The sequence below is a fragment of the Camelus dromedarius genome, chromosome 28 (assembly GCF_036321535.1).
Source record: "Camelus dromedarius isolate mCamDro1 chromosome 28, mCamDro1.pat, whole genome shotgun sequence".
NCBI classification, from domain to species: domain Eukaryota; kingdom Metazoa; phylum Chordata; class Mammalia; order Artiodactyla; family Camelidae; genus Camelus; species Camelus dromedarius.
This window is the reverse complement of record NC_087463.1, coordinates 15,499,141-15,606,492: the sequence shown is the minus strand read 5'-3', so window position 1 is coordinate 15,606,492 and position 107,352 is coordinate 15,499,141. Positions and strand designations below refer to the sequence as shown.

Genomic DNA, 107,352 nt, shown 5'->3' with positions numbered 1-107,352 from the left:
TTAATGACATTTTGTGCATTTACAATGTTGTACAGCCATCACCACAGTCCAGTTCCTGAACATCTTCACCACCCCTCAAAGAAAACCCTGTACTCATTAAGCAGTCACTCCGCATCGCCCTCTCCTCTCTGTCTGTATGGATTTGCCTACTTTGGATATTTCATACAAATGGAATCATACAGCATGTGGCCTATTGGGTCTGACTTCTTTCACTGAGCGTCTTTTCCGGTTTCATTCATGTTTTCATTCATGCTGTAGCACATATCAGTACTTCCTTCCTTTTGTGGCTGAATAATGTTCCATTGTAGAGACAGTCCACGTTTCTTTATCCATCATCAGTTAGTGTACACTTGGGTTGTTTCCACTTTTTGGCTGTTGTGACTAGTGCGGCTGTGAAGGTTCATGTACAAGTTTTTTTGGGGTATTTACCCAGTGGAATTTCTGGGTCACATGGTAACTTATGCTTAAGTTATTGAAGAAGAGCCAAACTATTTTTCAATACAGCTGCACCATTTTACATTCCCACTAGCAATGTACAAGGGTTCCAATTTCTCCACATTCTCACCAACACTTTTCTTTTTTAGGAAAACTATAACTGTCTTAGTAGGTCTTCCTTAGAGTCTTTTGAAAACACAAGTATGATTATAGCAGTACTTCTCAAATTTTTACATACACACGCATCACTTCGGGGTCTTGTTAAAATTTGGATTCTGATCCAGTCGGTTCAGGGTGAGATCTGAGGTCCTGCATTTCTAATAAACTCCCAGATAACTCGGGTACTGCTGGCCCATGAGATTCATTTATTGGCAGAGATCACAGAGAAAGATTACAATAGTCACTTGCTGGAGACTCTCCAGTCGCTGTCATCCGCAATTAGAATAAAAATTCAAACTCCTCTTCATATTCAGAAGGCCCCTGCAATCCTTCCAGCCTCTCCTCTGCCATTCTCCAACTTCTGACCAGAGGCCAATCATTCTGGGCTTCTCTTCTGCTTCTTTTCTGCCCCAGAGACTTTGCACATTCTGTCCCCGATGCCCTGTGCCCTAATCCTCACTTGGCTACCTCTTTACCCCTTAGGCCTCCAATCAAATGTCTCCCCCATAGAGAGGCCCTCCCAGAGCCCTCTACCTAAAATTCCAGGTCCCCCTGCCCATCCAACCCCACCAGTCACACTCTCAACCCCATTTCTGTTTGTTTGATGTTGTCATTTGTTTTTGCAGCTTTTATCAATATAACAATTTGAAATTTTCTTTTTAAAAATATGTTGATAGTTTTATTTTGTCTATCTCCCCCTACCTACTAGCATGTAAACTCTGAGACCAAGTTCTCCTCTGTCTGGTTCATTGCTCTACCCCTACTGCTTAGACCAGTGTTCAGCACATAAGGGCAGAATAAATGTTTATTGCATGAATGAATGGGTTGATTATAGTTTCAGGTCTTTCTTTTACATCTCCCTGGTTTTCAGATGTGGCCATTGCATATCTGAAATTTAATCCAGAGCAGGTTATAAATTATTGCCGTAATTATAGGCAGGAAGGAGCATCTTCCTGTGTACTTCCAGGTCATTTAAATGGACAAATAGCTTCAGTTTATCTCTACAGTCATCCTGGGGATCAAAGGGGGACTGGTTCCTGGACCCCCATAGACACCAAATTCCAAGGATGCTCAAGTCCCTTATATAAAATGGCATAGTATTTGCATCTAACCTGCATACATCCTCCAGTACACTCTGAATCACCTCTAGATTAGTTATAATACCTAATATAAGGTAAATACTACGTAAATAGCTGTAAATACAATGTAAATGATATGTAAATAGTTGCCAGCAAGCAGCAAATCCAAATCTTGCTTTTTGGAACGATCTGGGATTTTTTTGGTCCAAATTTTTTTTTTGGTCCAAATGTTGTTTATTTATTTATTTATTTATTGGGGGGGGGGGTACTTAGGTTTACTTATTTATTTACTTTCAGAGAAGGTCCTGGAGACTGAACCCAGGACCTTATATATGCTCAGCATGTGCTCTACCACTTGAGCTATACCCTCCCCGCTTGTCTGAAGATTTTTGATCTGTAGTTGGTTGAATTGGAGGATGAGTAACCCACAGAGGCAGAGGGCCAACTGTACCTCCCAAGTGGCTTGTTCACTGTCTCTGCTCTCAAATCTACTTCCCTTCCCACCCCAGTGCTTTTCTAACTATTTATAAGCACCCAGAGAAAGGAAAATAAGATGCCCCCTTACCTCTGCCTGCTCCATTTCCTTTTGTGAACGCACACGGCTGCGTGAGCATCTCAGCTGAGTCCTCTATTTCCACTATGAGCTTCCTGTGGCCCGTCTGATAAAGCGGCATGTTTCCCCCATTTGAGGGCCTTCACCCCACGAGGAAGAGTTTTCAGTTTCCCTCGGCGCAGCTGGCAGCTCATTATCTCTTTGGGCCTTTGGTGCCTGGCTTCTCCCTCAGTGATCTTGCTTGGGTCTCATCTACCCAGAGCATTCTGAGCTTTATTCTGTCAGCCAGGTTTCCATTTGTCTTCCTCATTTTTTGTCCAAATTAGTCCTTTGCTCCCTTATCATTAAAACGGTTTCCTAAATAAACATCCAGCCTTTATAAATCCCATCAGCCTTTACATCTGTTTCATGGAACCTAAGACTAGTTCCTTATGATGGTGAAATCTGTCCTTTTCCAATTTAGTGTCACATTTAAAGTGACTTCTCTCTCTCCATTTCTTATCATCTAAACCTGAGCGGTTTGGGGATCACTTTCCTCTGTCACACACTCAACTCTGTCCCGATGGAAGAATTAGCTCAAAAGGATGTACACCCCATCAGATCCTGAAACCACATCATGCTCATCTTCTTTTCCTGGGAAGGAGATTGGAGTAAATCTTTGCCGAAATATCTTCCTTGCTCCTTATCTTTTTCTCCCTTGACTCAGAAGTTCACTGCTTTCTGCTTTTCATTTATTTCTTTTTTTTTCCTTCAAGTAACCATCTTTTCCTCCTTTTATTTTATTTTATTTTTTTATTGAAGTGTAATTGATTTACAATGTTAGTTTCAGTTATACACATACATACATAAATACATATATTTTCAGATTCATTTCCAACATAGCCCATCACAAGAAAGTGACTGTAGTTCCCTGTGCTTTACAGTAAGTCCTTGTTTATTTCATCTGTTTCTTGACTTGGTGATTATGAACTAAAACTTGTCACCACCAGTATCTCCTAAAAACCTTTCTTCAGGGTGTCGCCATCAACCACGCCAATGGCCTTGATGAGAAATCACCTTTCCTGTCCCTAGCTCTCTTTTCTTGTTACTGAATATCCAAGAATATACAGCATCAGATGTAAGTCCAGCTGCATTTATATCTCTGAGCTGACGACACATTTCTGCTCGCTTACCTGCCTCCCTCACTCCTCCGTGGGCTCCTGCTGTCAGACACCATATTTTACTTATCTCTGTATCTCCAGCATCCAGCCCAGTGCCCGCCTTACACTTGAATCTCGGTAAATGTTCATATAGAATCCTGAATACACAGACCATGACTTACAAGCCAAGAGGCATCAAACCAGGGCAGGTGAGACTGTTAATTAGCGCTGAAAGAATATACAGTTGAATGGGAGGTGTGGTTCAGTAAGCATTCAGAGAAAGGAAATAAATAAGGATTCATAGAGTTGTAGAAAGCTTCCTAGAGAACTCAAGACCCAAACTTGCCCATTGGAGGGAAAAAAAGAGAAGCCTTAAGGAATCAGTGAGGGCGCCTGAATTTTCCAGCTGCCCCTCGGAGTTTCCCGAGTGGGGTTGTCTTTGTTTCCCTTCCTGTCACCCCAGCCCTCTCTCATTAGGTCGGCTGCATGTCTCCCTTCCACCTTGACCAACCTGGCCTGAAATCCTCTTACGGTGCTTATCCGTGCAACCTTATCGTATTTTTCAGCCCAGCGGGAGCTATCAAAGGCTCTGATGAACAATGCCACTTTTGTCTCTTCTTGCAAAGGTCCCCTGGGCCACTCTCCCATCCTGGTGTGGCTACTGAGGCTGGCTCTCTGGAGAAATGAGGCTGTGGGGTAATTAGGTCATAGAAAGCACTGAAACCAGAGGATTCAGCTGAAGACTAGGCTAAAATTCATAAATAAAGACCAGCATAGCCCAAATTCAAGATAAACTAATCTGAGATCCATAGGCTTGGTCTGGCAGAACAGCGACAATTATATCCTTTCTCTAAATGTTTTGCCTCCGCTCGCTTTGGAAGCACTTATTTTCTATCACTGACTCATTCAATAGCAATATAATTGTTATTTCCATTTCCCTGGTTCGACCGCGTCTGAGAGCCAGTTACCATTCCCAGTTCATTAACCGACTGGCCTTCGAATTAACAGCCCCTCCATTGGGGGTTGCCTTGGAGACAAAGCTTCCTGTGGGTAATCCAAGATTATCTAGCTCTTTATCCTGCATGTGACCCTTAATTACTTGCTAAATTAGAATGGTTTTCTGAAAATCACAAGCGGAGGTTAATATGTTCTTCCAGAGCTGGTCAAGCTAAGATGACACTGAATTCACAGGGAATTCAAGTTACATGATCCCTGAAGGCGTCTCTTTGAGTAAGAAGATGAACTCTCCCCCTGGGAGGCACTGCCCCCCCCATAAAGCCCCTGTCACTCACTGTTCCTCTGCCTGCTTTTCTAGTTGCGGTTTAATCTCCTCAGGACAATTCACTATGTCAATATTGAGCAGATTCATTCTGGGACAGGATCCTACACCCATTTCTCTTTGATAGCTAACCGCTTTCAATTTAACTACATTTTTTTAAATCATAATTGCAGATTTTTGGTTTTTGTATTACACAATTATGAGGTTTCATGTACCAATTATGGACAAGCAAGGGAACTGAAGAAACTATGGGGGGGGAAGTAAACACTTTGGGGAAAAAAGTTGGGGCACTAGACTGTCCTCCCTAACATTATATGGGCCTCAAAGGGAGATTAGTGGAGACAAGGGGCTCTTAGAATGGACTTAATGAGATGCCTCTTCAAATGGCTTTTGGAAGTAAGTAAAATACGAGTAAATGCAGGTATTGAATGAGATTTGTCATGAAAATATACATTTAACAGTTCTAGGTTTTTATTCACTTAGATCATAAAGAAATTAAGTGTGTTCCAGAAGATTAAAAAAAATCTGTCTTAAAATCTAAAATATTATGAATAGTTCTCAACATTAAAGTATCCAACTTGAAATAGTACAGAGCCTGGAATCTCACAGGCATCCATCCAAAAAGTGTTTAGGAAACAGAACTGAATTGAATTAGAAATAAACTTCATTGGTGATTCAGCATCTCATATAATTCATTCAGATTTCCGAAGAAGTTGTCTGCAAATTGCTAAAATCTTGTTCAATCCGAATGCTTGACTGATTACACATAAAGCTGTGTGTGTTCATGATTGCAGTCCTCAACTGTGTACCACCTTTAAACATATGTAAGCATCGACTGTGTATAAGGCATCGTGCAGCCTTCATTTTGTTCAACTGTGGTAGTCAGAATGCATACCAGTAGAGAAGTCATATGTGAATCATTTTCTTACATTTGCTCACAGCTTACTCATGGTATGTGTGCATGGAAATTGTCCAGGAAATTGACTTTAACTATGGTACCCTTCGATTAGCCATCAGAGTGATTTGCTTTTAGGTTAAATCTTGATGTGGTTACCAATGAAAACTGAGATTTTCTTTGACAATATTTTAAAGTAGTTTTGTTCAACATTTCTTGAAGTGTGTTCCACATGACAGAAGGCCTGTAGTTTATTACTAAGTGTTGTGCAAAAAGGACTCTATAATCAAATAACCTTGGGAAATGTTGAGTTAAGACAAAATTAATTGGGCTTCACCAGTAGAGAATCTTTATGAGCTTTTTACACTTTAATGTGCACATGAAAACTCAACTCTTCTAAATTTACTTGCTTGTAGAATTCTTATTCTCCTAGTACCTCATAATGTCTCTTGGTACCAGTGAGTTTTAAGGAACACACTTTGGAAAACACTTTTTTAATTTTTTTACACTGCTGTGGTTAATAGGTGGAGATACAAAAAAAAAGTACTGATCAAAAAAAATTACTGATCAAAAAAATTGAGGAATTAAACATTCCATTATCACATCCTCACCTTTAAAAATGTACCCTCATTAAAAACCATCATGAGAAGAATTTAAGAGAGTTGCTTTGTCGTCCTGGCCTAGCAGTGACACACTAGCCTTGCAGAGATGAGAATGACTCCATAAACTAGGAGGAAAGGAGACCCAGAAAGAACAACTGTTCTACATAAAGACTCGATCCAGCTCCACGGTCACCCTCCTTAGAAGTCTTACATCTTGTATCCTTGTTGATTAAAAACTGATTATTTAAATTATAGTGTTTAAATAACCCCAAACTGAACTGAAAGTTGAACCAAAAACGCTTTGTTCTTATAATCATGTTATCATGTCCTCCTAACTTCCATCACTCTTGCACTTTGCATTCTTAACAGATCATCTATAACATCTGCAAGACATTATCATATTCTTGCTTAATCATGTGTAGGACACACTGTTGGTTGCCTTTCCATCTTTCATTTCAACTTTCTTCCTTCTGAACTGAGCCCCGCCTTTGGTTAGATAGTCACCTCTCACACACATATCCCATGTGACTCAGGGTGCCAACCCCCTCTTCAGCTCCTGGGATAGACCATGATTTGTCTGAGCCAGTGATTCTCAAAGTGTAGTCCCCAAACAACAATAGCATCGCCTGGAACTTGTTAGCAATGCAAATCCTTGGGCCTTATCCTCAAACTACTATAAAGAAATGTTGCGGGTGGGGCACCCCATGTGACTCTGAATCACGCTAAAGTTTGAGAACCACTGTTCGCAACCAAACCTGGTAATCCCACGCCCTTTACTAGTAACTGATTCAGTGCATGGTCCTTTCCTGGCTGCCATTAATGTTCCAAAGATGGACATGTAAACTAACTTGACCTCATCAAATGAAGGGCAGAAATTTTATCCCCAGGTTGGAAGAGAGATTTTCTATCTCTCATGGAACATGAGGAAGGAACTGCCATCATAGCACTTGGAGAGAAGCCTGAGGACAAAGTCAATGCAAGGTAGAGCCACGGACATTTCCAAGATGCTGAGCAGAGCCCATTGTCCTACCTACCTCTAACTTACCATTCTGTCCAATAACAGGTATCCCTATTGTTTTAGCCACTTGAATTAAGTGTTTTGGTTCTTGTGGTCTAAAGCATCTCATTGATTAAAATAATATATATAATAATTTTTTAACTGTGTAAGATTAAATCTGAAATCTCCAAGGAGGTTGTATTCCTACTACCTTGCCTCCAGAATAATGGAGTACTCAATTATGTTTGATGAGTGAATACCAGTGAACACATGCATGCATGAGTGATAGCCAAACATTCAAGGAGCAAGCAGACAATATCATTTCCATTACTCTTATAAATACAATTGATTCAAAGTCACTATGAGGTTCCAAAAATAGTCAATCCACTAATGCAAGCAAAGAACTGACACATAGCCTTAGTTTTAACACCATTTTTGCTGCAACGATGTGAAATCCTTTCTAGTTAGCGTAAGCAAGAATGAGGATTATTTTATGTAATTCTAAGGCTACTGAAGTGTCCCATGGACCATAGATTTTACCCCGACTCTTAATTAATAAGAATATGTGCGTTTGGTGAGAGGAGTGTTTGAAAGTTCCCATTTCTTTATATAATAGCCAATATTTGATATTATCATACTTTTAAATTTTTACTTGTCTGATGACTAGGAAATGATATCTCGTTATTTAAATTTCAGTTTCTTTGATTTAATTCATATTACTAGGGTTAAACATCTTAACAATTATTTCTTGACAATTCAGATTTCCTCTTGGGAAAATGGCCTATTTTAATCTTTTTTCTTTTTTTAAGTTGGGTTGTATGTCTTTTTCTTAATTGATTTCAAGGAGTTCTGTTTGTGCTCTGGAACTGATCCCTTGCCAGAATTTATGCACAGGAATTATATTCTTCCCTTATGTGATATTTCCTTCCACTTTGTTTGGTGCGTCTTTTTTTTTAAAACGAGTTTTTTGTGACTTTACAGTGGGTGAGTTTATCAGTCTTTCTTTTTTATGAGTTGAGCTTTTGTGTTTGTTTGAAAAAAATATTTTCCTACACCAAAGTCATAAATATATTTACTTATATTTTCTTCTAAAAGATTTATAATTTTGCTTTTTTACATACAGGTTTTTGCATTCATCTGGAATTTAATTTTATATAAGATAGAACGTTAACAATCCACTTTATTTTGTTGTTTCAAATGAATTCCTCATTTTCCCAGCATCGTTTACTGAATAGCCCAGTGCGTTTCCAAAGCTTTGTGATACAAAATATCAATGTTTCCAAATACGTGTTTGTGTGGGCTTTATTTCTGATCCATTAGACTTATTTTGCCCTGTGCCAATACCACCCTGTGTTCATTATAAAATTAGAATAACTAGATAGTTGAGTTGATAGAACAACCTTTCTAGAAGTTAAAAATCCTCCTTCCTTGGTCTTGTTTTTCACAGTGCTCTTGGCTGGGTTTGGCCTGGTGGTCTTTCATGTGAATTATAGGATCAGCTAGTCAAGTTTTATTTTCCTCATTCACTGGGCTTGCTTTTAATTTATGAATGAATGGAGACAGAATTGAGATTGTTACCATTTAAATCTTCTCAAACAGGAACATAGTATTTCTATACATTTAGGTCTTCCATTACGTCTTTAAATAATGTCTTTCTTAAAGCCTTCGCACATTTAAAAATTAGACTTATTATATGACAACTTACACTTTTTGTTCTTATTACAAGTGGCAGTTTTTCTTATTTTCTGATTATTACTGGGTGAACAGGGAGGCAACTCTCATATTTCTTCTAATGGGTTGTTTCTGAATGCTCTCGAATTTTCTGTGAAGAAAGTGATATAAAAATATAATGTACAAATAGGAACAATTTTGACCCTTTCATTCCAGTTCTTTTTTTTCCCCCCTATTTTCTTGGGCTATTGCATTAGTAAGACCATAAATACAATAATATATAATATTAAATAACAAAGGTGATAATAAGAATCTTTTTCTTATTTCTAGCTTTGATAAAAATGGCTTCTAAAATTTTACCATTAAGAATAGTGTTTGCTGTAGGTTTGGTTTGTTTTTTTTTTAATTGAAGTATAGTTGAGTTACAATGTTGTCTTAGTTTCTGGTGTACAGATTAGTGATTCAGTTATACATACTCTTTTTCATATTTTTATTATAGGTTATTACACGCTATTGAGTATAGTTCCCTGTGCTTGCTGTAGGTTTTTGACAGATCAGTTTTTATCAGGTTACATAATTATTTTTTATTCTTAAATTGCTAAAACCTCTTGCCATTAATGCAGATTATTTTATGGAATTCTTTTCTGCATCTACTGAATTATGTCATTGCTTAATGTGGTGTATTACAATAGTAAATTTCCTAATATTGAAGCATTCCTAAATTCTGGTGTGATAAAGATGAATTAATAAATGTTTTATGCCAGTGCTTTAAAGCTCATAGAAAACTTCATTCAGCATAACAACTTTGGCAAAAACCACTTTGATTTAGTGGACAGGTTAAAGTAACATTGCTTTTCATGAAATATTAATATATATATTGGTCAGCACTGTCAGAAATTTTTAATGGAGTTTTATTTATTTTGATGACATACCATAACTATAACAAGTGGAAGTTCAATATTTCAACAACTAAGCCAACTAATCTATAATTATCAGCCTATTTTTCTCCTGATTAATTAATAAGCTAAAATCTCTAAAAATGTTTCCTTTCTGAAGTAGATTTAATGTGCTGCTGTGATTTTGCTTAGCAAACCTTTCTGTCTTAAATTATATAGTGGTAAGTTTCAGCCCAACTCCAATTTGAGTCAAATATCCCATGATCCAAGTTATTAGAGTTTGACAGAATACAGCTTTATTGTCTGCTTGCTGTTTAGAGGAGAGGAGTGGAAGAAACCCCTAATTCTGAACTAAATTGCTTAGAGCATTTATTTGGTGGGAGATTTGTATTGTTGGAGGTTTATTCTTGACAAATCGTTCTCTTTCCAGTGTCATCTTGCCATGGGTGCCACAGCTTTGAGATAATTAGATAGAAAAATCCTTTATTTATTGAGCTAGCCAGTAGCTGACAAATTTTTATTGTCTCGTATGTCACTGAGATTTCTTTAAGATGCCATATTGAATATGCTCCAGCATTCCAATGTGTACGAAAGATTTCCTCTCTAGAGCATGGACAAAAATCTTCTAAGAGCTCTGGGTCAATTCTTCTTTAATATGTAGTGGAGTGTGGATTGTTCCCTGACTCTGGGCATGTCCCTGGGCATGTCCCTTTCTTTAGGTCTAGCTTAGATTGCCAGTTTAAATGTTTTGCTTAACCTCCCTGTGATGGTCCTTTGTCATTTTGCATTGGGAAATCAACATCTACAAATATTTATTCTGTGGTTAAAAATGGTGCAAGACATCAGGGTTCAGATAAGAACATTTTTCTCCCCTCTCCAAACATTTCTTTCCCTCTTCTTTTGCTTTCTGTTCTCCTGCCTATTTTTAATTCCTTTCCCCCTCACCCTTAACTGTACCTTGAATTTGTCGAAGGAATGAAAGATAATGTTTTGTCCTAATGAACGTTTAAAGGCATATTATGACTAACCTTTCCATATATGAAGAAAAGTTAAGCAGTTCTGTTTTATAGTGAGTGACACATCCTCTTTCAAGTGTCAGGCCTAATTTTACATTGACCAACATGTAATTTATGTTTTACATTTTCCCAAATCTTACATTTTGGTAAAATTCCAAATTAAAATATATATTATTAAAGGTTGGAATGGGGTCAGTCTTCCTAAACATTGCAGGACTAAAAAGAGTATCTTCATATACACTGACTGCATAAGAGAAATATTATCTGACAACTTATGGATACCTCACCCACACATGACATATTAACACATAGACTACTGATGTCAGTCCATACTGTGCCAAATATAGCATCATTCCCCCTTCTCCCTCCTAAATTGCATCCAAAGCAATTCTTACCTATATTTTATTCCTTGACTAAAAGGTAAACATGCAGAAATTAAACTAAAAATTTAATTATTATCAGCAAATTCTTTAGCACTGACTACTATAGCATATGTAGTACAATTAAAATAGACCCAATTAATCATATTAGCTCTGCTATTTCCAAATCTGTGGCATGACCCTGAGGCTATTTGTAAACTATCTGCTAACTTAACCTAAAAGACATCAGGCAGTTTGTATTAACATGAAATCACCCAGGACTTCAGTATTGACTGTCCAAACCTGACTGCACCTGGGTGTGTTTTCTTACCTTAAGGAGAAAATAGGAGATGGGAAAAGCAGATGGACTGTGTGTTCTGATGAATGCAACTGTAATGTGACTGATTTAATGGAGCTGGTTAGGCTTCTCTTTGCTGTCAGTGTAGAAGAGTGAAAAGATGTTAACAGAAAAGCACACATATATTGGGAGCTTACTGGTAGGCCTGAATTCCTTCTAAAATGGGAAATCTAACATGGCATAGATGCTGTTATTAATCTCCCTTATCTAGATGAGGAAACCAGGCTTTAAAGAAGTGAAACACCTGGCTTCAGACCACATGCTGGGAAAACCAGGAGTAACCTCCCAGCCAGTTGACTCCAAAGCCTTTGTGCTTCATCACTGATTTATAATTGGTGAAAACTTGGAGAAGAGCTTTTAATACATCAATGTGTTATTTTAGGGAAGGTAGTTGTGTAGTTTGAGAATGAGGACTGTTTCTTATACATGAAACAGCTGGAGCAAAGTAAATGAAAACATTGGGTTAATTTCCTCTTAAATGAGTGAATGCATGTTTACTACCCAGAATAGTGCCTGATACATAGTAGCACTCAATGCATGTGAGCTGTGGTACAGGACTGCAGGTAACAAAACCTGGAAACAATGAGTTAAAAGAGAATCTTATCTCAGAAGATAGAAGTCGGGAGATAGGCAGACCTGGCCTGCCAGAGGGGCTCAAGTTAAAGATGGGGCTCCTCTGGCTTCCTGGGTCATCATTCTTAGTAGTCACTGCTGCTCTCCACTCACTGCATGCACCTTGCTGGCAGGAAAAGGACAAAAAGGGAAAAGGAAAACCTTCATCTAGCGAGGTTTTTACCTTTTTATTTGGTGACTCCCTCTAGTGTTTCCACCTACCTCTCATTGATGCCCAGCAGGCTGGAGAAAAATACAATGCCTCAAGTGCTTTTACTGTGTCAACTTCTCTGCCCCCTTTCTCTTCTGTCTGTTGCCCCAGCTCCCATCTCACTCCAGGCACTAATCATTCTCACCTGGACGTCCTCCCCAGCAAGAACCTGCTCCTTGTTTTCCCTCCTTTAAGACTATTAAATTCAATTCCTATTTACTTAAGGCAATATCCAAACTCCTTATGTTAATATTCATGGCCCTCTGGAGTTCTACTCCTTCCCGGCCATCCACATTTTCCTCCCACTGCTCCCCTGCACAAATCATGGGCTCCAGTCAAATTCAGCTTCTCATTGTTCCATAGAAGAAATTGTGCTCCCCTGTCACCATGTTCAGTTCAACTGAACTTTCTTGATATCCCAAACTTCTGTTCATTAAAAGAGAACATTAGGAAAGTTAAGCATCTCACAGAATGGTACCAAATATTATTTGCAAGACAAAAAAAAAACTTCCAATCAAGGGCTGGTATCCAAAATAAAGAACTATCAATTACTAAGAAAAAGTAAGACAGCTATGGATTGCTGGTTCCCAGTTTGAAATTCCCTAACAGGTTGGTGGAGCTCAGTGGACTGGGACTATTAGTATTCATGATTACGTCTTGTTTCTGGAAAGATTTGTTTCTGCAAAGTCTACCTAATGAAAAGTAGCTACTGAACAATTGGTTTTACGTCAAAAAGAATGCCTTTCTTCTAATACAGGAAAAGTTTATTACATGCAGGGAGGATTGATGCGGTAAGTCCACAGGTATCAGAGCTCGAGAATTCTACGGTATGTTAAGAGGCAGAAGGAAACTTCTTGCAGGTAGACTTCTGGTCTGCTCCTCCAACACTCCACGTCACGTGGAAAGAGAAGCGTGAAGTTCCATTCCCGCGGTGGGAGTGCAGAGAAGGAGCGTGCAGACCGCGGAGCCTCCAGGCCCCGCCCCCCCCACGTGCCCCCGCCCACAGATAGTCCGGGTCCCGCGGCCGCCTGGATAGCGGAGGCCGGGGGCGGGGCTCACCCTTGCCCCCGGGGTCTCTCGGGCTCCGCCAATCAGCAAGCGCCCTGTTGGCCGTCCGCAACGCCCGCCCCCCTCCCCTTCCCGCTGGCCTCCGCTTTCCAGAATCCAAGATGGCGGGATACAGGCGAAGGGGTCCTCGGGCCGGACTTCGGTCGTTTTTCTGCGCCTTGCTGCTGTCGCTCTGTCGTTTCGTCGGGGGCGACGGCGTGGGAGGCGACCCCGCGGCTGCTGGCGCCGCGGGCACTCCAGCCGCGCAGCCGCATCGCCGTTTCGAGTACAAATACAGCTTCAAGGGACCGCACCTGGTGCAGAGCGACGGGGCCGTGCCTTTCTGGGCCCACGCGGGGAGTAAGCCGGGGCAGGGGGTGGGGGGCCCGGGTCGTCTCCCCCGCCTTGTGCCCCCTCCGCACCTTCTCCCCGCTGCACACCGTAAGCGCGGTGGAGGGGACCCTTCTCAGCAGCCCCTCCTGCAGGCCGGCTCGAGTCTGCAAGGTTCCCTCCGCCTGCCTCCCCCGTCTTTCCCACATTCTCTCCATCCCACCTTCCTCCTGGCCTCCCTTCTTTGATGTCGTCTGTTCTTTCCATTTGGTAGAGGTTTTTTGTTACTTCCTGCACTTAGAAGTACTCTCTTAAACTCGTTTCGAGGCATCAAGTTTCAGCCTAACGCCACGTCTCAAGGGAAAACGTCCCGCGCCACAACCCCTCCCCATCCCAACCTGAGAGCTGGTCTTGCATTCCCCTGCCTTCTTTCCCCCTTCTCTCGGCCCTCCCTTGCTTTTTTCCCTCCGGTATTAGCCATGCTTAATGCTCCAGGTTGTACCCGATGCCCCCTGACGGCTCCAGAGACGGCATATGCTGGCTTTAGAGTAATCTTGAAGTCTGTGTCAGAGGACATTCTTCTCACCCTATTGGAATTGTCCTTAAGTTTGCCTTTCTTAGTGACTTTTGTCTTCTACTGACACATTATTTAACTTAATAGTCACACTCGTCGCTTTATTTAGTAGAGGAAGTCGTTTTTGTTTTTTGTTTTTTCCGGTATTGAGAACTTGAGGCTGAGAATAGCATTATGTGTACAACTGGGTTTGGTTTTTGTGTTTGGGCTTTTTTTTTCTTTTCAGTCTTTTGGGGAAAATTGAAATAAGCCGTGCACCATATTTTATTCACTCTTAAGTGTGTGACACTGTTAGGAGGTGAGAGAGCCTTGCTAGACATTTACATACGTGAAAGAAAACGTCTGTACTTTAGTGCTGAGGTGTCACTGCTGACTAAGGAATCAGCCGTAGCACTCGGCATGCTGTAAGCTCTGTTCAGTGACCATCAGATACAACCTTTGAAACACGTGACAAATGCCTTTATATGGGGTAAGAAGCGCTGGCAATTTGAATTCCATCTTTATGTGTTATTAAGCAGTCACTTATATATAGTTTGTATACATCGTTTTAGATTGTCCAGTGCTTGAAACAAAATGTTCCACTTACAGAAAGTAATTGCTGAATAGGAAGCACACTTTTAGGAAGAGCTGTTTCACTGAAATTAATGTGTAATTCAAAGGCATAGATTTCAATTTGACTTAACGACCAAGTCATTAAGTATTTGAAGTGGAGTGCAATTATTCTGTTACTCAGCAACCATTAATTGTATGCCCACTCATCTACGGTGTAGAGCTGGTCATTTGTAATCAAGGTAGCATTTTTCTTAATACACAAAGATGATGCAGGTGTACCAAACACAGGTTTGGGGGATTTTTGTTTTTCTTCTTGGAATGATAATGAATTTTTCAAGTAGTGGTGATAAATTTGTTCACATTTTTTTCACTTCGGCATTTCTCTGTTGTCCTCTTGCTCTTCTCTCTTCTTCTCACATTACGTAAAATAGCCAATTAGGAGTATTAATCAACTGCTTACATTAGTTAAATTGACTTTCTTTACAGAACCTGTAACCAACTAAGCTTTTCTGCTGCAGAAATGTCAGATAATGTATGTGGTGAATTAAAGCTGTATGGCTAGATTGAATTTGAAATAAAGAGATTAGAATTTTAGCCATGATTTTTCTATCTGTTGACTCTGGGAATCACTGCTGTGGATATCCCTTGCATTCGTTATCCCTGTAATTTTTACAGTCTCACAGTTTTTTTACTCCATTGATTATATTTTTGTTGTTTTCATTTCACCCTGAGATCCATTATTTAAAACAATTTTTTAAATAACGAAATTTAAGATTTAATTTAAACACGTCCCTTTACATCATCCCCAAATTAAAACCAAATCTATGGTGTTCCTTTTTCTTAATTCTGATGTCCTTTTGTACTGTCAGTACACATCCTTGGGTCCATTAGGGCAAAAACCCCCAGCAATTTGTAACCCTTTATAGCTCTCAGAGCTCTTTCACCTTCATTCTCTGATTTGATCTTACTAGGCAAGGCAGGTGTTATCTGTTTTATAGGTGAAAAAAACGTGTTCAGAAAGGTGAGTTCCTGGAAATGGTTGCATAGCTCATGTGGCTAGAATAGAACTCAAATCCAGGTCTTCTGATTCTGTACCCACTGCTCTTTCCATGATGCCTGCCCCCAAACGATTAAGTGTTTGAAAGTGATGGTGACAAAGTGGCTGAATTTACTAAAGTATCTGAACTTGTATTTTTTTGTCAAGTTTTCCTACCTGTAAAGAGACAATACAGTTATTTCCTAGCAAGGATGTCAGAATGTCAGAACTCGTTCATATCTGAGAAGGTGTGCTAGAATTGTTCGTAGCTACCTCATAGGTGCTTTAATAATTATCTAGTCCAATAATAGGAATAGCTAACATTTACTGAAATATTTGTATGCACTTATATAGGTACTTATATCCCTGTGAGGTTATTAGAGAATTGGATAACTTGCCTATGATCAAACAACTCGTAAGTGGATGGAGATGAAACCACCATCTTGGGGATCACTGTTCTCTATGAGAATTTGCTCATGCTGGAGAACTGTTTGATGAAAGTCACCTGACCCTCTCCCTAGAGGAATGTATATATGCTCCAAATTTTGCATATAAGTTTTGGGGTATATATGGAAGTAATTGAGCCCAGCCCCTTCATTTTACAGGTGAACATATGGTGAGCCCAAGAAAGTAAGAATTACTTGCTCAAAGTCACACAGCTGAACTGAGGCTAGGAATAAGTCTCTTGATTCCTAGTGGTATGTTCTTCTCATGTGTTTGAGCTTTATGACATTTACAAGCTGGTAAAAAATACATTTAAGTTTTTAAAATAATACACAAATTTTTGAGATATTTGAAGAAGATTATGAGAATCTAATAGTTGATTTGCCTTTTAAGCCATAGTTTCCTCTCTTCTGCCCCCTGAATGTTTCATGTATAGTTGTAGCTTTAATCTTTTTTTTTTTGGCAGAGATATTTCACTATTCAAAAGATAAGGGGGGTGGTAGAAACCCCTAAAATTTAAAACTTGGAACTATCAACATGAAAATTTTTCCTAACAAAATGACTGTGCAGGTAACTGAGTTAAAATTAGATCTCTATAGGTGTATAGCAGTTTGGTGATGATTCATGGAGTCTTACCTAATTATAACTTAAAGCTTTTCTTCCCTGATTTCTATTCTAGATGCTATTCCAAGTTCAGATCAGATTCGAATAGCACCATCTTTAAAAAGCCAAAGAGGATCAGTGTGGACAAAGACAACAGCAGCCTTTGAGAACTGGGAAGTTGAGGTGACATTTCGAGTGACTGGGAGAGGTAGAATTGGAGCTGATGGCCTGGTATGGTAATTTCTTTAACTTAGGAAATGTATATGAGTGCATATACCACTAGCCTCTAAATGTTCTCTGTTACATATTTACAGGCAATTTGGTATACAGAAAATCAAGGCTTGGAGGGTCCTGTGTTTGGATCAGCTGATATGTGGAATGGTGTTGGAATATTTTTTGATTCTTTCGACAATGATGGAAAGGTATATTTGTTTTCAGGACTGTTACCCACTTCAATATTAACAAAGTTAGGCTGTGAACAATATAGCTTTTTTAAGTTTTCTCAGTTTAATAGTAGAGGACTCTCCAAACTATATTTTAAGTGTGATGACTAGTCTATATTATAGCTGGGAATTTATAAATTTAAAGCTATAAGTTCATGATTTGTCATATACCAACTTGAGGTCACAATGGAACCTTCAGTCTGAGAACTTTACCCACCTTCCCCACACCCTGTTTATGTTTAGTAATTTTGATGGATCAGCGTGAGTCCTTTAGATGTAGGTAGTAAAACAATCATTGTTTAGAAGGTTATTACGGTTTGTTTTCATGAAAATATGTGCATTATGCATTATTACTACTAGCTCATGTGTTGATATCTTTTCATATGTTAATCACTTCTGATCAGCCAATTTCCCTGAAATAGTTAAGAACAAAATGTACTTATGAATTGGAAACATTAACTTGTGCTCTAACAGCCCTAAGACTGGTGCTCTTTGCTTCAGCTGATAGTTTGCTGATTGTCAGAGGTCATTATTAACCATTTAAAGGAGAACTTTAGTATTAAACTCCTTGAATGCTGAGGCCATGTGAGTCCTATTACTAAGCTCCCCTAAGTCCCACACTAGTCCCATGCTCAGTGTCCTAGGATTTTAAAGGTGTAAGAGAACTTACAGCACATCTAGAATGATCTATAATTCTTTATATAAAGTCCTTAAATTCTATAAATCTAAGGACTTTAAAACAAATGCATTCTCTTTATTTTTAGAAAAATAATCCTGCAATAATAATTATAGGCAACAATGGACGACTCCATTATGACCATCAAAAGTAAGTACATTTTTACATTATTCCCGATTTCAGCTTCTTTTTGGAAACCTTATAAAATATATTGTTTCAGTTCTGAACATTCTTCCAGATGAAATAAGATTATTCTTTTTCTTGAGATGTATCTTGTAACTTAGTGGAAAGGTCTTATTTTAATTTGGTTGTGTTTTAAAGTTCTTTCTGTGGACCACCTAGATTTCAAACATAAAATGTGTTGTTTTATTTAACCTAAAATTATATAATACGTTTAAAGGTTTATAAAACATTCCTGGCTCTCAGTGATGCCAGTAGTAATGATTTTCATCTTTATTAAAAAGGATTTTTCAGAAATAAAATTTAGAGGCTTGTGGGGGAAAGGTATAGCTCAGTGGTAGAGCGCATGCTTAGCATGCATGAGGTGATGGGGTCGATCCCCAGTACCTCTGTTAAATAAAAAAATAATAAATAAGTAAGCCTAATTACCTCCCCACTAGAAAAAAGAATTTTAAAAAAATGTTTAGAGCCTTAACCAACCTAATGACTAAGAAATTTATGCCACCTCATTCAGCCTTGGTGTTGCTGTATTTGAAAGATTCTCAGTGAGCTACAAAACTTCTGAATATTTAGTATATTTATAATGTGTGTGAATTAGGGATGTACATTTTTAATTTTTACATGTTTGTTTGGCTAAAAGGTTAATTTCCCCATCAGTGAACTGTAAGAAAAAATACTTTATCTGTACTCCTGTTTACTGTTCCCTACCATAATGACTTTAACTGGTCGTTTTATCACAACCACCTGTTGAGCTATTTGAACTATCATGGCCTCCCCGTTGTGATTCTGCTTATGCTGATTTAGGGTAGGATCTAGGAAATCTGCATTTTTAAAGCACAATCTGTGATTGTGATTCTGCCGTAGTCTCATGTAGAAGAGCATGACTGCCCTGGCCTGCAGCCGTGGTAACATTGGCTCGTTACCCAGAGACCTGACCCGAGTCACAGGAAAAACTCATGTGGCAGCTTTGTGTCTTCTGCATAAATAACTTCACATATCCCAAGGCTTTGTCATCACTTGATATTATTGATATCTTTATGGACATTAATAGTTTTAAATAGTGAGTTTTTAAATATTGAGAAGCTTTCTTAAGTTCTTGCTTGTCTTCTTTTCCTCATACTATAGTGATGGTGCTAACCAGGCTTTAGCAAGTTGCCAGAGGGACTTTCGTAACAAACCCTATCCTGTCCGGGCGAAGATTATATATTACCAGAAAACACTGACCGTAAGTAGCATACATTTAGAGAGAATCAAATCAGTGGTATTCTAGTATGGTTTCTCATTCTGAATCTTTGATAGAAACTAAATGCATTTTAATTCGGACACTGTCCATGTCCTCATCAGTGTTACTATGAGGGAGCAAATGATTCAAAGCTCAGTGTGAAAAGTGGTCATGTGTTGTCAAGTCTTGCCGATAGGTTTGCATTTAGTCAGTAAATGTATAAACATCCTACTGTGTGCTACCCAAGTATGAGTAAGACAAGTCATTTTCTCCAAAGAGCTTGTTGTCTGTTGGAGGAGATGCTTACTTAACATTAGTACGCTCTGTGATAAATGCAACAACACAGATACCCTAAAGGGGTCACGAGGGCAGACTCCTGCAGCTGTCAGGCGGGCGTGGGCAAGAGCAGGAATGGTCTCAGCTGAGCTGCACCTTCAACGGAAGGAGGAGTTCCCTAGATGGTGCGTATTCCAGGCAAAGGAAACAGGCGGAGGGACTGTTCAAAGATTTGGGAAAGGTGAGTAGTTGGTTTGGCTGGAGGATACAGATTTGGGAAGTGAGGTTGAAAGGCTGGGAGTAACAAGTCTCACAGGCCTCATGTAGTTCATCCGATAAGGGACCGTTTAAGGAGTTTTAAGCAGAAAAGTGAAATGATCAGATTTGCAATTTGGGAAGGATGACTTAGGCAGCAGTGTTCTTATAACGGTATTTATGAAAGGAGCCAAAAACAGGGTGTTTGAGACTCCTTGACTCTTAATGGGCCATGCCCTGTGCTTGGTACTTTACATGCAATTTCTCATTTATGTTTCTCCTTCCAGTTTTATTGAGATGTAATTGACATGCAGCACTGTATAAGTTTAAGGTGTACAGCACAATGATTCATGTACATCGTGAAATGACGACCACAGAGAGTTTAGTGAACATCCATCATCTCGTGTAGATACAAAATTAAAGAAATAGAAAAAAAATTTTTTCCTTGAGATAAGAGCTCTTAGGATTTACTCTTTTAACCACTTTCATTTTTAACATACAGCAGTGGAAATTATATTTATCATGTTGCACATTGTATCCCTAGTACTTATTTATCTTTATAACTGGAAGTTTGTACTTTATGACTGCTTTCATCCAGTCCCGCCTACCCCCACCCCCACCTCTCTCTGGTAACCACAAATCTGATCTTCTTCTATGAATTTGTTTTTCAAGTAAAATTGACCTACAACACTATTGTTATTCCTGATATACAAGGTAGTGATTCAGTATTTCTGTACCTTTCAGAGTGATCACCATGGTAAATCTAGTTATCTGTCACCATACAAAGATATCACATAATTACTGACTATATTCCCCACGCTGTACAGTTCAGACCCATGACTCATTTATTTTGCAGCTGGAAGTTTGTACCTCTTTATCTATTTCACCTATTTCTCTCCTTCCAACCCCCTCCCCTCTGGTAACCACCTGTTCTCTGTGTCTTTGATTCTGTTTCTATTTTGTTTTTTAGATTACACATACAAGTGAAATTATATAGTATTTGTCTTTCTCTGTTTTCTTTCACTTAGCATAATACCCTGTAGGTCCATCCATGTTGTTACAAATGGCAAGATTTCATTCTTTTTTTATGGCTGAGTATTGTATGCACGTACCACATCTTCTTTATCCAGTCATCTATCGATGGGCACTTAGGCTGCTTCTGTATCTTGGCTGTTGTAAAGAAAGCTGCAGTGGACCTGGGGGTGCATGGATCTTTTCTAGCTAGTGTTTTCGTTTTCTTTGGATAAGTACCCTGGAGTGGAGTTGCTGGATCCTGTGGTAGTTATGTTTTACATTTTTTGAAGAATAATCTCCATGCTGTTTTCATAGTAGCTGCACCAGTTTACATTCCCACCAAAAGTGCATTCTGGTCAGATGTACAACTAAATGGTACCATTAACTCACCAAGAAGCATCGCATTTGTTTGTGTTTGAGGGAGGAGTGGGAAGGCAGAGCATTGGTAATGAGGTTAGTTGTAGACAGACTGAATTTGGGGTAGTATTCAGGTGGATCTGTCCACCTGGCAGTTAAAATACCACATGAACTTTACTTTTTTAAAGATGCCTTCAATACCTGGTTATATAATACTTGTAAGTAAAGAATATCCTGTATACATTTTTCTTTTCCCAAATCTCATGATCTAGGCTAGCCTCGCATTCCTTTATATAAACTCTGAAAAAGACAGTTCTTTGGAAAACTTTGATAGGCTCAGTTTTAAATTCCCAGCTAATTTAGAGACCTCAGAAGAGAGGCAGTGTCCAGTCTGTTAGGAGTAACTTGGATTTCAGTTCAACTGTAATTATTATACATCCTGTACAGTTTCATCAGGTCACGCTTACCTTCATGTAGCAGAACCCAGACACCAACCATGGCAAGTACGGACACACGAATTCATAGATCACAGGGAGGCTGTCTACGTGAACCTACACAGGCCGTCAGCCCTACCAGCAATTTCCAAAATAATAATCCTGCAAAATGTACCCCAAAAAGAGGTCCCTAGTTAGATGAGGTTGGGAGGACTGTGCATACTAGCACATTAAAGGTTCTGGGAAGTCCTGAAATAAAGAAACCTTTATTGAAGCCCTCATTCTTTTGGGTTATTGGACCATGGAGTTCTCTTTTCAGTTGGGATCTGTGAGTGTCTGTAGAGCCAGTGTTCTGAAGAATACATTTTAGAGAGACTTGGCTGGACACCTGACTGTGACTTAATGGTCCTGGCCTTTGTGTGTTTGCTCAGTCTGCTGTCCCTTCCTGTAATTCTCCCCCCTTCCTTCCTCTACCTGCCAAGTCCTGCTTGTTCCTGAACATGCTTGTTCACCATCCCTTTTCCATCAGATTTTCCAAACATCAACTCATAATGATCTCTCAAACTCTTAAGTGTTTTTTTTTTTTCCTTCTAATGCTTTTTGCCCTTTAAAATATGTTGTCTTGAACTGCTGGTTAACTATGGTTTGTATGTCTTCTCATCAGTATGATTGTACACTTCTCAGTGCAGGCATATTCTGTGTTCCTCCTAGTCCCGAATACAGTGCCTGTTTTAGGTACTCAAGAAATGTTTACCGAATGTCCTTATACCTTTAGCTCCCAGTTGTTTTGAGCTTCAGAGGGAAAAACAAAGTAAGGTGAGCAAGAAAAGCTGTTAGTGAAGGAAATACAGTCAAAACAAGATTTTAAATACTGCAAGAGTCAGGTTTAACAGCGAGTTTAAGCTGCAAGATGAGTAAGGAATGTTATCAGTGATCTCAGAGAAGTGTTGCTGGTATCAATCACTGTACCTGTACAGTCGAGCCCTCACACCCCTCCAAATTCCTAGTGCAGTGACTACAGTGTAGTTTTTTTTTAGAGAATTAGAACTAGACAGTTAACAACATTCCTGATGGATTTTGAGTTTGTTGGAGTTGAAGGAAAAAGTACTGAATCACTAGAAGTTTTCAGTATTAAAATAGAATGTGATTAACTTAACACTTCTCTTGTTTCTCTCAGAGCCAGATGTGTTACTGATAGTTGATTTGAAAGACTGTAGAGGAGAACCAGTTGTAAATGATGTAAACTCAAATAGGAACTCAATGATAAATATTTTACAGAAATACTAGCATTAGTCCACTAAATGACGGGTGACTTTTTAAATATTAGTAGCTCACGTCTCTGTCCTTTGCTACATAGATTAAAGCTTCATATTGACAGGCTTTTACTCTCTTGCTGATAATTTGGACTGAGTACTGTCACATTTTACGAATGTGACTTTAATTATCATTGACAAAACTGCATTGGAGGTGATGTCCGAAGTGTCCTTACTCTGGTGCCGTGTACCTGCACCTCTAGTCTGGTGACTCTTACTTAGGGTGGGGCTAGTGATGGGGTTGCCGGAAGTGAAAGGTATTGAAGAGGCCCCACCACTGCCTGAGTGGGCTCGTGAGACAGATCTTCATGTCCAGGTGGCTTCCTCTGCTTCCTTAGAATTCTGAGATTCCTTTAAGACATTTAGAGTCATTACTTCAGAAATACATTCTGCAGAGTAGAAACTTGTGTCTTTTTAGTTTTTTCATTTTCTGCCTTTTCTGTCAGTATGATTTGTCACTTTTGCTGCCGTTCTGCTAACTTAGGACAGTCCAGTTACCCTCCCCTGATTTAGTGAAGAGAGGCTCACTATTTGCTAAGGCAATCTGATTCTCAGCTAGCTGTAGTAAAACTTGTCAGTTCAGCCGGTTCACTGTCACTGCGGTTTCAGAGCAAGCCTGACCCCTCTTCTGTGTGAACCATTCAGAGGACGTGGCCGTGGTTCCCTAAGCCTTCTGTAGAGAAGGTGAACCACATTCTATTATAGAGAGATTTTCATGGAAAGTTACCAGGTTTTTCTTTTTAAGCCTTCGACACAGCCTAGGGCAAAAACCATTTTCTTAAGCGAAACATCTTATTGTATAATGATACCAATATGATTATTTAGTGGATAAGGGATTACCCTTTAAGATAATGAGAGAAAGCTGATAGCTTTTAATTTTTTTTCCAATTTTATCTAGATGTAATTGACATACATTGTGTAAGTTCAAGATACAGCATAATGATTTGAAGCTGATAGCTTTTTGACAGTTGGTTATTAGGCCAAATAGTCATAAGCTGACTGAAATTCACTTTACAAAAGTGTTTATAAAAGCTGTAGCTACCGTATATCTTTCTAGGTAATGATCAATAATGGCTTCACACCAGATAAAAATGATTATGAATTTTGCGCCAAAGTGGAAAATATGATCATCCCTGCCCAGGGGCATTTTGGAATATCTGCTGCAACTGGAGCTCTTGCAGGTAAGTCTTGCTGTCTTTTAATATATTAGAAGGTTGTGAATTAAATTTCATTGGGAATACTGTATTTTGGAGATGTGCAGCCTTGTTTACTTTCAACCTTTAAAGACTCATCGTAACCTTCACTTGATCTGTGGTGCCGGCCTTGGGGTCTCGGCACTGCTGCTTCTCTCCTGTAGGTATCCCGTTGGCTGGGGCTCCATACAGGTACGTAAGTGAGAATATCAGTTTTGGGTTTGGTATGTTCCGGTGAAGGAGACATACTTAAAAGTTCAATTGCCAAGTGGAGTTGTCACGGCACATTTAAATGAATTTGGTGGTCTGAGGAAATATTATTGGTGACTAAACTTCCATGTGTGGTGATAAATGAACTTACTGGACATTAATAACATCTTGTGTTCATATTGCATAATGTTTTTTTTAATCATTTTCAAATACATGATTTGTTCCTTACAACAACACAGGGAGGGAGGGAAGGTAGATCATATTTACCCTATTTTTAGGTGTTTGCCAAACCTTGGATTAAAGGACTTTCTAAAGATCACATGGCTGATAAGTCAGACCCAGGCAGGACTTGGTGTAGATTTCTGGCTCCTGGGTCCAGTGCTGTATTAACACTTGCCCTAAAGTTACCCAACCTGCACTGTAGTATTGCAGCTTCCTCTACTCTGGCTGTACATCTAGATCTCCATAAAATGGCAGAAACCAAAGAAATTGCTGTAGTTGAAATTCATTATTCTTGTTTTATGGATGTGACACTAGCCAGGATGAGTATTTTAGTTCAGTGTTACAAACTTTGACCTGTTAGCTGTTTTTAGCTTAAACATTTTAATTTGATTTCTTAATATGATTTTAGGTAAAATGAAATTGTTAATATCTGCTATATGAGGGAGACAAATATAAATGATGTATATAGAAGAGCAATCATATCCTCTAATCGGGGTGCTGTGAGAGTAAAAGGAGATGCAGTTAGTGGTGGCAGGATGACAGGGAGAGACCAGGACTGTCCCAGTGAGCCAGGACCGAGCAGGGTCATGCGCAGAACAGGGAAGTAAGGCTAGAAGAGGTGAGTGCTGTAAGGTTTCAGAGACAGGAACAGGAAACACATGAAGGATGGGATTTTGTCTCCCTTGACTGGAACACAGGCCATGAAGGAGATTTGTGGAAAAATAAAGGATCTTGGTGCCAGGATTCGGAGTTCGGGCTCGTTTTGACCCTTCATTTGTTTGTTCTTTCCTTTATCAGATATTTATTAAACATCTGTAATATGTTAAACACTGCCAAATGTACTGGTTTAGGATTTAAGAAAGTGGATTTTAGCTTAGTTGTAATATAAATCTTTCAGATGAATTTGTTTCTAAAGCTCACAGAGCACCGTTGCCCTACCAAATTAAAGCTAATTTTTGTTATTTCCCTTATTTATTATTTTAAAGGAACAGATGTTTATAAAGTGAATTCACAACCATAAAAATAATCTATTATGGAACTTTTTCTTTCTTTTAATTTGTAGATGACCATGATGTCCTTTCTTTTCTGACTTTCCAATTGACTGAGCCTGGGAAAGAGCCAGTAAGTACACTTTTTTTTTTTCCTCCCCCCAAAAAAGTTTATTTGCAGTTTAATGGTATTGCCTTGTAGCTGAAAACTTGGGAAGACTGAGTTTGGGTCTTGTTTCTGCCAGTTACTACCATGTGACCTGGTACAAGCTGCTTAACCTCTGTAACACTCCATTTCTCCACTGGTAAAACTGAGATGCTGGTACTGGCCACATTTATGTCTTATGCATTAAAGACTGTGTACTTCTAGCAAGCGCTCAGTAAATGGCAGTGGCTATTCTTATTTGTTGTTGTTGTATTAATAGGAAGAGTAATTTAACCTTCCCACTAGTGGTGAACTAGTTTAACATATATTGTTTATTACTTTCTTACTTAAAAATTTTTTTTAATGATCTATTTTTAAACTCCAAAAAAGCCTACACCGGATAAAGAAATTTCTGAAAAAGAAAAAGAAAAGTACCAGGAGGAATTTGAGCATTTTCAACAAGAATTGGATAAAAAAAAAGAAGAATTCCAGAAGGACCACCCTGACCTCCAAGGGCACCCTAGTGAGTTGGAGCAAAGCTGTCCTCAGCTGCCACCAGTAGTTGTGGCATTTGTGTCACCTGGCACTTCATTCTTCTCATCTTCTCTCTCTTACCTGGCACATTCCAAGTAATTTCTGGAAACAATTCTTAAGCAAATCTTCAGTCTTTACAAGGCCTGGAGATTGAAGTTTTTACCAGTAAGAGTGTGGCTTAGTGCACTGTGCAGTCTGGAGCACCTGGCTGAGGGGGAGTGTAAGCTCCGTGAGGGCAGGGTCTTGTTTCTTGCGTTACTGCTGTGTCCCCTGAACCTGACGGACAACGGCAGTGCTGATGTAGTAGCTGACACCCAGTAAATATTTGTTGAATGCAATTGTCCAAGGTTTCTTTCTTTCCTTTTAGTGGCACACAATTACCTTATTAATACAGAGTTAATACTTAGCAAAACTATTGTGAGAGTAATGTGATTACCTGGCTCTCCTCTTGCTACTTAACAATTCTGGACATTAAAGGTTGAAAATTTTTAAATATTTGCCTAAGCCAGTGTAATTAAGTACTTACATGGGCTACATGTCAAAAATAAAACAAGGCCAAATAGAGTGGCTGAGTAATCTGCTGTTATTATCTGGGTTCCCCATCTGTACAGAGGATCAAGGCTATATCTAATAAAGCTGGGGAGCTAGCTTTTGAACTAAGTAGTATGTGATTCTCTTAAGTGTTAACAGTGTGATTCAGATTTAATGAAGGCAAAAATGAAAGATAAATTTCATTTTTTTCTTAGATTTGTTTTAAACATCGCATATGATTTGTAGGTATATCCTGAAGCTAATTATAGTAAGTGTTTGAATGAAATGACCTGTTTTCAGCAGTCAGGAATGAAAGGAAAATCAACTGTTCGCATTTCCACTTATTAATCTTTTATGTATATAAAATGCACAAATTTTAAGACAATAGTTTGATGAATTCTAATAAATGTGTATCTACCTTTAACTATCAGTCAGATCAGTATGCAGAATATTTTTATCACCCCAGAAAGTTCTCTCATGCTTCTTTTCAAGTCAGCTGCCCCCTCCTCAGAGGCAACCACTATTTAGATTTCTATTAACTGAGATTAGTTCTGCCTGTTCCTGTAAATAGAATCACATAGTATATTGAAAAGAGAAAATAGTTTTTAGGTGTAGCTGCATGTTTACCTTTGGGGAGATCTGAGCACTGTGTTGATGATCTAATTTTAGTCTAGGTTGTACTTTGGTCACTTGCAGTAATTTGAAAACTACAGATGTGTAGAGGTGATTCTAATAGTTTTGATTTGTTATTTCCATTTCAGCGGATGAAATATTTGAGAGTGTAGGAGATCGTGAGCTGAGACAGATCTTTGAGGGACAGAATCGTATTCATCTTGAAATCAAGCAGCTGAACCGACAGTTAGATATGATTCTTGACGAACAGAGAAGATATGTCTCTTCCTTGACGGAGGAGATCTCTAAAAGAGGAGCAGGAATCCCAGGGCAGCATGGACAGGTGAGCTTTCGGAATATGCAGATATACCCTAGGTAGCCTTTGATGGAGGAGAAGTAGGAAGGAAAAGCTACTGTGCCCTGTGTTCTGTATAATGAGGATTATTGAGGTGACTGGTCATCTTTTGTTTTTCCTCCAGACCACTCAACAAGAACTGGATACTGTTGTGAACACTCAGCATGAGATTCTGAGACAAGTAAATGAAATGAAGTAAGTATACAAAAGTAATGTTTGAGTGTTACGTGATATCTTTATCCTAAATTCTTCGTTTCTCTAAATATGCAAGCACGTTGTAAGATTCCAGCATGAGGGTAAGAATCATGTTCTAGATTATTTTATAAATCACGTTCTAGATTATGAATGTAAAGTACAGGGATTTTTGAGATTTAGAAACTACTAACATGTCCAAATGTTTTAATTGTTCCAAGCTAGAAAAGGAAAAAAATGCTTTAACATCTTTTTTAAAAAGTTTGTTGCTTGACAGCCAGTAGTATTTGTGCATTTCTAAAATATAAAAAGAATTTGGGTAATACATACACACACACACGAATGTTACTCAACCATAAAAAAGAATGAAATACTGCCATTCGCAGCAGTAGAGATTGTCATCTTACATGAAGTCAGACAAAGGAAGACAGGTATCATGTATCACTTATATGTGGAATCTTAAAAAAATTATACAAATGAACTTATTTACAAAACAGAAACAAATACATATAGAAAACAAACCTATGGGTACCAAAGGGGAAGCAGAGGGGAGGAATAAATTAGAAATTTGTAATTAACATATCCACACTACGATATATAAAATAGATAAACAAAAAGGACCTACTGTATAGCACAGGGAACTATATTCAGTATCTTGTAATAACCTATAGTGGAAAAAGAACCTGTTACATATATATTTTGAATCACTTTGCTGTACACCAGAAACTAACACAACATTGTAAATTAATTGTACTTCAATTTAAAAAAAATAGTTGAGGATAATTCAAGAGCCTTCTCTCACATCCCCATCACCCAGTTTCAGCAGTTACTAATAACCCGATTTTGTCCGACTGAGCCATTCATTGTAAAGTGCCCCCATCGGCCTGAGTTTTAGCCAGTGATGGCTGGAGCCTAAACCCACCATTTCATTAGAGGTTGAAGAAGGATGGCACTCTCATGCTAAAATTCCCTCTCCATTTGAAAAGAATTTCTCTGATTACTTGTTATCCTGAAATAGTTCAGGAAAGGCAGAATAAATACTTTTTTTCTTGTCCTTTTCAGAATAACAAGTTGGTGCCCTGGTAGTGTCCGAGGTTAAATGAGGAGGTAGTGAGAGGTGATGTTTATTTGTTTCAGCTCAAGGATTTTAACATATTTTGCTGTTTTGATACATTAGTCTTTATAATTGGTGTTGATTGTTTCGTCTGTGGCCGTAGCTGTCCCTACAGCTTAGCTTCTGTGTCCTTTTGCTACAACCCCAGTAATCTTTGGTCACTTCCTTTCAGGTGTAAGACTTTCCAGGCTTCTCTGGGACATTTCTGTCCCACACATGGCAAAGGCATTTTTCTTGGAACCCTGGTCTTTTAGTGGGAGACAGTCCAGTGCTTATGGCTACTGGATTGTTATTGCTGCTAGGCCTTTTCAGTGGACAGGGTTACAAGTGTTTTTTGAACTTAGCTATTTGTATGTGTTGGCTTGTGCCATTTGTTAATTGGTTTTATTTTTTAAATGTTGATTTCAAAGTATAAATGTTTTTGGTGCATAGGCGGCATTTAGCATTTGATGTTTACCCAGCTTATTAACTGTTGCATTCTGGTTACTATGCAAGACACTTTCATGTGAATATTTTCCATAGTCTGGGACCTTGCTCTTAATTATCCTCTTCTGTACCCTTCAGCCTGTCTCTGTCCTGTCATATTTAAGCTGTTCAGCCACCTTTATTCATTCTCGATCATTGCTTATTTTATTCAAGATAGTCACCACTCTCTTCAAGTGCCATAAGCACTTGAAGCCGACTCTTCAGCTGACTATTGACTCTTCCTGGGAGATGACTTTGTCTCCTCCTCTTCTATGCCCCACTCTCCATCCCCACCCGTGTCTCCATCTGCACGGCTGCTGTCCAGGCCAGTCCCTAGCGCTGGATCCCGTTTTGTCTACTTCTCTGACCCTTGCTCTTTAGTGATCCTTGCTCTGTCTTCTACCTTTGACTTACCCCTCAGGGTCCCATCTTCCATTTATAAAAAGGGCTTGCTCTTCCATGATTTAAAACTAATCAAAACAAAACAAACCTTTAATTGACCCTTTTTATTTTCACTATGGCTTCTCTTTCCTCCCATTCTAGTGAGTTTCTTAGAAAGTAGAACAAACCACCAGTCTTCACTTCCCCACAACTGTGATTTGTGCTTAAGCAGCTGTCTTTCTGCAGTCATTGGTGCTGCAGGACTGAAGACCTCTCAGTCTTCATCCTGCTGGACTTTCTGTAGCAATTGACACTTTCACGCGCTCCCTCTGTCTTGAGACATTTTTCTTTCAAGGCTTCGGGCATACCACTCCCTCTTGGGTGTTCTTTGGCCTCTGCTGCTGCTCAGTTTTTTTCATTGGTTGCTCTTTCTTCCATTATTCCTTAAAAGGTGTTTTTCTGTAGGCCTCTGTCCAGCCCTTTTTTTCATCTGACCTGTCCCTTTAGCAAGGTCTACCCTCCTCCCGTCACAGCCCCACCCTCACGGCAGCCTCCTGTCCTTTAACACTCAGCTCTGGGTGCCCAGCTAAGTTGAATGCGTGTTTCTTCATGGAACTCCAGATGTGCCTCTGTCATGTTGCTCTCCTGCTGGACTGTTAGTCTCAGCAGGGCAGGGATTTTATTTTTCTCACACAGTTTATATCCCTAAAAACTGCCTGGCTCATAACATGTAGCAAATAAACATTAGAATCAATAGGCAAATAAATGAAATGATTTAATAGGAATATATTAAGTGACTCAATCTTTGTGTATTAAAGACATTTATGTATATCTAAGCAAGTTCATGCTCTGAGAAGCTGTATTTTAAAATGCAGATATGTGAAAAGGTTATATATTCTGGGATGCTTTATTTTTGGTAAGTAATTTAGAGATAGTAAAATATCCTTAATTCAGGTTTAAATAGAAAAACCCTGACTCATGAATTTTCTTGAGCCTGTGTGCTATAAAAAGAAATTTTAATCAATACATCACTTATTCAGAAAGCATTGAGACATTTTGTAGCAAGTTTTAAACTCTTCATTACTCATGTAAGTCAAATAGAATTTTAAAAAACTTATTCAGCCTGACATACCATGTTATTTCTAAGCAATTTTAATTTGATTTCTTTTAGCAAAGCTTTTACTTTTTGAAATAAGTTAGATAATTTATGCATTCATCCAACTTGAACTATAACTGTTGGAGGCACTGTCAGAAAATCAGAGACATCCCTGTTCTCAGGTAGCTTGTGCTCTCTGAGGGAGAAAATCCGTATACAGTAGTCCCTCTGTATCCTTGGGATTGGTTCCAGGACCCCTAAGGATACCAAAATCCAAGGATGCTCAAGTCCCTTATATAAAATGGCATAATATTTGCATATAACCTACACACATCTTCCTGTATACTTTAAACCATCTCTAAATTACTTATAATACCTCATGTAATGTATTGGTATTAAATAGTTGTAAATCCAATGTAAACGCTATGTAAATAGTCTGTGTGTGGCAAATTCAAGTTTTGCTTTTTAGAACTTTCTGGAATTTTTTTTCCTGAATATTTTCAGTCCATGGTTGGTTCAGGCTGTGCATGTGGAAACCACAGATGGAGAGAAGTGTGTGTGATGTTTAGGAAGTAGTTGCATTTGACAGGGAAGGCTCAGAGGAAGGAAAATGAGAGGTACTGGTCCTTCCATTTTAGACCTTCGCTCTTGGAGGGAGGAGTCAGGACTAGAAGGAGCATCGCAGACACAGGGCTTTATGTGAAGGATATTTTCAAGGAACAGCAGGAGCCAAGACAGGTGAAAGGGAGTAGCAGGAGATAAAGATGGGCTGCAGAGATTCTGGAGACCCTTAGGGGCTTTAAAGATTTAAGCCATTTTCAAACATACACAGACGCAGAACAGCATAGTGAACCTCAGCCTCCCCACCAGTCAGCTTCAGCATTGTGCATGTCCCATCCTGGGTTATCTGCCTCAGCAAAAAACCCCAGACTTGAAGATATTTCATAGCACCTCCGAGGGGGCTAGTCAAGGGCCAATTCTGAAAACCTTTGGATGCGCAAAGTTCGGGCACCCCAGGCCTGACAGGTTAATCCTTTACTTACAACATTAACACCACTTAGATTTAAGTTCATTAAGAGTATCACACGCTATGTTATTCAGTAGCCATTTATAATACTGGCTTTATTGGTTTAACACAAATTTAGTGTTATTCTCTATCAGATTAGGCATCCTTTATAAAGTATTTTCCAATCTTGAAGACAATTTTTTAAAATACTGTTTTTGGGTTTTTTTTTTTTTTTCCAATATGATACATGGGCTTAGAAATGTAACCATTTGAAATCTGTGACCAAAAAAATTGTCTTTCTTAGTGATTCCATTGTTTAAAGGGCTTTTCTATTTCAGGAATTCCATGAGTGAAACTGTCAGACTGATCAGTGGCATACAGCATCCTGGGTCTGCAGGGGGCGTTTACGAGACAACCCAGCACTTCAATGACATCAAAGAGCACCTTCACATAGTAAAGCGGGACATAGATAACTTAGTGCAGCGAAATATGGTAAGCTCTTTTTTCTTATAGTTTACAGTTATCACAATCTTCTTTTGAAAAGGAGGAGCACATATTGTACTGAAAATATTGTAACTGTTTAATTAATGCCAATGCTCATTTTTAGTATTAATTATCCCATGTGACCCAAATGCCTATATGCTCTACCTTGTGCTTCCATAGCCTATTAAATAGAATTTTTTAAAAATAAATTGCTATTCCAGTTAGTGGAGCCATCACAATCTCAGACATGGCTCTTACTATCAGTAATGATATGTTTAAACAGCTTTGAAAAAAATTAATGTCTCTCAACAAACCCACTTGTTAGGCAAATGAGCACTGGGTAACTCACATTTCTCTCTGGGCTGTTAGGAAGCGCAGATCTAAAACTGGCTGATGATAGCTTTCTTTAGGCAAGATTTTTCTTTTTTCCGGCTACTTTCCTGTCTTACACTAAAAAAAAAAAAATAAAACTTTAAAAAAAAATGAACCAAGTAAAGTCCCATCTACACTTTTGGGGATAGCTGATAAATATTGAAAATAGAGAACATACTTTTCAAGTTTAACATGCATTAGAGACAATATTAGAAGACAGACTCCTGGTACTTTTAAGTTTTCCTTATTTACTGGCTTTGAAAACCCTTAGAAAATTCACAAATGTCTGTAGCACTTGCCTTTTCCCCTTCCAGTTTTTCAAATATGGCTGAATAGTTTTCTTAGTGTTCATTTTACCTCCCATTCAAAACATTTATTATCTATTCCCTTAGTTCTGTTTGAGGTTATTTCCCCCCAACTTCAGCCTTTGTTGCAAAGGCCAAGTTGATGCTGTGTGTAGTATCTACATAGTGAAGAACTTTGTCCCACAGATGTGATCATGTTGAGAACAACTAATTTTAGTGAAATCCTTATAAAACTCATGAAATCCTTATCAAACTTATGTTCCATTTGGATACCTTGATGAAATCTTTGTCCCTGGTATTTAATTACCTCCTTATAATAGAAGGAATACTCACAGAAATAGGAAAAGAAATAGTTTTCAAAATACTAATTAGTGAGGTTGAATGCCAGGAAATTGGGAAGGATGAGAGCTGAGAAAAGGCCATTCTGTCTGTCAGGTAGTTCTTTGGTAGGGTAACCATGTAATCGTCTAAAACAGAGAACACTTAAGAATGAGGGTGCTGCTAATAACCCAATGGAATACTACTCAGCTATAAAAAATAATAAAATAATGCCATTTGCAGCAACATTAATGGACCAGGAGAATGTCATTCTAAGTGAAGTAAGCCAGAAAGAGAAACAAAAATATCATATGATATGTGGAGTCAAAAAAAAAAAAAAAAAAAAGAAATGAACTTATTTACAAAACAGATACAGACTCACAGACATAGGAAACAAACTTATGGTTATGGGGGGAGGGGAAGGGATAAACTGGGAGTTTGAGATTTGCAGATAAAATAACTAATATATATAAAATAGATAAATAACAAGTTTATACTGTATAGCACAGGGAACTATATTCAATATCTTATAGTAACCTACAAAGAAAAATATGAAAATGAGTATGTGTGTGTTCCTACATGACTGAAGTGCTGTACACCTGAAATTGACAACTTTGTAAACTGACTCTACTTCAATGAAGATACGTATAAAAGTAATAATTACTCTAGTACAGCAAGTATAAACTGGAACTTGTGATCTGTGACTTCCAGGGACACTAAAATCATTGTCACTGTGATGAAGGTAAGAGCTGGACAGTGAGAGGTGGAGGCCTTCAGTGTCACCTACTCTTAAAAAGTTTGGTGGCGAAAGTTAAGGGGGTGGAAGGTATTTATGGGATGAATAAATGAAGATACTTGAGTTTCATACAATAAACCATGAGTTTTTATAAGGATTTCACATTTATTTCCTTCTCTAAAATACTGATTTGACTAATTGTAATAGAAAGCTCTTTGCCTTAACAGCCATCAAATGAAAGACCGAAATGCCCAGAACTCCCACCCTTTCCATCATGTTTATCTACGGTGCACTTCGTTATATTTGTAGCAGTACAAACGGTGTTATTCGTTGGGTATGTCATGTATAGGTAAGTCTCTGAAATTTGACCCAGTATTTAGGTTTATGCAAAGCAGGTATTTCTAGTCTGTTTCACGTGGGCATGCATATATGGGACATATGCTTATCTTTATTGTATTTCATACTTCAGAAGGCATTGTGTATTTTAATTTTAAGCAATCCTGTGTTTTCCTTTCTCTTTTTCCTTAGGACTCAGCAAGAAGCCGCTGCCAAAAAATTCTTTTGATCACCATTTTCATGTGTACATCATGTATGTATGTACAAAATGTCTTTTTGAGGGAATTTAAGTATTTAAATTGCTTCATAGTCTAAATTATTAAATTTTGTATAAAATAACTTTAAACATTGAGTTGTAGTAAGAATGAACCTTAAAGACAACCACATGTAAATTTGTGCATAGTACATAAATCAGTTAATTTCTGGCCAGTAGAATACAGCCACTGAACAGAATATTGATAAATCAGAGGGTAAATAACAAAGTGGGGGGACCCCCCATATATGAAAGTTACCCCCAAGTCTCCCGATTTTGGAGGTTTCTAGCTGTAGCAAACACCCTTGGCCTCCTGCCCTCCAAAATGAGGTCTGAGAGCTACTGCCATATTTATTTTATAACTGAGGTCTTTTTACAGGCCAGAATTTCCTACTCTGAGACTCAGTGCTGCAGTCCTAGAATCTAACACAACTCCCTTTGAAATCAGACTGTTTTGTCTGAGAGTGTTAGGATCTGAATTATAGGCATCAGAATGTTTATTGAAGTATTTTTTTCCCCTCTGATTATCAATAGTATATTTCACTTTTAAAGGAAACTTGGGGGGAGAATTAAGAGCTGCTCTTTACCTGAGAAACCATTTAGGTGAGAACATTCCTCTGATAATGGTTTTTATGGGTATTTTGCCTGGTAATGTGTTCATTTCATGATGGCTAATATTTCTGAGTGCATTCCAATAGTGTATATTCAAGATTATGAAAGTTACTCTGCATGTAAATGGGTAAATTCAACTCAGAGTGCATGCATGTTCAGAGGATATTTTAAGGTCACAAAACTTACCACTGCATTCTGATCACGCACCCTGGTGCTTGTGACTGTCTTCATGGAAATCAAGGCGACAGTAGTAGAGCATTGTTAAAGTTTTTGAAGGCAAAATCTGAAAAACAGCATTAGTACTTCTGATTTCTCTTTTCATGCCAGAAATAAGGATATTCTGAAGCACTTGGTAGTAAGCTTAACCTTGAAATGTCAGGCTGGAAGGGGGTGTTACCGGCTGTGTACATAGTTCTGGGTATTATAGAAACAATCTGTAAATGACATTTTAAGATGCAGACTTAATTTTGTTTTCGCAGCTGATGTAGATGTTGAAATACTCTTACTTTACCTCTTTTAGCTGAAGTGATTATCTTTCACTTGTTACAGAATCCAAAACACTTTTTCATAAATAGTACTATTTAGTTCTTCAAAACCTTCATAAATTTGCTCCCAGGTGTGTCATTTACAGGTTGAATTAATTGCCTAAAATGCCTAAAATCCATACAAAGACGCTGAAGAATTCTGCATTATAGCAATACCTAACTAGTACTGCGGATGCAGACTCTTCTACCACTTACCCTGGGGCACAGAACAAGAATGTTCTAGTGGTCACTCTCGCTGCTTTGGCCACTTCAACATAGAACGTGCTTCTACTAGTGTTTTTCCTTGTAGCATCGACGTTTTGAAATTCGTGTTTCAAAGATCCTATTGCAGAATTTACTCTTACTTCATGAAAAAAAAATTAATACCTTCAGAAGCATGTTTCATTTGTAGACTATGAAACTTGGAAATCCTTGAGATAAAAGGCTCCAGAATGTCCAGTATTACAAAGTCCGTGGTCACGTGTGCCTGAACCTGTCAAAGGAATGCCAGGTCTATGCAGTATCCATTTTCCAGGCTAAAATTCAAGAGGAATCGTTCAGTTCCTTCCTTGTAACGGTGGAGACAGCTAGGACGAAAGAACATGAGTATGAATCTTGTTTGTTTCTTACTAATTTGCTGAAAATCACTCAAATAGTTCAGGTTATTATTTGAAATTTGGTCTATTTTCTTCAAAATCATTGACTTTAAGTAGCTCATTTCTGTAGAAAAGTGCTCTGTGAAAAAAAATCACTGCCAGGATTCTTTCATTTCTATACTGTTTTGTATAATTGAATTTAACGTCTCTCACACCAGCAAGTATTTTACAGGTGCCTTGGATTAAAACAAAATTAATTTTAAAACTGTAGTGTCTTTGTGCTTATGCCACTTTGAAAAGGTGAAATTATATAATGGCTAATACTCTTATTTAATGTACCTATTTGTGTTCTGTTTGAATATTTTATTCAGCTTGAAACTTTACTATGAGGCCACAATATTTTGTTATGTATTAAAGGAATATCAGTGTTTCTCTAAGTGTGGTCTGTGGACCATCTGTCCTGGAGTGCTTGTTAAGGATGCAGGTTCCAGCGCTCCCTTCCAAACCACCTGAATCCAAACTCAGGGGGTGGGGACTTCAGAGTATGTTTTCAACAGGCACCTTGAGGTAATTTGAGCACGCTACTGTTTGAGAACCACTAAGATGGGGGGTGAAAAGAAGTAAGTCTTTTATTGCTGTAAAGCTGAGCTGAGACCATAATATAACATTTTCATTGTCAATGACATTAGCAAATGTGCACTGATTCTGCTATACTTACACTCTACTACTTAATAATTTTCTTTTGGTTCATTAGCAACTACAAACTGAACTTGGATTGCTGCCTGTAGCTCTTAGTACTTCGGTTGATGGCTCTTAAACTTAAAGTCATCGTCAGATCATAGACCAGCCATGAAAACCCCCATCTTCAAGTCTGCCTGCTAAAGCTTTTTGCTTCCCTGGTTGTGATTTCTCTGACATTTTATCTCAGACAGTTGTACTTTTTGATAACTTGGGGAAAACAAAAATTACTTGAATAAGGGATTGCCTGACCCGCTGCATTGCAGAGGTACAATCTTTTTGTAAAGAACATCAATGACAGTTGTGAATATTAAGATGTGATTATCTTTTCCTGCCATGTGCTTATCACAGGGAGATAGTGAACAAATTATTATATTGGGGATTTTTTTATTTATAAGATCTAATGTAAAATCACCACTTACAACTTTTTAGATCTGTATGTTGCCTGTTTAATATATTTCTTTTAAAGTTTAAAAAGGGTTTTCTATCCACTGTTAATTTCAATTGGATAACATTTTGTCAAGTGTTTTTTTCCTGATTGTTACTTGATGCTAGCTGGAATTCAAGAATTGACATTGACCTTATTCAAATAAAGAAATATTTTAGTAAGTTTCCTCCTTTTTCCTTCATTGATCTTGGGTAATAAGTAGTTATTTTCCAAGCAGGCCCTGATTTGTGATAGTATTTTGTCAACTGAAAAAAATTCAGTGTGAGAAGTATGTTTCATTTGGGGCAAAATAACAGCTACAGCCCGGGAGACAACATCTCAGCTCCGAGGAACTGCTCAGAAGAGGCAGAGGGGAAGGGAACGCCAGTATTAAGGATGATCTCAGTGAAGGGGGTGTGTGCAGTCAAGCACACATTTTGTTAGAGGCTTGCTACTAGTCACGAAGAGCAGATGTCGCCATAATGATGTTAGCGCTTTTCTAGATATGAGAAGATTCAAGAATTTGGGCTCATAAAATCTTCTGAAAATATCTGTCTGAAGGCCTGTTCCACCAGTTTTCCCAGAGCACAGAGCGCCTCAGCCCTGATCTCCACCCCGAACTCCTTTCAGGGAGCGTTGGAGGTCAGTGGCTGTAGCTGCTCATGATTTACTCCAAGCAGAGGTAGAAGGCAAGTGCCAGCGTGATCCAGTCCTTGTAGTGGCAGGTGGCAAGTGCCAGTTTTTAGCTGGCAGGGACCCATCCTGGTCATAAATTCAACCGTGGTTTGGGAGGTATTTCATGACCGTTTCATCCCATAGTGCTAGGAATGCTCATTCCTAGGTCACACAAGGATTTCACTGATAGGCCCCTCAATGTGCTATTACAGGACTAGGCCTTATTAACAGCAGCCGAAAGTCTCTGGACCACCTGTCTTAGTCTGTTGTGGTCCAGGAAAATATTCCCACTGTTGCTTCTTCCCATAGCCAGAGTTGCGCTACTACAGTAACTATGTGTTTGGTTAACTGCTTCAAGTCACCTTGTCATCATCTTATCAGAGGCTCAGTCACACATTTGGTAATGCAAGAAACAACAATTTTGTAAAACAGGCAACATACAAATGATATAGCTAGCAGTATTAGTAAGGTCATAAGTGAGAATTTAAGCCAAGAACTTACCTTGGGTGTGGTCCAGTGTACCCCCCAGGTCATCGGACTTAGTCTGTTCTGTACCAGTCCTTATCTGTAAGGAAAATTGTTACACAGGCATCATTGATAAGGGGCCCAGCCAAAGTTTCCTAGTGTTACCAGGGTGGTTATCCTTAGTATAGTTTAATTGTATGTTCCAACATGAGGGCGCCTTTAAACTTAAAATGACCACAGCCTGGGGTTAACCATGGAAGTCTGTCCCGCGATTGAGGGATGTGATACTCTTCGGCTGAAATTTTACTCGTTGCTTTGATTGAGCTAGAGCAACTCTAAAAGAAAACTCATACTTATGGCCAGAGTCAGAGCAAGTATTACTAATTGGCCAGGGGAGGGGATCCCACCTACTAACATCAGCAGTGACCTGCCTGAACAGAACGATTTCTTTTTCTAGAATAAATTTCCTAAGGGCCATCCAGTGAAAGCCTTGGAGTAGGCAGATCCAGCAAGGTAACCCAGAAGTACTGGATATAGGTCACTGACCATAAACCTAGTAATTGGACTAACTTTAACTCTGCACAAGATTGTGAAGTAGTTCACAAGCAAAAGCGTGAGCAGTTATCAAAGAGGTTGGTATAGAGGTTGGTGCAGCATCTTGGGTCAGCTGTCTACCTCGTGTCGTAGTCTTCTCATCCTGGTCTGGTAGTTTCTCCTCTGAGCATTGTTTTACGGTGATTGAGGTCAGCAGTCTTCTATCTATAGGCCAGTCCAGTGCAGGGGCCCTTTACAAGTGGAAATATTAATCCAACAGTTAATTCCCTTCACTTTCACTTTGCATGAGCTAACCAAGAGTACCTGATAAGGGTCCTTCCACCTAGGTTGAAGGTAGTCCTTTAAAAGATGTCTTTCCCAGTATGCATAATCCCCTGGTTGCAGGTCATGGGCATCTGATCTTCATCCAAAGATAGGATACTGAGATAAGCTTCAGAAACAGATTGTTCCTTTAATAGGTCAGTTAAACTTACAATAATATAATAGCAAGGAGCTATCCGGGAAGTGAGTCTTGGGCAGTAAATACAGACCTCAGTTAACGAAACTAGACTATTCAATGAAACAATCTTTTTTATCTCTAAAATTACCCTCATTTCTATAAAAGATAGCCAAATTAAGACTAATTTGTTTGCAAGATAAGTCTGGTTTCAATAAACTTGGCCTGATGATTTATATAAGTATAATTGATAATATAGGCTTTTTTTTTTTTTTCTAATTGGCTTTGCTGAAATTTTTTATAAGGGATCTCAGATTGAACTTTTAAAAAGGCTTTTTGGGGCCAGGAAAACACCACCAAGGGCTTGTCACAGATTTTGCCTTACAGATTTAGGTGAATTCTTCCCTTTTTGAGGTCCAAAACTTACCTTGAATATATTCCTGTACCTGTTAGGAGATGGCCTACCTAATTTATCTTGTAAAGCTGCTGAGAGCTTAAGCGTTTCCAGTCTCTGCAGGGATCAGATAGAGAGAAAAGGTCAATGTTTGCACTCTGCTTACAAATGTAAGATTTACCAGATTGCTGTAAATCATAATTAGCTTGAGGGGGAAGGGTTTCCTTATATGGGAAAACCGATTAAAAGCCAGTAATATTTCAGACAGAAACCATAAAAATTACAATCATATTCACTAGTTCACTCAATCCTATGTAACTAATCCTTTCTGTTAACAGTTCTATGAAGCCATCAGGTTTTCCACTGGAATTCTTAATTTCTTATTCAGTTCAACATTACGGTCTGAAAGTTACCAGAAAATCTGTACTTGTCAAAAAGCCCTTTCTACGAATCTTGGAGAGGAAGCATTTTTGCAAAGGCATCAAAGTAAAGCCATAACTGTCTATGAATGACAAAGACTTAAGCAGGCACGGTTAAAAACCTGATTACAATGCACTTGGCAAAGAAACTGACTGCTCTGACACACAACATTTTAAGATAATAACTAGAATTATGACTGAACATTTTACCAGGACATGCCAGATTTTTAGGAATTCCATATAATTTCTATAACAACTAGTAACAGTTACCATACAGTATAACCTAAGCAGATTTATTACTCATTTGACAATACTTCCCATGTAATTTAACATACCAAATGAACCTAAGTAGCTTAATCTCTCTCTTTGGGATGTTTCAGGGGCCCTTTGAAGCATCCCAAAGTTAATTAGAGGTCAAAGAAACAATTTCATTACAATTTGATTTGGGAATTGTCAAAAAATACCAAAAAGGTTTTAAAATACTTGGTCGAGTCAGATCATAGGTCACTATGAAACAATACTTACTCACTTAACCAAAGTGATAATAAAAGATTTTGAAGGCAAATATGGAAAGTTGTAACAGATTTCCAACTAGAGGTAAAAGAAACTTTACCATCTGTTATCAAAAGCAGCTTAACATTTTAAGAGAGATTTGTCCTCTTAACAGAGAGAAAAGCCAAATTTTGGTTTTGCACCAGCTTGTTTTAAAAATTCATTTACTCAAATTTATTCTAAAGTTAGCCAATCCTGACCATGCACGAAACTCTTCTTAGGGTTCCTTTCCCACGACCTCCATCACTTTCTGTGTCCATATTAGTTTGTCCCTTATTTTTTTTCCATCCAGGAAAAATCAGCTCTAGGATAACCTACTTTCTTTTAACACAGTGCAATTCCATTCCTCTTATCTTCTTTACTGAAAACACACATCCTACTTTCCTTCTGTGTCTAGTAGCTTTAATTACATATTTAAATTAGAATCCATAATTGCTAGTGAAAACTAAGAAGCAAGCAATTATGAACTGTCTTTTACATTAGCATTCTGTAGATTGGCAAACAAATAACCAATAATCTTTTTTTTTTTAAATCATGTTCTTTCTTAGAGAAAATACCTCATTTGGGCACTAAACATATTTATTTATAGTCCTAAATACCTTTTGTTTATAAAAGGAAACCAATATTCAGTAATTAACGTTTCAGTATTTTATTTGGGAATCACCTAGCTATTCAACAAACTTCCATCATTTAGCTTAACTTGGTACAATTCTAAAATTTCAAGTTACCGAATACCTGGAGAGATTATTTTTAAGTAGATATTCCCCAAACAGTTGTTCCTAAAGAGCTAACCCAAAGCTTTTATCTCATTTACATTTAATTTAGTTATAAAAATTTCATCATACTAAGTTATTTTCCTTGCTGACGAATTTGCAAAAGATACAATAAGATCTTATGTGACTTCTACTAACCCTAGGTACAGTAAAGGTATTATACCTAACACTGATGACTCTAAAGACATATTTATATTAATTAAATCTGCAAACTTTTAATACCTGGTATTTATTTAACACTGAGTATTTCCCAGTTTATGTGAACCTGAAATTTCATCAACCTGAAATTCTGGCCAGGGTTTCCTTTTATATTTCTGAGTGTTTATATAAGTGCTTAATTTCCTGTAAGCCAATTAAGTAGAGCTCATTTACAAATTAATTTGGTAATACCATCTGGTGGTAAAGGCATATATAATATAGACAGACACAGTCAGAGCTCGCATAGCTTCATCTTCTAAACTTCGTCATGAATCAGCTCTCACGATATAAAACTCACTAGTTTATAAATGACAGTCGGAATAAGCTAAATTTAAAAAGGCTCCCCCTACCCCACCCACCCCCAGTCGCAGAAATTAGCCGTGCTCCAGATCCCTGTTCCTCGGAGCCTGGTCTCAAGGCACAGGGCGGGAAGCGCAAGTTCCTCTAGAAGGACTTTTCCCCTCCGTCAGAATTCTGAAAAGATTTTTTTTTTCTTTTTTCAAGCTCACTTTCTCTAACAACTGCATATGCAATCAAAGAGCCCATTTGGGCCATTTTCAGGGCAAAAGTTCCCTTGAATTCCCAATCAAGTGGGTACTTGCAAATATAAATTTTGTGCATACATAAACCTGGCTGAGGTGTTAGTCAGACCCTGGCTTTCTGACGCCCTTTGTTTCTTTGTCTAAGAGTCTATATTTCCCATTTTAAAGTTGAACTTGTCGGAGATAAAATTTAGTAATGAAATTGTGTGGTGGGCCAGTGCGCTGCTTGTGCACTTGACTTTTCCAGGCTTCACCTAGAGTCATTTCGGCCCTGGCTCAGTTCTCCCTTCAGTGGTCTAAGACCACCGTGCCTGCTTGGATCGCTGAATGGCCAATTCTCATCCGTGGCTCCTGGACGAGCAAGTCTTTTAATTGATGAGTGAGTTTCCCTATGGGGCCACTGCGTGGTAGGACTCTGCCTCCACCACTCCCGTAAATTCCTCAGTTGCCTGTGAAAGCCATAACCGACCAGGAGTCTTGTCCCTTTTCTTCAGAGCAAAAGCTTTTATGTAGTAGCTTCGCTTTTATCCCGACAAATTCAATTAAGGTAGCCGAATCGAGGAAAAGCATCAGATCAGCCTCTTACCTAACCACTCAGCCCAGACCACTGTCTTTTTAACTGAGCAAACCCCAGTATCTTTCAACCAGCCCCCACCCAGTATCTCTCCACTGGGTGGTTATTTCCCTCAATTGAGTATTTCTGGGGAGCCAGGTACCTGTTACACATCACTAAATAAAACTCCTCAGGATCATCAATCAATACAGGAGATCCAAGAACCAGGAGAGACTCACCCAAATTCATCTAGACTCTGAGGAAGTGGATGGGCCAAGAGGCCTCTCCTGGTACCAAGGCTCTGGTTCCTCTTAGAGTTCAGGCAAAGTAGTCTGCTCTGGGTCCCTTTGTGGTCACCAAAACTGTTGACTGAAAAAAATGCACAATGTGAGAGTTGTGAGTTAGGTTTTACGTGGGGCAAAATGATGACTATAGCCGGGAGACAGCATTTCAGAAAGCTCTGAGGAGCTGCTCAGAAGAGTAGGGGGGGACGTCAGTATACACGTGATTTTAGTGAAGGCAGGTACATGCAGTCAAGCACACATTTAGGCAGAAGCTTGCGGCTAACAGTGATGTAACAGCAGGTGTCACTGTTAATGATGTTTGTGCTTTTCTAGATATGAGAAGATATAAGAACTTGGGCTCATAAAATCTGAAAATATCTATCTGAAGGTCTGTTCTACCAGCTTCCCCAGAGCACAGTGCGCCCCTTTCCTGATCTCCACCCTAAAGTCCTTCCAGGGTGTGCTGAAGGTCAGTGTCTGCAGCGGGCCCTGACTTAATCCTTGGAGAGGGGGACAGCAAGTTGGCAATTCCGTGTATCACACGGTCTGCTCTCTGCCCTGGGTGGCCTAGCTCCCGCAGAGTCTATGCTAGGAAGCATAAAAAGAGAAGGAGCAATGATAATAAATGCTTACCCTTGCTGGTACTGAAAAAAAACAAATTAATTAAAACAATGTATTTGACATTTTCACCTTTAATAACCAAATAGTGGTAAAAGTGTAGCTAAGCTGAAACTTTCAGTCATTACTAATGGCAATTTTTTAAAAATATTTTAATCTTTTTGGCAAACACCATTTAATCAACTGATTCCAATTCTGCGAGTGGTAATGTGGTATAAAAAGGAAAGAGTAGAGCTTTGGTGTCAGACAGATCTGGGTTTCAGTCTTGGCTTTGCCAGTTAATAAAGGTGAGCTTCAGTTTCCTCGTAAGACTTCTCTCAAGGTTGGCAGCCTTGTAAAGGACAGTCTTCATCAAGTGGTTTTGGAAGATGGTAGACTAAGGTAGAACAGCCCCTTCTCCTGCTATGAACACTTAGGAAATAGTGGATAAAGTAAAATTAAAGAATTAGATAAACTAGATGGGTTTAAGAGAAATCAGAGGAAACTTAAAGCCTGATCAGTGAGCTTGCTGGGGGAGGGGTGGTGGAAACTAGACTGCATGGAGCCCCTAACACTAGTGGGGACACAAGGGACATGGCCTTGCTGGCCACAGTAGAGATTTGGGATTTTATGCAAGTATGATGAGAGGCCTTTGGAGGGGTAACACGTAGTTGTCCCATTTCACAAATCCTAGGTTACTTACTTTCCCCTTCTGGAGGATTCTACACACACAAGCAAACAGCTGCTGGATGTCCAAGTGGAAAGGTCATTGTAATAAATGGAGGAATAAAAAGTTTTTAAAGACATGATCCCATTTTCAATGGAATTCTCTTTGGGGAAGACAATGAAAGCGTTGATTTCATAAAGTAATTCCAGGGCGTAGTCATCTGTCACGCTGGTGTAGGTCCTGCCCAGGGGTCTCTGTAATGCTTGACACTCACCCTCTCGCCCAGGCTCCCCCTTCCCACACACACTCACAGACAGAAAAGGGCTGGACAGGGAGAGGCTGCTTTACAAACCAGCTTTAGAGTTTAGAATTGAGACCCTCACCATTCATCGTATTTTCTAGTTCCTAATAAAATGAAACGTCAATAATTTTATAATAAATCTAATAATAACTTATAAAATGGATTTTTATTAGTTTGGGTTTTGTTATGTTTTATTAGGGAATAATATTAATCTTCTGATTCAGACCTACCAGATCCAAGGTGGCTGTAAGTATAACTTTCGGGGGTTTCACTTTCTGACCAAAACTGTTACATAGGACAGACCTTCAGCACATTGTCTTTTTCTTTGGGAAATAAAAGTCTTTCAATGTCATGAAACACCTGTGCAGTGTTTTCTAAAGGAGAGTTATGCCAAACTGGGAAAACAAAGGGCAGAAACTCAGCCTACGGCTTTTACTTTCTCATCTGAGAAGTTCTGTAACACTTTATTAGTTAGGAACTCCCTCAGTGGAGATGAAATATAGTTTAATATAAATACTAATTTAGAGGGAATGGTTTGGATGTAGCAAGTCCCAAGCAACACATCTTAACGTGAAAGCACAGCTAAGCACTAAGGCACATCCCCCATCAGAGATCACTGTGAGAAGTTTTGTTTCACCCTAAATCTTTGTTAGGCTTTCAAATGGAGACCATTTTACCAACATTTTAAAATACACGAGTAAAACAAAAAGCAGATCTTAAAATATATAAAACAAGCATTTTAGGCAAGAATCCCGATGCTATAGTTCTGTACAATCTGAGGGGTAAACATCTATTTCTTGGGAGGGCTCATGCCTACAGGTAAAATAACAAGCACAGGTTACCAAGAGCCCGCGTCTCTCCCCTCCGCCCCACCACCTCTTGGAGTGCTTTAATTAGAAAGATACTCACCTAGATTAAAGTCTTAGCCGTGCTCAGTTCCTCCCCTGACCTAGAGAAAACCAAGGCCATTGAAAATCTGCTGTGTTACAGACATTATCCAAAGTTCCCCCCACTCCCATGTACACCAGTGAGCCTAAACAGAGCACCCGGAAGGGGCTGCCTGTGTGACCCCGTTACACACTGATTATTATTCGACTCCCATACGTTCTTACCTTCTGGATCAGAGCACTGAAAGTGTCCAGCGCATCATTTCCATGCGTAAGTGTAAGCTTTCAGGGCAGAAGCAGGCTAAGTAATCTTCCAAATGTAAGTTAAGGCCCCTCTGCCTTGCGCTTTACACTTGCCCTGGCTGGCTGTTTCTGTGCGGGACGCATCAACCGCTGAAGCAGTGCAGGATTCAAGCAAACCCAAAAGCAAAGCCTTGCCTGCTACTTAGAGCCCAGTGAGATAAAATGATGGATCAAAGGATTATTTTTGCTTAACGAAGCGTTTTGGGCTTTGGATCTCACTGGACTCAGTTTCAACAGGATGTTGTCCTCAAGGGCTGGAATTTGGGGATTCCACTACAGCCATATCAGTTGGCTCTGATTAATTTAATTGAAACAGAACTCTTGGTGAGGCCCTGCTGCGCTTATAATGTAAAATTTAGAAATGGGTTAGGGAGCGAGATGGATAATGTGAAGGATTTTTTTTTTTCCGTTCTGAAATTAGCTTAGTGCATTAATTCAGAAAGTAGTCGGCTGCATCTGATTGTATGCTTTAGTAATCTGAACCATCTGCCTCTCTATACTAAGGAGTTCACCTCTTTAATCCAGCTTACAGCCCATGAACCACTCTTCTCTATCGTTATGCCCTTGAATAGATGAGGCTGTGCAAAGTCCTTGGCTTTTAAATGTGTGGCTGTTGTTGAAGATATTTGGCGATTTTGTGTGGGTTTTTTTTTTTTTCCCTTCAGGTTTTGTCTGAGTTTTTGGTTTTATTTTTCTGGGGCAGAAACAATGGCCTTCCTTATGAAAACGATGATAAGTAACCAGGTAAAGAATTTAGGACTTGGTGGCGGGTCTGAAGAAAAAAAAGAAGAAGGAGGTGCATCTGATCCTGCAGCAGCTCACGGGATGACTAGAGAGGAGTATGAGGAATATCAAAAGCAAGTGATTGAGGAGAAGTGAGTACATGCAACTTCATTTCCCTTTAAAAGCAAGAAAATTCATTCTGATCATTCATTCTGGTCTTCAGCTCCCCAGTTTCTACCTCTGTGCTCTTTAGATGACTTTCCTCTTGCTGTTTGCCTCTAACCTTAGGAAAGTCTGTTCTGCTCCAGCAAACAATTTCCTAGCATGAGCAGTTACTATGTCCTGAATGAATGAATGGAAATGAACAATTAATGAATGAATCTACATGTCATAAGCAAAGCAGCTGAACATTTTCTGGTCTAGGCACATTTTAATTGACCTCCATTGTTCAAATGAAAAACTGTGAGCCTAACGATCTTTAGAATCTTCATGAAATTCACCCTCCTAGCAAGTCAAAAGCTTTCAAATTCTGAGAATTCAGACTTTGCACCTGGAAGAGGGCCTTAATGAACATATAGTACAATGTCCTTGATCTTACAAGGGCAGGCGAAAAGCCTAGAAAGTACAACATGACAATTATATCATGAGACTTGGCTTCTCAAAGACTATGAATAAATGTCTGGACTGCCTATTATAAAAATTTTAAAGATACAGAGGAGAACAGTATAATGAATGCCCAATATACTTATGGCATAAAATTGACAGTTGACATTTTGCCATAGTTGCTTATAGATGATTAATTGGTTAGATGATAAATAGGTAGGTAGATTGATTGATTGATACAGAGAACCATTTTTAAAGTAAATTACAGATATCATGATTTTTTTTAGCCCTAGATACTTCAGCTATATACTTCTAAAAAATAGGGACATTCTCCTGGCTATATAAAGTGTAGTAAAAATAAAATATTAGTAACATTTCAATCGGGTATTATGGTATGTGAATATCACCAATTTTTCACTGCTGGAGATCGATCTTAAATAAGTGTAATTTATATGAAATTTTTTAAAGTTTGAGGTAGACTTAATTTAAGAATCTTTTAATAATCAAATCAACTGAGTACTGAAGCATCAGTCTTTGCAGTTAAATGTTCATCATATGTTAACAAAAGAAAAGTATTTCTTTTTACCACCATGGCTGTTTTGCTAACGATCAATTACATAATAGTCGCCTAAGTCCTATTGCTAAGATGATTGCAGGTGAAAGGGTTAATGACCTGGAGGAAACTGAGAAATCACAAAAGCCTACATTCAATGGAAACCTTGTCTATTGTATTTTTTCCTGAAAGAAACCGTGACTTATAAAACTACCTAAATAAGATAATAGTGAATAGGAAAAAATAAATAAAAAGAAAAAAAAAGAATATAAGAAAAGATTTTAAAAATAAATAAATAAAACTACCTAGAATGTATGCTTGGCTCTGCAGTAAATTTAAGATCAGTTAAAAATAAATAAATGCAATGGCAAAAAAAATAATGTTGGTACTAAAAAATACTTGGGCAAAAAAAGGAGCATTCCCTGAATACTGGCTAGTTTTGCCTGTGGCATGAAAAAAAATTATAATGAAGAAACAAGCAGAACAGCAGCACCTAATGTTCTCAGCTCAAGGGGGCTCATAAAAAAGAAAATGGTCAGAAATATTGACTATATACCTGATATTAAAATATCATTTAATATGTCCCAGCAGTCAATCTGGTCACAGATATGGCATCTGTTTGATTGACTAATAACCTACTTTTCCTTCATTTTATATCTGACAGTTCAGGTACCAAAATAGCCAAACGGTCAGTCAGTGCATAGTCAGTTGGGTTATTTACCAGCTACTCGGCAGAGTGTGTGTGTTTTTGTGTGTGTTATACATTTATTATGTAATCAACCAATTTAAGAAAGAGCAGGACAATGAAGCCAGCCTGCTTCCTCTTAACCAGAGGCATAGCTTCCAGTCCGTCGCTCGAGTTTTCAAGAGCTTCATCACCTCGGATACGACCTAAAGAAGTAGGCATCAGAAATGGTTCGTCACAGGCTACATCTAGAGAGAGCTATAGACATAATAATGAAAATGAATACCAGCAAATCAAAGCCTCCTAAACTTGTCTTCATTTTAGAAAAGTTGTGAGACTGACTCTACTAATCGTAAACTAAATACTACTCAATAATGCACTCTGCTGCCCATTCATTTTTATTTTCCTTCTATGTTGAGATTTTTTTTCCCTGCACTACTGGTAACCTTAGTACTAAAAGAGGTCTATATCTAAGTAGAACATTTGGAAAGGTCTAAATAAAACAATCTATTTACCCCACCATTTCTCTCCATTATATAAAAAATGTCCTTTTATCTTAGTTATGGTTCAACAATTGCTGTGGCACCAGTGTGACTTGAACTCTGATATGCATCACAGACTTCAACATAAAAGCCAAAATTATAAAGCATTTAGGGGGAAAAAAACCCATAAAACATCTTGGCATCTTGGAAGAAGGCAGAAGTTTCTTAAATGTTACCCTGAAAGCAGTGACCACAAACCTTTGAAATGCTGAATTAGACATTATCAACGTTAGAAACTATGTCAAAAGACACCATTAAGAAATAAATAGGCAAGCCACAGACTGAGAGAAAATATTTGCAAAATGTGTATCTGACAAAGGACTGGGATCCAGGCTAGGTAAAGAAGGTCTACAAGTCCATAATAAAAGCAAAAAAAAAAAAAAAAAATGGGCGGAAGAGTTGAACAAATACTTCACAAAAATATACAAATGGCCTATTAGGACATGAAATATGCCCGATATGATTAGTCATCATGGAAATGAAAATTAGTCATCTTAAAGTGAAAACTAAGGTACCACTATAGCAACACCAGAATGGCTAAAATTAAAAAGACATGGTACCCAATCTTGGTCGGAAGGTAGAGCACCCAGAACCCCTGATCCAGTTGATAAGACGCAGGACAATGTAACCACTTGGGTAAAGGTCGGACAGTTTCTTATAAAACTACACTTACTCAATCAAACTGCCCAGTAACCCAGCAATTCCATGCCTAGATATTTAGTTACAAGAAATGAATATCCAGCTCCACAAAAACATGCACAGAAATGTTCACAGCAGCTTCAGTGGCCCAAAGCAGGAGCCAAGCTAGGTGTCCATCCACAGCAGAATGAATAACATGCGTGACATATTCATATAGTAGAAACCACTCAGCAATAAACAGGGACAAACCACTGATAGATAAAACAACCTGCATAAATCCCAGAAGTGTTTCATGCTCAGGGAAAGAAGCCTTAGGCAAAAGAATGCATAGCATGTGTTACATCTATATGAGGTTTCAGAACGGGCAAACCCAGTCGGGGGTGGAAAAAAGACAGTGGTCGCCCCTAAGACGGGGAACAGGTGTTGACTGGGAACAGGGGTGAGGGCATTTTCTCAGGTGATAGTAATGTTTTTTACATCTTCATAGGGGTTTGGGTTACACGCAAATACAACCAGTGGGAGAGGAAAAAATGCTTGTATATGTAGATACATATATGAGATTTATTACAAGGAGCCAATGCTCACGTGCTATGGAAGCTGAGAAGTCCCACCATCTGCCATCTGCAGCCCAGGACAGCGGGTGGTGTGGTTCCGAGAACTGGAGGGCTGGTGGAGGAAGGCCCAGTCAAAGCGGGAGAAGACAGACGTCTCCACTCGGCAGGCAGGCAGGCAGGGCTGGTTTCTCCCTTCTTCTGCCTTTTTGCTTTACCCAGACTCTCTGTGGACGGGGTGAGGCCCACCCACACTGGGGAGAGCAGTCTGCTTTACTGTGTCCACCGATTCAAACGCTCGTCTCTTCTGGAAACCCGCCCCCACCAGACACACCCCAAAATAATGTTTCATGGGGGCACCCTGAGTCTCAGTCAAGTTTTCACATAAAATTAACCACCAGAATACGTTTAAGTTCTGTGCATTTAACTGCATGCGAAATTTTAATTCAAAAGGAAAAAAAGAGGAACTATAAACAGATACGTAACTGTAGTTAATAGTATGCATGTTGAAGTGTTTGCGGGGAAGAGAGTACTGATGTCTACAAATTTGAAATGCATCAGAAAATAAAACGGATAGAGGGAGAGATGGGATAAAAAAACATGTACAGTAAGATGCTAATTGTAAAATGTAGATAGATCGTGGTATGTGGGTTTCAACGGTAAAATTCCTTCCATTTATTTGTATATTTGAGAATTCTCATAGTAAAATATTGGGGGGAAGATCTACTTCTGCCCACTTCCCAGGTCACTGATCTCGTGGGCAAGTTCTTTTTCCCTTTCCAAAACTAGAAGATTGAACCCAATGTTCTCTCATGCCTATTCTAGGCCTGGCGTTTTGTGGAGGGAAGAGTTTAGAGAGTGCCTGAGCCCAGGGCATAGTGATGAGCAGTTGAATCTGATGCCTTAATTGTGGGGCCAAAGTGGAAGCAGGGAAGTCATTTAAATGGCCAATGCAGTCTCCAATCACCTGGCCCAGCAGAGTATTTATATAAAGAACAGTGGACAGACCATATTTCCCGTTTCCATGGTAGGCATGGAGACCCGGGAGATTCTTCAACTTGAGAGTGGCCAGATTTAAACAATGCTTGAGAAAAATTAATCCTCCAAGCCAGCGGCCTGCTGGAACTGACCTGTGGAGGCTTGCGCTGACTCATGAAAGCTGACGTGCGCATCTCTCCCTACTCCTCGTTCAGTGACATCAGTTCACAGTTTGAAATCTGCCTTGGAGAGAGTATTTACACCATGGAAATTGGCAAGTACAACAGAGCTTCTCCCCCCAGAGGGCTGGTTGTGGTACATCTGCTAAGCACACCACTGCTTCCAGCTCTTTCTGATATTTCAGCACTAGAATGCTATGTAAAGAATCACTGCATAAGATACGGTATGACATGACAGAACGTTCCTAAAGCTGTTACTGAACACAGGTTCACATACCCGATGCACAGCAAGGCCAAAAAATACCAAAATGTCAGTTTGGAGCAGAGTTTTATTGCTGGGCCAAGGAGAATGGGTGGCCTGTGCCCATAAAACCCCCCAAACTCCCCACTGAGATTTTTTTAAAGGCCAGCTGAGGGAGGGGGTCTGTGATCAGCTGTGCACAATTCTGACTGGTTGACGATGATCAATCCTTAAGCACCAGACACTCTAGGTTAAATAGTTAATTTCTTCCATTTGGTGGTGGGTTTTAGCATCTGAAAAACTCAGAAAATCTGTATGAGATACTCTTACGTGGGTACTTCAGGGAGGAGCTACAGCAGAGGATATGGGGGAGGGGTCTGTCCCAGGAAGGCCCCAGAGGGTCCTGCTCGGTTAGAACTGCCCCCTTTTCTTTGATGCTCCTCGATATTGAGGAGAACAGGTGTTGGACAAGAGGGGGAATCATCATAAACTCAGCAGAGGAACTTGGTTTCAGTCTCCGATCCTGTTTCATCCCTCCCCCAAGTCTTGCAGGGAACGAGGCAGTGACCACACTGGCTCCTTCCTGCTGAAATGGGGCACAGTCCCACCCCGATTTGGGGAATGGACACTGAGTTGGAAATATTCATGAGTTCCAAGTCTTACATAATTAAAATCTCATTCCCTGAGGAATTAAGGCAAGTAAGCCTGAAAACCTGGCACTTTGGGGGGAGACTAATAGCCAGGTGGCCAGTTGTCTACTTTTATCTGAGTAGGTTTTAACTTTTGATGTGGTATTAATACATATATAACAATAGCTATTTGCCACTACACGTCTCCTTTTTTCTGCTAACATCTGATCTAAAGCAATTTTATTGCCTAAAAATTTAATAGTTACAAGAGGAGACCTTGAGGTCATAAGGTTGCAGATGCCACCTGCCAGCAGACACTGCTCTGAGAATGGCTGGTGGTGTCCCGAGTATGACACCACTCAGAAATACAGGAATGTGTCTGAAATCACCTCCGCGGTGGTCACCTAGTTTTACCCTGGATGTTTGAACCACAGCTACTCCATTTTGACTTTCTAATGCATTCCCCTTTCCAAAGCCAAAGCAGATGTACAACGCATGTCCAAAAGGCCATAAAACAGGCTGCTTTGGTCAGTGAAGTTCAAGTCAAAACATGTATAAGCTAGAATGACTTCCCCACACCTCAATATGTGCAGATTTTTCCATCATTTCCCCTTTTGATTATAAATCTTTTAATAGAAGGCACTGATGATCAAACTACCTGTCTCTCCATGCTGGGGTGGTGGCTCCTGCCCCAGGTCTAGATCACGTCCCTCCCCTCCGTGCTGGGCCTCCTTTGTATTTCTTACTTATCCACGTGGGGGGAAAACTCATCAGATATTGTGAACAGACTCAGGTATGTTAATGGGGAAACACTTAACAGGCCTTACATTGTATCACTTATACCCAACTGTCAGACAGGCATCACACATGTGCTTTCAGCAACAAACTTAAAGCAAGCTTTGTTACCCATCATGACTAGTTATACTGTGTGACAGCTCCATTAGAGAATACTCTATCCTAAACATTAGGGGCAATATTGATAGAGAGACAAACATTTGGTAAACAGTTCAATTAGAAAACATAGATTAAAAAACAAATACTTCCGGCAACAAAAATTATAACCACATTCATCAGTTCACTCAATCCTATGCAATCAATCCCTTTTACTACCAGTTTCATGAAATCAAGAGTTTTCAAAGACTTCTTAATTACCTTGCCCAGCTCAGCAGTATGATTTAAAAGAAATCTGTATTTGTCAAAAAATCCTTTTAATGAATCTTTCTGAAGACGAAGCAGTTCTGCAAAGCATCACCTTAACTGTCCATGAACGACCAAAGCAAGGTAAAAGATCTGATTACAATGTTTCTGAGGAAGAAACTTAATCAAATTGCTGTACCATACAACATTCCAAGACAACTACAATTATGACTGACAGCATTACACCAGCACATATCCAAATTTCAGACACTCCATGTAACCTCTAGATTGTCCATATTAACATTTATCCATACCATATAATTTGAGGAGGCTTATCACTCATTTGACAATGCTTCCCATGCAATTCAATATACCAACCAACCCTAAATATTTTTCTGAGATGTCTCAGGGGATCTCCCAAGCATCCCAAAGTTAGCTGAAGTCAAAAGAACTTGAATTAAAACTTGATAGGCAACAGATGACTGGATAAAGAAGTTGTGGTATATTTATACAATAGAATACTACTCAGACATAAAAAGAATAATGCCAGTTGCAGCAACATGGATGGACCTAGAGATTGTCATTCTAAGTGAAGTAAGCCAGAAAGAGAAAGAAAAATACCATATGACATCACTCACATGTGGAATCTAAAAAACAAAAAACAGAAGAAAACAAAAAAAAAAGAGCATTATGAACTCATCTACAAAACAGAAAGAGACTCACAGACATAGTAAAAAATCTTAGGGTTACCAGGGAAAGGGAGTGGGAAGGGATTAAATTTGGGAGTTTGAGATTTATAAATGTTAGCCACTATACATAAAAATAGATTTAAAAAAAAGATTCTTCTGTTAGCACAAGGAGCTATGTTCAGTATCTTGTAATAACCTTTAATGAAAAAGAATATGAGAGGGGAGGATATAGCTCATGTGGTAGAGTGCATGCTTAGCATACACAAGGTCCTGGGTTCAATCCCCAGTACCTCCTCTAAAAATATAACAAACCTAATTACCTCCACCCCACCAAACAAAACAAAAAGAATATGAAAATGAATATATGTATGTGTATGCATGACTGGGACATGGTGCTGTACACCAGAAATTGACACATTGTAACTGACTCTACTTCAATAAAGAAAAATTTGATAGGAAGTTTGTCAGAAATATCCAAAAGTTTCACACAATCTGTTATCAGAAACATTCTAAGTAGATTTGCTCTCTTAGCAGAGAGTAACCAAATCTAGTCCTGCCCCAGCCTGCTTTTAATAACAAAATCCATGTACCTAATTAAATTTAATCTAATCTCAGCCCAAACATGCAGAGAACTCTTTACCGGCTCCCTTTCTACCAACTGTCCACAACTTTCTGTATCCATATTGGTTTGTCCCTTATTTTTTTTTCCCCCATCTAGAAAAAAACAGCTCAAGGACCAGTCACTTTTTTTTCCCCCATTAACAAAATGTAATTTCATTCCTCATATCTTTTTTTAAATTCAAAATATATATCTTAAAATACATCCTATTTTCCTACTGTATACTGAAATGTTTCCCCCATTGTTTTTAGTAGCTTCAATTACACATTTAAGTTAGAATCCTCAGTTCTTAAAAATCTTAATTTCTAGGGAATGTTTCAGTCTCTTATTTTGTTTGGGAATGCCCTAGCTATTCAACTATTCAATAAACTTCCAACATTTAACTTGATTTAGCATGACTCTAAAATTGCAAGTTTCCAAATATCTGGAGAGATCATTCTCAAATAGACATTCCCAAAACATAATTATTTCCAAAAACCTCACCCCAAAGTTCCTCTCATTTGCACCCAATTCACCCAGAAGACAATCATACTAAGTTAATGTTTTCCTTTCTGCTGACAAACATGAACTTACTGACCTTCAGTAAACCTAGGTACAATTAAAGACATGTCTGTGTTGATTATACCAACAAGCTTAAGCTAGCTTTAATATAAGGTATCAAGTCAATACTGAGTATTTCCTAGATTACATGAACTTGAAATTTGTCCTGTCTTCTTTTATACTTAGTGTTTAATTTGTAAGCACTCTTGTCAGTTAAATAGAGCTCATTCACAAGTCTTTATGTAAAGACAGAATCAGAGATCTGTCTTTTCACTTGAGGTTTAAAAAATCTTTTTTTTTCCTTTGAGAGGCCAGTTAAATCATCTACATCTCAAAGGCATAGGAAGAGAATGCAAATTTCTTTGTAATTTCTTTGTAAATGCTTCTACAAAACCAAACCATTTTGGCTATTTTCAGGGATTTTTCTTCCCTAGCTCCCAAATAATCCACTTCAGTTTAGAGAATTCACTCACTCACACTCACGTGCCTCCCTTGCAGCAAAACCAGGAAGAACAGAATTTGGACTCAAATACCAAGTCACCCACGCCCCCAAGATAAAAGCCGAAGCAACTGCAAAAGGCTCACTTTGATGTAACAGCAGAGCCATTAGGGGCCACTGTCCTTCAGATCTCAGGGAGTACTGAGCCCACGTAGTGTTACAATAAAAATTATCATTTTCCTTCATTTGTGGGCGCATAGCTCAGGATCTCCTAGTTTTGCAAAATATACCCTAGGGGACAATAAGGTGGAACAGAGCTCTGATCATCAATAATTATTCACGGCCGATGTTACCGAATATCAAACAAACAATTCAAAACAGTCTCTCAGGGCCGCAGATCCCTAACCCCAAAAGGGGGAATTCCCAACCAATGCCCCATCAGTCCAAAAGAGGAGAACCCCAACCAAGACCCCATCAGAGATGAAGCCGAATGAATGACCAAGGCTAGAAAGGGAAAATTTCAACCAACCCTCCACGGGCCTGCATAATAGGAAGAATATCCTGGTGTCATCACATGAGAGCCCTGTTACTCCCCAAAGACATTTCAACCTGCCAATGCAAGTACTGATACACACACACACATACAAACATGTTCCCACAAACAAAAGATCAGATGGGGTGTAGCCCCCAAATTTCACTTCCACTTCCAGACGGAGGCTTCCAGAGTAGCCTGGCTCCTGAAAGAGAAGGGACCCAGAGTGGCTCACTTTCCGGAAAAGAATGAGCCCAGATGGAGCAGGTAGAATTTTCCATCCTGCGCAAGCTGCAGTGGCTCACCCCAAAATGATGCACACAAAAACACAAACAACAAATAAGCTACGGTCACACAAACAGAAAACCAGGGGACGTGTCGTCTAAAAATTCCACTTCCACTCCCAAACGGAGGCCTCCAACAGACCAGCCCAGCTCACAAGAGGGAGCAGACCCAGAGTGGCTCACAAGGCACCTGAGCATCTCCCTTCCTGGTGGGAATGAACCCAGATGGAGTGGAGAGAATTTCCAGCCTGTGCGAGCTGGAGCCACTCACCTTTGGCGACAAGGAGTGTGGGCAGCAGCTCCGGAGGTTTCTCAGCTCCAAACAGCCTTGGGCTGGGGCGGCAGCTCCCGCCAGGGAGAGTCTCTTCCAGTTCCCGGAGCTGAAGTGAGCTCCGGCAGCTGCTGGGACCCAAGGAAGGGGCTGCCCCTAACTAGGGTTGACCTGCCATGGGAACAGACTCCTGGCCTGGCTTTGCCAAAATTGTTACCAAAAGCAACTTTGGGTGCCCGACGGCATTTACTGTAGAGCCAAGCAAGGAGAACTGACTGCCTCTTGACCAAAAAACCCAGAACTCCCTGAAGGGTTTCAGCTGAGCCTTTTTAAAGGCTAGCAGAGGGCGGGGCATCCCAGGGTGTGATCAGCTGTGCACAATTCTGATGGTTGATGGTGATCAAGCACCCAAAGGTCTGAGGGCTGCGTGCTCAAGCTCATCAAGCAGTTCATTTCTGCCACTTAGTGACGGGTTTTTAGCATCTTAAAATGAAACCTGCATGAGACACTATTATCTGGGTACTTCAGAGAGGAGCTACAACAGAGGATATGGGGAAGCCCCACAGGGTCCTGCTCAGTTACAAGGCTGCTACAAACATTTTTTTCCATGAAAATAACTATTCTGTAGAATTTAAAACTTCTGTCCCAATACTACTGAACACCCTTTATCATCAGCTCATACATCTAGCAGTTCAGAAGCACTGAACGTTAATCCCTAATCAATATAATAAAATAAAAAACAGAATGATTTTTAAAATGTAGCTTCTATCCATGATGCAGTCCGGCTGCGATCAGCTTCTGGAAGCTGCGTTCTTAACAAGCTCTCCAGGTGATTCTGATGCTCGAGGTCCCAGGTTGCACTTAGAGAAACACGGTGAGGTCTATCAACTCTACAGCAGGAGTGACCACCCCACCCCCTCCCGGGGTGCATCAGAAAGAGATGCCCAGAGCCAAGGTGTCTTTGGGATGTAGGGTGTGCACTACGTGATGACAGTGGAATGACAGACAGAGAGGCAGACGTTTGGGGACGTAGGAAAAAAAAAATCCCCTACGTCCCATTCGTCTGCTGGCAGTGGGAACTCAGAAAGAATATCCCGGTCTGGCTCCTCTGAGCAGGGGCTCGAGCGGCCTTAACTCTTCATGTCCTTTGATCCTTTATTCTATTCTTTTACTTTTAGGATGGAAAGAGATGCTGCATTTACACAAAAAAAGGCAGAGAGGGCGTGCCTGAGAGTTCACCTCAGAGAAAAGTACAGACTCCCAAAGGTGAGACACTCAACACTGTAAATATCTGGTCATTTCTTACGTCGTCAGAAATGGAGAGTGTTTATCAGCCAAGGGTGACATTCGTGTGTGTGTGTGTATACATACACACATATGTGTACACACACATACGTAAGTACATACATATATACATACATAAATATATTTACATATGTCTTAATCTTTACTGAGGTTTTTGACATAGTGAAAAGAGCATGGGACTAGCTCATAAAAACTAGATTCCAGTCCTTTAACTTCTGTGAACTTGCATTTCCTCCCAACAAAATGGGGTTAATAACCCACAGAGGACATGTTTACGTAACTTTCTCTGCAGGCTGCAGAATACCCACACATCACTGCGCGCACCACGCATCTAACAATCACAGCTGACCTTTACTGGGCTCTTTCTACCTGCCAGGCACTGCTCTCAGGGCTTCGTGTGTATCAGTTCCTGTTATCCTCACCACAGTCCTGTGAGGTAGGTTCTTCGAGTAGAGGAAACAGAGGCAGAGACAGAGTAACGACCCTCCTGCCAAAGACCACGCTGCCAGGCAAAGCAGAGCCCGGAGTCTCAACTTCTATGACAGTCTGCCTCTTCTCCAAAGGAACAATCCGTTCCTTCCTTTTGGAGGCGACGTAACAGTGACGGTCGTCACCGAGCGCCAGCTTCTCCGGCTCGGTGCTGGCTGAGGGGATAAACGCCTGGGGGCTCTGGTTAAGTAATTGTTTTACAAAAGTCGTGGGTATGACTCTACTAATTGTAAACTAAAACCTGCTCACAATGCACCCTTCTGCACAACCGTTTTTACTGGCTGGGAGCTGGGAGAAAGACGTGCTGACTTATTCTGGCACAGGGCTCCTCTGCACTGCTCCTGGGCTCGCACACAGGGGTGACCAGAGGCCCAGCTCCCTGCTGGCCCGACTCCTCATTTCTCCCCAGCCCGGGGATCCCCTAGCTCGTCTAAATGACTCCTCCTCCACCTTCTGGGCTGGCTGTCCAACTTCAAATTCCAGAGGTGCAAATTCCTTCCTTAGAGACCATCTTCCACCTGCAGAAGCCAAACAAGAAGGTCCCTTCAAAGTACTTGATCTTCTCAGGGATAAGAGCCACCTTCCGTCCGCTGGGTGGGTTAGAAAGCACCGCTAAACTGATTCCATCAGTGGGTTCCCTGCAGATCCCTGGAGAACCTGACTTCAGAAGCTCTAAGCACTAAACAAAGCACGGTCCAGGCAAGGCCACTGCTGAAGGCACCAAGGAATCATAGATCCCTCCCCATGGAGAGACTGGTCCTAAGATGCTCTCCCTGATGGGAGGAAAACTCACAATAAAATTTAAACTCATTTGTGACCAGTGAATTTTGAAAAGAGTGCCTTGCTTTTTGCCCACCTCGTTCCAGTTGAATACTTTTTCCCACTGGCCTTACGTTTTGGAAGCACGGAGCACTTCTAAACACTGTCCCTCCCACTCCTGTCGTCTGGAGGGATCTCCTGAAACCCCTCGGACGGTGCTGGCTGTGTCTGGCAACGTGGCGGCAAGCCTGACTCAGATTCAGGCTGCCAACCTGAGGCCCCGCCTCCCGCCTGGGATGCACCTGATTAAAGCACCATAAATCTCGTTTGGAATGAAGAAGAAATTCAATGCACTTACACACACACACACACACACCATCAAGCGGCTGTGTCTGTTCCACAAAGGTGAGCCTTTTTAAGGATATATATTTGTGTGTATATATATATATGTATTCATAACATTTATATATATCTATAAACAAATGTATGTGTCTATATATTTGTTGCTGTTGAGGATATACTTTTGACAAATGCTCTGTTGTCCTTCTGTGGGGATATAAGGAGAAATGGGTTTTAATTCCAGCTCTGCCACTCTGACATCTGCAATCTCAGATGCCATTTGAATATACCTGAGCCTCCATTTTCTCATCTATAAAATGGGAGCAATGACACCTACTCCCTGAGGTCTCCGTCTGAGGAAGTAAGATGTTCCTGACAAGCCGAGTGGCTGACACGTGGACAGAGCTCCCGAGACGCCAACTCGCACTGCTGTCATTATCTCTACACATAAAAGTCTTCTTTCTTGATAGTAACAACCAGGGGTCTTGAAGGTCTGATGTGTGTAAACAGTGCAAGACTCTGTGGTCCCTGACCGGCGAGCATCTGAGCTTTGCCTGTTTTCTTCCTTAATGGCGAGTCAGTGGCCTTGCCCACCCAGGTCCTCGGGGGGAACCCCTTCAGGCTTAGCAGAATGGTCTGGATGCTCTGCAGAGAAGAACTAATTCCTAAATCTCTGAGCCAAGCTGTCCTTTGGAACAAGAGTCTTTCCAACAGAAACTAAGGAAAGAGGCAAGATTTATAGCCATGTAATGGACAGATTCATATCCTCCCTGGAACGACAGTGACTCTATCTGCAAAGGCCACTGCTCCCTAACGCCAGCTAGAGGAGGGGCAGGCCACGAAGAAGCTGACACACTGTTGACCGCGGAGCCCAGCATCTCTCACTGCACACGTTACTGACGCTCACGTACCGCTTTTCCTGTAGCTGTTTCCAGTGCACAATGCATGAGACCCCGCCTGATTTTCTTCATAGACCCTGAAAGAGATCTTTGAGTTTATCTAAGAATCTAATGCCAGGACAGCAATAATTTTCTGGAGGCGACTTTTTTTAAGTCCATTCTTTTGATATTAAGGACGAGGTTGTCTATTTTGTTTGAAAGCAACCGCCATGCTAGTAGGCCCCCCTGAGAGCATCTGTCAGAAAGCAGGAGGTGGCAGCGCCCTTGCGGGATGGAGGTGAGGACAGGATGGGAGGGAAGCCTGTGAGCAGGGGGATCCTCCCACGGGATGCCAGGAGAGAGCTAGGAGACCAACAGGCTTTAGCTGTCTCTGCAGCAGCCAGCATGGGGAGAGATTTTGAAATGACTGACAGTAACGGAGGAAGAGCTGAAGGAACTGGAATATTCAGCCTTGAGAGGAAATGACTTTGGGGAAACACTGACCATGGGGGATAGTCATTTATCAGGCCTTGAATGTCACACTTTGGTTCTAATATTTGTATCAAGGCAGCTTCTCTAGAGGGGCTCGCGCTGCCGGCTGGTATGGAACCGTTCTTCTGAATAATCAGGTCTTTGATTATTCAGAAGAACCCTCCATGGTGGAGCCTTTAGAATGCCTTCTGAAAACCGCAACGGGAATATCAGTGGCAGGTTTTCATCTCCTGGAGGCTCCAGTAAGGAGCAAAGAGGCCCTGGAAGGCCAGGCAGTGCCCATGGGCATCACGGTGACTGGGAAAGGCCAAGGCCGTGTCAATGTGTACAGTGAGTTGAAGGGAAAGGATGAGGGGCTGTCTGGTCAGTACTAGACCCTTACAGCAGCCTGGATGGGGGCCAGCGAGGAGATGAGGCCACAGATTCTGGAGTCATCACCTACATCCCCTCCATGGGGCTTGCCATCTTGATTACTGCACTCATCGGATTACTCCTCTGATTCCCACGATTAAAAATGGTCATCATGGTATATATACATAATGAAATATTATTCAGCCATTTAAAAAAAAAAGGAAATCCTGCCATTTGTAACATGGATGGAACTTGGGGACATCATGCTAGGTGAAATAAGTCAGAGAAAGACAAACACTGTATGATCCCCAACTATATGGAGAATCTGAAAACTCCAAGCTCATAGACACAGAGAACAGACTGGTGGTTGCCAGAGGCAGGGGGAGTGGGTGGACAAAATAGGTGAAGGGAGTCAAAAAAGAAAGACTTCTAGTTAGAAGGTAAATAAGTCCTGGGGATGCAACGTATGGCATAGTGACTATTTTTTTAAAAAGTCATCAAAAGACATGAGTAGATCAAATAGATGTTACTGTCATTAGCAGATAGCTTAGCCTCTGGGTAGCCAGGGTCATGGGAGGCGCACCCCTTCCTCTCCCCTCTAGAGTCTAAACTCTCTTCCCAGAGCAGGTGTGGGTTTCTGGGCTACCAGGGTGCTTTGGTGGCTTGATCCAGGTGTCTGAGTGGCATTTCTCTTTTTATTAAACTTACTTTTTTGATGGGGGGAGGTAATTAAGTTTATTTATTAATTTATTTTTTAATGGAGGTACTGGGGATTGAACCCAGAACCTCATGCGTGCTAGGCGTGTACTCTATCATTGAGCTATACCCTCCCCCTTTAAACTGATTTCTATATACAGAAAATCACATATCATAGGTGTGCACTCAATGAAACACCATGAAATTCACATAAATCAAGGGACTTGCCCAAGGCCCCAGAGCTCCCCTGAGCCTCCTTGGTATTCCCCCAGTGCTTCCTCGTGCCTCATTCTCTCCACAACCCCCTAAACGTGTATCTCCACCCAGGTTGGCAGACTTGAGACACAACTGGCTAACAAAGAAAACGGTGCTGAGCAGAAAGCAAGGGTCACCAGGACCTTATGGGCTGCTGATAATAACCTTCCCCTCCCCTTGGGCTTGCAGACTCCTCAGCCCCTGTGCCGTCTTATAAAATCCATGTTGGGTAAACAGCCGAACTAATAGTATTAACAGCCCACAGGGGGTCGGACCCACTCACCAAGTCCTCCAGCTAACGAGGAAGGACCCCCTGGGGGCCTCATTCACAGTTCCCTGGGGTCACTCACTGCAGTTACATAACCAGCAGGAGGCAGTTCTGGGCCCGTCCCCTCACCGAGGCCCAACGGAGAGCAGATTTGAGGCAAATGTCTTCCCGGGAGCTGTCAGGTCTAATGAGGATAACTGTGTCACATTTTGGAATTAGAACTGTATTTTCCAAAGAAATTATTTGGCTGGTGTTTCGTGTGAAAAAGAGTTTCAGTCGATTGCTGATGGAGGGGAAAGAAAACGTGGCTTCTGAAAGGAGCAACAGAGGCCTGGCGTCTGGCAAACAGCAACAGGCCTCCTCTCGGAGTTTACTGCTCACTGTCAAGGACAACACCGTTTGTCCTTCTCGTGTCTTCTGATGACTCCTTTTCATTGCCGTCATCACATCAGGAGTCACAGAAGTGCAGTCATCAAACAGCAGCGATCAGAGGTGAGTGTAGGAAAGTGTGTCCGTCCCGAGTATGTTCACACATGTCCACTCTCAAGTTGGTTTCCAAGTTACAGATAATTACGGGACTTCTAATGTCTAAAGTAACTCACGATGCTCATGTTAGATTTGGGTCTCATGCCACTAATTATGGTCTGTCCTGTATCTTCAGTGTTTCCTCCCGACTGACTTCTCCTTCACAAAGGAGGTCACGTCTCTCCAGCTAAAGCAAACAGCACTTGGAATAAACGTGGCTTTCTGGGTCTCTTCCTAATGACTGGTTCCCGGGGCTCTGCTGACACCTCCCTCCTGCGCATGCTCGGTGGCCCGTCTCAACGCGGTAGATGGTTCCATTATCACCTCTGGGGACCTCTTCCTGGAGCAATTTTTCCCAGAGCAGAACTTTCTTCACCTGGTTTAGCTAATCGCTTCCTCCTTGAAGCCCTCTCTCTCCTCAGTTTCTGGATGCCATCCTTCTGGTTCTCATTCCCCTTGAACTGTTGCCTCTCTCCTCTTCATGGATTACCCTTCCCCTGACTGCCCCCAAATTTCCGAATATTCCAGGGTGTTTCCTGTGTCTGCCCTTTGTCGCTCCCCAGCCGGCACATTCTCCCCGAATGGCTGCGTCTTGCTTTTGCTTTCAGCTGCCGCCTGTATGTGTGTTGATGAACCCGCCAATCTACACCTCCAGCCCACAACTTCTCCCTAAATCTCCCCACTACGTCTGCCTCCACTCGGGCACCTCGCAGCTCAGACCCAGAACAGACACGGACAGTCCCCGCCCCTGCTCCTCCAGAAGCCTCCACGGACACGGCCCCGCCAGCTCCTCCCCCTGGGCTGACAACCGGAAGTTATCCTTGCCTCGGCCCCCAGCCTCCCGCCCACGTGCAGCACATCACCAAGTCACGGTAATTTCACCTCCTGGATGAGTCTCAACCCCTCCCAAAATGCAGGTCTCATCACTTCTCAGCAATTTTACTACAATACCTCCTAAGTAGCTTTTTGACGCTGCGTCTTGCTCCTCTCCAAATTGCAGGGTGAGGTTTCCAAAATGTAAACTGATTCTGTTCCTATCCTGTTAAAAAAAAAAAAAAGTTCACCATGAATTTTTAAAGTCCAAACCACCTGGCCGGGACACCATGATGTGGCTCCTAGCTTTCCAGCCTCACCTCCTGCTTCATCCCCTACACCTTTTGCCCCTTTTCTTCCTGTACCACAGTCTAGTGCCACTTCTTCCAGAATTTTCCATGACCTCCTGCCCCTCCCTCTTCTCCGTGCTTCCGTAATACTTGAGTGCATGTCTCTTATGTGCTCTTCCCACCCTGAGTACTCTCATCTGCTAGACCATGTGCTCCTTAACAAAGGGGCTGAGGTTTTTGTCTTTGTCCCCAGGGCCTTGCGTGGTGTCTGACATGGAGAAGCTGTGCATGTGCGCGTGCACGTGCGCGCGCACACACACACACACACACACACACACACACACACACACACACACACACACACACACACACAGCTACAAACACACAAACACCTCCACGTAAAAGATTTGTGAATGATCGTTACTGGGAAAAAACAAAAACAAAAACACACCCAAAGAACAAAGTGTCCAAAATAGTAGAGTGAATTTATCTGCCCTAAGAGTTATACTAAAATCCATTTTCATGAAAAGAACAAGTCTGGATTTGACATGATGATTTTGTATAAAATACCAAGGTTACTTCATATCATAATTAAGATGTCATTTTTTTCAAATAGAGAGAGTAATACGTTTTAAAGAAAGCCACAAGATTTTCTTCCTAAAAACAAAGGTGCCCTCCTTCCTAGCCAATTCAAAATGTATATGTAAGTCAAGCCAAATTAATAAGAGAAAACAGTTCCACAATGAACCCTAATCCTATTAACGGAATTGTCAATCTAGGTTAGTCATTGAAAAATAATGTCGTGCCCCCTGCTGAGCTATATGATTTAGTTACACCTGGTGTTTGTCTGCTGTATTAAGGGCATCGTTCACTTTGAACAAAGATGAAGATAGAAGAAAATCTATCAGTAGAGTTTCTTTAAACATGTGCCACTGGAACTGAATTTTAAAGTTGCCTCTTAGAAACAGATAGGATTCTGAGAACCTTTCTTTGCCTGCCTCCTTCCGATCAGGAGTCTTGGGGCTGCCTGGCAGGGTCCCAGACACTGAAACCTCCTGCTTCCGAGCAGCTGTTTCTGGTGGCAGCATGGGGAGGCCATCAGAGGCCCATCAGGGGCTGTCTCTTACTGCTCCTCCCCGCCCCTGCCCCAGTTTAGTGTGTTCGTTCTAGTCCTGCCCTGGAAAGAGCTGTGGGCTGGAGGTCCTGGGGGGACATGGTGGGGGGAGGGAGAGTCTTTGGATTCGAATGCGCGTTGCTTAGTGCACCAGCTTTCTCACTAATCCTCACAACCACCCTAGAAGGTAGGTAGGTATCACTTCCCCCTCATAGATAAGAGCAGCGGCTCAGAGAGGGAACTTGACTTCCCAAGGTCACACAGTGGGTAAATGATAAGGCAGGATTTGACTCAAGCCCATCTGACCCTCTGGCCATGTTTTCCTGCTAGACCTGGCAGCAGTGCTGGGTTCTTGTCCCCTAACCAGTGGGATGACATTTATGCGGGTATCTCCACCTCTCAGGACCTCGGTTTCCTCATCTGTGAAAGAGAGGCTTGGACAAGGGGCCTCCAAGAGCTTCTTGAGTCCCTCTGGAACCCCTGCATAAAGGAAGGACGTGTAAGATGTACACAGAGGGGAAGTTTCAGTCCACGGAGGGTCCTATGTGTGCACGCTCTCCATCAATGTTAAAAACTGATGGCTATATTCGAGAAGTCAAATCCACAGCCTCTGTCCCAGTCTGGCTGTGCTGAGGGCTCTTTAAGTAGCTGAAGAGGGAAGGACAGTGGGGTGTAGCACAAGTTGCAGCCAGCCAGCCCCGGACAAGGTCTCAACACCATTCACACGTTAGAATCACTGGGGAAATGAGGTTCAGTCTGGGTCCAATCCCCAGTACCTCCATTAAAAAATAAATAAAAATAATAAATAAATAAATGAACCTAATTACCACCCCCCCAAAAAAATATTTTAAAAAATTAAAATGCTACTACTTCCTGATCCCTGGCCGCAGACCACCAGAGCCAAATCTGGGGGTGAGGCCTGACCACTGTGTTTTTCTACACTTTACAAGGGATTCAGAGGCACAGAGAGGGTTGAGAACCACGATCCCAGGGGAGAAAACATAAACTCAGTCCCTCAGCAGCATCTGCTCAGAACAAGGATGAGTGTGTCTGATGGCGCCCAGTCCCCAGGGCCCCACACCCACTTCCCTCCTGGTCCCTCCAGCTAAATTCACCCTTGTCTCAGCAAAGCCAGCCACGCCCACTTTTACTCTCTATGGAGGCGTTTGTTGATTGACTGTATCCTTTGATCTACTTCCCTGCCCTCCCAATGTCTTGTAAGCTCCAGCAGGACAGGAGCCAGGGAAAGCTGTCACCTTGCCTAGAGGCCAGCGGGACATCCTCCCTCTTAACCAGGACAGTCGGGGTGGTTTGTGAAGACAAGTGACTGCTGACATTGATGAGCCTCAGAAGTAGGTAAAACATCAAACATTACATCAACTTATCAAAGTGAAAGAAATCCGTTCATCTAGCTGTTTGGTATTCTGTAGACCAAAAATAAACCAAAACCAAAATCAGATCTGCCTCGTATGGAACAAACTGCTGTGTGCTGGTAAACCAAGTTTGATTGACTGGCCTCTAACACATCGGGAACACTCAGCTCTTCGACGATACAACCATGAAAGATAGTTTATCATCGAATCTCCAGTTTGGTACAAGATGAAGGCGGGTTTATCGAGATTAGGGTGTAGGAAGTCTGAATCCAGAGTCCTGCTGACCCTTCAGTGAAAGGTCAGAAATCAGTCACAGCGAATAACAATGGCAGGATACGGGGCTATTTAAATAATGGGGCATTGAGCACTGGCAGTAAAGATTATAAATCTGGTCAAAAACCAAGAGATTAAAACTGATTCTGGTCAGCCAGCATAAAAATAATTGGTTCTTAACTGCATTAAACAATATCCCAAATTGGTAAGATTTCTAGAAAAGAGAAGACCTCTGAAACAGAGCCCCGAAGAAGAAGGTGTAGCCTGCAAGCCCCTCATTATATGCTGGTTCACCTCACTCACTCACTCACCCGTGCATGCACTCAGTCATTCATTCCTTCCCTCACACCGTGGTTCTCAGCGCCAGACTTCCCCTCCCTCCCTGGAGCTGACTCACATTTGCTGTAACTGCACTTGAGCTTGTGGGGTGCGATGAGGCATTGCTGCCCTTCCTTGATGTGTGAACTCTGTCAAAATATCCCTGATATTCCTAACCTTTGTTTATGCACAGCAGAAAGTCAGGACAAGACATTCACTATTTGGATTGTGGACAAAGTCCTTTTAGCAAGGTGGTCTTTTAGGCCAGGGAGAGACAAGGACCAGGGTCCACTGTATAAATCCCACGGACGTTCCTTAATCACTTGCTCTGTCCTGATCTTTCTCTTAAGGGCTGGTACTCGCCCACCCTCAGTTTCATCGCCTTCTTTATCCCAGGAATCGTCGCTGCAGGGATCCTGACTCCAAGCTGCCCTTTTTCCTCTAAAATATTAATAACCACAGCTACTGTTTGTCCAGAGCTTAGAAGCTCACAAGGCTGTTTCATAGCACGTCTCGTTCAATCTTCCCACTAACTCACTGCAGGTCCCTCCCAGCGGGCATCAAAGTGTAAGGTGACTTGCTAAGATCATGTGGTGGACAGAGGACAGAACTGAGTCTCCTGACTCCAAATCCCACAGTCTTCCTGCTGCTACAGGCCGCCTCTGCAGGGCAGTCTGGGTTGGCTGCAGCTTTTTACAGATGGGACCTTATACATATAGATATACATTTACATAGATAGATAGATAGATGATAGATAGATAGATAGATAGATAGATAGATAGATAGATAAAGAGAGATTCTTTTTCAGATTCTTTTCTATTATAAGTTATTACAAGATATTGAATACAGTTCCCTGTGCTGTACATAGGTCCTTGTTGTTTATTTTATATATAGTAGTGTGTATCTGTTAATCCCAAACTCCTAATTTATCCCTCCCTCCCCACCGACTTTCCCTTTTGGTAACCATAATTGGTTTTCTATGTCTGCAAGTCTGTTTCTGGTTTGTTAGTAAGTTCATAGTACAGAAAGGTTGATTCCAGCACTAGAATCATCACTTGAAACAGTGGTGTTTCTAAAGGATAGTCAGTAACATGGTCCTTCTAGAAGGATGGTAATCATAGGACTCTCTGACCACAGCCATTGACCACACCCAATGCTGCCTTTAGACTGGACAACCAGTGCCACCTGCCCTGAGCCCCATGCTTTAACAGAGGACTCCCCTCTGTCCCTCCTCCGGCCACACTCCTTCACAAGGGGTGGGAAGTCTGCAGGCCAAAGGGACAGGCCTACCCAGAGCCCACCCTCCTCTTCTAGACCATACTCTGGCTGACCAGTGCCCTGGATTCCTTGCCTAAATGCATTCTGGGGCCTGCCCAGGCCTCTGCACCCGGTCTGTCCTGTTGAGGGTACGCTGAGCTACTGGCCAGAGTACTGCTAGGCTGGAAAAGTGAGGCCGGAGTCTGTATCCTGGGAACCACATACACAAGGTTCCCACTGAAGGACGGAACAAGAGATTGCAAAAAAAAAAAAAAAAAGAGGCCCAGGTCATAAGCTAGGCCCTCTGTCAGTATTCATCTTAGGCAAATTACATAACCTTAATTTAAGGATAAGGAAATAAAGTTCAGAGAGGTGGTGTAAGGTACCCAAGGTCACACAGACATTAGGGTAGGCCTGACAAGGGGTAAAGGGAACTGGGCCCCCTGGGTAGCTTTCTCCCAGAATTGAGAGCTTAGTGTTAAAAGGGAAATGAACAGGCCCAGTTTGCTAGAAAAGTCGAACCTGTGGAGCAGAGGTAGGTCATTCCCGGGACAGAAGTTAAGATGCCAAGAGAGCCAGGCCTTTTGATGGGGCCAACCGCCGTGGACAGAGGCATGATTACCCAGTGCAAATCCCCCCCCACTCCGCCTCTGAAGGTTATTACATTCAGAAATAGCTTCCTTTAGTTAAGTGCTTAATATATGCCAAATAATTCAGTTATCATTTAATTAATCTTCTCTAACTCTTAGGCAAATCACATAACCCCAATTTATGGATACGGAAATAAAGCTCAGAGAGGTGGTGTAAGATGCCCAAGGTCACACAGCCTGTAAGTGACAGAGGTAACCTTCACGTTCAGGCAATCTGACTCTCGAGCCAACGCCTTGGCCTCTAGGCTGCACTGCCCCCCGGGAGTGTGAAGATAAACAAGTCAGTAGCCATGAGACTAAAGCTTTACAGTCAGGAGGACCTGCACATTCGGTGTTGTTAAGGCTGCTATAGTCCCTGACAACCGGCTCGTTGAGTCAGTCAATAAACATCTGCTGTTTGTGGTTACATGCCAGACCATCCGCTGAGTTCTGAGACTTCTAGATGAGGAAGTTGCAGTCCTCTGTCTTCAAGGGATGTGTTCCGCTGCTTCTTAAACTTTAGCAAGCCCCAGCATCACCAGGAGGGCTAGCGGAATCACAGCCGGCTGGGCCCAACCCCCCCGGCTTCTGAATGAGCAGCTCTAGGTGAGGACCAATGATGTGCATTTCTAACCAGGTTCCGGAAGATGCTGCCACTGCTGGCCCGGGGACCCCACTCTGAGAACCACTCCAGCAGAAGTTGTGCTGATCAAGAGCCCCCCTGTGAGTCGGGAGGCAAAGTGGACCCACTGCTCTCCCTTCCCTGGGCGAGTGGAATGAGGAGAAAAGAAACCTCAGCTGTTCCAAAGCTGCAGAAGCAGCAGGCCGAGTTACCTGGTGAAGGGGAGGCAGGGGAGCACCGGCCCGTGAGTCCTCACGAGGGGATCAGGTCTCTGGGCACCAGCTGGCCGGACCGCTGACCCTCTGGCCCTTCTAGCTGCCTATCCCTCCAGGCCCACATGGCAGCTACTCTGTCCAGGTTCAAACCTGGTGACATGCGCAGAGATCTTATTACCAACCAGAGGGGCAGGGGTGCCAGGGTTCCCAGGAATGCCTTTTCAACTCGTGCACGTTGTATCTCGGGCTGCAGCAGAGTGGCAAGGGTCCTGCATTTCCGTGAACTGAGAACCGCCAGGCTGCAGTCCCACTCTCCTCCCCTCCCTGAAAAATGCCCTGAGGACCATCCACTAGGGAGGCCACTTCGAGGGCAGGTAAATAAAAAATACACAGAAGTGGAGGATTGGCTGGGAGCCCCTGGGGATTAACTAACTAATTAATCCCCACACCAGTTTGACGAGAAACTAATTAATCCGTTAAGCGCTTTGAGGGGCCGAGGCCTGGCCAAGTGCAAGGAGAAGCTTCTCTCACCTCTGGGAGGCGACGCTGAGAGCCGCCCTTCCCAGAGGACTCCGGGGCCCAAGCCCCCCAAAGGCACGCGTCCCCTCTGCATCCTCTGCCTCTCAAGCTGTTTCTGAAGCCAGCCTCGCTGTCACTCCACCCAGAGAACCACATACAAGAAGGAGCTCTGGGGAAGTTAGAACTGGGAACTCAGCAGGTGCCAATGTTTCTCAGATCAGATCAATGCAGTCTGATGAAGATGAAGACGATCATGTTACCTTCATGCACTTTATGGCCTTTGGTAACAAATTCCAGGCTGGTCACAAGACCCCCTGGGGGGCTCCTACAGTCTGCTTAGATCTTTCCCACCACTTCAATCCCAAGTTCACTTAGGTTTTTCCCATCACTAGCTTTTCTGATGCTCTTTTTCGCTCTTCTGTGTCTCCTGGAGCCCAGTTTGTCTCATGTTATAACCTGATCTCAGAAAATTGTATCTGAGAGCAGTCATCTGGGAATGTAAATGACCCTTGCCTTTCCCAGAGAAACTTCTTCTCTAGATTCTTCTTTGCAGCCTAAGGGTAAAGGGATTTCCGAGACCAGGCAGCAGGGACTCAGGGATTCCTGAACAGCCACGCCTAGGACCACAAAATGACATTGTAAGGCATCCACCCCACGCAAGGCTGGATGGTCGGTGTGCCATGTCAGGGTCACAGCATCAGCAATTCACTTACTAAACAGGTGCTGTGTTTCCAGGTGACGAGGATGTACGGTTGAGTTTGACGTGATTCTGTGCCCACGAGGGGCCCTCTGTCTAGTAGAAAGGAGGGAGGGGGCCATGGTTAGACAGAAGTTGCTACTAACAGGTGATGACTGGATGGAGGGCGCACTGTCTGGTCACTGTGAACCCAAATCCCACCCTCCAGAGGGGGATGAGCCGCGGCCACGGAGTCACAGCCTGGGGCTGATTGACAACAAAGCTTGCAGAGCTGCCCTAAGGCTGAGTCGGGCAAGCTTTTCACAGCATGACAGAGAGGGACCCTTAAAATGAAGATTGCTGAACCCCACCCTGCAATTTCTGATTCAGCAGATCTGGGGTAGGGCCAGAGAATTTGTCTTTCTAACGTTAACACTGCTGGGTTCAGGGACCACACTTTGTGAACTGCTGTGCTAGAAGGTTCTGATCAACCCAAATGCAGTGAAAGAGGGGTCCCGACCAGGACCTCTGGTGTCCAGGACTGCTACCCGGGACAGGCTCTGCCGCGAGGCCACCTAGCATTCCATTCCTCCATCCACCCTCCACAGACCCTTGTCTTCCTGCTGCTCTCAGGGTTTGTTGGTTTGTCTTACAGTGATTTCCCTATTTCTGTATTTGATTTCCCGCACAGAGTGAAATGGATGAGAACCAAATCCAGATGGCTGGAGATGATGTGGATTTGCCCGAAGATCTCCGGAAAATGGTCGATGAAGATCAAGAAGAGGAAGAAGATAAGGATTCTATTCTTGGGCAGTTACAGAACCTTCAGAACATGGACTTGGACACCATAAAAGAAAAAGCCCAGGCCACCTTCACGGAAATCAAGCAGACGGCGGAGCAGAAGTGTTGTGTGATGTGAGGGGCAGGGCGGGGGTGGAGGAGGCAGCCAGGTCAAGGTGGACGTGCCGCTCCCCTGTGGAGCGTTTCAAACAGCATATACTTCAGTGTAGTGAACAGTTAGGAAAACCATGATGAGAAAGCTCTCTACAGACACGTAGGTGACAACTTGGTTGTTCTAAAGGTTCCTGGTAGGGTGTGTACCTAGCACCCTGCAGCAGGAATCATTCTGTCCTTTTAGTAGTAAATGTGGTTATAAGCAGGAGCTCTCAGCTGAGAAGGATGCAGAACATACATCTGCTTAAAGATCTTCAGGACAGTCAGGAAGAAACGAAAGCAACTGGCATTTCATCTCCATCCTCTTTCCTTAGAGGGCAAGGTCTCACCCTGTCCAACCATTAGCAGAACTCCAGGTCCCTTCAGAGAAAGATGGGAAAGGTCAGGGTGCCCACTGGGAGCCCAGGCTGCAGGCTCAAGGGCAATCAAAGATCACACCACCTCTTACTCCAGGCTCCTTGATGGAGCAGATGCTTCTCAAGTTCGGCACGAAGCCAAGGGGCAGGAGCAGGGATGGGGTAGAAGATGAGAAAGGGAGGCAGAGAATAGGCTTCCCCAGCGTTTGCACTGCAGCTCGTCATTCTGGAGGCCAGGTGAAGAATGGATTTGGGTGGAGGTGGGGGCTAGGGGAGAGGGAGGGCCAGAGGCTGGGGAGCAACTGGAAAGCCTACTGCTCTTTCTGCATTCAGTGTCATCTCTTCTTGTTTGAACTTGGTGATCACATGGGGACAAAGGGGCGGGGGGCAAATAGCATTGAGAAGTCAAATCAATTTGTGTGTGTGTGTCTCATTATCTCTCTCCACCCCTTTCTCTCATCCTCTTCCAATTCCGGCCCTTCTCCCTATCTCTTCTCCCTCTTTTGCTCTCTTGTCCCTCGCCGTCCCACCCCTTCAGACTAGCTTCCAATAAACCACACTGTCCCTCAGTGCCACAGTCTTCCAGGGTACCACTGGCCCTCCACATCCACAGATGCAGAACCATGGGTGCCGAGGGCTGACTGCACTCCGCTGTTTTAGATAAGGGATTTAGCATCCTTGGATTTGGGTGTGCACAGTGGATCCTGAAATCAATCCTCTGCGGTTACCTAGGCAGTTACCCAGGCACCACTGTATTTACAGATTTCTTTTTCCTAACATTTGCTCTTTTTCAAAGGAAATTACCCAGAAGAATGAGAACACTGACCTCTGGAACACTTCGGGCTGTTTAGCCAAACCCAACCCAGCCAAAACAAAATACTGGTTTTCCAATGAATGTTCACAGAATAAATAATTCTCAAAGACCAATTTTATCAAGAACTGCTCTATCAGAGGAAAAGGGAACTAAGACCCAAAAGTTAGGGGCCAACCTGTCCTCTACCTAGACTTCCCGAACGTGCTGTGTAAGAAGAGGTTTCATGTTATGAAAATACGTAAATAGAACAGATGATTAGGGGTCCAGAACCTATGGTCCATGACAATTATAGCCCCTCTTGGAAGTTCCTGGGAGAACACTGGCACGATGTTTGAGGGGGATTTGCCTTGAAGCCCACTGTCGTGGTCCGTCCCAGCACTTGTAATAAGACCAAAAGACTGGGTGGCTTATAAACAATAAACATTATTTCTCATAATTTTGGAGGCTGAATGATGAGATCAGGGTGCCATCACGGTTAGGTGAGGACCTTCTTCTGGGCTGTTGGATTCTCAGTTTATCTTCACACAGAAGAAGAGACAAGGGAGCTCTTGGGGTCTCTTTTATAAGAAGGCAAATCTCATTAATGAAGCCTCCCCCCTCAGGACCTAAGCACCTCCCAAAGGCCCCACATCCTAATGGCATCTCCTTGGGAGTGAGGACTCAAGATGTGGATTTGGGGGGGAACACAAATTCAGACCAGAGCATCCATGAACCCTAGATACCAAGAACATATTCTAAAACCATGCTTGTCTTTTATAAGAACTGGCATGTGAGTTCTGATTTGTTTTATACCAGAGACTTTAAAATATTCACAGTTTTAAAAACTATAAATAATGGATATGATTCGTCTTCAGTTTAATGCCTGAATTAAAACTCCTCTGATTGATGGAGTGGGTGGGATGAGAATGGGTGATGCACGTGACCCTATTTTGTACACTTTGCTGCAGCATCAAATACCATGACTTCCAAGTTATTCCACAGACCAGCTGCAGGATGACATAGAAGTCTTGTTTCTTGTCAAAGATGCAGCCAATGCTGCTGAGAAAATCACTAAATCGGCACTTCATCCTGGCAACCAAAATTAGTCTGATACCATCTGGTCCCGGTCCCAGTGGAGCTGTGTAACTGTTGGGGAGACTCTGGTCATGTTATCTTATTCCTCTCCTGTCACAACACACCACACCACACCACCCACACAACCCCATACCGGAGTGCACCACACCACAGCACAGCACATCAGACACCACCACCCCATCAATACCAAGGCACATGTGTGCGCGGTGGGGCAGGGAGGGCATGTGTTAGGGCATTCAGAAGGCCTTTTTCCCTCTAGAAGGTAAATGGTGTCTACACCATGCGATGGACACAAAACATAGACTCCAACAAGTGTAAAGGACCAGGAGGGACTCTATTCTAAACTCCCACACGATAGAGGAATTCTCTCTACAACAGCCCAGTGGAGCCTTATCTGGAAGCTCCCAGTGGTACAGAATTCACCATTTGCTGCTTCAAAGGAATTCAGCCACCACTCCTTCCATTTGTGGACACCTTTAATTGTTAGGAATTCCTTCCCTGTCTTAAGCTGAATTTGGCTACATCCTTGACCCACGGGTCAGGATTCGGCTATATGGCGCTACACAGGCACGCCTCAGTTCCCACTCGGGCCTCTGAGGATGTCCCCATCACTTTTCTCTTTTCCAGTGAGGATGTCTGCAGTTCTTCTCAGCTCTCATCACACAGCACTGACACTGTTAACCCACTAGGTAATCCTACTCCGACGGTCACCGGCCGCTAGAGAAGCCAGCCTTGCAGAAGACTCTGATGCCAGCGCTCTCCACACCTTGCCACTGGGCCTAATGTTTGCAGCCATTCCTTTGCTCCAACTGGTAGACAGGAACTAGGCTTCTAGCGCCAGTCCTGCTACTGTGTGACCTTGAACAAGTCACTGGAAAATTCATTTCCTCAATGTAAAAATGAAGGGGCCAGATTACTTTACATTCTATGATATGTACTATTGTTTAAGAGTGGTCAATACCAAATGCAGATTTATCTCGTGAAAGAGGGCACATTGGCCCACGGTCACTGTCAGAGAGCTAGGTTTCTGTCCCTTTACTAACTCCAGCTAAGCAAACGAAGAGCAGGCCCCAGGGGTGACGAGGGGACAGAGTTTTGGTAGGTACTGGAAGGGAGAAGGGTCAGGAGCATAGAGGGTTGCCGGTGGAGAGAAAATCTAGAAGCCCAGGGGGCACTTTTAGCCGGGAGGAAGCAACCATAATGGCTGTGGCTAGGGGTGTGGAGGGATGAATTCCAAAAAGACAAATTAAATGGACTTTCTAATTTGCCCAGAATTAGTCTAGTGCTCAATTAGATATGTACTCTTACAGCATAATGAAACAGGAGGTCTCCTTTTGAAAGAATATTGACAGAGCGGGCTCAGCTATTCAGAGGCCAACTAATCCAGTTTGTGAGTTATATAAGCACTTCAGTTTTCACTCCTGACACCAGAAATCTGGCCAGATCACCACTTACAAACAGAACCATCAGAGACAGGGAGAGGAGAGAGATTAAAGAGGGACAGACTGGGGACTCGCAGCTTCTGATAACGGAGGATTACTTCCTACTCAATCAACCCTCCTGCAGAAAACAACTGTAAACTGTGGACAAAATACAAAGAAACAACAGCCTGAAGGCACCAGAGAGCCGCCAAAAGCAGGTCTGCGCTGGAGGGGAATCACATCCACACTTGGAAGGAAAGAAAAGCACGGGTGAGTTTTCCTTTGTTTATAGGTTTCCTCTGCAGCGTGCTCCAGTCAAGCCGGGTAAGACGCTTAAAACTCAAACAGAAAACCTGCAGCCCTATTGGCTGCAGCTGCATTGGCTCAAAGAACCAGCAGAGTTTGGGGCGACTGTAGTTGCCAGAAAGAGAAAGAGCGATTTCCAGAAGGGAGGGAGGCGTGGGAGGGCAGTCCTCAAGTGTCTGTAGTCTGATGGAGATACGGGCTAATCCCTGACCTGCGCATCATTAGGCAGACTCCAAGCCGCCCAGTTAAGGTTAAACAGTTGAACTAAGAATTTTCTTGCTGCCCATCCGAGAGAAAAAGTTTGGAGTTTGTATCCAGCCAAGTCTGCTGACTCAGGAAAGTAAGTAGAAGGGAGGAAATAGTAAAGAGCACAAATCAGTGGAATAGAAAACAAAAAAATAGAAAGAAAAATAAGCTCAAAGCTTGGCTCTTTTTTGAAAAGGACCCACAAAATTGACAGACACTAGGTAGACCGCTCAGGGGAACAGAGTGAGGAAGCATATTTCCAATATCAAAACCAAAACAGGATACACCTCAGATGCTCCAGATGTTAGAAGTTTAATAAGGGGGACAAAAAAAAAAAAAAAACCAGAAAACAAAACAAAAGTTTGATAAGGGAATACTATGGGTAACAATAAATTTGACAACTTGGTGAACTTAACAAATCCTTTGAAAAAATAAAAACCTTACAAACACTGACACAAGATGAATAGAATAACCCCATGCTTATTGAAGAAAAAGAATTAATTCTCAAATCCTATTCATAAAGAAAAACCCAGGCCCAGGTGACTTAACTGGTCAATTCTATCAAATATTTAAGGAAGAAGTAACACCAACCTTACACAGACCTTTTCAGGAAACAGGAGAGGAGGGAATTCTTCCAAGTAACTTTCTTAGGCAAATACCCTGACACCAAATTCTGACAAAAACATTATAAAAACAGAATTGCAGGCCAATATCCCTGTTGAATAGAGATGAAGAATCCTTAGCTTAAAACTAACAGCAAATTAAGTTCAGCAATACAGAAAAAGGATAATATATCAAAGACAAGTTAGCTTTATAAACAAGCTATGTATAAGTTACAGATTGGGAGTAAATATTTTCAAAACCTGTATCTGACAAAAGACTGGAATCTGAGATGTAGATATGTCTTTTTTCAAATACAATTATATATTAATATATATTATATACTTTATATAAATATATATATATATCTTAGATACATATAATTTTTATTGGATATAAATTATATAATTTATCAGATATAATTTATCAGCTATAAATTATATAATTTACATAAAATATATATTTAAAACTCTCACAATTCAATGATTAAAATTTTAAAAAACAAATTTAAGAAGAAAGGCAAAATATTTGAGCAAGACACTTCACAAAGGAAAATACACAAACGGCCAAGTATATGAAAAGGTGCTCACTGTAACTGTCAGGAAAATGAAAATTAAAACCAGTCACAAAATGATATTTTACCACAGACCCACTAGAGTGTTTAAAATTTTAAAAACCGACAATAGCAAGTGTTGGGGAGGCGGTGGTACAGTTATTGTATATTATTGGAGGGAGGGTTAAATAACACAACCACTTTCGGAAAAAGTTCTGGCAGTTTCATGTAAAAGTAATCTACTAAACTAAACTGCCTCTGATCTAGCATTCCATTCTCCAGATTTGAAAGCGCATGTCCTCAAAAAGATGTGTCCAATAATGTTCACAGCAGCTTTATTCATGATGGCCAGGAAGTAGCAACAGTCCAGGTGTCCCTCAGTGGGTGAATGGATACACAGCTACGGAATATTCATTCAACACAATGCTATTCAGCAATAAAAATGAATGAACCTCTGAGACACAAAACAACATGGATGAATCTCGAAAGCATTAAGCTGAGTGAAAGAAGTCTTGTGCAAGGTACCTGCTGTATGATTTCATTTGTAAGAAATTCTTGAATAGTTAAGCTAATCTGTGGTGAAAAGTACCAGAACAGTGTTTGCCTCTGGGAGAATGGTGGTAAGCACTGAGTGGAAAGGGTCATGTGTGAATTTTCTTGGGGTGATAGTCATATACCCTGTCTTGATAGGGGTTTGCTATAAAAAAGCATATTAAGTATAGGTTTTTGTCAAACTCATTAAATAGTACACTAAGATGTATGAACTTCACAATATGTATATTTTACAGAAAAAGATAATCCTCTAAAACTATTGATCTCTAGCCAGTGAAACACTTGCACTTGTATATTTGGGGGTGAAATTGCACTGAAATCTACAACTTACTTTAGGAAGTGGAAAAAAAAAAACAAGAGATTGATGGATAGATAGAGGACTGGGTAGATGAATAAATAGATAAATAGAATAATATAGCAAAATATTAATTTTAAAATCTAAGTGGTAGGGACTTGGTGTTTATAATCCCTTCAACTTTATTATATGTTTTTTAATTTTCTAAATATATATTTTTTATTTTATAATTAAATGCTGGGGGCAGAATGAATGAACTGCACTTTAGCAGCTCTGGTGAAAAAGGTATGACAGGAAGAAAAGCTGAAACAAACGAGTGAAACAAAGGTTGGGATTCTCTGTGCATTTTAAGCTTTCACTTTCTTCTCCACCCAAGCATTTAAATAACAGACAGATATTTGTTTCATATGCTTGTGTTCATGTGTAGGACTTTCATTTAAGAGTTCAAAGCATCGAACAATATATAAATATCACTCTCCCCCCCCCCAAAATAATTTCTACAAGAATTTCTTATTGCTTAATGCAATTAAAAAACAAAAGTTAAAATGGAATAAATATACTCACTGTCTAACCACAGGAATTCTGGAGGGACAATTCATGTCTTCTTGTTCTCATAGGGATTTAAAAGGCTAGCGCTCTCAGGTGTTTGAGTCAAAAGTAGTGCTTTGTGTGGACTTTCGGACCCAGCACAAAGCTGCACGCAGAGTGCCCTGCTGGTCGTCACCTGCAATGCTGGAGTCTTTCTGTCTCCCTCCTCCTCCTTCTCCTCCTCCTCCTGGCTTTCTTGGCCAGTCCATGTTTTCATCACAATCACTGTCAACAGATGTTAAATCCAAATGTCTCCCCAAAGATGTTAGAAACAGAAAATGTATTCCCTTACATTCACAACATAAATCCCTAGAAAACCTCGACAAAAAAATTCCTTCCCCAAAATTATAATGTGGCTCCTTCAAATAATATCAAATTGGGGGAAAAAATGTAAACAGATTTTGCAGGTTTGCTGCAGTAGACTCTCCCTAGGTTGTGTTTTTTTTTTTTGCTTTTTTTTTCCTTTAAAAAAATCATTTTTTTTATTGTGATAAAATACATACAACATAAAATTCACCGCTTTAACCCTCTTTAAGTGTCCAGTTCTGTGGCATTAAGTGCATTCACATTGTGGGCAGCCATCACCGCTATCTATCACCAGAGCTTATCAATCTTCCCCAGTGGAAACTCTGTACCCATTAAACACTAAGTTCCCGTTCCTTCTTTCCCCCACTTTCTGGCAACCACCACTCCACTTTCTGTCTCTACAAATTTGACTACTATAGGGACCTCATATGAGTGGATCATACAATATTTGTCCTTTTGTGACTGGCTTATTTCACTTAGCATAACACCCTCAAGTTTCATTCCTATTGTAGCAGGTGTTGGAATTTCCCTTCCTTTTACAGCTGAATTGTATGTAGATACCACATTTTGTTTATCCATTCATCCACTGATGGACACTGGGTTGATTCTACCTTTTGGCTATTGTGAATAAGGCTACTATGAACGTGAATATGTAAATATCTATTTTGGTGCCTGCTTTCATTTTTTCCAGTGAAATTGGGTAGAATTCCACCCAGAAGTGGCATTGCTGGATCATCCTGACACTTTTGTCTACATTATAAATAGCAGTTTGGGGAGCTACAAAAATTATGCTTGGAGAGAGTAATAAAATTTGGTATCATACAAATTAAATTCAGATTCAGAAACCTTGAAAACTTTTTTGCCTTTTAAAAAACTTTTTATTATGGAAAACTTTCAAACCTAACCGAGAGTAGAAATACAAGCGTAACAAATCCACATGTACCCACGTACAGTAGGCTCTTTGCCCTACTCTAAAGAGCTGCCATCCTTGCAAAACTATCTCTTGCCACAATTCCATCTATAAACTGAAGACATCATTCTTAGATGATGTCTAAGTCCTTGGGCTATACAAGGATAACATACATGTACACAGTGATGGATGCTTGTTTTCTTAAGTCATTTCAGAAACCTTAATAGATTTCCAAGTTGTTTCTTTAAAGCTCATTTCTTGAACTTACAATGCACACACCCTGCAGTAAGTGTGGTAAGCTCCAGACATTTGAATGTAGACACTTCTGCAGAGCATCTTGAAAACCCCATTGAAAGCATCTGGTAGTTAAAGGGGCTAATTAGATTGGTCAGGACGTATAAGATTAGCATTTTTAGGGCTTAAGGGGTCAAAGGAGAAAGTACAATAAAAATTGACAAACAAATGTCTATAAAGTTGCAGTCAACTGTAAAAGCCAATAGTCTGCAGTAGAGATGCAGGAGTCACTTTGGCAAAAAATGGCATTCCCTAAGATGGTGCACCCCGCTAGGAGAGAAGCTGGGCTGGGGTGGGCTCTGAGCACAGCGACAGTGGCATTGCATGGAGCCCCGTCTCCTCATTTGATGAACACTCACATCAAAGGCGGTGGAGGCGACCCCAGCCTGCGCTGATGCTAACAAGACTGGAGTGGACTGAACTGACTTTTGAAAGCGATCAAATGATTTCTGTGGACTCTTCGGGAAGGAAGGCAAAGAAGTTTGACATTTTCCAAACACCTGGGAAATAATTAATATTTTAGAAAACACTCCAGATGACTGATTAAAAGAACGTGAAAAATGTACACTCATACTAATGAATCGCTGTGTGAAATTAGACAGTTTACTGAATCTGTTTCCTCATCTGTGGAATAATGTTGCCTCGCAGTTACTCATTAAATCACCCACCACTATGCACCACGTATCTTCTAGATGCTAGGGATCTCAAAACAACGTCCCTGTTCTCATGCAGGTTAGATTCTAATGAGGGGAGCCAGGTAACAAACAAATAACAAATAAGATAGTTTTGGAGAATGAAAGGTACTATGAGACAGACAGAATGACAAGAAGGATCATGTGAAAGTTTAGGGGAGGACATTGCACCCAGTGAGAATAGTCAGTGCAAAGGTCCTGAGGCAGCAAAGGGCTTGGAAGATTTCAAGAAAAGAAAAAGGCCACTGTGGCTGTAGCTCAGAGAGCACGTTGGAGCAGATAGGAAAGTGGCCAGAAGTGTTCAAGGAGGCTGTTTGAAAAGTGGGGAAGAGGTAAGTCTTACAGAGCTAAAAGCAGGCTTAGGGACAATGAGTGGTGTGGGGGAAGAAAGGGATTATAATAATATCGACCTTAAAAAATAATAGTAATATTGACCTTACAGGGTGCTGTGAAGATGAAACGAGAATTGGCACCCTGATAACGCTGCTTTCAAAAGGACGAGGAGAGAAGGATCCTGGAGATGGCCAAACCCTGGGTGGGGGTTGGGTCTAGGCTGCTGAAAAATGGGCATCCTCAGATTTGCCTTCTTAGCGCTCTAAGAGGATTGATGGGCTCCAAGACCATCATCCCCTTGAGATAAATGTCTCTTGTGCTTCCCCTAGACACTCTGAATTCAATTAGTTTAATTAGAAAACAAGTAAAGAGGAATTATCTTAATATAGCTTTGCTCCTAACAACGCAAAAAAAAAAAAAAAAAAGCCCACCGCTTTAGTAGAAATCTACATTTCCCTTTATTTACATGTTCTAAGATAATGGTGTAAATGTCCATTTTGGCTTTCTTTTTTTGGTCAAAAAGGTGGCTATCTCTTGTCCAAGAGATCATATTTTAGTTTCACTAGTAATAATATTTCCTAATTTCTTCACTCCTTGATGAAGCAGAAGCATTGATATGCTACTAAATATTTTTAAAACATTATGGGGGTTGGGAGGGAAAGAATGCCCTGATTTTTAGTGTTTGGTAATTTCAGTGGTGAAAATACTCCCACTATGGCTGATTTCAAGCCGTGAACTCAGAGCTGGGAAGAGATGCTAGCCATTGGCTCTCACAAGCCAGGCAGAGTGATTCCGGCATGCCAGTGGGTAGGAACATCAATTATTTGCCAAAATGCCCTGCAAATCTATTGCCAAGGGAATTTTTTTCTCCTCCACAGAGGCTACTTGGATTTGCATCAGCTGAAAAGGCAAGTTCAGGACCAAGGTAACTGTGCTGATAAATAACTGGGGGATAGTGTGAGAAGTAATTTCATTGTGTTTGTACAATAAACATTCCTCCAGGATTCAAGCACAGACTTACTCTGTGCAAGCACGGGACACCCAGGGAAGGGTCCTAAGAGCTGAGTGGCTGTGGTAAAGCCACAGCAGCCTAGTGGAGTCTGGGAATCCAGAGACTGGCCTCTAGCCCAAGCCCCACCACAGATGTTCTGTCTCATTCAGGGCAAATCACAGCTTCTCTGGGTCCACGTTTCCACATCTACAAAGGAAAAGTGGAGACTAGACATGAGAGAGCATCAGAGACTAGTTTTTAGGGATGTTGTTCCCAAAATACTGTAATTGGGAAATAATGGACGTGCCAAAGGAGGAGACAGATCTCTTGCTAATTACTGGATGGTCTAAAAGAGAGCTGTGGTTTCTGTTCTTACACGAAAGAAAGTCTTTCCAACAAGGCATTATTACCAGAAAACACAAAAGCTCCCAACTGCTCTACGTTACATTTTGTGACTGGATGAAATGTCTGGTTCCATATGCCCTTCGGACAGAGATGCCTGTGAGGTCCATCTCTTCATTGGTTTATGTATTTTAGCCACAATTCTGTGATGGGATTTTTATTCACTGCAACATCCTTGTATCATCACTTCAATTTAGTCTGAAAATAGTAGAAAAGATTCAGGTGGTCATACTGACTAGTAAACTGGTGTCTGGGAAGTGTCTTTCTCATTTGTGCCAATTTTATGAAACCGATCAGGGATATCCATGACGAGTTGTTATAAAAATGGAGTTTCTGGTAAGCATCTCCAAGAACACTCTCCTGAAGTACCTTCTGTGGTACTTCAAGTAGGAAAATGTTTCATCAGTTAGGAAGATCTGATAGTGAGAGACGAACAGATATAATGTATTTTATCTCTGGACTCAATATGTCAGTTTTAGAGAGTTTAGCTATTGATTTTTTTTTGCAATGACTGTCAGCAGCTTTTATGTTGTGCCCATGACAGACAAGATACAGTAGAGTATAGGAGATAATTCATTGCTTCAAAGGCAGACAAAACAAATGACACGTGGTAGATGTTTAAAATATGTATCGTTCACACACCACTGAGAATTGGAACTCTGGGAACAGAGAGAGAATTCCCTAAACTTTATAAGGCAGCCTTGGGAAGTTATTTTTATTTTTATATTTTTAGTGAAGGTACTGGGGATTGAACCCAGGATCTCATGCATGTTAAGTACGCGCTCTACCTCTGATCTATTTCCCTCCCTCCTACTTATTTGTAAAGCGTATCTGTCATCATTATAATTGACCAAATAAATTATAGACTGCCCATCACAACTTTTTTACTCCCATATCCCTCCGACTCTGAACCACATTATTCCTGTACCCTTTGACTCCCAAATGTTCTTACTTTATCTGCTAGTCCTCATACAGTCACAGGAGAATTAACAGGGCACACATATGTACACACACACACACACACACACACACATACTGGGAGGTAGTACACCCAGTGGTTAGATGGATATTCCTGAAAAAACACCCAGCTTCAAGTCCTGGCTCCACCTGAAACCAGCTGTTCAACCTTAGGTAAGTGACTTAGCCTCTCTGTGTCTCAGATTCCTTATCTGTAGGGATAACAACAGTGACTACCTCTCAGGGTTATTGTGAGGACTAATTAGGTCATCTATGCAAAGGACTCAGAAGAGTGCCCACTGGCATATAGTCAGTATTCAATAAATAATAACTACTATTATATATATTAACCCTTGACAACTGAGTTTGTTGAACTTCAGTGTGCCAGTGTGCGTTTAATGATTACACAAGCTGAGTTTTTTTGACTACAGCTAAAGTTAAGTTGCTTTGTCTAAGTAAACATGTGGGAGGAGCTGGACCTCCAGTGTGCTACCAGACAGACGGAGTTACTCCAGGACTGAAATACATCTACTAAGGGGCCAGCCTCCACGCAGACCATCGAGTTGGCTTTATAAACTTTATGGAGTGATATCCCACCGGTCCTCCAACAGACACTTTTCACCCAAACCTAAAACATCACTTCAAGGTGAAACTACCAGATTCCAGTGCAATTAGCTCACTTTGTGAGTGGGCCTCCTGCCTCCCCAGTGCACGGAAAACTCACTCCATAGATGCCCACTTTCTCAAGAATGTGTAGGTGAAGCAGTCCGCCTAGAAGACTTCTAGAAATGGGACCTCCTGTTCTCATCCAGGGTAAAAGAGCCACCTTCTTCCACGACTTCACATCGTTGCTGGTTACGTCTGGACTTCCTTTTCTTCATGCTAGCCAGCACCTATCCCCTTTCTTTAAAATCTCCCAGCGCCAGTCGTCCTTCTAGATTGTCTACCCCACATCACGCCGAGCCTCCCACTCCTAGACCCCTCCCAAGCCCCAGCCACCCCCATTCTCCTCCCTTCTGGAAATGCTTCTCTGAGCCATGCCAAGTTTAAATGGGCTTTAGCTAAAGTTCAGTCTGCATGTAGGGGCTGGGAGGAGGGAGTTTTCTTTGATCCACCTAATGAATTAATGAATTAAACAGAGGTGGAGTTCAGAAGCCAGGCTCCTTACTTTTGCCGAAGCTGGGCTGATTCCGAGCTGGCGTAACTGCTGGAAAAATGCAGCTTTGGGCTGGAAGAATTAGGGACATGGCCGAGTCCATTCATCTTCCCTAATCGAGTTCTTGGGAAATACACATGTAGATTAGCCCCTAACAATGACCCCCGGCTGATTGCTTGGAGTACCCTCCACTGTGCCCACAATAGTATTGACTAGCTCTTTATGTCCCGCACAAAAGAAGTCCCAACCTCCCCTCGTCCTGCTTTGCCCTGTTTCCCTGGCAGTCCCTCGCCAGTGGCTGTTGAAGTCTTTTCTGCTTTTCACCCGGAGACTCTGAAATAAACAGTAAATAAAAGCTAACCTCACCTGGACCTATTAGGGAGAGCTGGGCAGTTCCAGAGGGAATTAACTTTGGAAAACAAGGCCATAAGCCCCTTAGCGTGTGGGCAGCAGCTTAAAAAAATGCTGCCAATCTTTGTTTAGTGGTGATTACAGAGATCAATTTAATATTGGGGGAGTTTACATAAAAAGCATAGTCAGTCAGTGGGGAAATAACAAATACCAATTACTTATCCCTACGGCTGCCCTCTGGTCACCAAGGCATCAGCACCTCTGGTTCATCGGACCTTGTCGGGTGCCACCAGAACGTTTTCGGGGTGAGTGCATTTAACAGCTTAGAAAATGTGATGAGGGCCCCGGGCAGCAGGCTTCCCCTTGTCCTGTCATCCTGGACACCAGGGCCCAAAGGCCACTCACTGTCTACAGGCCTTGACTTCATCTCTTTGGGGAACTAAGCTGCCTCCACCTCAGCCTCTTACATGCAGGAGTCAGTCTCCAGGAAGGATTCAAGACCACTGCAGACTAAGATGTGCCTTGATTCTGTTCAAAAATATCACACTCTGCCATAGGGAGCACAAATGAGGGGGCCAGAGAGCTCTGGACAAGGAGTTGGCTGGTCTGAGTTCTAGTCCTGACCCCTCCACTTAATAGCTGTATCACTTTGAGCCTCAATTTTCTCTTCTGTAAAATTCAATTCTGCAAATTGTCCTGTGCACCTCACAGGGTTGTGAAGATCAGATGATACAAAGGATGTTCAAGGACTCTGAAAACTATGAAGTGAAATGCTGTAAAGTGCATATTGGTTTTCATTAATTTAGCTTTTTCTTAAACTTAAAAACAATCTCTCACTTGAATCAGCTTAATTCCATCTACTGCAAACTCCCATGTTTGCTATTTTATTTACCTTTTATAGTTTTATTTAAAATAGAGTGATTTGTGTACTGATCACCCACCCCCAATTGCCCATCAGGGAGAGTTAACCATTTCCATTTAAAGATCCTTAATGTAGTTACACGTCCTTTTGAATGTCCTTCTAACATCAATTTAAAGGTAGAGAAGCTTAAAATATGTGTTTTTCTCTTGTTTCTTCCTTTGTCTTATCTCCCAGGCTGGATGTCAAATTCCTTAAGGCCACCAGCCCCAGCCTTTCCTTTCTTTTGTGATGCTGACACGGCCCACATCAGTCCCTCAGAAGGGACGCAGGAACTGCTTGCCTCAATGCAAGATTAAATCAACCAACGGTGGGGGGGCGGGGGAGATGTCCCTACGTGGAGATCTGAGGGCCTCAGCAAAAGAGATTTTAAGAATCCCCATTTTGTATCTCTATGAGACGAAAGATGTTAACTAAACTTACTGTGGTAATCATTTCATTTCATATATATATACACATTTCATATATATGTGTGTGTGTATGTATATATATATATATATATATATATATATATATATATATATATATATATATATATCAAGTCATTAAGCTGCACACTTTAAACTTATACAGTGCTGTATCTCAATAAAATGAGGAAAGAAAATAAAAAGAAACTCTAGGTCCTTAGCCTTTTAGGAAGGCATTTTGGTTCACTTTCCCCCAACAGTTCAGTGAGGGCCAGGGACTGCGTCGGGTCTGGCACCAGAAGTGCTGGTGTTCACAGTGCACAGAACTGGGGGAATGTGAAAAGAACATTCGCTCGCAGAAAACATCTTTCCACTTGGCCTATGAGTCACGCCAGGCCACGGAAGCCTCATGGGGTCCCCAAAGGGGAAAGAAATGCCAGCAGATTAAGCCTGTGGCCCCCAGAGAACCGTGAGGCCTTGCCCCCAGAGGAAGGCCCGTTCCCACTAAGCCTGAGGTTAGGTCATCTCCTTGCCCTGGAGGTGGAGCGGGTTAGGAGGGTTCCCTCAGGACAAATAGTCTGCGAGAGTGAGGAACCCCTAGAGGGTCTCCCGCAGGCTTGAGCCCGGCAGCGTGTCCGACTCGGCGCCTCCCAGCCTCCTGCTGGGCCGTCGGACACTTGAGGTCACCAGGCCTACGGGCACAGATGGCCTCACTGCCCCCAGGGGCGGGTGCCGGAGTCAGGGAGCCTCCGGGCGCGCAAGTTCCAGGGGACAGGGAGGAGCAGTTGAATCAGATATAGACAAACAAAATAAACCCGAAGTACAGGGCCGAAAGAGAAAGGAAAATTCTAACTGGGAAGAAGCGTGGACTGACTTCCAATGCTGTAAAGACAGGTAGCCTCACTCAGTCTTTCCAAGGGTCGCCCCAGGCGCTCAGCGAGCCTTGGGGCAGAAGGCGAGCCTGGGGTCGGGGAGATGAGCCCAACGAGAGAGGCAAGCTGGAGGGAGAGGTGGGACCAAGGGCGTCTGCTCCACTGAGGCAGGACTGGAGTGAGCGGCCCCCGAACCCGGGTCCCCGGCACGTCAAACATACCACCGCTGGTCCCCGGCGCGCTCGCCAGTGTTCCTAGCGGATCAAGAGGGGGGAGGGGGGATGTAAAGAGTGCGCCCCACCCCCGGGGTGGCAGGGCGAAGACCCTGAGACTGGGCGAGGGAAGGACCCGCCCCGCTGTGGGGGGAGGGATCAGGGAAGAGGCTGGGTCCCCGGAGAAAGGGGAGGAGCTGGGGTGAGCGGGCTCCGAGCCTTTAGCGCCCAGAGCCCCAGCCACCGGGAGTCGGAGCTCCGACTCCTGCCCGGACCCAGGCAGCCGCGGGCCGAGCGCTCGCCCACCTCTAGTGCGCGCAGCCCGGGCCGGCGTCGCCCGCGTAACTTGATTTTGGAGCGGGACCCCTCGGGTTGGACGGTCGCAACCGGGAGGAGCTGCCTTGGAGCCACTTCTGTCGGTCTTCTAAGCAGGCGGCTACCGAGAGCGCAAGCCGCGCCCTCCCGCGTCCAGGCGCTCCCCATGCACCTGCCCGGCTGCGCCCCCGCCATGGCCGACGGCAGCTTCTCGCTGGCCGGCCACCTGCTCCGCAGCCCGGGCGGGAGTACCTCGCGGCTGCATAGCATCGAAGCCATCCTGGGATTTACCAAGGATGACGGGATCCTCGGCTCCTTCCCGGAGGAGAGGGGCGCCCGGGGCGCGAAGGAGCGGGATAGGAGGCCGAGCGCGCGGACCGCCTGTCCCAAGGCGCCTGCAGGAGGTGCGGAGCCCTCCCCGCCGCCCGCCCCGGCGCCCGCTCCCGAGTACGAAGGTGAGTGCGCACCCTGGCTGCTCCGAGGCCCTTAAGGCGCCCAAACTTAGAAGCTCTGCAAGAGGAGAATGCCCCTGCCTTAACTTTTATTAAGGCATCTGGGCGCCGGGGTGGGGGCTGTGTGCACCGCAGGAGCTTCCAACTTGGGTTCAGAGAAAGCTCAGGAGCCTGTCGCAGCCCTCAACTCCGACCTCCCTGGGCCATCTCAGAGCCCGCTTGGGTAGGCAGGGTGGGTCCCGGGACACTCCGGGGAGTGTCTCTGACCGTCTGGGGTCTGGTCGTCCCAGCCCCTCGCCCCTACTGCCCCAAGGAGACAGGGGAGGCACGGCCGAGCCCTGGGCTGCCTGTGGGACCCGCCGCCTCCGGCGACTCGAAGCTGTCAGAAGAGGAGCAGCCCAAAAAGAAGCACCGACGGAACCGCACAACCTTCACCACATACCAGCTGCATGAGCTGGAGCGCGCGTTCGAGAAGTCCCACTACCCCGACGTGTACAGTCGCGAGGAGCTGGCCGGCAAGGTCAACTTACCCGAGGTCCGGGTCCAGGTAAAGCGTCCAGATGGGCCCCCAGGAGGGCTGGAAGTTCAAGCGTCAGCCAGTGCTCCCTTGAACTCCAGGGCATCCAGGCCTTTATCATGGCACTTTCCCCGTTGGCCTTCCTCCACTTGGTTCGCCCGGGGCCGCATAGGAGCGTCACATATCTTCCACGTGCCTCATGCACCGGCCCTCCAACAGTCTGTTCCAATTTATAGTAGCATCTCCCCTTTGGGGTCTCCCTCGTCTAAGCTAAAGAGATAAATTGGGAATGGTTGGCAACTTGAAGAGGCAACAGCATCCAGGATTGGGGAGGAAATGTAGGGGGAAGGTGAGAAGCACTGAGTGGAGAGGGGCTGTAGGCAGCCACTGGAGGGTAACCAGATTGGGGCTCCAAATGACACCCTAGTCACTAACTGCACTCACCGCATTGAAAACCAAAACCCGTCTACTTACGAGGGGTCTGGCGCCTCACGGTTGAAACTTTCTGCGGATTTGTTTAAGAAATTGACTTTTGCTTCCCTGGTGCACATCCAGCCAAACTTCCCGCTGCTGCAGAGGCCTTTTCTTTTTTATTTAAAGGGGTTTTCGCTTTAATTAAAGCTGAATTATCTTTAATCCCTGATCATTAAAATATTTGAAAGCCTTAAATATTTGCTAGTCATCTGTGAAAAATCTGGGAGGAGTTCCAAATTGGGAGAGTTTACAGAGGCCTGAAAGGTAGACATTGGGAACAAATTTCACTGCATCTGAAAGGCATTGGAACCAGGATGGGATATGTGTGTGTGTGTCTAATGCAATTGATTTTTCAGGAAGTGAGGACACTCAGATGTTTGGAGCTTTTAGCTTTGTCTTAAAAGCAAAAGCAAACAGGCTCTTGCCTTTTGTCTTTTCTGCTTAGTTTAAGGGGTTAATGTAATGAGTGTATGTCATGGTTTAAAAAAAAAAAGTTCCCTAATGTGACTCGGGATTAACCGGTAAGGACAGTTCAATGTCTCCTAATTTGGGGTAGTAAAGCTGCAATGATTTCATTGATGGAGTGGACATTTTACCACCTGCTTTTCAGGGAGGGAAGCTGGGGTAGGGAGAGGGAAAGAAAACCAGTGGGAGATGAAAACAGAGGAAAAAGACAAAGCTCTCCAGTGCCCCTCCGGGTTATAGGCGTAGCCAATTCAGGGTTGGGGCTGACTTCTCACCTCTGTCCCACCTTCCTTCATCCCTCTTTGCTTGTTCAGGAATTTTTGCTTCTTCTCTAAGACGTGTGCTTCTTGAGAACAGTGTCTCTGAGATCACAGGGCAAGCACAGTGCCCAGCATATGGCAGATTCTTAACACATGGCTATGATGTAATCAGACGGGGTGTGGTAGGCAGGGTCTCCCACTGTGTTAAGGACAGCAGTAGAGCAGTATAAGAGCGGGCTCTCCCAGTCTATAGCCTTCTGACTTGGGATAGGATCTGAAGCCTATAGCTGATATTTTGGGGGATGGAGTGGGACATGGCGGGGTGGGGAGGAAGGGGCAGTTGGATGGCAGCCCTCATCCTCACCAGTGTTTCTCTATATATCTAACATTTCTGGGGAAATCAGGGCCTCGGATACGAAGATAAATCTTTTGTAGAGAGAGGTACCTACATTTTTGTTCTTTCCCTTTTCTCCCCAAACCCCAGCCTTGCACACAGTTGTCCTGCTCTGCTCAGGTGCTAAGTGGCTTTTTCTCAGTTCTCCTAGGAGGACTCTCTATTATTGACACAACTGCTCTCTCCCTTTTGAGGTGGCAACGAGTCCCACATCTTCCTTCATAAATTTAACAATGAAGCCACCAGTTTGGCCAAAGTTCTTTCTAGATTCTCCACTAGACCAGTTCTCTCTGTTTTGTTCGTGGGGGTGGTAAGTTGGTGGTGAAACCTTAATCACACCCTTTCTTGTGCTTTTATCAAATTAGTAATGGAAGTTTCAGTGTTTGGAGACCAGACTTTACTCTTGGTGTGAACTTTCTATATGTAAAGAAAACAAAAAGGAAAAACTTGAACTCATTGAACTCATCTTGGGGTAATGTCAAAACTAACTCCATACAGCAAAAGTAGATTATTAAACTTGAACTATTGTAATCATTGAAAGCCATTTATAAGAGACATCAGAAATACTAATCGGATTTCGATTAAATATGAATGAAAATCTTATTAAAGCAGTAATATGCATATTTAAATATTGCTTGGGATAGAATAAGCCTACTTGGTTCTACCAGTTATAACCAGTAATTCGTGGAAATTCTACCACACGGGGAAGGAAGCAAGGTTTAAAGTCAAGTGTCAGGATGGGCTGCCAACCAGCAGGTCACAGAAATTTGGTGAGATCTGGTTTCCCAAGTCCCACGGTCCAATTCCAGGGTTAACTTCACTTTTTTTTCCTGAGCACCTGCTCCGTGCCCGAGTAGGAAACGGATCCAGCCACAGCTAAGGGTGAGGCAAACAGGGACACGGGTGGGAACTCACCACGGAGAACAGGGATGGGACAAAGAGACTCAGAGGAATCGAGAGAGGAGGGAGGAGACAGCAGAAAACGGGAAAGAAAGAAGGTTAATGCTGGCGGGAAGCAGGAGAGGGTAGTGAAAGCAGCAGGTGAAAGAGTCGAGCCCCAGTTTACTTGGGGATGGGGAGTCCTGCCCCCGCCGCATCCTGACGGCGCCGTGCTGCCTTCCGCAGGTGTGGTTCCAGAACCGACGCGCCAAGTGGCGGCGGCAGGAGAAGCTGGAGGTGTCGTCCATGAAGCTGCAGGACTCGCCCCTGCTCTCCTTCAGCCGCTCCCCGCCCGCCGCGGCCCTGGCGCCCCTCGGGGCGGGCCCGGGGGGCGGCGGCGGCGGCGGCGGCGGCGGGCCGGCGGGGGGCGCCCTGCCGCTGGAGTCGTGGCTCGGGCCGCCGTTGCCGGGCGGGGGCGCCACGGCACTGCAGAGCCTGCCGGGCTTCGGGCCGCCGGCGCAGAGCCTGCCCGCCAGCTACACGCCGCCGCCGCCGCCGCCGCCCTTCCTGAACTCCCCGCCGCTCGGCCCCGGCCTGCAGCCCCTCGCGCCGCCGCCGCCGCCGCCGCCTGCCTACCCGTGCGGGCCCGGCTTCGGGGACAAGTTCCCGCTGGACGAGGCGGACCCGCGCAACAGCAGCATCGCGGCACTGCGCCTGAAGGCCAAGGAGCACATCCAGGCCATCGGGAAGCCGTGGCAAGCCCTCTAGGGGCCCCGGGGACCGAATCAGGCCAGACGCCCGTCCTGGGAGCCGCCCCCGAGCCAGACGCGCGCACCCCTTCTTCCTGCGCTTCCCCGACGCGGCCATCTTGCCCTGCGCCGTCCGAAGACTTGAGTCTGGGCGCCAGTCTGCGGCTGACTTACCGGCGAGCGCTGGTTCTCAGGCCAACTGAGGCCGTCTAGCCACCCCCACACCCCCATGGACCCCTGGCCTTGCTGCTGCAGGGGGAAAGACGGCCACGCTGCTTCTACCCGTGCGTGGGCCGGAGCCGCCGGGCTCAAGGGGCCCAAAATGCCTGACAGCCTCGGCCGCTCCCGCGCGGCGTAGCAACCCCTGAGAAGGACGACTGGGAGGAAGGGGAGCTGGAGAGAGTTTGAGGGACTGTTTGTATAGGTAGTTTCAAAGAATTGGGGAGGAGAATTAAAGATTTACCTGTTTTGGTTTGACTCTGGTTAAATGCGCTCAGGACTGCGGTGGCGGGGAGGAAGGGGGTGGTGTGAATGTGGGTTCTGGAAGGGCTGCGGTGATGGACCACGTGCGGGAAAGTAGAGGCATGCGCAGGAGCTGGGTCTCCCCTCTGGGGGAGAATCTCCGCATCCCAGACACTGCGGCGCCCTAGACCAGAACGCCCCACTCCTGGCTCCGCCTGCGCCTGCGACTGTGTAAGGTTACCAGTGTTTGGAGCTACGGCTCAGCTACCTGCGCGTTTCCAGTCCCTCGATACCCCAAAAGCCAAGCTGCAGTTGCTACTTTGGCTTGACCCCAATAAGAAGCGTCTACACCATCTTCCCTAGGGTAAGAGCTGAACTCCCCGAAGCCCCGAACTGCCCCCCTCCCTCCTTCCAGCCTGCCGCAGCCCATACCCTTCTCAGATCAAAGTCCGGGTCACCGGCTCGAGGCCAGCCCGTGCTACCTGGGGTTGTTGACATTAGTGCTCCGGAGAGTGGAGCAGAATGACTTACCCTTTTGTGAGCCCCACGCCTCTATCTCGCCTCCCCAACTCTCTTTGCACCCCCCAACCCAGCGGTTCTATTTAATGCGTGTCGGGTTAGCTGCTGCACTCCGGAAAAGTGTCCTGGAGCGCTCCGCGCCGCGACCCGGAGGGCACATCCTATCGGGAGCGTCATGGACTGTATTGCAGCGCCTTGGCACCACCAGGGGCGGGAGAGGGGGCGGGAAAAAAAATCTAGAAGTCTCTGCCGGCTTCAGAAGATCCTGGGGTACTTGCGGAATGCCCTGTGAAGGAGGATCCGAGACTCCGGTGTGTATAACCCGGATTCCCGCCATGCCAAGTTCTCTGGCGTCCTAACTTTGAGTACTCCCGGGAAGACGCGGTCAGAACCTTAGCTTCAACTGGCTGCTGATCGTCGGTCATTAGCACGTTAGTGAAGCACCGCAGCCCCCTTTCCTCGTCCAAATGAACTCTGCCTCCCTGGGAAATGGGAAAGTTGGAATAAGGCCACATGATGTAAACTACCAACGACCCGGAATGAGGCAATGCACACTGTGATCCCGCTTCTCCGATCCCGGGTATCCCTGTGCTGCACTTGGGTTCCCTGAAACCTACTTGGGAAAAAGAGGACTATCTTGGTGCTGGGAGTAGAGGGAGTGTCGTCACAAGATTCAGTCTCTGCCATGTGGGTCCTAAGAGGCTGTGGCATAACCAGGGCTCTGTATCCATTAGACTCCCGTCTGGTGCCGTACACTTAGTAGGCTGATGAGTAAGAATGTATTGAATGGGTTATTTTCCCCAAGAAGTAGGAAGTAGTACACCTGCACGTTCTCTGACAAGGATGTTTCCTGGGGAAATGTCCAATGAAGAGGAACAAGAACTAGTTGGGAGTGGTCTTACGGGGTTGAGGGGAGGGAAGACGCTGTGTTGCTCTAGGCAGGCCTTGGTTCAGGCCGACTTGGACCCAGTGGATCTAGGAGGGAGACTGTGGGGACTCCTTCGCCGGAAGACAACGCCTGCTCTGGCTGGCTGCCTGAGGGGAGAAGGTGAGACTGGACCCGCTCCTTTTCGACTCCTGGGAACCGGGATGGGAGTCGCCTGGGGCAGGGCTGTGTGACCCGCGGAGGCGGGGCGAGGAAGGACCCCTCGGATTGGACCGCTCCAATGGGAGGGTGGAGGCAGCCTCGGCGCCGGGAACAGCGGGCGCTTACTGGCCGGTGCTCAGCTGGGACAGAGGGCTGATCCCGAGATCCCGGGCCCGCGCGGAGCCGGCCACCGCGCTGCTCTAGCCAACAGCCCCCCACCCCCACCCCGCCCCGGGTTGGGAGCATTTCAGTTTTCGCATTTTCCCTTTATGAAGGAGTCTCTTCCTGCCCAAGAGGGTGGCGTGTCCGCACTGCGGATCCGGACTTCTGGGGGCGATTTTCCTCTCCCGCGGGGACGCGGGGGACTGAGAGCTCTGTCTCTCCCGACTGGGTCCAGAAGCAGCTGCAGCTGCGCGGGGCGCTCCTCGCTTGGTGTCCTGGGACCCCGCGTTGCGGCCCCAGGCCGGTCCAGGCTGTCCATTTCCGGCTCTCGGAACCTGGCTCTGTCTCCTTCGGGTCCGAGCTCCCACCTCTGCCACCCGGAGGATGATCAGGACTGGTGTGGGTGCAGTGGGGTAGAAGGACTCGGAGAGAGATCAGCAACCGAACAGGGGAGGCCCCGCTGTATTTATTTTAAACTCATATTTAATATTTGGGGAGATGGAAAATATTAAACTAAGGGAGACCATCCCTGCTCGTCCCGATTCCCGCCCGTGTTAATCTAGAATCCGGTGACGGGAAGCAGAGTCCTCATCTTTCCTCCCGTTGGAAAAGTTCATCTGTTAATTGAAGGTCTTTGCCGAGAGACCTCCGTGCACCCAGGTTCAGGAAGCGAGGGAAGCCTGGGCCTTCGCCTCCCGTGAACCGCGGCTCTCCTGCGGGAGGTGTACGGAAGGGACATCCGGAGTCCGGCCGCAGCCCCCGCGACTTAGCATTTGATGTGGTGCCTCCACCCCCAGCCTCACTGCTTGCCCTTCTCTGTCTCGGTTCCCAGCGCCCCTTTCTGCCAACAGAACCTTACTACGCGAATGGAATTCAAGCTTCCAGGAGGCAAGCAGAAAAAGATGTTAAGGGAAGATGATGTTAATGAAAAACTGACCCTTCCTCTCCGCTCAGCTAGTGCGAGCTCCGCACGGGCCCCCGGGGCTCGGCCTGCGTCCCGACCAGCCTGGGAAAGCGGAGGCCGGGCAGCGCCAGGCGGGCGCGCCCGACTCTTCAAAAGGCTGATGGTGCGCTTTGTGGCCAATGTCGTCCCCTTAATTGGGAACTGGCTCTAATAATCTGGCCTCAGCTTGTTAACTGTACAATAGTGGGCAGAGTTAATGACTCATTAGTGATTAATTCCTTAACTGTGCCTTAATTGCTCACTGTAAAACCCCTTTCGTAAAACTGGATTAAATCGTCAAGATCCTTGACCACGTCTCTCACAGCCCTGGAGGACGCGGAGAGGGCCGCGTTCCCCACCTTCTGGGAGTCATCTTCTGAGGGGCAGGTGCAGCGTCGCCTCTCAGCCTGGGAGTTGGGAGATCCGTGGTCCAGTCATGGCTGTGACATTGCCTGGTCGTGTGACCTTGAACAGGTCCCCTGTAAAGTGAGATCTCCAAAATCTCCCTTTCTGTCTCATCACCCACGGCAGACTCCTGAAACGTAACATCTGATTTTAAAAGGAGTGTCCTTCTGCTCTGTATATGGTACGTGTGTGGCGTTATGTAAGTAGGTTCTGAATAAACTGTGTAGGAGGCTACCTTCCGGTCCAAAGTGGTCTGAGAAAGCTCTTCCCAGTGCTAACATTGGCTGGGTTCTATAGTCTCCCCATTTATACTTTTTAAAAATTAGCCACTAGTTTTTTTCACCTTCTTATTTTTCCTGCCACCTTTATCCATTCTGGAAGCTTGTAGGGCATGGTGGACACGTAATGATGGATAAATAAGAGTCTCCACCCTCAAGGAATGTGGCCAGGGTAGAAGAAATAAGGACAAAACTGTACACATGTTACAAATCCCTACTGGTTTCCTCCACCTGGCGTCCCACAGGCCACCCCAAAATAGATCTGTTCAAAACAAAACTTATTCCTCTTTAAGGCCTCCTAAAAACCTCCTTAAAACTCTCCTCCCTCCTTCTGCGTTCCTAGCCACCCAACAGATATGATGAGCATCATTCTTGTCCTCTTGAGACAAATTATTGTCCAATTTCCTTTCTACCTTATTTCTCAGCCATACATATTCCAAATGTTAGCTGCCCAGAACACAGACATCTCCCAGCCTCCCTTTCCATTAGATATGATTATATAATGACCAATGTTATGGAAGGGAAAACACTTTAAGGAAGTCAGTTCTTAAAAGTCAACAGTGCACACTGTTCTTGTCTCCTTCCTGCGGTCTGTAGGCTACAAGGCAGGTGTGATGCTGGCGCTGGAGGTTCCATCTTGGACCATGAATCATCTTTCCAGGATTGTCAGAGCACTCTGCATTTTACTGGTCCACCGTGTGCTTTTTCACTCTGTAGCTTTGCTTATGAATGTTCCTTCTGCCTGGAAGGACTTCCCACCCTCCCCCTCCTGGCAAATTCTTCCAGGACCTGGCCCGGATACCACTGCCTTCTGTGCGGCTGGCCTGCGTTCCCCCAGCAGTCAGTGCCTTGTCCTTCCCCGCCAAGAGCACTTTGCTGATGTCAACTTGAGACTACTCCAGCCCTTATCCCATAATGACGTCCATGGCCCCCAGTGAGACTATTGGATCCGTGAAAGCAGCTGTTTGATCCTCCTCGCCAGTACTCAGTGCCTGACCCAGTGGGAGCAGCCAGTAACGGGTGAGCAGTAACTAGTAGAGGGCTCTGTGAGTCCCAGAGAAAGCACCGTGTCCTATAAGCGCTTATAACGAAGAGTCTGCCCTCACCTGCAAAGTCACAGGAGCCTTCTCTGAAGAAGTGATGCTCCATCTAAGGCCCAAAAGGAAACCAGAGCTCAGCCAGGCAAGAGAGGGAGGGCACCACATGTGTAAAGGAGGAGGGGCCAGGGCCAGTCTGAAGCTCTGGAACAAGGCTGATCTGGCAGAGGCCAAAGCACAACTTAGAGAAGTAGAAGTCTGTACATGGCTAAAAACAATTTTAGCAGGCAGGTTCTACATACAAGCAAGACTGTTTAAGGAGGGGAATTTTCCAACATAGAAGTGTGTTCAGCTGTTGGGCAGTCAAAAATTAACTAATGCCTGCTACAGGAGATGATGCGATCATATCACATAAATCATCCTGTCTGCAATAGGAGGGGCTGGGAAGGAGGTAAGAGAGAGAGTTCTAGAAGACCAGTTAGAAGGCTACGGCAGTAATGGAGGGAAGACAGCTTGAAAGACCCATGCGGTGACAGGGAGGACAAGTTTGAGGTGGAATGAGCAGCTTGTGAGTTCAGTCTTGATCACATGAGTTGGAGGGGAGACAGTGGGTAGACAACTCCAAGTACAGGTTTGGCGCTGGCTGCTCTCTGAGCTCTGAGACCAGCGAACAGTTGATAATCAAAGCCATGAGCAGGGATGACATAGCCTAGAGAGGGGAGTGTGGAATGAGAAGAGGAGACCTACGTCAGAGCCTTGAGAGGCACCAGCATCTCATGGACGGTGTTGGATGAGGCAGAGGAGTGACAGGAGGAAAACTAGGAAAGTATGGTGACCTGGAAGTTCAAGAAAGAGAGTTTCAATAAGAAACGAGTGGGCAACCAAAATGCTATTATTTTCAAAACTTAAAAATAAGCCAGTGATGAAACAAGAAGATACAATTTTGCTTCCTACGGAGGGTGGGGGTGCAGGATGCAGCTATTTTGGAAACACTGCCAGTGTTTCCTACCTCTTGGGAAGTAACCACAGTGGTGGCCGAACCCCCACCAGTCACTTCTCTGAGACTGGGAGGGCAGGGCGGGAGCTGCACAGATTTGCCTAATTTTGTGTTTGTATTGACCCTATTCCTGTCCCTCCTCAACTTTCCCCCACCTGTATTCTGCACCTTCAGAAAGTCGCTCCTTCCACATCTAGAGAGAAAGTGAAATAATGCAAGACTCCTAGAAATGGCAACGGGTTATCTGAGATTCTTCAGTATAAACTTTTTTGTCCTTCATACGATATGGCTCCAACTAACCCTTCTCCATCACTCAAACTCTTCTGCACACACCCTCTGCTCTTGTGAAACTCAACTGTCCACCAAACTTGACCTAAGCTTTCCTACCTCTATGCCTTTATCCAAGCTCTTCTTTCTACCTGAAATATCTCCCCCCACAGAAAGTACTTTAAGATGAATGGCAATGAAGATGAAGATACCAAAACTTATGGAATGCAGCTAAAGTAGCTCTTAGAGGGAGTTTTATAGCTATAAATGCTGCCTGTATTAAAAAAGAAAATCACAAATCAATTACCCTCTTCCCATCTTAACACACTAGAAAAAGAAGATCAAATTAAACCTGAAGTGAGCAGAAGGAAGGAAATAGTAAAGATTAGAGTGGAAATTAATAAAATAGAGAATAGAAGAACAACAGAGAAAAAATACTTGATATAATTAATCAGCAGGGAAATGAAAAACAAAACCAGGAGATACCACTTCACATGCATTAGTATGACTAGAATCAGAAAGTCAGTAGCAAGAACTGTTGGTGAGAGAGTGGAGAAATCAGACCCCACGTATGCTGCTGGTGGAAATGTAAAATGGAGCAGCCCCTTTGGAAAACAACCTGGCAGTTCTTCAAACAATTGAATATAGAGTTACCATAGGAACCATTGATTCTAGCCAAGAGAAATGAAAACATTCATCCACACAGAAACCTGTATATGAATGTTTATGACAGCATCCTTTTTAATAGCTAGAAAGTGGAAACAACTCAACTGCCCATTAACAGATGAATGAATAAACAAAATATGCTATATATGTGTGGTGGAATATTATTCAGCCATAAACAGGAATGGGGTACTAATACATGCTCCAACATGGGTGCACCTGGAAAATAATATGTTAAGTGAAAGAAGCCAGACACACCACATACCATATAAATGGAAATTCATATGAAAGTCCAGAATAGGGAAATCTATATAGAGAGAAAACTGATTGTTTGCTTTGTGTTGGGGGCAGGGGGATGGGGACACGGGGATGATAAAGAAAATGGGATTTCTTTTTGAGGTGATAAAAATGTTCTAAAGTTGGCTGTGGTGATGGATGGTTGCACGCATCTCTGAATATACAAAAGTCTACTGAATGGTGTGCTTTAAATGGGTGCATTCTGTGCTATGTGAATTATATCTTAGCAAAGCTGTTTAAAAAAAAAAAAAACAGTCTTCCTACCAAGCTCTTGCTACTTCCATCCATTTCAGGTACTCACATTGGAATAATTTCCCCAAATCCCATGTTCATCATGTTGCTCCTTTACCAGTGAGCCTTTTCAAAGTCAATAGGGACATATCAATTCAGCTAACATACAATGAGTGCCGACTGTCCTAGGCACAGTGATAAATACCTCCACACACTTCTGCCCTTTCAAATCTCAACTCCTTTTCTGTCTCAAGTCTCCACTCACGTGACTCGCTCACCCATTTCCTTTCCCATTGGCCTTCTGGGTAAATAGAGACCCTCTGCTCTAAGCAACTGACCTTGACAGTGTCTTGCTCACCCAGTTCCCCCTCTATACCATTGCTCAAGTTGGACAACACCCTTTTATGAAAAAGGAGAGACCAGCCTAAAATGCAAGCTCTCTGGGGAAAGAGAACACTTGCTGAAATGCACTGTGGGATGTCAATACCTGGCTGTCAAACCTTTTCTGCCAGTGATGGGTCAGCACTGTGGGGATGGGGAGGAGCAAATATGACAAGGGAGAGAGGCCTCAGGTGCAAGGGAAGCTAGGCTTATACGCCATTTGCGTTGGGCTAGCCTCCTGCTCTTTCGCTGAATGTCCTCTGTCTTAATCACCTTGTCTCCTCTCTTTGCATCTTTCTATCCTTAGTTCAAAGCTCACCTCCTCCAGGGACCTCTCCTTGGTTTCTCTGCCTGCTGTCTTCTTACTTTCCCAGGATCAGTGTATCTTGTATCTCTGAATCCCCCTCGTTTTTGTCCCCTCTCCCATGCCAGGCCCCAGGCTCTTTTTTTTTTTTAATTGAAGTTGATTTACAATGTTTCAGGTGTATATCCAAGTGGTTCAGTTTATATATATATACTTTTTTCAGTCTTTTCCATTATAGGTTATTACAAGATATTGAATATAGTTCCCTGTGCTATACAGTAGGTCCTTGTTGTTTATCTGTTTTGTATATAGGTAGATGTGTGTATCTCTGTTAATCCCAGATTCTTAATTTATCCACCCCTCCGGCCCCCAGGCTCTTTTTAGAGCAGACAAACCCACAGTAAATGGGACCATCTAGGACTAGACCAAAAATCTACTCAAGCAAGACTTTGTCCTCAGATCCAAACAGCAGCTCCTCTGTCTCTTCTGTGTTTTGTCTCATTTGGGGCGAGGGGCACTCCTTCAGATCACTATCACAGAGAGATGACTGGACTCCTTGTCAGAGAGTCACAGGAACCCTGGTTCTGCCCCCCACTTGATATGTGGCTTCAGCCAAGGCAGCCTCACCCTGCCCTAAGTTCCTGGGCTGAAAAAGAGGCGATTACACCAGAGGACTGAAAATTCTCCCGGCTGCAACATTCTTATGGGCAAATAGACGTTCTCCAGTAATTTGGCGGAGGGTGCCATCTGATGGCCACGTTGAGAACTTCACCTGCTGATTGTGCGTTAGCTGTTTCCTAACGGAACGCTAGCTTCCCAGGACCTCCAGCAGCGAGAAGGGCCTTTTCTCAGACAAGTGACGGCCTTACTTTTTGAGTCCTCCCAAGTCCATGGGCTTCACACTGCCCATGGGATGGAAAATCCTTTCTTTTTTGCTCAGATTCCCACCGAGGCCGGATCAACCCAACCCTGAGGACTCTTTATTTTCTCAAATAATTCTTTTTTTTTTTCTCCCAGCTTTATTGAGATTCGATTGGTATATGCTATATTCTCTTTTGCTGGGGGGGGGGGGGGTGATTGGGGTTTCTTTTTGATGGAGGTACTGGGGATCGAACCCAGACCTTATGCTTGCTCGGCACACACTCTACCACTGAGTCGTACTCTCCCCACCAACCCTGAGGATTCTTATCATCAAAGCCACTAAAGCTTATGGCCAAGAAAGCTTATGCTGCTAAGTTTCTTATGCTCATCCATCATTCAGGTTAGGAAAGAATTGGTTTAAAATCAGTTTATTCAAAGCATGAGTGCTTTAACCTCTTACAGCTTTCATGAGGAAATCCTTGCATTTTTTAATAAAATGAGCCCTGAAGTAGGGAAATTCTCTTTTTTTAATTGAATATATTTAATATAAAATATTGTGTAAATGTAAGATGTACAAGGTGCTGATTTGATACATTTATATATCGTAATATGATTGCCACTGTAACAATATTTAGCACCTCTATCACATTACATAATTTCCTCTCTTTTTAGCAATTGAAATCACTAAATTTTAGTCTTTTAGCAAGTTTAATGATTGTAGTACAAGACTGTCATCAATATGGAAGTAGGGCAATTCTTAATTTAAACTTAATTAAAAATTATACTAGGGGTAGAATTTTATGCCATTGTATTTTGGGGGGGAGAAGGAAGGATTTATTATTTGCAGCAAGTAAGGAGAACTCCAGGGATCTTTCCCAAAGCAGTGTGTCAAGGGTAGAATTTTAGATGCCTGTGCTGTAGAAATATTTGATACATGATATCCTCTTCCTGGTGTCCTTCAAATCCCAGCAAACAGATAAGTTTAGTCCTACCATTAGGCATTATATACTACAGGAGTGCTCCATGGTATTAGTGACTTAAATATCCTAATGTATCGCCCACCTAGAAATATTTGCATTTTAAGAATCAGTTTCTGGGGGTGCAATGATCAACCTAAAGAGTTAATAGTAGAATTAATAGTAGAATTTAGGCATGTAAGAACTCTGATGATGAGATACTTTGAAGCTCAGTGACCACGTTGGCCACCCTCCAATGACTGAGATGCTGATGATACTTAAGGCTCAGAGATGGGAAAGGAGATTAAAAACTGCTCTATTTATTCACTTTCTTCCTGGAAGAACAGATGCTAACTGTCCCAGGAAGGGAACTCTCATTTTGACTCTGGGGTACTTATGGGAGACAGCTGTGGTATAGTAAACTAGAACTTGCCTTGGACTTAAAAGAATGGGTTTTATTTCTGTTTTTATAAACCAGGTGCCCTTGAGCTAGTTCTTAACTTATATACCAGAAATTACTAATCTGTATATAATTTGCATAATATCTTTGTTAGTGGTTGTTCTGAAATACTGAACAAGATCATCTATTTGGAATTTCAAGGTCTGACTTTTAAGTATAGTCAGTCTACAATGTTGCATCAATTTCTGGTGTACAGCATGTTTCAGTCATCCATATATATATATACACATATATTCCTTTTTATATTCTTTTTCATTATAGGTTACTGCAAGATAGTAAATATGGTTCCCTGTGCTATACAGTAGAAACTTGTTGTTTATTTATTTTATATATAGTAGTTATTATCTGCAAATCTCTAACTCCCAGTTTATCCTTTCCCGCCCCCTTTCCCCCCGGGTAACCATAGGTTTGTTTTTCTATGTCTGTGAGTCTGGTTCTGTTTTGTAAATAAGTTCATTTGTGTCTTTTTTTCTCCATTTTTAGTTTTTTAAGGAATCTCCATACTGTTTTCCATAATGGCTGCACCAAACTACATTCCCATCAGCAGTGTAGGAGGGTTCCCTTTTCTCCACAGCCTCTTCAGCATTTATCGTTTATGGACTTTTGAATGACGGTCCTGCTGACTGGTGTGAGGTGATCAGGTCTGCTTTCCCTCAGTGGTAAAGTGGTATCTGCTCCCTCTGGTAGAGGAAAAGTCAAAGGCACGTCTCTTTAAAAGAGCCACATAGGCTGGACGTCTTGTATGAACGTAGTATTGTGAGGCTGCTTCTTCCCATCACTTCACTTCTCTTCCTAGATTTTATGCAAAATAAACAAAACCTTCAAATGCAAATGTCAGTGTAACTAGAAGATAGTTATGACTTGGCGACAAAAAGAAAATGCGTAAGTGTTGCTCCAAATAGATGAGATCGTTGTGGAAGCTGCATGGAACATCGTTAAGATACTCAAGAAAAGATTTTGAGCCTCGATGGATTTTCCCCTAGGAATAGAGGCTATGAACAAATAGTTTTTGAATGAGCGAGAATTCAAGGAATAGTATTCATTCTTAAGATCCTCTTTTAAGATAAATATTAGAGGATGGATTTCATCCAATCAGGAGGTAACAGAACACCACAGCAAGAGAACTGTGGACAAACCTGAATATATGCAATCTATACAACTAAGGGGAAACGAATGTGGGACTTGGAGCGACAGAACAGGATGGAAATATTACCTGCCCTGACATGACAGAAGTGATGCAACTGACAAAGAAATGAGAGAGAGAAAGAAGGAAAGAAGATCAGAACTAAAGAAAACTTGCTGATTGCTTTCTGTGTAATAGTTGGAAATCAGATAGTCTCGTTCATTCAAAAGAGAGTTCAGAGGCGAGATTCTGGGCTGAGCTGAAGTTTGGGGAGCATCGCGGTGGGAAGTCGCGTGAGTAGACTGCTACAGGAGGGTCAAAGAGGAGAAGAAAGCCTGAGAGGGGGTCCTGGAGAGCTCCCAGGACTCAGCACAAGCCAGGAGGAGGAGCGTGTAAGGGAGACACAGGGAAGGAGGCCTGACAGGTGGGAGGAAGGCCAAGACAGCGGGGAGGCCAGAAGCCAAGGGGAAGTATTTCCCCACAAAGTGCCCAGTGGCGAAGAAGGTGATCTAGTGACCCCAGTGATGGAGGAGACGGGCAGACTGGTGCTGGGAAACTGCACCAACAAAGGCATGGAGACAGTACCACCAGGGACTTGCTATAGTTTTACGTACTTTATCTATTTGTGTGGCCGCAGTATTGAGCGCTAAGGCTGGGTGGTGCCTGATCAAAGTATCCCAAAATCATTAGGCCCGGAGTGGGATCCAGCAGCCTGGCTTGTGCCTGAGGAACGGGATATGGTGCTTAAGGCTCTGTTTTGGAAACTTATGTTCACACAAAAACCTGTCTGAGCATGTTCATAGCATCTTAATTTGTAATAGCCCCAGACTGGAATCACACAGATATCCTTCCACAGGGGAATGTTTAAGTAAGCCATGGTCCATACACACCATGGAAGACTTTTCTGCAATAAAAAGAATAAACTATTAATAGATTCAGCAATTTGATGAATTTGGGTGGAATTATGCTGAAGGAAGCAAGCTAACTCCAAAAGATTTGTATTCTTTATGGTTCCATGATCTTTTTGGAAGGATGGGTTTTGGAAATACATGGTACGTTCACAGTTGTCAGGGCTGAGTAGGGGGTGGCAGAGGGGTCCTGTGGTGCTGAGAGTGTTCAGTGTCTTGACCGTGATGGTGGAAACATGATCCTACACAGGGATGAAAGTGTATAGAAACTAACACACATACACACACACACACACACACACACACACACACAAACATGCACACACAGGTACAAGTATGACTGGGAAGTCTGAATAAAATCAGTGAATTATATCAATGACAAAATCCTGGTTGTAACATTGTACCATAATTTTGCAAAATATTACCTTTGTGAAAAACCGGGCAAATTGTACAAAGTATCTCTCTGTATTATTTCTTACAATCATGGATGAATCTACAATCATCACAAAATTTTCAGTTAAAAAAGGCAGAGTTTAACCTATCTGGGAGGGGTGGTGATGAGAGAGAATGGTTCTCTGAGGAAGAGATATTTAAGCCAAGATCTGAAGGTGAAGAAGGGGCGACAGAATGTGCAAAGGCCCCGTGGTAGCAAATAGCTTGGTGAATCAACAGAACTAAAACAAGTCCAATGAGCCCACAGTGGTGAGAGGTAAGGCTGGAGGCAGCGGCTAGATCAGGCCGAGCAGTAAGTCATTTTAAAGATCTGGCCTTCTGCCTAAGAATTAAGACAGGCCATGGAGAGTTTAATGATCTGCTTTGAACTTTGAAAAGCTCACACAGCATATGTGGATAAGGGGTTGGTAGGCAACAAGGATGCGCACTGAGACCTTTCAAGCAATGTGACAGTAGGAAAACCATCTCCATTAGAAGGAGATCCAGGATGATGAGGTTCATTTTGGACTCATTAAGGGGGCACAAGCAGAGGAATTTTCATTTCAGGCTTGGGTTTATCAATAAATTAAGGATTTGTTTTGAGTATCAGCCTTCTGGTTCAGCAGGGACTACAAAACCAACAGATAGATCCTGGTTAAGGTCTACGAGAAACTAAATCCCCTCAACAACTATGTAACTGCCGCAGACTTCCTTGATTACACTTTGGAAACCACAAGCTTACCCAGCAGCGCCAGAAGTAAGGCAGGCTCCAAGTTACTCTGGTAACCCACCAGGGCCACAGTCGGAATTTTGTTGTCACCTGACTTGCGGTTACGCCGGTACCACATTTCCTGCACGTTTAAAGGAATGAATTGCTTCTTTATGCAGCTAAAGGTTGGATAGCATATTTTGCTTCTGGACCATCCCAAATGAAGAAAGTCAGCCCACAACGTGCAGAGGAGAGGGAATAAGTCCAATGTGAAGCCTCAGCCCCTCAGGAAGTTAGGAGGGATTGAGGGACGCCCAGTGCCACCTCCCCCCACCCCACCAGGGTCAAGATCAGACATGGACATTTACTGGTGTCTTCCAAATATGACAGAGAGGTTTGTATTTCACAGGACTCTCCACTGTCAACATTTCACCTGTCAAAATCATATGGGATCTCTTGAAGTCTTCATTGCAAGTTCAACCTCATTATCCACGGGAGCAGTGACAATTTTGTTATGACACGAAAACCTCTATGCAATGATTGGTCGGTCAGTTCCATGACAGCTGTCCCTCCAGTCATCTCACAAACGGATAAAGTGAAGCAGAGCACAAACACAGACCAAGGAGCTCGTCAACTTCTATGTAGGACGAGTGCTTTGCTTTGTTTTTGTTTCAGTATACAGTGAGATCTTCAGCAAGTGGATCTCCAGAAACAGCGTCTGATTCGAACTCTCCACTAGATTCTGCTCTGGCTCTGTTCCCTTATTAAGAACTGCTCACCAGTAGCACTTCAGAGTGAAGAGCAATGTTGCCTCTCCTTGACAAGGCTTCCTTCCTTCCGTATCCCAGTGACCAGCTGAGGAAGGAGTGAATCTTCCAAATCAGCTGGGAGAGCAAATACCATGTGCTAAACACCCTTCTAAAACACTGCATGTGCAACTAGAAAATCACAGGCACGAACAGGAATTTAAACAATATTGTTGGACAAAGCACAGAGTAGTCCCCTTACCCCTGACAAATAAAACAGTCAACCTGGGACCATAAACTCAATGCCTAGAGTGGGCAGGCAGGTAATGTAAACCAACGAAGCTCGCAGAGGTTACACTAGGGTGTGGAGGGGACTGTGGCAAAGTGGAAAACATGAGCTCTTGT

The 107,352-nt window shown here is 42.8% G+C and overlaps 3 protein-coding genes and 1 long non-coding RNA gene across 4 annotated transcripts; 3 read left to right on the top strand and 1 right to left on the bottom strand.

The window, feature by feature from the left end:
• Positions 1 to 13,408: 13,408 nt before the first annotated feature.
• Positions 13,409 to 37,944, top strand: LMAN1 (lectin, mannose binding 1). The gene is made up of 13 exons (XM_010979984.3): positions 13,409 to 13,668; positions 16,924 to 17,078; positions 17,162 to 17,269; positions 18,055 to 18,116; positions 19,272 to 19,371; positions 24,075 to 24,198; positions 25,706 to 25,764; positions 26,167 to 26,299; positions 27,603 to 27,796; positions 27,933 to 28,003; positions 32,401 to 32,554; positions 34,504 to 34,625; positions 34,805 to 37,944. The coding sequence occupies exons 1-13, from the start codon at positions 13,431 to 13,433 to the stop codon at positions 34,839 to 34,841; spliced, it is 1,557 nt and encodes a 518-aa protein (XP_010978286.2). The 5' UTR covers positions 13,409 to 13,430; the 3' UTR covers positions 34,842 to 37,944.
• Positions 37,945 to 38,938: 994 nt separating this feature from the next.
• LOC135319527 (uncharacterized) lies at positions 38,939 to 93,395 on the bottom strand. The gene is made up of 8 exons (XR_010378185.1): positions 93,183 to 93,395; positions 89,512 to 89,768; positions 64,506 to 64,593; positions 46,083 to 46,122; positions 43,564 to 43,693; positions 40,359 to 40,404; positions 39,578 to 39,687; positions 38,939 to 39,002 (listed from the first exon to the last, which is right to left on the bottom strand). It is a non-coding gene; the product is annotated as an uncharacterized LOC135319527 (long non-coding RNA).
• CPLX4 (complexin 4) lies at positions 46,978 to 72,572 on the top strand. Its single transcript, XM_010979982.3, has 3 exons — positions 46,978 to 47,238; positions 58,376 to 58,463; positions 72,345 to 72,572. The coding sequence occupies exons 1-3, from the start codon at positions 47,072 to 47,074 to the stop codon at positions 72,570 to 72,572; spliced, it is 483 nt and encodes a 160-aa protein (XP_010978284.1). The 5' UTR covers positions 46,978 to 47,071.
• RAX (retina and anterior neural fold homeobox) lies at positions 88,561 to 93,176 on the top strand. Its single transcript, XM_031441660.2, has 3 exons — positions 88,561 to 88,984; positions 89,272 to 89,528; positions 92,217 to 93,176. Exons 1-3 carry the CDS (start codon positions 88,696 to 88,698, stop codon positions 92,736 to 92,738), a joined length of 1,068 nt encoding a protein of 355 aa, XP_031297520.2. The 5' UTR covers positions 88,561 to 88,695; the 3' UTR covers positions 92,739 to 93,176.
• Positions 93,396 to 107,352: the final 13,957 nt, after the last annotated feature.

What these genes read in the sequence shown, in the direction of transcription:
- LMAN1 (XM_010979984.3), top strand. Translation starts at nt 13,431, where the DNA reads ATGGCGGGATACAGGCGAAGGGGTCCTCGGGCCGGACTTCGGTCGTTT. An exon ending in GAATTGGAGCTGATGGCCTG is followed by an intron (nt 17,079 to 17,161) that starts GTATGGTAATTT and finishes ACATATTTACAG; the next exon opens with GCAATTTGGTATACAGAAAA. An exon ending in CTGAGCCTGGGAAAGAGCCA is followed by an intron (nt 25,765 to 26,166) that starts GTAAGTACACTT and finishes ACTCCAAAAAAG; the next exon opens with CCTACACCGGATAAAGAAAT.
- CPLX4 (XM_010979982.3), top strand. Translation starts at nt 47,072, where the DNA reads ATGGCCTTCCTTATGAAAACGATGATAAGTAACCAGGTAAAGAATTTA. An exon ending in AAGCAAGTGATTGAGGAGAA is followed by an intron (nt 47,239 to 58,375) that starts GTGAGTACATGC and finishes TTTTACTTTTAG; the next exon opens with GATGGAAAGAGATGCTGCAT. An exon ending in AAAAGTACAGACTCCCAAAG is followed by an intron (nt 58,464 to 72,344) that starts GTGAGACACTCA and finishes TTTCCCGCACAG; the next exon opens with AGTGAAATGGATGAGAACCA.
- RAX (XM_031441660.2), top strand. Translation starts at nt 88,696, where the DNA reads ATGCACCTGCCCGGCTGCGCCCCCGCCATGGCCGACGGCAGCTTCTCG. An exon ending in GCCCGCTCCCGAGTACGAAG is followed by an intron (nt 88,985 to 89,271) that starts GTGAGTGCGCAC and finishes TGGTCGTCCCAG; the next exon opens with CCCCTCGCCCCTACTGCCCC. An exon ending in TACCCGAGGTCCGGGTCCAG is followed by an intron (nt 89,529 to 92,216) that starts GTAAAGCGTCCA and finishes TGCCTTCCGCAG; the next exon opens with GTGTGGTTCCAGAACCGACG.